A 144,179-nucleotide genomic window follows, 5' to 3' on the forward strand; every position below is an offset into this window, starting at 1 on the left:
CAAACTGTTCATCTTTCTTCCTAAATCCACGTTGGGTATTTCTGGGCAGCGTACAATGTTACTCTTCAGTTATAATAAATAATAGTAACTTCAAAAAAATCATAATTGTAGTGTAAATGACGTTATAACTATCCCTTGTGATCAGATTTTATATAGGAATCTGGCATTCCTTTGAGAAGCATAAGTACAGAGTGAAACCGAAATTACCAGTCAATAATAGATGAACGTCAGATGATTTGAAGACGTACAATAAAAATAAGTGCATATAGTATAAACTTTTATTACACACATTCATAGAATACACTAACTTTCAGGTAGGGGGAAAACACCACAAAACATGCAATAAACATTTTGTAAATGTTAAATGATGTATGAACGTCAGTGCCAAAAAGAGTACAAACAAGAATTTAAGGATGATAGAGTGAAATATAGATCACTCCTACATTACTTTAATACAACTGTAGTTGGAAATGATATATACCTAACTACTAATATCATGATCACGTCATCATAGGCATCAACGTAGCGTAACTAAGAACTTAGGGCTTATACACGAGGAAAACCAAGTTAAGTCAAAACATGTCTTGATTATAATTTTTTATCTCACTATAAGGTCGGTCTCTTCGATCAACCTCGTCGCTATTTTGTACTCGCGCATTTTATAATGTTATGTTAACTTTTAATATTGAAACCTAGGTAGGGATAATCTACGTATAGCTGTATGACTCCTATATTAATGTTTGCGTTATTTTTGGCACTACCATCTGTACATCATTCCACTTTCACAAACTATTCAGGCATAAGTTGTTTTTTTTTGAAATTTTTAATACAGGCATTATGCACAAGGTCATTAACATTCTTTTAAACTGAATGTACTAATATAAATTTATGCTACTACCATTATCTTAGACAAAAGTTACGTACTATAACAACTGTTCTACAAGGCTTGAGTTTTATATCCTCCTACACTTTGAGTGGCGACACAAAGACTTGGGCAAGTTAATACAAATTAAAATTTATTCCACTGGATATATATATAGTGGTAATGATTCTTGATGTAGGTAATTTAAAGAATGAAGGATACTTTATAAGCAGCTTGCTTTAATTTTACAGTGCAGTATAATCATTCCTCATGCTTTTGTCTTTGTTTCATTCAGACATAAATCCTTTCTACTTCCTCATTTACTTGATTACCTTTGAAATCAGCTAGTAATAGGTAGCCCTCACACTCAGCTTTTTGTATGAAAGAATTATTTTATTTATTTGTACTCTTTTGTTAAGCTTGTTTTTCGTTTGTTGTATTTGCTTACTTTATCTTGTGCATATTTCTGGAACCTACTGTGTTGCAGATATTTTTAGGATATCATCATACCTGAATATCACAAAGTTACAAAGACACATTTTTGTACCATGATCAAAGGATATGTTTATTGCGAATGTTATTTTGAATACATTCCATTTTTTCTTTTTGGCTCCATGGTTACTGTAAGTTTGTAAAACAAAATAATCATTGAAGGGTGAATTTTTAGTTCATGTCAAAATTAGGATTGAGAGTAAGCTGTTATTTTGGTAAAGTCACAATCTAAGTGTGCAAATGCTAGGAGAGGCATGAACCATAAAGCCTCCACCAGCCATGGAGAATTATGTCCACATTTGTGATAAGTGAGACTCAAAGGCTAAGATGTGGCTAAAAAATTCCAACTGCTGAAACTGTTTTAAAATTTTGTGCAAAGTTACAAAAGCACTATCTGTGCAAGCCATCCCAAACTGAGCAGTGTAAGGCTAGAGAGAAGGCAGCTAGTCACCCCCACCAACTCTTTTACCAAAAAATAGTGGAATTGATAGTCACATTATATTGCCCCATGGCTGAAAGGGTGAGCATGTTTGGTGTTACAGGGATTCGAGTCTGCAACCCTCAAATTATGAGTGCCCTACCCACCTGGCCCTGCTGAAACTTGGCCTCTTCTAGCTATCTCTTTCATGTAGAAGTTTTGAGTGGCAAATATGGGTCACAATAGCAAAATTGAAACCTGGGCATCTCTTAACATATCGAGATAGTCTGTATGGTTCCTCAGGTGTTTTCTCAATTAGCTCTGGTTTGAGTCACCCCTATGTAAGAACAGTAGTAGACAAAGTATGCAGCAAAGTGCCTTGATGAAGAGTAAGTATCTCTGAGGCAGTCAGAAGCCTTCCCAGCAAGCAAGGTACACTACACTGATAATACTGAAACTATGTTTAGCAACTGAAGATGACAACAATTATCTTTCAATTCTGTAGCATTTTGTTTTAAACTTCACTCAGTGAAGCATTACTTGTGAGAATGCATGTTCTTTGGATTTTTGGAGAAGGAAAGCCTTCCCCAAATACTTGAAAGCACAAATACCTGTTTGCATCATCATTTAGTTATAATTGCAATGTAAAAAAGAAGTGAAACAAACAGTTTTTTGGAGGATGAGGAAAGAACATGACCATTTCTTCGAGCATTTCAAACAAGTTACTCTAAATGCATGAACTTGGAGATAGGTGATGCAAGTTCTATGTTCTAAAGCATGTGGAAATACGTTCATGTGAAATACCAAGCATTCATGTCAGCCAAGATTAAAGCTCAAAGATAAGTACTCCATGAAAACTACGCTGCTTATATGGAGGTTTATAAGAAAACATTCCCAAGTATGCTTTCTGGTAATTATGCTGAGATATTCAACAAAATGTTTATTCAGAATAATTGTATATTGAAGCAAAGAAAGAAACCAGTACCAAAGGGTATGCATGGCTCAAATGTTTTAGATAAGTGTTAAACTTACTGTAGTAGATCTCGTGTCACATTACAGCTACTAATATTTCAGATAGAACAGGACTTTCCACAACCAGTTGCCATAGCTGCACTGACAATGTAACAAGAATTACATCAATAAAAGTGCTAAAGCACAAGAGGGAAGAATCTACTATTTTAACTGTGACTTAACTAATCACTGGTTGTAGAATGCTCACATCTTATTTGTCAGGCAGGACTTGTATGTTCAAACATCTTTCAGACTGATATTGTAACAAAAATGTTTCTCAGAATGGCTGTTATGGGCATTAACAGTTTTACTAATAAAGCAGAGAACGTTTTTACCTTCCTAGGTCATCTTCAGCATAAGTTGCACCTGGCTATTAGTCATGGTGGGCATGATAATCAACTTTTACACCCAAAAAAATTAAATTAGATGATTTGGGAAATCATGAACTTGACATTATATGTGGTGATAACATATGGATTCAATATTAAGTTCCTAGTGAATACTGGAGCTGCCAGGACCTTACTTTTCATTCTTGTATATTAGACACTATGGGAAACCACCACTCCAGTCAGTTAAAGTAAACTTCATTCTACCAATTAGAAATGCATCTTTGTTTCTATCTTAACGATGTTGCTCATCAAGTTAAGGTGATTGTTATTAATCTGGGTTCAGGCATTGGTATATTAGAGGTGGACATATATATTGTGAAATCTGACAGCCTACTTTTACTTGTGAAATAAGTGAACCAGAATTATTCACCAAGACTATTTAGTGCTGATCAGGTTAAATCATTAAACAGTGAGGTGCATATGTATATGATGAGATGGAAGAAGTGATAACACATCATCATACAGAAATTGGTGATGTGCATTTAATAAAATTGAGGTTTCACAGGCATTTTTCAAGCATTAGGGCAACCACTGAAATCCAGTTATTAGTGTACTAGAATACAATACTACATCTTTTGGTGCATGCTTGATTATCTCCAATAGTGATTTTCAGAAAGAAAGGAAGGAAGGAATACTAAGACTGTGAATTTTAGGTTGGTGAACACGCACTAATAATTTTCCACTGCTACTTAGAAAATTAATACTTAGGTATATTCAAACACACATTTAACATACAAGACTTGGTTTCCAGTTAATAGAAAATAGAACTGGATGATGAAAGTAAACCTGAGATTGGTTTTAGCACTAGGGGAGGACTGTGTGAATTCTTCATCTTGCCATCTAACCTGTGTAATACACCTCTCATTTTCAAAAACCTGAGAGCATCTACACTTAAACTACTGCACTGAGAGAAATAACATACAAGGATGACATATTAGTCTTTGATTGCACATTTCAGACCACAGCTGAGAATATTTTAATTTATTAGAGATACAAGCTTGGAATCAAAATCAGAAAGATCTGTACTCATACACAAGGAAGTGGACTTTCTTGATCAAATAAACAGGAATGGACTATTCAAATATCCTTCAAAGATTTCAGTAGTTAATGATTGGTCTCAGTTTGAGAACAAATGATAACTTTGCAGCTTTCTATATTTTGCATTGTATTATCAATGGATTGTGGCCAACTTCTTACAAATAGTTACAAAACTATGTATTAACTAAAACTTACATGTAATTTGTGTTGAAGTAAAAATATGTAGATGGATCACAGTCTAGGATATACTTTGATCAAAGTAGCTCTTATGCTTATTCTTATTAGGGGTGTCCTTTCATTCCAAATACTAATTCCAGTGGTGGTGGAATTAAAATACTTTTGTCATAGGTAAAGGATAGAGGTATGCAACTGCATGCAAGTCATACTCTTATTACTCATGAATACAAATAATGTGCAACAAAAAAGGAACTACTTGCATTTGGAGTTTTTCTTGAACAATACTTGTACTACCTTTATATTAACCTATCCGTTATTTGAGTGGACAATGCACCACTGACATGGCTGATGAACTTTACAATTTGAGAAGGGGTGATTGTATATTTCATACAAATGCTGCAAGAGTACAACTTTGTTGGGCACTGCCCAGATGATCAGCATGGAAATGTTGACAAATTCTTTCCCCATCTAATAAGATCATATTCATTTATTTAATGGTCAGATCCTGAATGTCATTGGACAGTCAACTGGTGAATGTAATACTAATCCATGAACCTTTTAAGACATGGTTAGCTCATTTGTAATGTAGCTAGTGATCCCTAGAGTAGAAGAAAATTTTTTGAATTCATTTCTGTAAAAATGTTGAATGATGTACACATGAAGCAAAATTTCAGCTTCCACTCGAGATAATCACCCTAAATAAGGCTGATCCTCTGCTCAAAACTAAGAGAGAGATTATCAATAAATGCTTGTCCTTACTGATTAATTCACCAAGCGAGTCAAAGATTATTGGCTGATGTGTTGGATGAACAGTGAATAAGATTTGGATCATCTGAAGAAGTTTGATTTTGCTGTTGGAGTACAAAGCTATCTGTGCTGCTCTCCATAGGTATCAAAACCTGATTTTTAACATTATAAGCTTGCTGACTTATCTCTGAGCAAGGAGGACACACCTGGAGAGATTCACATGGACCAAAAGCCAACTTCATTAGCTAGTGTTTTACTGAGTGTTAGGTGTGGATAGCACTGCTCCTGAACTATATGTCTGCATTAAATTCTGTTTTGTATTAGGTTATATTTAATTTCTTTTGAAATTTAGTACTTGTAATAGTTACAGGAAAATTTCTTCTTTCTTTCATTTTGATTGTTTTATTTACCTAAATTATTTCAGTCTGACCTGGTTATTGATTTATACATGTTGTTTTAGTACTGCTGTCAAGGTATCATGAATACTAACTTAGGAGGTGATTACAGGTAGTTGCAACTTAGATGGTTAACACTTAATTTTAAGACATCAATAACGTTTTGTCAAGCATCTGAAGATTACAGTCAAATATTACAAATATGAAACATCTTGTTCATTGCAGGTCACATAATACAAGATTCATTAACTACCTTTCCTCATCATTAATATCATTCATATACCCATGAGCACTTTTCAAATTTTACAGTAGATTATGAAAAGTAAAGGTTAAAAAAAATCAATACTATAGTATTGGTTTTCATAAATAAATGCTTAATTAGGTCCATAATCAAATTTTTAGTGTATCTTGAATAAAACCTCACAAATTGATACATTTTTGCATATGAAAAATTAGGGCTCATTTTTGTCTTGTAACATTACTAGTAAAACTAAAAACAGGTTTACAATTATTTCAGAGTAAATCCAAACTGTTATTTCTGAGATAATCTTTTTCAGTAGAATTTTAAAATATAAGTAACAATGGTTATAAAATTATTTCATGATTGAGAAGGAAATGTTAACCTTTATTTGGGCAACTTTAGTGGCAGAGTATAGTTACACCATTTCAAATTTCATTACTAAAAATTTATAACTATTTACTAGACAGATAAAAATACTTCTGGGTCATAACCATCTGTTCCTTTAAGTATTTTCATTACAGCCTTTTTTACTCTATATTATTTTGATTTATCAGTATTTTCCATCAGAATTATTTTTTACCTTATGACCATGTTTTGTGTTAGGTTTTTACAAACTTCTCTGGCTATGCTTGAGTACCAATATGTGAAATACAATTATCATGTTATTTTATTATAATGCATTTTATAGTTGCATCATACAGCCTATTTTACACAGGTTTCCTTCACTTGCTCAACAATTACTACATTCTTAATATGATCAAAAGCTGTTGAGTGACCAGATCATACTTTCAACAGTCTGTGCATTACTGTGAGCATGGAGGGGCTCGTCCACTTCAGCTCAAACCAGGTCCAGTTTTAATTCAGATATTTGGCAATTTTAATTATGAACTGACAAACAAGGAGGAAGGCAGCTAATCAACAACACCCATCATTAACACAGCCATTACAGTTTAATAGTGGGATTTTACTGCTATTCTTATAACAAACCTATGGTTCTAAAGTACAAAGTAAAATTCTTTTACTTCCACCAACAGGCTATAACCTGAGAATCAGAGTTCAACATTCTATCCATTAGGCTGTGCCTGGCCATCTCAGAGCATGAGTCTATTGATTATTTTATATGTTTAATCAACTATTTCTTTGTAATTTTAGAAGATATAATAATCAACATGTGTTAATTTTTTATATTTCCTGTATTGAGAAATGTAAGGCCCCAAGCACTCACTACTTGTGACTAAGACAGGCACTCATTCTGCTACACAAATACAATAATGTAAATCTGTGAAGAGTTTTGATATATTACGTAAAACAACAACAAAAGCTGAACTAAGTCTTCCTACTTTCTACCCAGAAAAAAAAACAACCCAAAAACCTGGAATGTTTTTCTGGTGATTGTAGTTTTTACTAATATTTTAAGTCAGCTGTCATGTGAGAAAATTGCCACTTTCCTATCATGTAGGTTTTTTATTCACACAGAACAATAAACGTTTTCTATGTAATCACATCTCAAGCAATCTTTCCTTTTTTTTTCATGCTATATTCTTATTTCTCCACATACACCTAAATACGTGTAATATTTTCAAAACTTTTGATGTAGATGTTAAACATTAAATTACTGTGATAACTGAATGAGTAGAGTTCTTGTACATAGAAACAACATAATAAAAGTTCATGTAATAAAGCTAACTACAACTACATAATCTTTTCTTTCATTTCATATATTTACCAACATTAAAAATATCAACTATCAAGCCTTCTCTTAAGGAAAAAAAACAAACTTGCAGTAATTCACATATGCAAATGAATTTGCATGCCTAGTGATGTGTTACTAAAGTGAAAGAGCAAGAAAACACTTTTCTATTGCAAATATTTGTATTATGGTTCAGAATTATAAATATTATCACAAAGTTAGAGCATAATGAATATTTCTGAAATTAATAAATCCTAAGAGATTTTGAATAAAAAATATTTCTCAATATATAACATTAAATGCATTATGGCAAAATTTATATTCTTTAATATTTAAAGGAAGTAGAAAACATATCCTGCACCAAAGTACAATCAATACTTTGACTAAAATGACTACTAACCTTTACTCGTGATCTATCTTAAAAGGATTAAAAGTAATAGAGAAATTAAATGTAAGGAAACAGGTAAAAATTATTTTTCACTAACATTTAAAGATACATCAATATTTCCTGCTATGATGACCCCAATTTTATGGTTGGTACATAGTTCAATTACTGGTGTAATATAAATTTTTATGACAAAAAGTTAAAATTATCTAATTATCAGTATGTGCATAAAAACAAAGAAGAGTATTTGGAGTAAACATTTGATAAAAGTAGACTAACAATTCAGACATTTATATTCATAAACAGTAGATAAACAAGGTTTATAGCATGACACAGATGTTGGTTTTTGAGCCAGTAAGTTCAATAGCAGTAAAAGAATGGGGATGAAACATGACATTTGTTTCAACAAAATATTTATACAGAACTGTGGAAATCAGAGGAGAGAAATCAGGTAATGAATAATACAATTTACTTATAAATTTTTCCAGTTTTAAATTCAATTAAAAGTTTGTTGAATTTTGTGCAAAGCTACTCAAAGTCTATCTGATCTAGTCATCACTAATTTCAAAGTTATAGATTAAGGGGAAGACAGTAAACACCATGTACTTACAACTCTTGGGCTATTCTTGTCACATTGAATAGTGAGATATGACCATAATTTTACAAGATATCTAGAACCCCAAAGTACTGAGTGCAATTTTATGTACACCAGTAAGTTATATACACTGTAAAAATAGATTATGTCTTATCTGCAGTAAAACAAGTTCTGTAAATGTTTTATTTTCTGAAAGTTTTATTACATTATCTCCATTAGAAAAGCATGATCATATTACAGTAAAGCCCAAAATCCACTTAAAAGTAATTTTTCTGGAATTAGTTGTACATGTTTTATTTAAGGTATTTAAACTGTTAAGCCAAAGCACAGAAATTTATTATTTACTCAAAGTAAAATGTAAAATTGAAGGTGATAAGTAAAATTTTCAGTTAAATATTCACTGAAAAGTTGAATACATGGTGACACTTATGTGTTCTTGTAACTTACAAACAAAACTATATTATCAAAACACTGTTTTAATTCTAAAGGTTTAATTTACCAGAGTACCACAGTCAGATTTATTACTACTGTTAACAAGGTCGAAAGTTTATTCAGTCACTGTTATACCAGAAAAAAATATCCTTTACTAGTTTTTACAAAGGCAATTATCAAATTATGTGTTTCCTAATTTTGTAGAAGCTTATAATTTCTTAATACTCAATTGTTTAAAATTTGTTTTACACATGTATCGAGTTATAGGTCTGTGTTGCTTTTCAAGACTAATATTTTAATAATTTACCATCTATTAGAATTTGAAACTGTCTTAAGTCCATAAATGTAAGTTTCAAGTTGACCACTTTCTCTTTGCTGTATGACTGATTACATATACACATATAATAAAGTTCAAATACATCCAAAAACAGCTTCTAACAATGTAACTATTCTCTTTTTTTACATTTGCTGAGTTGAATTACCATTCCACGTATTGTTATCATCATCACTGTCATGTTGCTGGTTGTTGAGCCGATGTATGTTACCATCACGATATGTAAAACCTGAGCTATCAGATTTTCTATTTCTTAGATTCCTACAGAAGTTATTAAATTTTGTCATTCAAATGTTTCTGTTATAACAGACCATATAGCAATAAATCATGTTCACTTTAAATAAGTATCATTTTGAAGCCTGCATAAAAATCTAAATAATGTTTCTATATAATTTTTGTGTAATTAAGACTTGAAGTTTTTTTTGTCTTAATTCATTCTATTAGTGAGTTGTAAAAATATTTGAATATTTATTGTACACACAGGTATCATTACTAAAGATGTAGTAAAACATTCAATGTCTCTGCCAAGTTCAATTATATATATATATATATATATATATAAGCAAATCAGTTATTTAAAAAAACTAGAACAGGTTTTACCTTGTAAAACAGAACAAAGGCTGAAGACCAAATGCTGTTGGTTTAAACTTAGATAAGAATGATTATTCCCAACTTAAATTTGGCAAAATCATTGTACAAAATAAATATTTTTAGAAAGCTTACATTGCATCTTGACTGGAGCCCTGTGAAGAACTTGTCTTGGCATCAACGGTTGAAGGATTTGCAGAACCAGAAGCACCACTTCCAAACAAATAATCTGAGATGATGCGCCACAACACCAAGACTGGGTTGATCAGTAACCATAAATAGCTTACAATACCAGAACCTCGGTCAGAAGGTATTACAGCTTGTTCCTAGAGTTCAGAGTCAAAACACCATAAAATAAAATAAGGGCTTCAAATGTGAATGTATTATCTAATTTTAGCACAGTGTATAACTTTTACTAACTCTTAACATCCACATTAATTCTCTCACTACAAGTAGGTCATAGTGAGCATGTCATGAACTTTTAGTTTTGTTCAAAATTTAAATTACTTTATCAATATATATATGAATAAATGTCGTTATTAAACCAAATTTTAATATTATACAAGTTTCAATTTCTTAGTTTTACACAGAAAAATTCAAATAAATTTTCACTGCCACAAGAATCATGATATTTGTTCTCTTGGTACCCTCCACCCCCTTTAAATTACTTACTACACCACTTCTCTTTGAAGTATGAAATTTAATACAAATGAGTAACTATAATATAGCTATTACTAAGTGAAAGTCTAATTATTATAGCCTCCAACTTTATTTGCCTAACAAGACAAACTACAAAAACAGATCCATTTATCACACAACCTGTCTCATTCTCCTTTCAAAATTTTTTGATAATTCTCTCTGACATCTATCATTAAGTACAGTATCACTTAATAGTAAAAATCCTGGTGAATCAAAATGGCAGTCATAAAAACCACGTTTAAAATATTAACAATGACTATTTCACAGTACTAGCTGAGCAAATCTAAAGCCTATTGTACTTATAAAGTCACTTAGATCGTTACATACGTGTTTACGAAACAGATGAAGATTTGTTTAAACAGCGAAATTTCGGTTTAAGTGGTTTTTTGAGACAGGTGCATAGAAACAAATTATGAAATTTGTTGCTCTAATTCATTCACAGATTTCTGTTTGTATACACACGTGTATGTGTGTGTAAAATTAGATTTGAGGGTTGCTTGGTAGAGATTCCAATGAGTAATAAAACTCAATCAAGTATACATGCACACTATCCTTGGTATTTCTGGTACAGAAAAATGTAGCTAATAAAACATGTTAAATGATGAATAATGCTATACTGTTTTCGTTACAGAATACTGACAAGTTTGTCTTGATCAGATCAAGCAGCTAAGAAAATTATTTTAAGTCCATCTTGTCTTAGTGAGAAAGCCAGTTAAATTAAGTAATTAAAGGACATTGTTTGTTTTATGCATATTATTATGTGTGCTTAAAATGTATTATTGAAGTAAATGAAAAATTATTGTGCTAGGAACATCATTATGGAAAATTAGGATTAAATGTCATCCACAACTGACAGCAAGTTACAGATAAGTACTTTATTTCTTGTTTTTCATGTATATGTATTTTTTTTTAATAAATTAATGATTATAAAAGTGATTAAAATATAAAAATTAGAAACTTATGAGGTTAGTTCATGTGTTACATCATTCAGTTTGTAATGCAGGCTACATGGTCACCAAAATATTTATAACTTGTATAGCAGGATTATTAGTTAGACACAATTCAAAGGGCAATAGAACAATAAAATTAAGTAGCAAGAGATGTAGACTGTTACAAGCTTCAAGCTATTTAGGATAAACAATTGTAGTATTCAAAAACAATCTGCAGTCATTCTAGAAAGAAACAAATGTAATTTTGATTAATTATGTTTTTTATGGTGGTTAAAGGGTTGGTTAAATTTACTGTGTCTGTATAGTTATGTCAGAGAAAATAACAGATAAAATAAAGTTCTACTGTAACAATCATTTGACATTTCTTAAACAAGTTTTAAGAGGTTATGCAAATGAAGTATTTTTTAATCGTGACATGAGTATTTTACACTCAGAAGTCAGTACTCTGACTATGTACATTTGCAGACAAATCTATATTAAAAATACTTAATCAGAAAATCTGATTTGTTTGTTTATTGAAAGTCTGCCAAATATTGTGGAAATACACAAAATATGTTAAGAGTTATCGTATGGAAACTGATGACTACATTGTAGTTGCAAGGTTCGCCACATCAACCAAAGCCATATGAAAAGATTGTGTTTTTACTTCAAATATACATAAAAATATACTAGCTAGGGTATTTGTAACCTGGAAAGAAGTTATGTAAATTCATGTTTCATGAAAGATTATTTTAAGACAAGAGTTGTTTCCTTTATAATTAAAAAAAAAACCCAACCATAAAATGCCCATAAAAGCAGCAAAACACAAAATGTGAAGCTTTAAATTTGCATGTACCTCCTCATCTCATGGACCCAACAAACCTTCATGCCAAATTTGGTGAATGTCCATCAACAGGGGTGAAGAAGTGGTGAAAATACACTGTTATATCCACACCCTGCAAAGTATTTAAACAGACATACAACAGACAATAATATTATACAGTAGAACCTGTCTAAGCCAGAAAATCTGTACAAGCTGGAAATATCAAAATTTTGCAGCCTTATCTTTAGATTTCTCTTATAAAAGGCCCTCTATATGGTACAACCTGCATTAACAGTCAGAAAACTATCTTTCACCTGTCTCTTCTATGAACAAGTAGAATTAGAGCCTGAGTAAGACAGAAGAAATGTTTTTGATTAAATACTAATTTCTTAATTAATAATTTCTTTAAATATTAATAAATTCTTGACCATTTTGTTACAGTAAGTATTGGTCAAATATATTTTTTTCTGCTGTCATTATTTTTGCAGTTACATTAATGAAACAAAAAAATAGGAATTCTTTACTTTTCCTAGATAATGCAACTTTTCACCCAAAAGTTTAACTTTCAAATGTTCATTTATTCTTTCAACCTTCATGTAGAACATCAGTTCTAAAGCCACTAGATAGTGGAATTATACAGTGTATAAAACTGAAATACAAAAAATTAATGCTTCAGCATATTATTGCAAACATGGACCACTGTAAGAGAGCATCTGAAATTACCATGAAAATTGACGAGTTAGATAGAATTGCATTTTTAAGTCAATCAAATGCATAAAAGATGAATGGGTAATAAAGTGCTTTCAAAACTGTAGATTTATTCTTGATAATGGCAGAGATTGTGGAGAAGTTATGATGTTATGATGATTCTAGTGAAATCCAAACTCTGAAAAGACTGATAGAGATGATTCTGTGAATGTGGAAAAAAATGTTTTAACAGACTGATGAAATTTATTTAAAATCTGTAATATAATTGCAAGATGGTAACAGTGTGATAAAATTCAGAAGATGAACAAAATGGAAAAGATAGTGAGGAAATAGAAATTCTTACTTCATCACAAGTGTTAAAAGTTATATTAACACTATAAAATTTTATGTAAAAATGAAGGGGGAAAATTAACTTCATGAAAAGGCTGTAGAATTGATGTTCTCTTTTAACTGCATGAGAAGGCCCATTAAAAAAAAAAAGAAACAGTTGAAATTGGACACTTTCTTCAAATAAATTTTATTAAGATTTTGTACTTGCATATATTTTGATTGTTTGTTTGTTTTTGAAATTCACACAAAGCTACTTGAGGGCTATCTGTGCTAGCCGTCCCTAATTTAGCATTGTAAAACTAGAGGGAAGGCAGCTAGTCATCACCACCCACCGCCAACTCTTGGGCTACTCGTTTACCAACGAATAGTGGGATTGACTGTCACATTATAATGCCCCCGTGGCTGAAAGGGCGAGCATGTCTGGCACGACAGGGATGCGAACCCACGACCCTCAGATTATGAGTCTCACGCCTTAACATGCTTGGCCATGCCGGGCTGCACATATTTTGAATGTCTATTTTTGTTCTTGTTCTAATAAATATAGCATAAACAGTACAACAACTTTATTCACAAATGTCTAACTTCCCTTGAGTCAAGCAAGTATAAGGTTTTGCTCAAAAATTATATATAACTAAGGAAATGCATGTTCACTATATCTAAGCCGGAAATTTTACTCGGTCCTATGTGATACTGCCTTAGATAGGATTTACTGCATTACATCTGCACAAGATGTATTCATGATGTCATATCTGCACCCTTAGAATGGAGAAAAATAAAATTCTACATGATGGGAAATGAAAGCAAAAAAGGAAAATTGTTTCCCTTATTGCAAGTTTACACTTACACAGGATAAACATTTCTGAAGTTGGAGTTGCACATTGTGTAATAAAAAAGTTTTCTGAGTATCATGTAAGCAATAGTTTCATTATAGTATGATATATAAAATCTTACTTTACTTTGCTTTTTTATCATCAAATTGCATACTGTTACAATTATGAAGATATTACCAGAATATAATATGCATTGATATTTGTTAGTATAACTGACTTGTTAGCTTATATCAGTTTATACAAGTTTATATCAGGCATTTTTTTTTTATACAACACAATGGCCTGAAAGCATAAAAATGCACTACAACAGCAAATTGCTTAGCTTATGAATTAGTGATAGGCATAATCCGTGATGACAAGTAAACCCACTTGTAGAGAAACATATGTAAAAATGGTTGGTATGGGTAGAGAAAACTATGTAGTTTTCTACATAGGTTTATATTTCCCCAAATATAAACTATGTAGTTTTCTCTACCCATACCAGCTGTTTTTATATATATTAGTGATAAGTATACTTTTGCATTCACAACAATTATTTCTAGTGTCCAGTTTATACTTATCTACAAGTTAGTACTTTTATGTTAGTTTATGTTTTGCTAATGGGACGATTATGGTGCATTTGGTCCTGCAATATTTTAACTGGAAGGAAAGAGGTGATGGTTCTACAAATGTTAGTCCAACACAAAGTTTTGTAAATTTCCTATAGATGTGAAGCATGGAATTTTAATCAATGTCCAGTCAAGGTAATTAAATACAGAACTATAGGACCTATATACTATCCATTAAATTTGAAATTAATTACCATTCACTTTAACAGCTTATGCACTTGTGTGTCACTGATTGTGTAACAACCTCTTCTTTACAGCGTCACTCTTCAATCCCTGTACAAAACTTCTTGTAATTTGTTATACCAATTATAATTTTTGCTACATAGTATTAAAGCCCTTAACAAATTACTGATGACTTTATTGGGAAATCCTGTGATTTACGAGATCATATTCATTCATTTTTTAATAGCACTCAAATATCACTTAACATAATATTTAAGGACATGAAAGGACCTGTTGGCCCATTTTGGCTGTCTCATCCTCTAAGCCAAAATAATAGTATTAAATAAATAAATTAATTAAAAAACTTAAAGCCAGCTCTTATCATTCATATATATTTCAAACAATATCCAGAGGCTATCCATTCTATAAGCCAACCACTCTATTTTAGAAATAAAATTGTCTTAGCTGAAGATGGCTTCTACCCCTTGCCTAAATGGTGTTCCATTTGTGTTCCCTAGTTCTATAATTCTCACTGTTAAATATGAAAAATGTTGATGCATTAACATTACCAATTCCTTTTACAATATTAAATACTTCAATCAGATTGCTTTCAACTCTTCTCTTTTCAAGAGAAAACAATTTTAAGAATCTTAATTTCTCCTCATATGACAACCCATCCATCTCAGGTACCATTTTAGTAACCCTTTTCTGAGCCCTTTTCAACAATTCAATATATATCCTGAAGTAAGGAATCCAATACTGAACACATTGGCCTAAACTGTGACTTATAAAACAAAATTATATTTTCTTTAGACTTGTTTTCAATATTTCTGTAGACAGCCTAAAATCTTATCTGTCCTACTGCTTGGATGGTTTAAGATACTGATCAACCACTTCACCAAGATCCTTTTCTTTCATGATACTATGTTATTCACATCCAAATTATATTTATAATTTAAACCCACATACAACATCTTGCACTAATCATAATCAAAATCCATCTGCCATTTATTTGCCCAACTAACTAAATAATGAAAACCCTTTTGTAAAGCAGCAGCTTCCTCTTTACAGCCAGCAACACTCAACACCTTGGTATCAACAGCAAATTTAAATAATTTATTGACTATTTTTTCATCCCCTCAATGATCCCATTCCCATTCTAATATTTTGTTTACCTCTAATGTATTTAAAAAAAAATTCTTAATGTTAATATTTATGTTTTTAGGTAAATTATCTTCATACATCTTTTTGGATATCCTAATTTCTGGGGTGAACAACTTTCTTGATATTCTGTAATCTTCTAAACCTACTATAAAACTAGTCAATTTAAATTTCTTAAATCTGTGATGCTTTCTTTAAAATTTTATCTCGTACCTTTTGTGAGCCAACCTGGTTTCTTCTACTTGCAGTTACCCTTTTATTTTTGTAATAAATATTTGTTTTGAATATTAAAAATTTTTTCTTCAAATATGTACTCATTTGTTCAGTGTCACCATGTAACTCAACTGCCCCAGATTTTTATACCTATTGTTTAATGTGTTACTTTTTAGACTTTTCTTGATATATGCACATGCAGAGTACACTTTATATGCTTCAAATATTAAAAACTTGAGGTGAATCTTAGAGTTTCTCTAGCATTCATTGCTTTGACTTTTCTTGGATGAGAGAAACCTCTTTTTCAAATGGTAGTTGATCCCATTATTTTTTTCAAGTTCATAAACAGTTGTATACAGCTGCTACAGAAAAGCAGTGAATGTGACAGTGGCACAGAATTTATTTAAAAACTTTTGTGATAGCAAGTTGTCCTGCTCAATGTATGCAACATTTGTTGATACAACACATTAAATAACCACTAAAAACTTTAGATGTATTATATGCATAACCAAGGCACATAAATCTTTACAGAGATATCTGGAAGAATGATTAGTATAAGCTGCAAACACTGGCAAAATGCAAATAGATATATGCCTTAGGCTCAATGAAACAACAACACAAAAGAATCAAGTTCTATTTGTAGAAACAGCCATTAATGGGTTCATGTTACTCATATATGGTATTAAAAAGTTGATAAAGGGAGTCAACAAAATTAGCCTTCCTGCACATATCTGTCAACATTGTTAAAAAAGCTTGGGATTATAATGTTATGATAACAGAAAACTTTCTGGCTTCCGTAGCTCTGCCCCAGAGACTCTAGCTACTCAAGATATGAATAAATGGTGAGACCTTATGCATTCTTGTGACTTACAAACTATGCTATATGCTAAACAAAATGGACAAAACTTACTGGTAGAACTAGTACAACTGCAGTGGGAGCAAGTTGCAAGTCTCGAAGAGGTTTCTGGAAATCTTCTTTCTTAAACTGTCTTCTTGGGAATGTGGTGGACAGAACAAATGAAGAGAATGGGGGATGCACAGACTTAAAGACAAATATAAAAGTTCTTTAAAAGATACTGATTCACAATATAACAAAAATACAGTTTTTTAAATAACTGCAAGGAAAACATACTTTTTTGATACAGTTGATCAGGCAGAAAAGTATATATTTTGTTCGCCAAATGACATGATCCAGTTATCATAGATAGCTATGTATGAAGCTTAATTTTCAGAAAATAAGACAATTTAAAAGATATCGTAAAATATATTATGTATTTCTTAAAAAAAGTATTGGAAAAACGTGATTTACCTGTATGGATAAAATACTTCTATATCATTGATAACAGATGTTTGTTAGTAAATGATGGGAAAACAGACACAAAGTTCAGGGTTTCCCAATAACCCATCAATGAAACTACAACTAATCACTTTATTAAAAAGCAATGTAATCTACCTGTATAGATAAAAGACATTACTGAGCAGATATCCTTATAATTTTCTATTTTTATTAAATAGGTTTTACATGCAGAAAGTATGTAAATAAAAAAATAAAATTACGAGTCTAAATATGCCTTTGCAACACAATATGTTTCTTCTGCCACACGAAGCTGAGTATAATTCATTGTGACTACCTTCATTTGATTATTGTTTACAAAACTAAACTTGGAGCAATATCAGAATGTTGGGGGGAATTATAAACTACAAATACCTATAATAAAACGAAAAACACCACATTATTACTTTTGCAAAGAATTTATTTTTAAAACATTTCCTCAAGGAAAGAATGGTAACTGTTGGTCACTTTTGTGATATTTTAAGCTAAATAAAAATATAAATCTTTCATATAATATTAAAGGATTTCACTTCTTTTCAGCTGCATCACTGGATACTTTGACTTTAGATTCACTCCTTGAAATAATAAATTACAACTACAAACATACACAGCAAAACAGGTTCTATGAATAAACTTAAATTTCTCAGCTTAATCAAAGTCATAAAGTGTATCTGACAAAATCATATTCAGCATTGCTATTCAAATACAAGAAAACAGGGAATTAGCAAATGTGGGAAAATTCACAGGTGATGTAACAAACAATAAGATGGTTAGAAGCATTTGCAATTTATGTCTGTTAAGGCTTTAATATATTATTACATCATATAGTTCTTAAACCTACGTCTTTTAGTACATAGATGCACCAAAAAGCAATTGAATAATACAGAACATTCCATATTCTTAGACACTTTTCATTACATATGTTTGAGATAATCTTATGAATTATTTTATATGTTGAAAAATTTTACTAATTCATCAATGTTTTTACCTCTTGAACAAACTGATAAAGCTTTTCTAGTGGAGCATCAGCAAGGAACTGTTGAGTGACAGATGAGCCATCAGGAAGCCGAAACTGAATACGAGCAAACTGACTGAAATTCAAGTTTGAAATAATTAGGTGTATTCACTACTTGTTTGTGAAATACATATTACCAGACAAGAAATATTTGTCAGTAATTATATCAATTGCAACACACACACACACACACACACACACAAAACCAGGTAAAGTTTATCATATTCCACAAGTAGTTTTGATTATTAGCATGTAAGGAGGTTAATATATATATACCTAAACTACACTAAGATATTTACAAAGGATGAAGAAGAGAAGTTTTGTACTTTGCAGAGGAATTGGTAGAATGTTATTTTTACATTGAGAATTCAGATTTTTCCTGTGTTGCACTAATTCTTTTAATTACATCTCTTTGCACCCAACTTTCCAACATGCAAAATAATTAAAAATACCCTTAGAACAACTGCGGATGATCCTACCTTTAATGGTTCACTAATAATAAGCAAAAGTCGTGATAACTGCATCATATTAAAAAATTAACACCACAATACTGCCATCTAAACATTTAGTATTAAAATGAAAATTTGAATTTCAGTCCTAGAAATATATTTCATGAAAAGTTACATAATAATGTTCAGCAAAAATGCTTCAGATTTTACAATTAACAAAAGCAATAATTACTTATGTAAGCTTCACATATCTCTTTCTCCCTGGGTATCCTTTAAATAAATGAAACAAGCAATTAACACAGCATTACATCCACCACTATTCTGGTACAGATATCTAGACGACACGATTATAGGATTCACATCTACAGAAAACACTTTTTTCAATCACATTAACTCTATACATCCCAACATTAACTTCACATGTGAACAGGAAGAAAGCAATCAAATATCATTTCTTAACCTCAAAATTACAGAACCAATACACAATTTAAAACAGAAATCCAACCAAAAAATCATCCATACTGGACTACACATTCCTTGGGACTCAGCACATGAAACAAAACAAAAATTCAACATACTAAGAAACCAAATAAACACAACCATAAAATTATGCTCACTAGATAAAATTAACGACAAATTAGACAAAATAAAACAATACTTCATCAGCATCAATAAGTTTCCTCCACAAACCGTAGAAAACATTATAAGCACATACCTAGACAGAAAGCAAAATCAACCAACAAAAGTAAATATATTTCACGAATCAAAAAATCACGAAACCATATACTGCTGCATACCATATATTCCCAACATTAGCAGAAAAATAACCAACATTTGGCAAAAACTAGTAACAAAATATGGCATTCCAGTTAATACCAAATTTATTCAAAAACCAGGCACAAAACTGAGGTCTATGCTATGTAAAAACTACAATGACAAACACAACACCAACATTATTTATAAAATACAATGTGATAACTGCCACGACTTCTATATTGAAGAAGCAAGTAGAAAAATGGAAACCATATTCAAAGAACAATGTAACCATAGAAAACACTTAAATACTAAGTAAAGAAACAAATGCAAAATTAAAGCAGCCTTACTCATACAACAACTCAAGCCCAAAATAAACCAATACAGAGAAACACCTTTATACCTATATTAATAAATATAATCAAACATCTAAGCATGCCCTCTACATTCCTACACTCAGTTACACAACCACCTTCAAACACGTGGTCAGCTATCGGTTAGTTACCTCTATTTCTTTGTGAACCTGACGATGACCAAAGAAGGTTGAAACAAACATTGTTCGCTTCTCTACATAAAAATTTTCTCAACCAAAACCAGCCATTTTTACATATATATGAAATGTATTTCAAATTTTATTTTCGTGGTAATGAGGTTGTTCAAATCAACTGGATTTTTTGGGATCAAATTTTGGGATATGGTAAAGCAAATAACAGATGAAATATAAAGTTTTGCTGAAAACAATATATTTGAAGTGTATTTAGGATGCTTTAGGGATTACACAATGGAAATTTGAGCTCAGGAAAAATATCTTGAATCTTAAAATTACTTGGTGCACAAACTGTTCAACTCAAATATGCAATATATTCATGAACAAATCTTTAATTTATGAAAAATACTTCATTAAAAAACAATTTTTTTGTTAGTCAAGTACTTATAATGTTAACTGAAGCACTGCCAAATTTTGTGAATAGGTACGCATTACATAAAAAGGCAGAAGTATTAAATTTCTAAAGACTTTAAATGAGTAGAAAGAGGTCATGTGGTCAATCCATCTAACCAAGCCCATGTTGAAAGAGATATATGTATATGCACCTGGCATAAACAAATAATGCCCAAAAGAAAACACTCAAATAGTCCATCCTACGCTGCTTCTGTGTTCATATTAAAAAATATTTAAAAAATAAGTTTTCAATCTGTTTATTAATGACCATCTCAGGACAATAAAAAAAAAAAAATCAAAGCCCATAACTTTTGTACCAAACTCCATCTTTGTATTCCATGTTACATCAATATTTACTTTTATCACTATATATTTCTAATACTCTTACAATCAACACCACAAACTATGCAAAGAAATTGGTGGGGTCAGCAACTATATTTCAATCAATATGATCTCCATAAAGTACAAACCATTTCTCTCATTGTTCTATCAAATTAAATTCCTAAAACTAAAGGCATAACATTAGAGTTACAATTGCATAGATCTGTTTTAAGAATTAGTTTCTTCTAAAAATGATGTCATAAAAGAAACATAGAAATCAGAGGGTGTTAGATCAGAACTTCTTGAGAAATTGTCTATCCAACCTTCTAAGCTATGGTTATTACACAGTTATTAGTTTATACTAACATTCCATACTATACCAAACAACTCTTTATAAGCCATTGAATTATAATTTCTCACTATTTTCAACAAATTATAACAATTACTGCTTATTTACTGGGTTATTCATTTCCTTTATTGTTTTAAATTTTGTATTTATCCTTCTCGATGCAATTATTTCAAATATTTGACAATATTGAATGTATTCATTAATAATATGATTGTCCCAGTTTTCTCTTTCATACAAAATTGAACACTTGTTCACAATAACATACCTAAAATTAGTTTTCTTAGCTGTTATGTGTCAATTAAAATGTCCATCATAAATTTCTATGAAGCACAAAACATTATCTATACAACATATAAGCACACCTGTTGGCAGCTGCTTCTCTTGCTGCTTTTTCTTGTTCTGCTTTTAATTTTGCTTCCTCCTGCAGCCGTCTTTGTCTAAGCTCATCAGCTTTGGCTTTTTCGAAGCGAATTGCTCTTTCTGCCCTGTAAATATATTTGATTTTAAAAATCAGGTGCAATATTTGACAATTTACAAAACAATAAATACAAATAAAAATATTTGAAAAAAACAAACAAACACACACCCAGTCTGTGAATTGATAGGACCAAATTTTGGAGACTAGGTAGCCTAGAGAAAGAGGTGTCATGGTTTTGGTATTCAAGTTATGATTCAAGAAAACTGTACTCCAATAAAAGAGCTCAATTTTTTTACCCAAGAACAAAACAGTTTACTTTGAAACAAATTCAACTCTTAACAGTGTTTTCCCATAAAAAATGCATATATTAAAAGGCTGACTGTTCTTGCACGTAATAGTAGAAATGTTCCCTTCAAGCAAGTGCGGCACTTATGCCATCTTATAGCAGCAAGTAAGCTTTGTTAAATAATTCTTGGCCACTTCTATTGACAAGACTCTTTAAAACCAAAATGAAAATAGTTTGGTAGAGCTGAAGAACCAGATGTTAAGTATCTGTGGATTGGTGTGGGTGGTACGATTCTTAGTCCTTCAGAGTCTAGAAACTATTGTGAATTAAATAATATTGATGGGAAATTAAGATTCAAAATAATGCAGAGTTCAAATCAACCCACCAATAACATATCTTCAACTTTCAGACTAGATGTTAAGACAACATATGTTTTACTTAATAGTTTCAGATAAATGACAAATTTATTCATCTTATTAAATATCTTTGTATGACAATATTTTTGACAACTAAACATATATAAAGTATTGTAGTTGAATTGAAACTGAACTGTTCCACAATATAAATTTATTTCACTGGTTCAACATTTTAATTTTACAACATCGTCAGGAATGAGACTTACAATTCAAATGCTAAGAACAAAAGTTAATGACATTTCTATAAGTGAGAAATCTATTGGTGTGAAACAACAAAAAATTTGTAAACAACAATAAAACCTAATGTAAAATAAAGCACACTCAAAATTTATCAGTACTTCAATAAAGTGCTTGACCTGTTAATCTTACACTACACTTTGATGTACACACTATTGGGTAGGCCACATCTGGAGTATTGTGTTTAATCATGGCCTCCTCACCTTAGGAAGGACATGGAATTGTTGGAAAGGGTTCAGAAAAGTGCCTGTAGAATGATATCTGGGATAAAAACCATTTCTCTTGAAAGAAGAGTTAAAGACACCTTTATTTTTCTGAGGTAATTGCATTAATATGAAATGGATGTAATCAAGTTAAGGGAGTTTAAACCTTTTGTTACAGATAGGTCAGAGTGGACATATCATGACCTTTAAAAGATGCATTTAATACTTAAACTACTTTATCATCAATGTAAACAAATAAACATACCATCAAATATAATTAATAAAACAAATTATAAGTTTTATATTCCTAATTTTATAAAGAAATAGTGAAAGACTTCTATCTCCTTTAGTACAAGATTCGTGACATTTGTTCTCTTGGTCTTCTACCTTCTCTAATTTATTTAACATCCCTATTTAAAGTACAGGATTTAACATAACCTTCTCATTATACTACAGATATTACGGAAGCAAAGTATAATTTTTAAAGTCTTCAATATTATTAGTTTACAGTCATAAGAAAATCAGACCCACTTGTTACATCATCTGTTTTACAAACTGCCAGAAAATCTCCTAGACATTTTATAATGTACAAATTGTAACTAACAACGTTTTAATCTATCAAACAATGTACTGTTTTCACTGCAGAAAATATCTATTATTTTAAGTCAGAATGTTCCTCTTGTAGAGATAAGATTAAGAAGTGTGTATGATATGAATTTAAGGCTCTTAAGAGCAAGTTATAAAACCATTTCAAGTTATAACAGTTATTGGACGTTGTGTATTATTATGTTGTGTTAACAGTGCATTATTGAAATAAATTACTTAGGGTACTAGTATCATCAGTATATATAAAAAAAAATTATTAAATTTCATCAAATAGCAGCAAAGGAACAAGAGGCTAAATGTAAGAACCATATCATGTTTTCCACTACAATTTTTTTTTTTTTTAATTACTGTTATAAAGGTGACAAATGTAAAAATTGAAAAATTAAGTTAATTAATGTTAAATTAGGAATGCAACAACAGTTCTTTAATAGGTATGCTCATGAAAAGCTTGTGCATTACATCATTCAATACAGTAGCATGAGTTACATGTTAAGTGATTTACAACTTGTGTGGTAGAATTATTAGTTAAACATGGTTCAAAGAGCAATAAAACAATAAAATGAAATATAAACAGATATATAATATTACACACCTTAACATTTAGAATAAACAAATGTAGTTTCCTGTTACAATTTGTAGTCATTCTTCAAAGAAAAAAATAGTAGTTTAGATTTATTTCATTTTTTTTTTTAATGATGGTTATAAGTTTGACCAATTTCACATGGAGACTGGGTAGAGAAAATAAAAGATAAAATAAAGTTTTACTGGAAAAAAATCTAATATTTATTAAAGAGGTTTCAAAGGTTATGAAAACAAAATTTGAAAATTTTCAGATGAAGAAAAGTATTCTTGATATTAACATGAAAAACAATTTGAACTTGAAGTCATCAAAACTGACTTAATATCTTCATGGATAAATTTCAAGTAGAAATAATTACAAAATCTGATTTTTTGTGTATAAAGACTTGAAATATTTACTGAAAGGTTGACACATTTTATGAAAATACTCATCCCACATTAAAAGTTGCAAGTATGTATGCTGTAATGATTACTCTGAGGTTATAAGATTGTTCACATTAACAGAGCCCATGTGAAAAGTGTTAAGGGAAGAGTGTAAAATATTTATGTGAGAGCTGGCTTTGAATATTTTATTTTCATTTTAAGTTTATTTAAATCGATGGGATGACTTAGATGTACCTACAATTCCCATGTTGAAATTAAATTATTTGTATATGTACTTATTACATTGTACTTTTTCATTTTTGGCTTGTGTTATTTGACAAGAGGGGTCTTCTTATCAGCTACTTTTATAATTAAAAACATACATGAAAAACCAGAAATTTAATACTAACATTTGAAAACTTGTTGGCCCATTGATAAAACTTAAGCCTGCTTTTCTTTTAATGATAGTACAAGTAAATTAAATATTGATTTATTTCAAGTATACATGTAAGATGGCAATAATAACATGCAAAGTAAACAATGTTCTATAACTATTATAATTTAACTAATTTTCTAACTGGGGCATAAGTGCCTTAAAATAATTCTCTCAGTCACTTGACCTGAAATCAGTGATAGCAACTCTCAACCTGAAGTTGAAATAGCTAAATATCTCTACTAAAACAAATATATCATTTAGTAAATCAAAACTTAGTCTTTCTATTAGTTATAAATGATGTAACATCAAACATCAGAGAACATAACTAGCAATTTGTAAAAGAAATGATGTATCTTCGTAAACAAAGGTTGAAGGCTATAAAAATTAGACAATGTCTTAATAATATCTACATTATAATGGGTAATTTAAATTAAACTCAAGGCAGAAGAGAGGGTCAGTGAGAAAAATGAAGAATGAGCAAGTTGGAGTGAACAAATATCATGATACATAAACAAGTGGAGTTTGAGAATTTATTTAAATATTTCCTTTCAAAGTTAATAACAAACATATATTATTAAAAGTTGTCTTATCAACAATATTTTCATGCAATATATATTTGTATACATTGATAATATGGTTTAATTAAATTTTGAATGTAACTTTGCAAAAGCTCATGGTATCCACAATGACTGATCTGTAACAAGAGGTTTAAATGGATTTCCAACTAAGCTACATAATGAGTTAAATTACTTCTATTAAGTGGTTCAGTTAAATACTAGATTTACAATAAATTTATTAAAAATCAGAATGTTCTCTTTTTGTTAGTTATAAATATAATCCAATAAAAAAGTGCAGAGAAAATTACGACTATTTTTTTTTGAAAGACAGGAAATGGTATGCAGAGAATGGCTTGTGACGAAACGTAGAAAGGTTATGAAATGGGCACTTTCATCTGTGTATGTTAATAATTGGCACAGTCTTTCTACTAAGATCACATATCAGTTTATCTCCTGAGCAACACTAAATGCTTTGAAAAGATCATGTTATATACTATTTAAAGGTTATAAAAGACAAACAACACTCTTTAGAAAGAAGATTTATGATGACTCTACCCAAATGATCATGCACTTAAGTCCACAGTAGATTTAATTCTAGTACCAGTTACTCTATTAAAAACAAGTACCTATCCTGTTCAATCTGTGCCTTCACTTTTTCTCGAGCCAGACGCTGTTCCTCCTTTTCTCGAGCCCTTTCTTGTGCTAATTCTTTAATCTCTTGGTCTTGTTTTTGTTGTTGGAATTTCTGCAATTCTTTACTAAGTTTCCTTCTCTCAATTTCTTCAATTTTTTCTTTCTATAATTATTAACAAATTAAGGAGTTAAAGATAAAAATATAAATCAAATGGAACAATTAAGTAATTCAAATACGTTCTATTAAAATACAATATCATGAACATAATGTCAATCACTTGAAATTTTTTGTAAATTTATCTTGTATGTGTCAATGGTTTCACTTAACATTTACCCACACTCTAACTTAAACAAAAATGTGAATTTACAAAATGTGTGTATGAAGTTTAGGTAAGCTCTGACTTTTCTCAAAGTTTCTTGAACCTTTATTTTCATAAGAATGTAGAGTCTAGAGATAAACATGTAAAAGAAAAGTTAAGTCATAATCACTATATAAACAATCTTTAAAAGAAAAGTTAAACAGATAAACTGGTAAGAAAAGTTGATAATAATTACTCTGTAAACAATCTGTAATGAAATGTATGAAAAGCCCATACAAAAAACAAACCACTTGGGTTATAATCAAGTCACACTCTCAGTAAAAGTCATCTACAAAATTTGTCATTTTCCACAAATTTAGCAGTTTTTAGTTTAACCAATTCTAGCAACATTTTGCCACTTCTACATTTCTGTTAAACTAAATAGCTGATAAACGTCACAGTATCTGAAACTTGGACACTTCAAACAAACTATAATAAGAATAGAATATATTTTGCTAAATTTATGAATTATAATGAAATAAAAACCACTTTGTGACATACTAATATTATGATGCAATATATCTAACTACTGACATGATAACAAGATTTCAGCACACTAACAATATAGATAAAAGTACAGGGTTCATTACCTTATGTGCTATTCACTTTGTTGAAATACATTTTCCATTACTTTGCATAGACACACACATTAAAACTAATATGATAAAATGCTAACTATATTATTATAGTTTAATTACAAATTTAGTAGAGTTCCACTAAAACTTCATTAGTTTCATTTTATTAGAGTGAGTTTTTGTACAGCAAAGAAACTGGCAAAGTAACTATTGCACCAAGATAAACATTAAAACTACAAATAAATATTATCACAAACACCAGAAGCTATGCTTATTAAAGCATTTTATAAAAATAGAAGTTTAAGATAGCTCTTCATTAAATAAATAAAAGATGTATACACACACACACACACATGTACACGTATGTGTGTGTTTTAAATAACCCCTTTCTTCCATCCCAGTTGCTAAAATAAGCATTACACAATCTAAGCTCCAAAATGTTTAAAATCAATATGTTTTCTTTTTCATATTATTTAACATAAAAATATGACAGGATATTTGAAAATTTCAAAAGTAAGATTATACTTTAATGCTTTCAAACAGAATAACTAATGTATAACTTCTTGAAAAATAAACAGGTGCTAAACCTTCAAAAAGACTAAATAGCTTGAAAAACAATATAATAAAAATTATGCTGATATAAAAACCAAACCTACCTATTTTATAGTTGCTTTCACATACAATTTTTAAAATTCCAAAAATTAATAGCATAACAAATTCAATCTTTATTTTCAACATTTATCACAAATGATATTGTACCACTGTTCTTTTGAATTGTTAAATTAATGCTTTTCAGTAGAAGTTTAAGGGAGTTAGTGTAATTTCCTAATAAATCAGTTACACTATGCAACAAAATTTTTAGTTTTTCTTGTTCCTGGATAGAAAGTGTTATTTCCCAATTGCTTATGCCTAAAGTAAATGGAAAAGACCTATTTTTCTCTTCAAACTTTGCATTTGTGACCTGGGAGCGTACAACAAAAACATGATGAGAGACTATATTTGTGGGCTGATATATGAAACTGATTTACATTACAGTCGCAAATCCTGAAAAACTACTCACTTCTAAACATTTTTGTTCATTTTTGTATAACTTTCGTATAAATACATGTACATCTTGATTCATATGTTGTTTATTCAGACCTTATGTACATGAAAATGTGCAAATTTGCCCGTTTTTACATAGAAAATAGGTTAGTTTCTAAATTTCAATATCCAGGTCACAAAAGCAAAGTTTGAAGGAAATAATGGCCATTTTCTGTACTTTTACAACACAAGCAATTAAGAAATAACACATACTATCCAGGAACAAAATTTGTTACATAGTGCTTTCGTGATCATTAATCAATTACATGTAGCTAACTGGCTATTCACATGAGATAACATAATGGCAATATTGTGATTACTTGAATAGTTTGAATAATTTGAAAACTAATATTTATTTTATTGCATTGTGACACTAAATAGTTCAGTTAAAAATACTGAATTCATCAAGTAATAATGAAAAGTTATAGTGGAAATATTAGTTATAGGATAGTTCAAATAAAAACAATGCTAATTTCAATTAGTTGATTACTTTCATGATACCCATTGAATTTATTGCAATTTTGATTACAAGATAGTTGAAATAATCAAAATTGCTAATAATCAAAAACTGGTTGATTATTTGAGGCATTAATCAATGGTGAAAGATACAGATAATTGGCTATATAGCGTAAACAAGTTGGTCACTAAGCTCTATACCAAGATCTGTAAAGACTTCTTCAACACTAAAACTCTTAATATTAGTTTGGTCTTACCTCTTGTTGTTCTTTTTCCTTTTGAACCTTTTTCTCTTCCAGAAGTTTTTTGGCTCTAAAGTTTTGAAAATTGCACATAATAACAAATTAACAAGACACAATATCTTGGTTAATGATATTAAAAAAATTAAAATCTACAGTATTCAAGTAAAAGTCAATTTATATTCCAGTTTAAAGTAACTTTTCCCAACATAATGATTATCTGGCAATGTTAGTCTAAAACAAAAACTAATTACAAACAGGATCACATGTTTAATTTTCATATGTTTTTGCAATTTACACATTTTGTCATTAACAATATAAAAACATACAGGAAACATACATATGCATTAAAAACAGAGAATATCTATCTATTGATAAATTCAAAATTTTAGCATCAGAACCTCAAACTAAGGGCTTTTGGCCAAAGAAAGTATTCATCTCAAACAAATATCCAAATCTAAGTAACAACCTCAGTTTCTTGCAGCTCTCCTTGTTTTAATATATTCATTTTATTAACTTGTATTCTTAACTTTGGTAAAAGTTATTTCTTCTCTATATATTTTGTATAAATTTTTTTAATCCATATTAAAATTGTACTGTACAAGTATATAGTAGTAGGCATCTATCAATCTTGAGAAACAATAATTTTGTTTCTGCACATTTAAGGATCTTATTCATTCAGGCACTTTTATGATGGCAAAAGAGTTCTACCCAGAATGTGCACTGATAACCATTTGTCATATTCAAAGATGGTGTGCTGATATCAAACAGGTAGTGCATTTCTCAGTTTCTTGAGTTGTTTTCTGTACTGCTTCAATTGCTTTCTTCAGTTCATGATCTCTTAGCCCACTGTTGACAGAAGAGCACCAAATATTCCTCTCTCTATCTTATTCACTGGGGCAGACATTAATGTTACGTTTCTTTTGCTTACACCCTGAAATTGAAAATGGGGGCATCCTGGTGGCCCTTTATCTGTTGTTACCTCACTATACAGCAAGTCTTTGGGAATATAACCATCAGGCATCCTCAAAATATAACTTAACCATTGCAGTCAATGATGGCTAAGAAGCTGGTATGCAGTGGAAATGTTGGCCAATTATAGCCTACAAGCTGTAAGTTAACATTTTCCTAAATTGAAAATGTATTTCCAATAATGTTTACCTATAACTCACACCATAACTATTTTTCAACCTCCAGAGATTCAGGTTTGCCCATTTAAGCAATGAATTTTTTCTCATTCACCCCAGTGTTTTATACCTCACTCAAATGTTTTTGGTAATATCATCTGAATCTATTGACAATGTACACTCTTGTCCTGGTACTGTATATAAGCACTTCATTTAGAGTGTTATCACTTTTTTTAGACAGACATCATCCCAATCACTAACACTGGCTCTTAATGGGGAGAAAGGATGGGAGAATGTTAGTGGAGGTATTATTGGAAGTACATTTCAATTTAGGAAAATGTACTTCTCATCTGGTGACACTATAGCTAGAATTCCACAGAGAATGTGAGGGGTCAGTGAGGACATTAACCATACAGAAAGCATCTGTATAGAGCAAGGGTGTACCAAGATAGTGGTATCTGAGTGGGGGAGCTTCACCACATCAACAGCAGGTACACTCTTTACCTACAGCATAGTTTTTGCATTATGGGTGGAAACAGTACAAGTGATTATCATTATAAGCCAGTCCAAACCAGAGAGATGAGGTTCCAAAACTCCAGGTTAGAATTAACGGATCTTGGCCCACATTGGTGGCTAGGGCAATTGGACTGCAATGTTAGATATAGATATAGGTGTGATTGGATTCCAACGTGTAGCCATGGAGTTAAGTGCTCCAAATCACTGAAATCATGATGAGAAAGTTAACAACACTGAAACAAACAAATTTTCTCCTCATCCTGAAGAAGTCCAAAAGGCAACACCCCAGGTTTGAATGACTTGATAATATTTTGGCTTACTCAACCAAAGGAACATAATTCATTTGGTCTGGAATTCATTCTCACTCCTCAACTAAGTGGCAACAAGAATTCCATTTGCCCCAGGAATCATGGAAAGGATATTGAACAGTATGCTCAACAAAGGACCCAGGGTGGGACTGCTTTGTATTTAGGATTATAAGGAGATAAAGGACCTCCTTCTATGAACAATATAATAAACAGATACTGATCAAAAGAAGGGCAAAGCATTCCTAACTGGATAGCTTTGTGTCAAATCTAAATTAGTATGACAAGCAGGCTCCTATGTACACCAGTGTTACTTCTATCAACATCACTCATGTTTCTTGGGCTATAATATATTTCATTTGTCAAATTTGTCAGCTCATAACAAGTTCCTTTAGCTATATCATATTTCACTGACTTTAACATGTTCTTTTTGCCATATTTCAATTGTCTTGACAAAATCTCTTGGTCATAATATTAGGTTGTCAAGAAATAAATGTTTTTGAGCTGCAATATTTGGAAAAGTATAAAGCAGCATTGTAAAGCATGCTTTAATCAAAGTAAGCACCATTTACTTCAATACACTTTTGCCAATATGTAATGATGCTGTTTATACCCCTGCTGTAGAAATCAGTCTCTATGGTCAATGAACTCCCTGAAAGATTCTTCTGCAGCTGCCTTGTTTTAAAACTGTTTATTGTTAAAAGCAATGTCAAAGTGCTTGAAAAATTAAAAATATGTAGAGGAAAAGTCTGAGGAAAAAGGTGGATGAGGCAGAACCTCAATTCCCAATTAGTTCAATTTTTGGAGCATCATCTTTGAAAGGTCTCATAATACTGATTTTGCTGATCTTTTGTCAGCTCATGCAGAACCCACTTATCCAACTTTTTCTTCTTTCCAATCTTACTCAGGTGGTTGGCAATGCTTGATTTGCTTGTGCCTAGCCTTTCTGAAAGCTCATGTACTGTTTTGTGGGGGTTTGTCTCAGCTGCTTCCCAGAACATGTTTTCATCTAAGGATAGCTTCCTTCCATGACCTTTGTGGTCTTCAAGACAGACTTTCATCTCTATGTCGAAACCTTTGGAACCAATGCTGAACTGTACGTTCAGTAACAGATCCATGACTGAATGACTGGTTGATGTTCCATGTAGTTTTGGTAGCTTTTCATCCAAGTTTGAAGCCATAGAGGAAAATCAGATTAACATCCTTATTTGTCCATACTACTTTGGGGGTTGCAAAACTTACTCTGAGTTGAAACAGTAGACAATTAAGACACCTTGTAATTGACAAATGTTGGATTAAACCAATTAACCAATGATAAATCACTCAATATTCATCTTCTAAAATGTCGTTGAGAGAAATCTAAAGTTAAGAAGAACTAACTGTAAGATTCTTCCAACTTTAAGGAAAAGTGTGTGTCAACTGACCTAAATCCATGCTTCAGGTTTAATTATTTCACATACCAATAGGCTGATACAATGGAATATTTTTTAGCATGTCAGAATGGAACTGAACATGATGAGTAAGAAGTGAGCACAGTATTTAAATAGAAAATTGTAGAACTAAAAAGAAAATATTTCTTATAAAGACAGTTAGCAACAGCAGATGCAAAAAACATGAGAAAGAGAAGGTTCCCAAGCAAGGCCTCACTTGAAATATAGTTGCCAGATCACTTCCTCATTTGCTGCAAACTCCCAATATATGGTGCTTTACCTTCATAGTTCTGCACTAATTAACACACTTCTGTCCATTTCTATTATGATCTCTTGGCAAGTACTTATCACCACAAGTGAAATAATTTATGCTGAAGGAGAGGGCAAAATACATTGATCAACATTTTTGAGATGATAGTTTCCTGTGAAAATTTTGACATCCAGTACATTTTATTTCTTGTTGAACGTGGAACTTTGATGTATAACTGAGATACATGATTGTGAAACTTACTGTCAGTTTGGGATCTTTTTCAGTCTTTGTTATACTACGTGAAAGATATTTTTCTGCTCATTACTGATTGCAATTATTTTCTTCATTCTTAATTCTCCACCAGTAACAAGTAGGTCAGTCTTCTGAAATTTAAGCAGCAGCCAAATGGTATTTATCATGTTGAAGCATTAATCTCATAGAATTCCAGCATTAAATTTTCAATAATTAACACCAGGTGGTATGGATCGCAGTGACTCCTTTTCTGTCATTCTATGGTCAAAGATACAGTTTAAAGCAACTTGATACATCAGATACTACTGCAACCAGCATTAAGATACTGTCTACTTAGGTTACTTTTGCACCAACACTTTGTGATTTGGTCCCGTTGTCAAACCTTTGACAACACAACTAAATGGACCTAACATGTAGCCTCAATTTTTTCCATCTCTCTACTAGTTAAAATTTGAGTGCAGAAAATATTCTTTATCTTGTTAACTGAGCACCTATCAAAATTTTAAATATGACATATTGGAGGATTTATTCCAATGAAAAAGCATTATTAGTAGGCAATTTATTCTATGGTGTATTTTCAGAGTCTGGCAGCCTAACTAATTTTTCACAATGCATTACAAAATTGGAAGGCTATTTGCATTGGAAACTTCAAAGTTGATACACTGTACAGTACTATAGTTGTTTGATGATATAACCATATATTCAACAATAAGCCTTAAATCCTTGTTATTAATGTAACTAGATAATACCTTTTTACTTTGTCTTCTAAGGAAGTCTCCAAAAGATCATCCCCTGCTTCATCATCGTGGTCATATCTAGCCTAAAAAAAAAAAATATTTTTTTATCAAAACACAATCACAATGTAACTACACCATGGTAAACCATAACAAAAATATGTGCTTTTGAAATAAAACATTCACCAAGTATTAGAAGATAAGAAATAATTCTACCTTTTTATTTGTAGTAGCTGGGGTTATTTCAGAAGCACAGGTTGTAGTTTCATCAGGTGGATTGGTAGCACCAGAAGCCTGAAAACTTACTGAACTATTCTGGCTGGATGAAGGAGTTGTTGGCTTATCTTCAATTCTTGAATCAGGTAGTTTTTCGAGATTTGCCTGATGAAGCTAGTATATGAAAAACAACATATATACTATGTTTGACTTTAGTAAAATTTTTCTGATGTCAAAAGTTAAAAAAACAACATTTCAAAAACTTCTTGCTAATGTGCTTATAAAAATAATATGGTCAAATAGAAGTTAAATTTTATGCTGAAAATGGTCTACGAAATGTTCAAAAATTAGAAGAATAGAAACTTTAAAACTTTTTTATACATTTATGAAGCACTTTCTTAATCATTGTGATTTATAATTGCTTTTATGTCACTTTTCTTCACTGAAAACTTAAATTATAGTTATACTTATGTTAACCTGTTTGAAAAATATTACAGCCAAATTCAGATGAAAGTTTATCCTGAGAAGTGGTATTTTCACAACACTGGTTTAGTCATGTAAAGTGTTAGCAAAATGGTTTAGATAAGAACATTATATACACAAAAGCATTCTTGTTTTTTGTACCAAAATAAAGTGAAATAATGTATAACAGTCATATAAACAAAAGCAAAACTTCTACAAAAACACAGCCGGTGCTTAAACAGTTGCAAAATTCTAAAACAGGAGCTTATCAAAACTGTGTATAGCAGCTAACTGAATGATTGGGCAGAGCTATAAACTAAATTTTAATCTTATGATAAGTGATTTAGCCTACTGAAAATTTTTTGGGTGTTGATTAGACTTGACAAAAATTTTAAAAAAAGGTATGACATTTAACAATATTGCAATAATTTATATTCATAAAGACAAAACTGAATGATATTGCATTGGAAAAAAAAATGTAATTTCAGGATTTTAAGTTCAAAATTAACTATTTGTATTACACAAATAAAATGCACACTGGCAACAAAGAAGAGAGTGGAAACTGAACTGTGCTTGAAATAATAGGATTAAATCTCAATTACCATCAATTGTGTTTGTCAAACACAAGTAATCACTAATAAAGCAATAGTATGCAATTATCAAACCAGCACTAGAAAGAAACCTATGTTCAAAGATATTTTTCATTATATTTCTAATATATTCTGTGAAAAACATTACAAGTTCTAGCTAGGCAGGAAACACTGTAAAGGAACAAGAAACCCCAGTAGTTGTGGCTGTAATTAGATCTCAAATCTCTATGAGCAAGTAGTTTGTACTTGAGAAAAAAACTTGGAGCCATTCTACGAGTTGCTATGCTGTGGCTAAAAATAAAAGTTGTTGTTGCCACAAACCAGTTAAACACTGATGAGTACAAAAAACTTTAAGTCATTTGATTTATTGATTTCTCCACATATAGTGTGTACCTGCAGTTTCTTCCAACCTGTACTGTAAAACATAAATATGTTAACCACACAATGTGTTCTTTATAAAATTCTTATTTAAAAGTTAATGATGTGTTATATTAACTAAAGTTATTAACTTAATTTTTTCACATTGATGATGGAATTAAAAAAAAAAAATTTTCTCAAATTATAATGATCTTACTACTTATAATATGAATCATTTTTATCTCTGAAAAGAGGTCATCTATTATATATTCTTGTAGTTATTTTACCGTTTGTGTTTTAGGAGTATACATGAATTTGTTTTCACTTAATTATATGTTATCCATTACATACTGTGACAAAAATCTTTACCAGTTTTGTCACATGAAATCTATAAACAATTACTTTTACCAAAGAATTAGTTCATTTGGTTATAGAAATCTTGTGAAATTCTGAAGGGTGAGATTCATGGAACAGTATTACTCATATTTTTTAACAAGCTACAGGTTTCATACTTATTGTGCATATAGATTATCAAAACTGTTTAAGATTAAAAAATAACCATCCTCAACTGTCATACCTAAAGATGCTTATCATATTAAATGAATGGTATGCTTAAAATGCACTTAAAAAACAAAAAACAAACTAAAGACAGGAAGATTAGTTACATGCAAGAATCACCAATTAGTTGAATATAATTAAACAGGAAGTCAAACAACTAACAGATTAACAAATTTCCATTAACTGCCCATCTCTATACACACAGGCCAAGGTACAGTACAGTTCTAATTATCTCTCAAGACATTTCAACCTTCATAAAAGGACTTTAAAGAAGTGATGTACTGTAATAAACAAACCTCTAACATCTTGTTAATCTTTGTAAGAAACTCTTGTGGTTCAGGATTTCCTGCAACAACTTCAAGAGGAACACCATTTGGTCCAATAAAAAAGGAGGATGGTATAATAACAACAGGATCTAATAAACTGGCTAAGGAAAATTACAGTTTCCAAGAAAAAAATGTTCCAATCATTATGTCATGTGCATAAATGTCCAAAAAACATGACCTTACATTTGGAAACTATAAACTTTTATGATAAAGAAATTATAACATACATATTAAGACACTATCAATCAAATCACAATATTAAAATGAAATGGGCATTTTATTTTTGTTGTATATAGATACCATCAGGTGATTTTACTTACCAGGTGGATAGCTTTAATAAGGTAGCATTAATTTCTAATTTCTACAGTATCAATGAGAATAGTAGTGAAATGACCAAAATGAAAAACTGGCCAACAAAGAGGACTTGGCCATTAAAACTGAATACTTTATTGAGTATACATTTAAGACTTCTGAACTTCTGAAATTCTTTGTAGGGTGGGCAAAAACCATATTCTGTTTCTACCCAAACAAAACATACTGTGGACTCCTGAAGTTTAGTGCTAAGTAGACTGATTGACAACTCGATTATCAGAATATTGTCAGGATTAAATGTTTAATTTATAGCCACATTTTATTTAATTATCTTCAATATTTAACCATTCAGTAATGACAAACTTCACAGTGGTTTATATTTTGACACTTTTCTGTCTGAAAACAAAAATGGGCATAAACATCATCTGTTCATCTGCCTTTTGCATAAATGGTTCCTGGAATGACAATTATGGATTTTCTTCACCAAAGTTTGTAGAAATGTTATTAAGAACATTGAAAGGATACAAATCTGTGAAAACTGTTTGCAGGGTTCACTGAAAAACAAAAACAAGATAAATTGAAATACGTGTTTTTTAATACTGATACAAATAATGTAAAAAAAAAAAAGTAAATGTACCCATAATTTTAAAATTAATCATTTCACAACAGAAAGATCTATATAGCTAAATCATATTTCTAATAAGGTGTATTCAAACCATGTTTGTTATACCTACTGAAACATTAAATTCAGGTCACTGAACATTATAAAGGAATTCTTATGTACTTGCCTTACACGTTGTCATTGCTTTTACTTGCAGTATCAGGAATGCAACTGATTACATGAAATGGTATATGTTCAATTGATTGATTGATTGATTTAGTGTTTTATGGTACAAAGCAGCGAGGCTATCTGCACCAGACATTCGGTAAAAATGTTAAAAAAAAAAAAAAAATCTAGTAATAGACATAAATGGAAATGAAGGTAAAACAAAAAAGTATAAAACCAATGTTGACACCAAGTCTACAATGTTAAGATAGAAGGCAGAGTATAAGAAGTTGTAAGGTATTTACTGGAGCAAAAAAGGTAATGATCATAACCCGCCAGGAAGACTAACAGGTAAGTTCAAGAACTACCGTCAATCACCTGAAGTTGGCCTTTCCAGTCCTGGTTCCAGGTTATGTGTCATAGCAGCTATTATCAAAATGTAAAAGAATAAAAGTTTTAAAAGACACTCCGCAAAATCGTAATAATGAGTAGCCAAATGTCCAGTAAAAAGATAAAAGTCAAGTAAATGGAGTAAAATTTGTAAAAGTAATTGAAGATAAAAGCAAAACGGCAATTAAAACAGAAAATGGCGTAAAACCCAATGTTGACATCCAGTCAACAAAGTTGTAAAGAACTACCTGTAGCAGAATGGTAATGATCATAACCTGCCAGGAAGACTAACAGGTAAGTATAAAAACCACCGTCAGTCACCTGAAGTTGGTCTTTCCAGTCCTGGTTCCGGGTTATGAGTCAATATGGCCAGTACTAAAAAGTTAAGTAGTAAAAGTGTGAAATGATATGCAGCAAAAGTATAATAACAACTCGCCAGGACGACTAACGAGTAGCTCAAACAGTAGCGTTAGTCACCTGAAGTTGGCCTTTCCAGTCCTGGTGTCGAGTTATTTAATGTTCTGGCCATTGTCCAATGTCAAATTGAAGGAGAGAGATTAAAACTGTAAAAAAGGAACCACAATTAAAAAGGTGTAATGAATAAATATGCAACACTTAAATGAGATTAAAAAGATTAATCTTTTTAATGCAGGTTTCGAAGTTACATGAGAATTGTAACGATGGCAAGAAAGTAAAACGTGGCTGATAGTGTTTTGAGTGTTACACAAACTACACATTGGTGCATCAGTTCCAGATAAAAGAAAATGATGAGTTAAAAAAACTGTGACCAATGCGTAGCCTAGTGAGAACAACTTCCTCCTTCCGAACTTTACGGAAGCTAGATGGCCAAAGTCCAATTTTGGGTTTGATTTGAAAAGTTTGTTGTCGTTGCTCACTCCAAGTGGACTGCCAGCTGGCACAGAGACGAGCCTTGAAGACAACACCATAGTCCATGTACGGAATAGGCATAGGAGTGATGGTGCTGAAGCAGACACATTTAGCTGCCATGTCTGCAAGTTCGTTTCCGCGAATACCAACATGGCCTGGTATCCAGAAAAACTGGATTGAAGTAGCTGCTAATGAGAAATGGGCCAGTCGGTTTCGAATATCAGTGAGAATAGGATGTGAGCTAACGTGTAGCGATTCCAAGGCAAGTATAGAACTAAGCAAATCAGTATAAATAGTGCAGTTGGAGTACTGCTCAGCTGCAATACGATCCAGGGCAAGAGATATGGCATACAGTTCAGCAGTGAACACAGAAGCTGTAGAAGGGATTCTGCGTGCAACTACTGACCCATAGCAAACCATAGCAGAGCCCACTGAATTACCTGATTTGGAACCATCTGTATAAATGGGAACTGAATGATTGTTTGAAAGATATTCATTGAATAAAAGATGGTACTTCCAATCTGGAGTATCTGCCTTTTTCAGATGACTGAAAGAAAGGTCACATTTGGGGGCTGTAATAAGCCATGGTGGGATGGGCCGACCTGTGGAATCTGCAATGTTATCCAAGGACAGACCCAATTTATCCAATTGCGCCCGGATGCGAAGGCCAAACGGAGCAATGACAGATCGTCTGTTCTGAAAAAGTACTGCCCACCGAGGAAGGAAAACACATTTCCAGGTGGGATGCTTTGGTAAGGAATGAAGTTTCGAAGTATATTGTAAAGATAGTTGCAAACGGCAAAGGTGTAGAGAAGGTTCATGAGATTCAATGTATATACTTTGAACTGGAGAGGTACGGAAAGCCCCAGTGCAGAGTCGAAGTCCTTGGTGATGAATGGGGTCCAGCATCTATAAGGCCGAGGGTCTGGCAGAGCCATAGACCATTGATCCATAATCGAGTTTCGATCCAATAAGAGCACGATATACCTTTAACATTGAACAGCGATCTGCCCCCCAACTGGTAGAAGAGAGAACACGGAGGATGTTCAGTGCTCTTGTGCATTTGACCCAAAGCTACTTTAAGTGTGGTATAAAGGTCAGTTTACAATCAAAGATAAGCCCCAAGAACTTGGTCTCCGGGACCACTGGCAGCAAAACTTCACCGATATGAATTTCAGGATGAGGGTGAATACCTTGTCGACGGCAAAAGTGCACGCATACAGTTTTGGAGAGAGAGAAATTAAAGCCGTTCGCCAGAGTCCACTTCCATACACAATTGAGGGCAGTTTGTAGTTGCCGCTCAATATATCTCATGTTTGACGACTGACATGAGATGTGAAAGTCTTCGACATACAGCCCATTCGCAACAGTGAGAGGGAGTTGTTCAGTGATGGCATTTATCTTTATACTGAAGAGTGTAACACTCAATACACAGCCTTGAGGGACTCCAAGTTCCTGTACAAAAGAACGGGAAAGTGTCGAACCCACACGAACTTGGAATCTCCTGTCCATTAAAAAATTTTTAATAAACATGGGTAGATGGCCATGTAACCCATATGTATGGAGGTCTCGCAAAACGCCATACCTCCATGTTGTGTCGTAAGCCTTCTCTATGTCAAAGAATATTGATACAAGATGTTGGCGGTTGAGAAAGGCTTCTCTGATAGATGTTTTAAGACAAATTAGGTGGTCTGTGGTGAAGTGCTGTCGATGGAACCCACACTGGGTGGGCGAGAGGAGGTTGTTTGATTCAAGGAACCAAACAAGACGAGCATTAACCATCCATTCTAATGTCTTACAGAGACAGCTCCTCAAAGCAATTGGACAGTAGTTTGAATGAATCTTGGGATCTATCCCTAGCTTAGAGAAAGGTAAAATAATAGCCTGGTGCCAGGCATCAGGAAAAACAGTCTCCTGCCAGATCCAGTTGAAAACAATCAGAAGGACATCAAGAGAGGCAGGAGATAAATGGTGCAGCATGTCATAATGAATATCATCAGGTCCAACAGACGTACTGGCAGACCGATGAAGGGCCATTTTTAGTTCCACCAGGGTAAAGGGACAACTATAGTCAAAGAAACAGTCAGTTCGAAAGGAAAGAGGTGATCGCTCTGCCCCAGTCTTGATGGCCAGGAAGGTGGAGGAACAAGCAGAAGTGCTAGATACCCGGGCAAAAGCTTTTACCTAGAGTGTTAGCGATGTTCCGAACATCAGTCACCTCCTGACCATCAGAGAGTAAGATCGAGAGGGGGATAGAATTGTAGTGTCCATTAACCTTTCGAATCCTGTCCCATACGATCTTGGAACTGGTGGTAGAAGATATGCTGGTTGTGAACTTAATCCAAGATTCCTTCTGGCTTTGACGTCTTACCCACCTAGCATGTGCACGAGCCCGTTGGAAAGCAACCCGGTTTGAAAGTGTGGGATATCTACGAAAAGTATCCCAGGCCAGCTTTTGAGCCTTCCGTGCTAAGTGGCAAGCAGGATTCCACCACGGACGAGGATATCGTGGAAAACGTGTCGAGGTTTTAGGAATACACTGAGCAGCTGCATGTGTAATACAGTCAGTTACCGCTGCTACACAGTCGTCTATTGATGGCAGGATCAAGTTCTGCGAGAGCAGTGAAAGTGGACCAGTCTGCCTGATCCAGCTTCCACCGGGGCACGCGGGTAGGGTGGCATCGACCACTGCCAGTCTCTCTCAAAAGGATCGGAAACTGATCACTGCCTAGTGGATTACTGTCAACCCTCCATGAAAAATGGGAGAATAATGAAGGGGAGCAAACTGAGAGATCAATAGCAGTAAAGGACTGACTAGGTGCATGAAAGTAAGTGGAAGAACCAGTATTGAAAAGAGAAAGATTGTGATCGCTTACCCATTGACTGTTTTTTTACAATTTTATTTAAATTTTTTGGAGGATCCATAGGAAAAAAGAAAAACTTTTGGTACCCACTGACCCCACCCACCATGGAGCCCTACAAGGGGATGCACTACAAAGTCACGCAAGGACAATGCAGCAATGCCAGGGTTTTGTGAGCACTATACCCAAACACCAGCATCAGGCACAATGTCCACAACACCCGTTGAGAACTTCCAACACTGGTACTTGGTTGACTGTAGCCCAAGTGGACCAGCCGATTGACCCAAGGGGGGCCACCCAAAGGCTGCCCGTCTACAAGAATTCGAGGCCAAAGTGGTGTGTTAGGGTTGGACCCCTCAACCACCAGGATCCTCTCCTCCCCTTCACGGGTCGCCACGCACGGCAAACACGTGGGTGGATGTTTAGATCCCAGAGAAGGTAACCAGATAGAACAGAACCTTCCCTGGGATGTCCCCTAACCACGTACAGGAATCTACACTGAGGGGGTATGATTTTTCAAGCCAACTAATATCTTTCCTTACTGCATGGAATTTAATATGAAAAAAAAAAAGAAAAAGAATTTCCCAGGTAAGTACTTGACAGAGACTGAGAAAACTACTAAGGTGATGTTGTGATCTTATTATACACATGTTGCCGGATGAAGTAGGTCTAGGCAAGCATTTTCAAAAATGAAAGTGGTAGGCAAAGGCATCTTGATTGATTTAACAAATATATTAACATCTTCAGAAAAGATAGGAGGTTCTCATTCAATATTCTAGCTTATCAGCTTCAGTAAGTTGAGTATCTAATTCATAAAAGCTATCACAAACATCCAATTTGAACCAATGCTGCATGTGACATACACAAATTAATATTTAGATTTTTTTAAGTTAAGAAATTAACTAGTATATAATACTACAACTTCGTATAACTCTTAATGACATACATTCATATAGTGGTTCAATAAAATGTTTGATGCAAGTCTACATGCAAAATGCCATAGCCTTCGACTAGTAACCATAGGAAAACTTGTGTCAGTAGAATTAACAGCATGGCAAAAGAAAAGAGGTTAATTTAGAAGTCCTGCTTAGAGAATAGCAATGACAAATCACTCAAATATTTTGGACCTTGCACAGAAAAAGTAATTGACAAACAGAAGCAAAGACTATCCCAATTTTTTAACATGAAAATGGATTATCAAAAGGGTAAAGCATTTCTTGAATGCTTCCTTAAACAGTCAGACCATGCAGACAAAGGAAAATAAGAATTTCTACATACATTTAACAGAAATTGTGCAGAGGGTTAAATGCAAAAGCTACATCACACTGGAATGTGTTAAAGCAAGTTTACATGCTCCACCAATATAGCAACAGGTCCTTCAATGTGACAAAGATGACTTGAAATCTCTTAGGAACTCATGGAATTATATAACCAAAGCTTACAAGGTGGTGTCATTCCAGAACACTGACTGCACAATTTCTGATTCCAATGTTTAAGCTAAATAAAGGCCATAAGGATACAATTGCATATTGACTGATCACTATGAATACATTCTGAAAAGACAAAGTTTTGCTTCCAAAATTGGGAACCTATAGACCCAGAAAAGATACTTGAATGAATGCCTCGATTATTCATTATAACATGAACTTTTCCCACAGTGTAAAATAAACACTGGTTGTTGCTCTAGATCTGAAAGAAGCTTACAACAAAGTGTCATATGATGTTATAACATGAACTTTTCACTCTAAACATAAATGCTACGATCATAAAAAAGAGTGGTTCAACATTGCTTGAACAAAAAAATATCCCTTTGAGAAGGAATATGGGAATCTCCACAATAAGATATCAGACTAGGCCATAGAAAGCATCAGTACATTTTTGTGTTGCAAATCAAATGCAGAAAGGTTTTAGAATGAAACTTGATGTGGAATAAATTCACAATCTAGATTCAAAATTACATGATTCATCTCAATGTACTTAAAACTTAATATCAAAAACAAATATCTACTGGTACGAAAAACATATGGTTCTTCAAAAATTACGTAAAGATATACTAAGATAATACAAATGTATTAACTCTGTCTCTCGGTATCCTTTACTACACATGAGAAAGTTTAAGTGTCTTGCATTCAAAATTTTATTAAACTACATTTCATTTATGTTATACTGATTAGTATAGCATAAAATATTAGCTAATAAGTCATATGTTAATAGAATATGTTTTAAGATCCTAATTTTACAAGATAATATATATTATTCAAAATCCTGAATTTCACCTAGTATGACACACGTGACACTTTCTTTAGGCATTTTGTCTTCTCTATTTCTCTGACCACCCCTTCAGAGAGTAAGAAATTAAACAAACTACTTACTATGGAATTCTCATTGTTCAGATAAACCATAATTCTTGTTAGCCTTCAATTTTGTTTGGTTACAGAGCTATCAATAGAAAATTAGACCCATCTAACTACACCCACCTGTCACATTATCTCTTTCAGGACATGTTCATAATTCTCTCTTATATTTAATTATACATTACATATAACCAACAGAAAGTCAAGGTTTTCATCTATCAAATGACATATGGCATAATATTGTGTTCTGAACACATACAATCAGACTCATTCAGATTACAAACAACATTCCAGTAAGAAACTCAATGAATAGATTGGATGAATTTGAAATGGCTCTTGTCACAGTTACAAAGCCAGAAAAATTGTGAGGGGAAATTGTCTACTTTTTGCATGTTATTAGTCAATGTTCTTTAGTGCATTACTAATGTTAGTATAAAAAAGTAGGCTTATATATCTTCGGCAATCAACTGCAAAAAAAAAAGAGAAAGAAGATTGCGTAAGCACATTTTTTATATTTTTTATATATATTATTATTATAAACGTAACCAAAATATAAAAAATAGAGATCATTTTAGATTAGATTAAGTAAAATGAATCATAATAATTATAAAAAGACATGCATACAAGTTGCTTGTAGTAGTTCGTTCTTAATGTAATTCGATAGTATAACATCAGCTGCACATGCCTAGAGTGATTTACAAATTATAATGGCTTGAATAGAAGTGAGATATGGTTCAAAGTGCAATTAAAAGGGCAATAAAACAATAAAATTTAATTATACATAGATGTATATTGTTATGATCTTAAAATTACTTAGAAAAAACAAAGGTAGTTTTGTGTTTCACTTTGAAGTCATTATAAACAGAGAAAAAGGGTTATTTAATTTTTTTTTGGTATTTGCATGGCTACAAGGTCAGTCAAATTGACTGGTCTCATTCTGAGATAGGAGAGAGAAAATAACTGACAAAATACAGTTTTACTGAAAAAAATGTTTCAAATGTATTTAGTAGGTTTTAGGGATTACATAAAGGAAATTTGAGATTTTTAAGATGAGGAAAAATATTTTTAATGTTAACCTGAAAATTATAACTTTGCATATGGACTATTCAAAAATACTCAATATATTTATGGACAAATCTACGTTACTAAAAATGCTTCACAATAAAAAAAAAAGATATTTTGGATATGAAAAACAACATTAACTGAAAGACTGCCAAATTTTGGAAAGATGCACACACTATGTTGAAAGTTAAAAGTATTAAATCTAAAAAGACTTCAAATGAGTACAAAGAGGTTACATGATTGGTCAAATCAACTGAGCCAATGTTGAAAGAGTTAATGAGATAAAGTAAATCAAATTTTAGTCATAGAGTGCAATATTTAAAGGTCTAATATATGTTTGTCTTTTTTAATGCTTAATATAACCAGCTTAAAACACCAGAAATGCATGAGTATGCCTATATAATCAAGGACAGTCTCCTTGTGTACACATGTGTATAAAGGTTGAGCTATATCTTACCTCCACCTTTAAATATAGATACTATGTACACCAATGATTTCTAATATTATAGTAATAAATTAAAACCTGATTACTACCAAACTTGTACACAAAAGAATTTTCCAATAAATGGGAATGCATACTTCATCTTTAATAGAGACTGAAAAGTGCACCATGTGTACTGCTTCAGCATTCAGTATTATACTTCATATTTGTGTTTATAAAAAAAACATAATACAGTGATAGATCTAAAATAACACAAATACCATACTTATGAATTACATGCACTGATGTTATTAATGAATAATCTTTTTGAACAAACATTTAACTACTATCTTTTATCAGAGGAAATTATATCTTTCCCAAACAAAGCATTTAAACATAACCAAAATTAAATGAATAGCTAACTTATCACACTTTCTGTTGATTATTCTGAGTCTACTCAAACTTTGAAAAACCTTTTTTCCAGAAAAAATTTAATTACTGAACTATTTCATCTGGGTATTAAATTATCTTTATATTTTCTTACCTTCTAGCTTTCAGTTTCAAGGCTACACAACCACAATCTTCAAGTTTCTGAGAAACTTCTGAATTGTTGTATGTTTCTGTCATTTTTTTAGATATCTCATCATCATCTGTAATAATACATTTACAATTTTAACCCTTAAACAAAAATAATCTTACACAATTTTCAACAAAACATAATAAAATTCTAAAAAAATAATAAGATACTACAATGAAAACAGAAAATCTTTTTTGCTGCAATTCAAGTTCCACTATTCATGAATAACTTTAATATAGCTTTGAATACAATAGAGAAACATTATGGAAAAATAAACCATGAAAAACCTTAACAAATGTTTGTCTTCATTTGGGTTAGTTTTAACATTAAATTAGTCAGTTTTTTGCCAACAAGTTTTATTGGGACTTCAGAATTATTAAAAATTAAATATAATAAAGAAGTAAACAACCTAATTCCTATTGATGAAAAAATAAACTACAGTAATTTAAGGCAGAGCGTGCATATTTAAAAACTTGTGAAGGATAGATTAAAAATAGTATAATGGTTACTGTAAAATCAACTCCAGGTACCAATTTTTTCACTCTTGTGAGTAAATTTTTCAATGTTTAGATCTACAAGAAAATAACAGAAGATAGTTCAGGTGAGAATTTGTTACAAATTAGCTATTACAAAAATAATCATTATCACATCAATAAACTAATTTTTTCTAGCTGTACATATCACAAAAGCAAAGTTAAAAATTTAAGCTTGTCATTACCAGAAATTACCTAGTAATCTGATGTTTGATGTCAAAATCAGTGACATATTCACAACCAGAAAACAATACCAGAAAACAACAGAGGTATAGGTGTTATATGATCTAAATATACTCCTTCATGGGAAACAAGCAGGTAAAAAAAAACAAAAAACTACTTTCAACTAACCCTAGAATTCAAATATTTATTAAATTTTCAAAAAAAGCAAAAACAAACTTGCATCAGCTCTTTTAGTTTCATTAAAAGATGTATAAATGATCTAGAATAAATAAATAATGTCTGCATTTTTTGAAATGTTTCCAATGCACAACTTCTGAATTTGCTTAAGAGACATGCATCTCAACAGTCATTGTTGAATTATAGCAGCCATTTATGGAAAAACATTATAAATTTAACATTCTGAGGTAAAACACAAGAACACCTGGTAATCAAAATTTTATCTCTGCAATTGTAAAAAAAGATGTTATGTTTTTATAAGAATTCCTGATTTATACTTCAATATATTTTGTAGAAAACTTTAGCCACAGTATATCAATGCAAAATAAAGAACATTCAAGAAATATCTTCTGCTCTCACAAAATGCCTATGGGACATATGGACCCTACTAGTCCTGCACAATTATATACTGGAATACATATAATCCAACAGAACAAAAAAGTTGGAGCCTAAGAAGCTAACATATATGTATATTGTAGACTATGTTCTGAGTATATGCTGTTAGAAATAAAAAAAAATTAGCTGAATGCATACACTTTTAGTTTAAAGGTCAACTAGGATCTTAACGAGAGAGGTATTTTAAAGTAAACAGTTATGACACTTCTTTTGTATAATTTATGTTATTCCTCTTTTTTATTTCACTTCATATGGCTTGTGTATATAAAATTAAATAAATCAATAACTATAAGGAAGAACCATGATATTAAGCTAACAAACTAATAAACCAGCTTATATTTTAAGCTCTGAGTTTTATGCATTTTATGACAGAAGAACATGCATTATCTAAGAGTATACACAATTAGCTGTTCTTTCAAGTAGGAAGAAACTAGATGTAGATATCTAATTAACTGATGTTTCCATATTGGCTAACAGAAATTGAGTAAATGTGAGTAATATATTAGCTAATATAATTCTAGATTTAAAAAAAAAGGTTTTTCCTCAAGTTGGAAGAAACTAGATGTAGATATCTAATTAACTGATGTTTCCATATTGGCTAACAGAAATTGAGTAAATGTGAGTAATATATTAGCCAATATAATTCTAGATTTAAAAAAAAGGTTTTTCCTCAATGTTGATATTATTCTCAAGTAGTATTAAAGATGTTACTAATTCTAATGTTAATTGTCAAACTGTTTAAAAACAAAAATTAGTTTTATTCATTACTTATGCAGACATTTTATGATCAACCTTTAGAACGTCCACAAGTTAGATTTAAATTCAGCTTTCAAAGATGGACTTGGACTTCCTTGATATGATAAAGCAGGAAATTCATGAAGGTCTAGACAGTTTCCTCACAGTGCCTTAATTTTTTAACTAATTTTTTATTAGTTTTTCCTTAATCCAAACAAGCAACCACTTTAGGATCAGTTATTGAAATGTTTCAATGTTAAATTTAAATCCAACTTTCATTAAGAATGAACATGCCCATCCCAGTTAATTTTCACTTATTAAACTTTTCCTGTTTGGTAAATAAAAGTATCAAACTTTCTCTGAAGTCAAACAAAGTTAGCCTTCTGACTCCTAGAGTTAGAACTAGGTGCTCAAACTCTGCTCTTAAAGCATAATAACCAAAGCTTGTTCTGTGTTGAATGTTTAGATCCTGCAACTTCTAACAAAACAGTGATTGTGTAATCAGAATAAAAAATGACAACAGTTAATTTCATTCCTGGTTATTAAACATTTTATACTGTCAAATATTTCTTAAGTTGTACACTGTCAAATATTAAAGTTAAAGTAACACATTTGTAAGTTATTGACAATATTCATTACATGACCAACACTAGAATCACATAATGCATGAGTTTAGACAGATTCTTTTGTAAATAGTATTTGTGAATACTCACTAGATTTAAGGCTGGTATATGCAATCTTTATATACTACCCCTTTCCACACACACACACATATATACCCTACCTTTTATTTCTATTAAATTCAAGCACAACAGTTTGTACATCAGTAAATTTTCATAATTTTTCAGTACTGGAAATGCAATATTTTAAGTTGTACAATAATTTACTCTATTAGTGCATACATAAATCAGAAGAGATTTTGTTTCATTACACACATGCTGCTATCAACACTCAAGTTACAGACTAAGCAGTCAAGACTTCTATTAGAGGGTGACATTGTATTATATGACCAGAATTTGTCTTTGAACTCCAAACATTTAATTTAAGAATTCCTGGGATGTCCACACTTTCATCCCACATGCCCAATGAGACAATCTCAGATGTCATGCTCAAAGAATTTCAGCTTGCATGAATTTAGTTTCTGTAAAGTTTATTGGAGTATAAAAGTTGACTTAAAACTAGTAATAAACAACATTATCACATCAAGTTTGCTTTTTCTTTGTTTATGGCCACTTAAATGTCTTAGTTTAAACTTTCTCCAGAAACAATTACATTTAAACATAAAACATAATTGACAGTACAAAGCTTCAGTTGGTTTAGTAATACATTGTAACTGAATTTATAGCAGAATTTTTTGCAACAAACATTTCACATTTTGAATAGCAAAGCTTTTTGTTAAAATAATTATATTCTTGAAACAATGTATTGAAATTTGTATAAAACAGCACAAAACAATAAAGACAATGCTATGAACCAGCTGTGATCAAAACAATATGGCATTTACTGAAAGTTAAAAATTGCTAAGATGTTATATGCTACTCTTGGAATATTCTAAATACTCTTTAAATACTTCATTACTAGTACAAAATCAGAATTACAATAAGCTAAGTTTCTTGCATGTAATCCTTATTTGTTTTTTAAATAATTTTTTGTAACTTTCAATGTTTCATAGTTAACATATGTACTTGTACACAAAGGACCGTTGGCTTAATAAAACATGACATGTACAGTGCTTGCCCAATCACAACAATCAGGTCTCTAGTATCTACAAAATATGACTGCCTGTAGAACGTTTTAGTAAATTAATTAAGAATAGAAAAATAATCATTAGAGACAGTTATATAGAATTTGACTTTCCAATAAATATTAAAATGTTATTTATATTACAAGGGCCATAGAAACCTGACAGTTTTATTTTTAATTGAAGACTTCTTCAGATATTCAAAGAGTAATTTTGCCAAAATTGTTTTGTCTCACATTAATAACTGACAAAATGAAACTAAGAAACACCAACAAGTGTTTCCAGACCATAAATTCAAATAAATGACCCACAATAAACTAAATGAGTTACTGAAAATATACAATGGTAATTCAAAATATGGGAAAAAAATATATCAATTTCCTTTTATGTGCACTAAACCAGAGGTTAATAAAAAGTGAGAGCATAGCATGTGCATTGGAGCTGGTGAATTAAGTGTTAAATAAACTGGAAGTTCTAGCACTTTTTTCACTGTGCTATATTTCTAATCTTAATAAGTAACTTTTTTCTCTGATATTGTATAAGCAGGCATGGATCTACAGAAGTATAAAAGTCTGAACCTCCTCAATTTGTATTCTTGCATATGTAAACACACACACATCTAGGAGGCCCAGTGAAGCCAAACACCTTACACCCATTTTTTTTCAGTAATTAATAACTGTATTCTTTAATACTGTTTAAGAACCAAAGAAAGAAAGAAATGGTTGGAGAAGAGAATGGAGGCTACTGACATACACATACAGAAGGACAATATACCAATCCCAACTCAGAGCATCCACAGATGGAATGTCAGATTTTTAGTAAATAAAAATGTGGAACCATAGAGGTTATAATGGTCACAAAGGTGAGACAGCTAATATACCGCCAAGTAGAAACATTAGACATGACAAGTTAACATTAGATGGACTTAATACATCTTATTATATTTGTTATTTGTAGATTATTCAAATTTTAGCACATTAGATAACTTTTAAATTTAAAAGTGAGTGTTACAAGAACAATCATAAATATAAATTTTTGTGTCATGTGGGTATGTTAAATGCAGCACTGGTTCAAAGGAGATGTTTGTGATGTTGACATGTGGCTTACATACTAAATCAAACACAGTAGCCCAGCTCACCTTTTTCAATTTTTTTGGAAACAGTCCCTTAAACACACTTAATTTAATATATATGTGAATAATCATACAAAAGCTCAAAATTCTCTTGTTACTTTCTCAGCCATTTTAAAGTGCTTGGAAGCCATCTCATTCTTTTGAACCAAGATTTAAAACAGGTAGGTTGTGTCCTTAGTGTGCATGAAATTATACTTTCTTTAGATTAAAATATGGCTTAGTTATTAAGCTTGATAAATCATAGTGGAATTCTATAGTATTAATATAATTATTTATGATTTTTTTGGTTATTTCAAATTTATATATCAAACCTAAAATCATTATTTTGTTTCACATCCTTCACGAGCAAAATTTGAAAAAACTCTGTAGCTTCCAGCAAGCAGCAAACAAGTACAAAGGTTATTGTAACTAGAAGATATTATTGTTTGCTATACTTATTTACTTACTGTTCTATGTTTTAAGAAAAATATATTCAGGAACTTATAAATAGTAATAATCAATATATGTGTTTGATGTATAATAACTGAAATGCAACTATATTTCACTATTAGTCCATTAAAGCACAGCCATGACAGGTCACTTTGTAAAGACTAAAGTTCAGTTTTTTTTTACTGGGTAGGGTAACATGAATGCACATACACTGTGTTATTTTAACTTTGTGATATTGGCCAGCAATAGCTGAAAGATCAGTATAATAAAAATAAATGATAAATACATAATGTTATGTGATTTAAACTATTTAGGCTAAACAGTTGTGTTTTGTGTTATAATCTTTAGTAATTCTAGAATAAAAAAGCATAACTTGCACTTACTTCATAATTTTTCAAGGTGGTTACAAAGTCAGTCAAAAAATTGACAGACCCAATACAGTTAGGGTGGAAAAAAAAATAGTTTTACTGAAAACAAACATTTGAAATGTATTTTGGAGGCTTTAGAGATTACACAAATAACATTTGAGATTTCTAAAACAAAAAAGGTTTTAAGTAAAAACTTTAGTAAAAATACTTCATTAAAAAATTTGATTTTTTTGTGTACAAAAGACTTGCAATCTTCACTAAAGTCCAAATATGATAATTACAGTATATGAAGCTTTATAAATGACAATTCTGCTTTAGCACTTAGTAGTTTACAAAGGAGATGCAATATTGTAGATGTTCTTGAAAGGCCAAAAACACATCTAACAACAATGATAACTGATAAACTAAGGCAGAGAAGCCAAAGCCATTTTGTGGTTTGCCTGTTACTTACAGCTGAACCTAATTATCAATTATTGTAATTGCAGATTTTTAGCAACTCTTCCAGTCAAAGTTTTTACAAAACAATGAAAACTTGCCTAAAAAACATCACTAAATATTAGTTGCTTTTTAACTTTTGAACCAATATAATTTCAATTTTAAGAATATAAGTTTTACTGAAAGAATTAGTTACTTTTAAACAAGTAAAAATTTCTGATAATTCATTTTCTTCATTTTTCAGGCTGCAAACTCACTGTCAATGAATTAACCACAGTGCATATTTGTGAAGAACACTCTTACCTTCTATATATACTAAAAACACCTTTTTTCTTGTTTTGGCTTCAGAAATTGCTTCAGGTATTGTACCTTCAAACCACTTCATACTATTCTCTGTTTCAGAATCAATCTGTTTAATCAAAAAATTATCAGTGTTAAAGATTTGAGTTTAGTAAATAATAAGTGTAACAAAAGAACTGGCCAAATTTGATGTCATAATTATATGTTGCATATATAAAAATGATAAAATTTACTAAGCAAGTAAATACAAAAATAACTTATTTAGCTGTGAATACAGAATAATTCAGAGTAAATTTTCTGGAAATCTGATACAATTACAATAGCCTGCTTTATCAGGTTGACCTTGCAATTTGTCCAAAATTATTATACATTTTTATTCAGACATTTATATTCTCGAAGAAGAGTTAGTAAAAGTCAAATAAATATATTTTCTCTTTCTGCAGCTACTTATTTGACTGATCTAAAATTCATACATAACTAACTACATTTATCAATCTTTCACAACAATATTTTATCTGCCTCTTTTTATGATTGCAGATTGTTTTCTATCTGAAGCACTAGAATTATTTTAAAATTATGATCCAGCATCTAACAGACAATTTAACTCTGTACTACTTTCCACCTGCCAAACAGCTACCCTAATTTAAATTCATGTGTATTTAGGATCATGTGTGGTATTATTTAAAAATTATTAAGCTAAGAAGCTCAGCCTAGCTGTACAAAATTTCTTCTATATCACAATCTTAATTAAACTTCAAGTTCAAGTAGAATTGGGTATGTCAAAATACACTATTTTAAAATGCCTGAAAATTTAATTTGTCTTTGATTCTTAAAGCAATTCAAAATTAAGAAATTTGAAAAACACAAAGACGGCATGAAAACAGAAGATCAAACATCAAGTCATGGTAACCACTCCCAAAAAGAATAAATGAAACCCTTTTCTGTTTACTCTTAACTTAAGAATGGCCCTTTATACATAAGATAACAATATACAATATTTTTCAATAATCAGTGATGTCGAGAAACCCACTTGTTGAGAAATTTAAAATGCAAAAACGGCTCGTTTGGGTTGAGAAAATATTTTACCTAGAAGAGCGAACAACGTTTCGACCTTCTTCGGTCATCGTCAGGTTCACAAAGAAAGAGGTAACTGACCGGAAGCTGACCACATGTTTGAAAGGGGTGTGTAACTGAGTGTCGGAATGTAGAGGGTAGTGTTAGATGTTTGAATATATAATTTATTTATTTTATATATTAATATAGGTATAAAGGCGTTCCTTTATATTGGTTTATTTTGGGTTTAAGTTGTTGTATAAGTAAGGCTTCTTTAATTTTACGTTTTTTTATGTTTGTTTCTTTATTTAGTATTTTCTCAACTCAAACGAGCCGTTTTTGCATTTTAAATTTTTCAATAAGTTTGTGTTTCTGATCAAAAACAATATATATTGTTAATGTTTAAGCATGCAATAAGGCTTACTAAGTTTAAAACTTTACTCCTAACACTCAAATAAATACTTGCAACATTTCCCATTCAAAACTTAAAAGATTATTTAACCTCCAAATCTTCTACCTTCTAGAGCAAATAAGCAAAATGTGCTTAACTCTCCTTATAACTCAAAAAGTTTGAATTATAAGTCATTTTGCTCAAGTTTTTTTTTTTACATGGCAATACCTCAACAGTCTTATACAAAGCTACAACATTAAAGATTTTTATGAAAAAGAAAGCCAAGAACTCTTATTTGCTCTTCCCACCACAGCAAAGTATTTATTAACATATATACTTAAATCATTCTCTATTCCAGAACACCAGTTTTCCTTCAAATTTATGTACCTATAGTGATCAATTTATACTTAATATCAAATCTCATCTTTCATATTGAGGCATATTAATTATGACTATCACATACAAAAAGTGAGGCTCTATTTAAAGCCTACAACACACATTGGTAAAATAAAAATGGAATTTTCTAAAACAATGCAAGAAATCACAAATTTAAAAACCCACTTTTCAAATGACTTCTTTCAAGGTATCTCGAATTCTGTATTAACATAACTTTTTAAATCAATCTAGTAGTAGCAGAAGCACAGTTAGTCTTTTCAAATGACTTCTTTCAAGGTATCTCGAATTCTGTATTAACATAACTTTTTAAATCAATCTAGTAGTAGCAGAAGCACAGTTAGTCATATGTTCCCAATTCTTATTTCTTACATATACATATGTATCGAGGGTAAGCGATTAGTCTACCACGTTTTGTAGTCTCACATTTCCTTTCGAAACATTTTTACAATTTAAATTACCAACTACAAGTTGTTCTCTCTCGCTCTTTTTCTTTTTTACATGAAGATTATGGAATTTTAATACAACTAAGGAAAAGACAACTGTCTTTTGTTTTCCAATTCCGTAATAACGGAGTTTCACTAAGTACCGATAATTTTGTTTATCAATTATATAAGTTTTATGGTATCAACTTCGTAGTGTTAATACTAACATGACTGGAAGAACTATCACTACCAGTATGTACTAAGTAATAATAATATTATTGCCATTATTAATAGTAATACTTCAGCAACTAATGCTAGTATAAATGTAGTTCTTCCACCGAGTAATACCAAATTATTAACAAATAGAACTAGAAAGCTTAATCAGAACTTTGGCAAATTATCTGTGATACATCCAAGCCATATTTTACCTATGTTTAGAATGATATGAAAAACAGATGAAGCCTTTTACAATATACACAATATTTAAGTTATTTTGAAATTAAGGTACTTTACTCTCACTGTTGCTTTCGTGTTACTTAACACTATTAGTAAGGAAATTATGTTGGGTGACATCTGGTAGCGTAGTTGCTTGATAAAAAAATCATTGATTAATTTTAACGACTTCGTAGGAATAACCAATTTCCTTTCATTTTTAGGAATGAGGGAATAATTTTAGTTTTAGAGACATACTAATGATTAAAAAAAATATATATATATATTTCCTTGTATAATTAAGTATACAAGTTTTGTGTCTTTTAAGCTGCTTATTTTTATCGTCAATTTCTAAATTCTTTGTTGAGACCATTGGCTTGAAGATAGACATTTTAATTGACATTAAAAGAAAAACTGAGTAACCTTGATTAGAATACACCCCCAAAAAAAGATAGACTATATATTAACACTCAATTTTAAGTCCACGAGAATTTTAACAGGTTAGAAAAGTAAACAAGCTTGTACTAACGATTGTTTTATATATTGAAATATTCTGTTAGATACACGATTAATATTGTGATACATAAAAAAACCATGAATTTCGGTCTTATTATGTTTAATAGAATTTATTCTGAATTTATCTTTTACTATGTAAATGTGAAGATTTAAAATAATACATTATCGAGAAAGTCGTTAAGTTAATTTTGTTATTGCTACCTTTGCAATTCTCTAGGAGATAATACCTTTTCTGCGATGAAAGATATTGATGCACTATTGCATGTTATATAAGGATATCAACTTCAGTGGCTTTCAATGGTACGATAAGCCGCTGTAAACATGCAAACGTATTTCGTCGTTACGGCCTTAACTACGTTAAAATGAGTACTAGTATACAAGTTACAGGAGTAGCATTGACCACTTGGAGTAAATCTGATGTTACTTACAATGTACAGACTGTCAGATTTAAATAATCTGGTAGATGAATTCGGTGTTATAGTTTGCTGTTTCTGCTGAAGTGTGTAGTGATCTTGGCTTAAACTTTTATACTTTAAGTTTTAAAAGGCCTCATAGAGTTAGAAATGACATTTTACACAGCTAAAAAGACTTAAGCCCAAAAGAGAAAGTCATTACTCGAGTAGATGCTTGTATGAGGAAGAAGAAATGTTAATGCCTAGAGCACCCAGAATAGCTGTCCATTGTAACAGGAACTATTGATGAACAATTACTAGTTGTAACTAGTATTTATTTGAAACACCAGGCCAATGTTGTTTGTTGTTTGTTTTGTTTTTTTCAAACAGATTACCAAATTGAGGAAGTTTCTTTGAAAACAAGGAATAGTGGTAGGGGTTTTATGTATTAACAAAACACACTATATATACTGAAACTTTTTTATATTTACAATGCTATGAACTTTCTTCTTCTTTATAAGTACTTTTTACTTAAAATATAAATCAATTCTTCCAATTTTAGCTTATCAATAACGTTCCAGTTCAAACAACATAAAACACGACTTATAGAGGAGCTGAGGCTTGTTCCATGTCTGTGCAGTACACTTTCTTCTTGGCTAGGTTGACATATGTGTAACTTTGGGCAGCCTCTCAGTAGACTGCTGATGGACAGTCTTACAGTGATTTCACTTCAGCATTTAGACAATTTTCTTCCTATGTAATATAATTGACTGATATGCAGTATATGGACACTATTTATAAAAGAAAGATTGAGAGGCATGAGATAGCTCTTTATAAAGAGATATTTTTACGTAAAGATTTTATCAGCCCGAGGTTACAAAAAATAACACAAACATCCTGGTTAGTTACGCACGAAACTGGAGTTAATACGATGAAAGTAGAATATGTTTATGTTTTCAGAGTTAATGCTTACTTAATCTGAAACTTTTTTATCTTATACGAATTTTTCAGCAAGCCATATTCAATGCGAACATTGGAAGTAAGCTCTACTAAAATATTTCTGTTATATGTGAATAGTTTATTCGGAAATAAACTCATTTCTTGTGTGTATTTTACTATTAACTTACTTTTTCAACTTCCTTCTAGGTTTACTTGTTTCACAACGCTCTTTCAATGATTGACCTGCACAAATGAAACACAGATGATTGAGAATTGTTGCAGTGGTGTAGCATCTGGTGAGCCTGAAATGAAATGAGATGGTCTGTACAGGATTCCTAGACTTACACCAGTCGGGCTAACTAAACCTTAGTCCTGGTAGAAGCCACTTGAGGATATAAGGGAGAGTTTGTTTGTTTTGGAATTTCGCACAAAGCTACTTTATACGCCCCCACGGCTGGGAGGGCGAGCATGTTTAGCGCGACGCTGGCGCGAACCCGCGACCCTCGGATTACGAGTCGCACGCCTTACGCGCTTGGCCATGCTAGGCCAAAATAAGGGAGAGACTGGAGGTGTTATTTGTGAATAAAGTTTGCCACTTGGAGCTATCTCATCACTAGATGAGGTGACAAGAATTGAATGATGAAGTACGTGGATTAAGGAGTGGGATAAACCTCTCCGAAACAGGAATTATATTGTCAGAGTGTTTGCATCCTTGAAAGTAGCTCTAACATTGTACCTATGATGTCAATGATATCTTAGTCTAGTGATAGCTAGAAAGTTTTGAAGGGTGTGTACCCCATTAGCAAAGTGAAACAGATCACTCAGTCAGTATTGAAGGGTTCAGAGAAGGATTGTTTAGGCTATTTTACATGCCTCAAGCCGCTTCCAAAACATGGAAAAGTAGCATCGTCCTCAAGGTGCCGAAATGGACAAGTTTTAAAAAATCGTAAGACTTCACACTTCTTTCTAAAACACATTCACAAAGTGAAAACACCATTTTAAAAAGGAAATTTTGAGTTAGTTAAAGGTTAATTAATTCCATTAAATGTATGCATGTATATACACTGCTGGCCAAAATCTTAAGGCCAATAAACATAAAGACAAAATACGCATTTTGCGTTGTTAAACTCAACTACTTATTTAAGTAGAGCTTCGAAAGATGAAAATAAAAAAAGGAAAAATAAAACTAAAAACTTTTTTTAGTATTTAATAGGAAAAATGTGAACACTATGAAATTAGCTTAAATACTAGCTGGTCAAAAGTTTAAGACCATACCAAAAAGAATTCCTAAACAGGGTAGGAAATGCTTAACAAGAGGTCTCAGTAGTGAGTTGCACGGCCATCATTGTGAATAACTGCAAACATTCGCTTTGGCATGATCGATATAAGCGTTTGCAGAAGGCTGACTGGAATGTTGTTCCAAATGGTGAAGATGGCAAGATCATGCACTGTTTGGAATTGACGTCCATTTCTATAGACGTCTTTTGCCATCCACCCCAAACATTTTCAATGGGGTTCAGTTCGAGCGAACACGTTGGATGGTCCAAAACAATCACGTTATTCGCCATGAAGAAGCCCTTTGTCCTGCGGGCATTGTGGATTGAGCGTCGTCCTGCTGACAGATCCAGTCATTTCCACACAAGCGAGAGCCTTCAGTCAATAAGGATGATCTCTCCAACATACCAATGTAGCCAGCTGCTGTTTGACGCCCTTGTATAACCTGAAACTCCATTGTTCCATGGAAGGAGAAAGCATCCCAGATAATGATGGAACCTTCTCCACTGCGTCGTGTAGAAAATGTCTCTTTATCGTGCCAGTAAACGTTGGAAGCCATCTGTACCATCCAGGTTAAATTTTTCTCATCAGCGAACAAAAACTTCTTCCACTTTTCTACGTACCATGTTTGGTGCTTCTCAGCAATGTTTAACCGAGCTGTTTCGTGGTGTGGAAGGAGGCGTGGCCTTTGAAGACGTTTACGGTTTTTAAAGCCTTTCTCTCATAGATGCCGTCTTATTGTTCTTGAGCTGTATTCTGCGTCCGTAAGGGCCTTAATCTAGTTCGACGATCGGCTGGTGTCTTGCTGAACAACCCGTCGAATCCTCCTGCTCAACCCCGGCGAAGTTTTCTTGGGCCGACCACTTGAAATTCTCGTGCCATATCCCTGAGGGTCTTTTAAGAAATTTGCAACAGCAGTTTTACTACGCCCAATCTCATCAGTGATGGCACGTTGAGAGATACCTTGCTTGTGCAGCTTGACAAGTCTGCCACTTTCAAACTCTGTCAACTTTTTAACCTTTGCCATGTTTTAACCCAATGTAACACAGGAGATGTCAGTGGGAGATATTGACAATGCTAATGCTTGAACACAAATGACTAAATGTCGTTACGTGTTTACCGATTAACGCTTCGTTACAGTATGGTCTTAAACTTTTGACCGGCTAGTATTTAGGTTAATTTCATAGTGTTCACATTTTCCAATTATATGCTAAAAAAGTTTTTTATTTTTATTTTCCCTTTTCTTATTTTCATCTTTCGAAGTTCTGCTCATATAAGTGGTTGAGTCTAACAACGCAAAATGCATATTTTTTTTCTTTCTGTTCATTGGCCTTAAGATTTTGGCCAGAAGTGTATTTGTATGGATGTACATACGTGCAATTTGAAGTAATAAATAATGATGATTGCATTTTTTTCATTTCAAAAATTGTCTTTAAAATTTCAGAAAACCATCTCACTGATTTTTTATTTTATTTTTATTGAATTAATAAAATAATCTGTTATTATTCAACGTGATATAGATTCATCATTTGAATTCACTTTATTTTTCGTTTTTTTACTTTACGTTTATTTATTCAACTTACATTGTTAATGCTGGTCGTGCTCGTAGTATTAGCAGGATACTTTGTGCCCATGCACATACACACTGTTTTCTCCTGCATTTTTACAAATTAATCAATGCTAAAATCTTTCGTCATTTTGCACATGTCATCTGAACTTATTGTGACTCATAATCTTTTGAGATTTTTTTTTTTTTATTTCTTACTATATTATCAGCCTTTCATTTTTGGCCTGTATTTTATTCAAGTTTTCTGAATGTTTCATGTCAAACCAGTTAGCTAAAAAAATTTTTAGCGAATGGAGAATACTATTATGGGCAGAATAAATAACCCTGATTTTGATGTATGCTGAAAATGCAGTTACTTCTGTAAATTAATTTGCAAATGCAATTTTAAAATTATATTGCTTTATGATACATATCTTGTGTAATTAATGATAACCACCTGTAATCAGTTATATAATATAATAAAAAATATAGTCTGTGTGCCGAAAAAGACACATGACACCTTTTCCAATTAACATAACATCCTTTCACAATCCACTGATAATAATTAGTCCAATTATGTCTATCAATACGGTAGAAATTCAACTTTTCTTTTATTTTAATATAAACTTTCAATAACAACAGATGGGTGTAATTAATGTTTACATACTTATGATGTGGAGATTGGATTAGGTATGTTGATTAGAGATAGGCTAATACCTATATTATGGATTCCGAGTTGAAATAATACGGACAATATAGCTTATTGATGATATGGTTGGCTTAAGTTTTGAAACCAAGGATGAAAATACTGTTTGTTGCCCTTGACAAAGCGAGTGTCTGACTGAGATAAAATAAAAGTTGTTCGAATTAATGGAGAAAACAAAAATCAAAGCTGGAACTCCGAAGGCAAAGTTTAAGAGCACTTTGCACAATCATTTGATGTATATTTCTGAAGTGTTTTAGGCTTGTAACTACTTGAAATAGTTGGATTATAAAAACTGTCTGTGCATTGATTTTGAGTTTAAATAGTTTATCACTCACTCTGCCAATTACAATTTGTTTCTAGTTAGGCACAATACTACACAATGGGTTATCTGTGCTCTGCCCACCATGGGTGTTAAAACCAAATTTCTAACATTGTAAATCTACAGATATACCACTGTGCCACTAGGGGCACACTCAAGGGAGAAGAATTTACTGTGAGACTGTAAGACAGTCATTGCTAAGTTGCATTGGAAGTTTGACGTAATGGAAATATAGCAATCCATCAGGCTTGGTAAACTTGTGTCATAAAATGCTTCACCACTTACAATGTGTACCATTTATGTTATTAAGCTTAACCTGCAATGTGGATACTTTAATCTGCTGTTTAGAATTAACAAAAATTACTTTAAAAAGTATCATACTGGTTCAGTGACTAGGGTTTGTTATTATGTATTTTATTTTTAACATACTTTTTTTTTCTGTTTGTGTGTGTCTTATTATAGCAAAGCCACATCAGGCTATCTGCTAACTCCATCGAGGGAACTCAAACCCCTGTAAATCGATGGACTTTCCGCTGTACTAGCGGGGAACTTTTTTCCGTTTGAATATCTGAGACATTATAGTATTAATAAATCATATAGTCATGGAAATAATCTTTCTGAGATCGTCTAAAAACGGGCAGTAAAAAAAAGAAGCTATGGCACTAGTGATGACTTCGTCTAAAAATGTGGCAAGGAATAGGAGAATATACTTTAGACCTAGAGATTGTGTCGCTAATATTGAGAGTGATGTCCATATAATAGGAGAATATACTTTAGACCTAGATATTGTGTCGCTAATATTGAGAGTGATGTCCATATAATAGGAGAATATACTTTAGACCTAGATATTGTGTCGCTAATATTGAGAGTGATGTCCATATAATAGGAGAATATACTTTAGACCTAGATATTGTGTCGCTAATATTGAGAGTGATGTCCATATAATAGGAGAATATACTTTAGACCTAGATATTGTGTCGCTAATATTGAGAGTGATGTCCATATAATAGGAGAATATACTTTAGACCTAGATATTGTGTCGCTAATATTGAGAGTGATGTCCATATAATAGGAGAATATACTTTAGACCTAGATATTGTGTCGCTAATATTGAGAGTGATGTCCATATAATAGGAGAATATACTTTAGACCTAGATATTGTGTCGCTAATATTGAGAGTGATGTCCATATAATAGGAGAATATACTTTAGACCTAGATATTGTGTCGCTAATATTGAGAGTGATGTCCATATAATAGGAGAATATACTTTAGACCTAGAGATTGTGTCGCTAATATTGAGAGTGATGTCCATATAATAGGAGAATATACTTTAGACCTAGATATTGTGTCGCTAATATTGAGAGTGATGTCCATATAATAGGAGAATATACTTTAGACCTAGATATTGTGTCGCTAATATTGAGAGTGATGTCCATATAATAGGAGAATATACTTTAGACCTAGAGATTGTGTCGCTAATATTGAGAGTGATGTCCATATAATAGGAGAATATACTTTAGACCTAGATATTGTGTCGCTAATATTGAGAGTGATGTCCATATAATAGGAGAATATACTTTAGACCTAGATATTGTGTCGCTAATATTGAGAGTGATGTCCATATAATAGGAGAATATACTTTAGACCTAGAGATTGTGTCGCTAATATTGAGAGTGATGTCCATATAATAGGAGAATATACTTTAGACCTAGAGATTGTGTCGCTAATATTGAGAGTGATGTCCATATAATAGGAGAATATACTTTAGACCTAGATATTGTGTCGCTAATATTGAGAGTGATGTCCATATAATAGGAGAATATACTTTAGACCTAGAGATTGTGTCGCTAATATTGAGAGTGATGTCCATATAATAGGAGAATATACTTTAGACCTAGATATTGTGTCGCTAATATTGAGAGTGATGTCCATATAATAGGAGAATATACTTTAGACCTAGAGATTGTGTCGCTAATATTGAGAGTGATGTCCATATAATAGGAGAATATACTTTAGACCTAGATATTGTGTCGCTGATATTGAGAGTGATGTCCATATAATAGGAGAATATACTTTAGACCTAGATATTGTGTCGCTAATATTGAGAGTGATGTCCATATAATAGGAGAATATACTATAGACCTAGATATTGTGTCGCTAATATTGAGAGTGATGTCCATATAATAGGAGAATATACTTTAGACCTAGAGATTGTGTCGCTAATATTGAGAGTGATGTCCATATAATAGGAGAATATACTTTAGACCTAGAGATTGTGTCGCTAATATTGAGAGTGATGTCCATATAATAGGAGAATATACTTTAGACCTAGAGATTGTGTCGCTAATATTGAGAGTGATGTCCATATAATAGGAGAATATACTTTAGACCCAGAGATTGTGTCGCTAATATTGAGAGTGATGTCCATATAATAGGAGAATATACTTTAGACCTAGAGATTGTGTCGCTAATATTGAGAGTGATGTCCATATAATAGGAGAATATACTTTAGACCTAGATATTGTGTCGCTAATATTGAGAGTGATGTCCATATAATAGGAGAATATACTTTAGACCTAGATATTGTGTCGCTAATATTGAGAGTGATGTCCATATAATAGGAGAATATACTTTAGACCTAGATATTGTGTCGCTAATATTGAGAGTGATGTCCATATAATAGGAGAATATACTTTAGACCTAGATATTGTGTCGCTAATATTGAGAGTGATGTCCATATAATAGGAGAATATACTTTAGACCTAGAGATTGTGTCGCTAATATTGAGAGTGATGTCCATATAATAGGAGAATATACTTTAGACCTAGATATTGTGTCGCTAATATTGAGAGTGATGTCCATATAATAGGAGAATATACTTTAGACCTAGAGATTGTGTCGCTAATATTGAGAGTGATGTCCATATAATAGGAGAATATACTTTAGACCTAGATATTGTGTCGCTAATATTGAGAGTGATGTCCATATAATAGGAGAATATACTTTAGACCTAGATATTGTGTCGCTAATATTGAGAGTGATGTCCATATAATAGGAGAATATACTTTAGACCTAGAGATTGTGTCGCTAATATTGAGAGTGATGTCCATATAATAGGAGAATATACTTTAGACCTAGAGATTGTGTCGCTAATATTGAGAGTGATGTCCATATAATAGGAGAATATACTTTAGACCTAGAGATTGTGTCGCTAATATTGAGAGTGATGTCCATATAATAGGAGAATATACTTTAGACCTAGATATTGTGTCGCTAATATTGAGAGTGATGTCCATATAATAGGAGAATATACTTTAGACCTAGATATTGTGTCGCTAATATTGAGAGTGATGTCCATATAATAGGAGAATATACTTTAGACCTAGATATTGTGTCGCTGATATTGAGAGTGATGTCCATATAATAGGAGAATATACTTTAGACCTAGATATTGTGTCGCTAATATTGAGAGTGATGTCCATATAATAGGAGAATATACTTTAGACCTAGAGATTGTGTCGCTGATATTGAGAGTGATGTCCATATAATAGGAGAATATACTTTAGACCTAGATATTGTGTCGCTAATATTGAGAGTGATGTCCATATAATAGGAGAATATACTTTAGACCTAGATATTGTGTCGCTGATATTGAGAGTGATGTCCATATAATAGGAGAATATACTTTAGACCTAGAGATTGTGTCGCTAATATTGAGAGTGATGTCCATATAATAGGAGAATATACTTTAGACCTAGATATTGTGTCGCTGATATTGAGAGTGATGTCCATATAATAGGAGAATATACTTTAGACCTAGATATTGTGTCGCTAATATTGAGAGTGATGTCCATATAATAGGAGAATATACTTTAGACCTAGATATTGTGTCGCTAATATTGAGAGTGATGTCCATATAATAGGAGAATATACTTTAGACCTAGAGATTGTGTCGCTGATATTGAGAGTGATGTCCATATAATAGGAGAATATACTTTAGACCTAGATATTGTGTCGCTAATATTGAGAGTGATGTCCATATAATAGGAGAATATACTTTAGACCTAGAGATTGTGTCGCTGATATTGAGAGTGATGTCCATATAATAGGAGAATATACTTTAGACCTAGATATTGTGTCGCTAATATTGAGAGTGATGTCCATATAATAGGAGAATATACTTTAGACCTAGATATTGTGTCGCTAATATTGAGAGTGATGTCCATATAATAGGAGAATATACTTTAGACCTAGATATTGTGTCGCTAATATTGAGAGTGATGTCCATATAATAGGAGAATATACTTTAGACCTAGATATTGTGTCGCTAATATTGAGAGTGATGTCCATATAATAGGAGAATATACTTTAGACCTAGAGATTGTGTCGCTAATATTGAGAGTGATGTCCATATAATAGGAGAATATACTTTAGACCTAGATATTGTGTCGCTAATATTGAGAGTGATGTCCATATAATAGGAGAATATACTTTAGACCTAGAGATTGTGTCGCTAATATTGAGAGTGATGTCCATATAATAGGAGAATATACTTTAGACCTAGAGATTGTGTCGCTAATATTGAGAGTGATGTCCATATAATAGGAGAATATACTTTAGACCTAGATATTGTGTCGCTAATATTGAGAGTGATGTCCATATAATAGGAGAATATACTTTAGACCTAGAGATTGTGTCGCTAATATTGAGAGTGATGTCCATATAATAGGAGAATATACTTTAGACCTAGATATTGTGTCGCTAATATTGAGAGTGATGTCCATATAATAGGAGAATATACTTTAGACCTAGATTGTGTCGCTAATATTGAGATTGTCCATATAATGTCGCTAATATTGAGAGTGATGTCCATATAATAGGAGAATATACTTTAGACCTAGATATTGTGTCGCTAATATTGAGAGTGATGTCCATATAATAGGAGAATATACTTTAGACCTAGATATTGTGTCGCTAATATTGAGAGTGATGTCCATATAATAGGAGAATATACTTTAGACCCAGAGATTGTGTCGCTAATATTGAGAGTGATGTCCATATAATAGGAGAATATACTTTGAGAGTGATGTCCATATAATAGGAGAATATACTTTAGACCTAGATATTGTGTCGCTAATATTGAGAGTGATGTCCATATAATAGGAGAATATACTTTAGACCTAGATATTGTGTCGCTAATATTGAGAGTGATGTCCATATAATAGGAGAATATACTTTAGACCTAGATATTGTGTCGCTAATATTGAGAGTGATGTCCATATAATAGAGATATATAGATACTTTAGTGATGTCCATATAATAGGAGAATATACTTTAGACCTAGATATTGTGTCGCTAATATTGAGAGTGATGTCCATATAATAGGAGAATATACTTTAGACCTAGATATTGTGTCGCTAATATTGAGAGTGATGTCCATATAATAGGAGAATATACTTTAGACCTAGATATTGTGTCGCTGATATTGAGAGTGATGTCCATATAATAGGAGAATATACTTTAGACCTAGATATTGTGTCGCTAATATTGAGAGTGATGTCCATATAATAGGAGAATATACTTTAGACCTAGATATTGTGTCGCTAATATTGAGAGTGATGTCCATATAATAGGAGAATATACTTTAGACCTAGATATTGTGTCGCTAATATTGAGAGTGATGTCCATATAATAGGAGAATATACTTTAGACCTAGAGATTGTGTCGCTAATATTGAGAGTGATGTCCATATAATAGGAGAATATACTTTAGACCTAGATATTGTGTCGCTAATATTGAGAGTGATGTCCATATAATAGGAGAATATACTTTAGACCTAGAGATTGTGTCGCTAATATTGAGAGTGATGTCCATATAATAGGAGAATATACTTTAGACCTAGATATTGTGTCGCTGATATTGAGAGTGATGTCCATATAATAGGAGAATATACTTTAGACCTAGATATTGTGTCGCTAATATTGAGAGTGATGTCCATATAATAGGAGAATATACTTTAGACCTAGATATTGTGTCGCTGATATTGAGAGTGATGTCCATATAATAGGAGAATATACTTTAGACCCAGATATTGTGTCGCTAATATTGAGAGTGATGTCCATATAATAGGAGAATATACTTTAGACCTAGATATTGTGTCGCTGATATTGAGAGTGATGTCCATATAATAGAGAGAATATACTTTAGGAGACCTTTAGAGATATTGTGTCGCTAATATTGAGAGTGATGTCCATATAATAGGAGAATATACTTTAGACCTAGAGATTGTGTCGCTAATATTGAGAGTGATGTCCATATAATAGGAGAATATACTTTAGATTTAGATATTGTGTCGCTAATATTGAGAGTGATGTCCATATAATAGGAGAATATACTTTAGACCTAGAGATTGTGTCGCTAATATTGAGAGTGATGTCCATATAATAGGAGAATATACTTTAGACCTAGATATTGTGTCGCTGATATTGAGAGTGATGTCCATATAATAGGAGAATATACTTTAGACCTAGATATTGTGTCGCTAATATTGAGAGTGATGTCCATATAATAGGAGAATATACTTTAGACCTAGATATTGTGTCGCTGATATTGAGAGTGATGTCCATATAATAGGAGAATATACTTTAGACCCAGATATTGTGTCGCTGATATTGAGAGTGATGTCCATATAATAGGAGAATATACTTTAGACCTAGATATTGTGTCGCTAATATTGAGAGTGATGTCCATATAATAGGAGAATATACTTTAGACCTAGATATTGTGTCGCTGATATTGAGAGTGATGTCCATATAATAGGAGAATATACTTTAGACCTAGATATTGTGTCGCTAATATTGAGAGTGATGTCCATATAATAGGAGAATATACTTTAGACCTAGATATTGTGTCGCTGATATTGAGAGTGATGTCCATATAATAGGAGAATATACTTTAGACCCAGAGATTGTGTCGCTAATATTGAGAGTGATGTCCATATAATAGGAGAATATACTTTAGACCTAGATATTGTGTCGCTAATATTGAGAGTGATGTCCATATAATAGGAGAATATACTTTAGACCTAGAGATTGTGTCGCTAATATTGAGAGTGATGTCCATATAATAGGAGAATATACTTTAGACCTAGATATTGTGTCGCTAATATTGAGAGTGATGTCCATATAATAGGAGAATATACTTTAGACCTAGAGATTGTGTCGCTAATATTGAGAGTGATGTCCATATAATAGGAGAATATACTTTAGACCTAGATATTGTGTCGCTAATATTGAGAGTGATGTCCATATAATAGGAGAATATACTTTAGACCTAGATATTGTGTCGCTAATATTGAGAGTGATGTCCATATAATAGGAGAATATACTTTAGACCTAGATATTGTGTCGCTAATATTGAGAGTGATGTCCATATAATAGGAGAATATACTTTAGACCTAGATATTGTGTCGCTAATATTGAGAGTGATGTCCATATAATAGGAGAATATACTTTAGACCTAGATATTGTGTCGCTAATATTGAGAGTGATGTCCATATAATAGGAGAATATACTTTAGACCTAGATATTGTGTCGCTAATATTGAGAGTGATGTCCATATAATAGGAGAATATACTTTAGACCTAGATATTGTGTCGCTAATATTGAGAGTGATGTCCATATAATAGGAGAATATACTTTAGACCTAGATATTGTGTCGCTAATATTGAGAGTGATGTCCATATAATAGGAGAATATACTTTAGACCTAGATATTGTGTCGCTAATATTGAGAGTGATGTCCATATAATAGGAGAATATACTTTAGACCTAGATATTGTGTCGCTAATATTGAGAGTGATGTCCATATAATAGGAGAATATACTTTAGACCTAGATATTGTGTCGCTAATATTGAGAGTGATGTCCATATAATAGGAGAATATACTTTAGACCTAGATATTGTGTCGCTAATATTGAGAGTGATGTCCATATAATAGGAGAATATACTTTAGACCTAGATATTGTGTCGCTAATATTGAGAGTGATGTCCATATAATAGGAGAATATACTTTAGACCTAGATATTGTGTCGCTAATATTGAGAGTGATGTCCATATAATAGGAGAATATACTTTAGACCTAGAGATTGTGTCGCTAATATTGAGAGTGATGTCCATATAATAGGAGAATATACTTTAGACCTAGATATTGTGTCGCTAATATTGAGAGTGATGTCCATATAATAGGAGAATATACTTTAGACCTAGAGATTGTGTCGCTAATATTGAGAGTGATGTCCATATTTTCAATCCATTCTTGGAACTACAAAGTGAATGGGCACCTCGACGGACAATCCAAGATTAACCCAGCACAACATTTAGTGGTTACTCTCTTTATACAGAATAAAAAAACCAATAAAGAAGGGTTACATTGCTGTTGAGTGGCTGTTGTTCTAAGATTTACATGGGTAGTTAATATGAGATTCTAACACATGCATTATTGAACCCAGATATCAGAAGGTACTGTGTGTAGTCATCAGTGATCAAAGAGAATGGCAAGATGAGCATGAAGGATTAATTCTGATGCATTTCATTCTGATGTAGTAAGGAAGATCCAGTGACACGATGTACCAGATTTTGGTTAAAGTGAGGAGCCTCTTCAGTAACTAAAGCATATCAATGAAACTCCAAAATGAAACAGCAATAAATGTTCTAGTAAATCAGCTGGTTACAACTTTTCGAACATCTATGTGTTTAAGTACGTGTATTATATTAGTATTAGTTTGTAAGTACGAACATTTAGCTCGTCATCTTCAGGCTGGAATAGTCATTAGCATAACAACAGAAGAATAAGTGAAACAAAAACTGTATAAATTGCAATGTAACTACCATACTGGTCCTAAGAAATCATTAATTTAATTTAATCGTGTGTTATTTGTTATTGGGGAAAGCTTCTTCACTTATTTTATTAAAGGGTTAATTTCTGTTTATTTTCTTTTTGCAAATACAAAAGCAGTTATTCAACTTTTAATATTTCTTCACAACTTTTATTTAAATATAAATTTTTTGTGTATGGTTTTAATTTTTAATGCGTATTATCTCTTGAAACCATTAAAATATTTAGCTGGATTCCTGGATGAATGAAAAGTACGTATTCTCGCAGATATATTTTACCTATAAATATACGTATGTACCAGCTTTAGTTTTAAATACGTACTGCCAACAAGAACAACAACAACAACAACAACAAAAAAGTCTATGTTGTCACGTGACAATATATCATAACATCTGCTTCATGCGACTTTTGTATGGCCAGTTGTAAGTGATATTTGCTATAGGCCTAGGATGCAGAGTTTGCTTGCCATATTTTTTTATTCTTCTCATAACATCTGTTACAAAACTGTGCTTACGTTGATCTTTGAATAGGTTCGACTCACCTTTCCAGTTCGGTAACACAAACATACTAGCTATTGAACTTATATCTCGACATTTACGAAAAATATAATTAACAGTAAATTTATAATTACTTTTCAGGTAAAAGTTCTTAGATGCAGAAAAAAGTAATCTTCCTGGGACTTTTTACTCTAACATTGATTTATCTCTATCTAAATATCATTAACTTATCTTTTCTTCTTCGGGGTGACGAAACTCGCAACTATAAGGATGCCAATGCCATTACGAGTAGGAACTTCGGAAAGAAGTAAGTTTATCTTTAAGCTTATTTGAATACGTTATTAACTTTCATTAATAAGCATCTATCTATATAAGCAGCTTCTTTTTTTCCAAACTTGCATCATTTGCAAATGTTTTGTATACTTCATTTACCAAATATTATAAGTATATAATTACATATAATTTCTAAACGTTTGTTTGTTTTTTGAATTTCGCACAAAGCTACTCGAGGGCTATCTGTGCTAGCCGTCCCTAATTTGGCAGTGTAAGACTAGAGGAAGGCAGTTAGTCATCACCACCCACCGCCAACTCTTGGGCTACTTGGGATTGACATAAGTATACTAAACATAAGTATATCAACAAATAGATAAGATTTCATTTCTCTAAGACGATAATATATATTAAGTTAAAATAAAAAGCAAACGTAATAACTTTACAAAAAGTAAATATTTATCAAATTATAAAACACAAATTTATGAGTAGATTTTAATTAGTTTCTTGTAAGATTTGGGGCCCGGCATGGCCAAGCGTGTTAAGGCGTGCGACTCGTAATCTGAGGGTCGCGGGTTCGCATCCCAGTCGCGCCAAACATGCTTGCCCTTTCAGCCGTGGGGGCGTTATATGTGACGGTCAATCCCACTATTCGTTGGTAAAAAGAGTAGCCCAAGAGTTGGCGGTGGGTGGTGATGACTAGCTGCCTTCCCTCTAGTCTTACACTGCTAAATTAGGGACAGCTAACACAGACAGCCCTCGAGTAGCTTTGTGAGAAATTCAAAACAAACAAACAAACAATTGTAAGATTTGGTTTTGGTTTTAAAATAAACGTTAACCGTGCCATCTGAAGGAAAATATTTATATTACGGCTATGACGTTTCAAGAGTGGTGTATCATCATTTTCACATTTTGTCTCAGAATTTGTCAAATATATTTTGCAGCGTTTTTTCTACGATATATTACATACTTTTTCCAAATAAATAAAGTATTTGTAATTATTTGTTTCATCATAGCGAAATAAGAAATAAATAGGATAAATGTAAATTCATAAATATTATCTCACATAATGTAATCAAAACATTTTTTATTGATTTAGCGAAAAGTCAAACGCAACACTATTGTATGATATCAGTTCCAATTATTAAATTATTAAAAGCTGTTTGGGGTAACAATGGGGAATTTTTAGGTTAATTCTAACACTTTTAAAAACTTTACATGAGTAGGGGGCGCTTTGATTTTGAAAGACTATCAATTTTTGTATCTTGAGCTATAACTCAGAAGCATCTTATCTAGTTCAATAAATTCCAATGAAACTGATAGATAATTTCACATTTAAAGACAGCATTGTTGAACTTAAAGAATAACTCAAGTTTTCTTCTTCTTTTTGGACTGATTTTCCAACTCTTTCTGTTGTTTGAGATGACTTTGTGTTTAATAAGTGATTCAATCTTTATTCTTAAATCATTGTTTGAAGGTACACATTTCAGCGTTGTTTTGTATATAATGATCTAGTTTTCTGGTATTATGTAAAACACCCTTGATAAAAATCACACAGTTGCATAAATGAGAACAGAAGTACTCTCTCTCTATATATAAGCAACACAATGCAATGCAACGAGATAATTTTTAAAAGCAATTTTCTTTCGGCAGTGTGCGTAAGAAGTAAATCATTTTATTTACTACATTAACGAAAATACATATTGTGAGGTTACAAAACGTTCCAACTTACGTGTATATTAAAATATAGGACGAGCCTTTTTAGCTGAAAAATTTCAACAATTTTTTTTCATTTGATGTGATTTTATTTTGTATATTTCACGTAGAGTATATTCTAAGAGACCCTTAATGAGTTGTCACATTGGCAAACCTATGTGTATGTATGCTGAAACATATACAAACCTGAGATTTGTACTGTGGAATTTTTGAATTAATATCACCGCTGTAGTTCTGAAACGAGATTAATAGTGATCAACTGCTTACACGTGTTTCCCTAACCAATATGCAAACAAATGATTAATAAAGTTCTGTGACATTCTTTTTTGAACATTGTCGTAGGGTTTTATTAATTTGTTTTGCCTCAGATATTAGTACGAAGTCACACAGTTCATGAGCTACTTTAACCAAATATAGCGATTTGACAGTCACTCTTGTCATGCAGTCTCATCCTTTCTTAAAGTAGAGGGCACAGTTTTGTGACAACAAGGCGCTAACATTTAGACCCTCAGAATCGCAGTACAACACACTAACTACAACTAGGCCATGCCCAAAACTTATTAATTAGATTTGCGCGGTATAAAAGAGAAATATATCTGAAAATTAGAAGTCAGTATCTCAAGAACCACAATAATAATGTGGAGAAACCATGACAAAATATTTTTAGTTATGAAAAAAATAGTAATATATAACAACACAACCAAAAGTAGCCAGGAATTAAAGTTCAGAAAAAAAATAAATGGAAAATATTATATCAGCTCATTTTAACGTGATTGCTCTTTGAGCTTTCAAATTATTAAAAAAAATCATATAATGTCAAACTCTATATTATTTTACAAAATTGAAGTGTCGTTAATATATGTGATGAATGATGACCTAGTGATTAGGACGCTCTTCTACCTGCAGTATAAGGGCAGTAGAGGTTTTATAATGTGTGACGGTCAATCACATCATTCGTTGGTAAAAGAGTAGTCCAAGAGTTGGCGGCGGGTGGTGTTGATTATCTTTCTTAAAATAAATAAGGACAGCTAACGCAGATAGCCCTTGTGTAACTTTATACAAAATTTCAAACCAAATCAATCAGCGAAAGATTAACATTAACGTAACAGGCTTGTTTAAAAGATCTTTAACATGCTAAAAAGCCACACATGACAAGTAGAAGAAGTTAAAGTATTTTATCTCTGAGAAAAAAAATTGAAATTGATATATGTGTTTTTAAACGAACCTACAACTTATTACCGATCGGTAAAAACGTTAACTATGAAAACATGTTTACAAAAGCCATAAACATAATACCCAATAAGTTTATACTCATGATTTTTAATTTAATACAATGAATTACTGATATCAGCTGAGTAAATTTTACCAGTGGCGGCGCCAAGGGGGGGCTTAAGCCTCCCCTCCCAAAAATGAGCCAAGCCACCCCAATATTGTTACCTACATATATTCATAAAATATGGAAAACACAATAGTCGTTGTAGCTTAACAATTAACATCAAAGAGACATAGATGTGTAGAACTCAACGTCTTTATTAAGATGAAAGATAGTTAGCCTGAGAGTGACCTTACGTTTCCTCAGAGTGTATTAACTTCACATGGGATAATTCGTTTCTGCTATGTAAACTATGTCTTTATGTTATATTTCTTTTGATTTGTAGTTTTACCCTTAATGGTATATTAAATGTTCAATCTAAGCTAATCTTGATTTTTTTATTATTATGTATTACCTTGGGTGAAATTTAGGTGAGCTTCCTCTTTTACATATACGCATATTTTCATAAACAATATATTTCTAATTTGTAATAATGAATTATTAATCAGAGTTTGAGTTTCCAATAAAAACTGCATTGAAAACGCAGTTCAAAATAGCACACCTTTCTGAAATGTACCTTGGTATTTACATTATTCTAATTTACTATATATACTTCATATTGATGGCATTTTGGGAAGCCCCTCCACAGTTTATCTCAGCCCCCCCTCCCCCCAATGAAAATATCCTGGCGCCGTCACTGAATTTTAAATTTTACATTCTTTGATTTCCAATTAAACTTGGGCTCTCTAATGAAAAGTTTATCGATCGCGTGATATCTCGCAAATCCGTGTGACTTCAGTAAAATAAGCTTTCTTATAAGTTAATAGCTTTGGATTTTTTATGTTTCTGACTGAAGAAATATTTTTAAATTGTACAAGCTTCTCAAAGAACATGTTGTTAGAACACTAATGATCTTCATTAAAGAAAATCACAACAACATAAATGTAATTAACCGATTATTTAGATTAATTATGCTTTTTTGTACCAATAGTTAATCTTCTCTTTATATGCAGTTGATTGCTACACAAAAGAGTATTTTATTTGCAGAATATTACGAGTAAAGTAGTAACTTTAACATAGCAAACTGATTTTTTTTCCGAACACGGGAGTAATTAATCTTTGCTTCATTACAAACAGTTAATATAAAGTGTTATGCATAAATAGTTAAAAGGAGATCGCTCACACGAAAATGTTTCTTCCGCTACTCAGTATCGTAAAGAATAAGTCTTTATCCAAGTATATTCATGCATTTGCTTTTATAAACTTTCTTCCAGGTATTATGCAAGTAGTTAGTTGACATCCTTGTAAACATTACATATGCTACCATGAACTTACAACGTACTTCTGAGGTAAAAGCGCCCCCCTCAGTGGCACAACGGTATGTTTGTAGAATCACACTGCTAGAACCCGGTTTTAATACCTGTGGTGGGCAAAGTACGGATAGCCCAGCGTGTAGCTTTGTGCTTAATTCCAAACAAACAAATAATAGTTACACAACTACAACAACTATTCGATGGAAGGCTTATACTTACTTGACAGTATTTTTGTGCTATCATTTTCCTGATGTGCGGCTGTACCTAGGTATGAGGATGGTAGAGACTTACATCAGTTAATATCTCACTTAAAATTTAAAAAGAAATTATAATTGAAGTAAGTATTATAGGATAATTGGATATCAGAAGAGGAATTTCCATCATGGTGTAGCATTGCAACATATTGTTCTCACTCCAGACTTCATTTCCTTTATACATGTTTTCTGCAGCAGCCATTAGTCAATAGGTAGAGTTTGAAACCCGACAGCATTATTAAATACCCGAGTAATCAATATTGTTTATGTGAATAATGATTTGAATTTTGGCCCTTTACTTATGTTGGCTGGCCATGTTTGATTTATTTACTATTTTTCGAACCTGTTGCTTACTGATTATTAACATTTTTTTTCTCTCAGACTTGAGTTTTTAACATCTCTATTAGTAATTTATTAAAACTTCTGTTGGGTTTCTAAACAATTTTTACACTTCATAAAATTTCTAAATTGCAACAATGTTTGTTAAAAATTATTTTGTGACATGAAATTAAATATGTGAACATGTATACTTAAAAAAATTTTAAAATATTTTTTGAATGTCGTTGGCAAATTTTTGAAAACAACAAGGACCCAAATGACGGAAATATTGTCAATAACATGCTCAATAAATTCAAAGAGTTGGGCTGTAATATGAGCTTGAAAGTTCACTTCGTACATTCCATATTGAATATTCCCCTGAAAATCCATTGCTGTCACTGAAGGAGTCCTGCCTAGATAGGTAGGTACGTGGTTAAGTGAATCCACTAGCAGCTGCGTTCTTGATGATCCTTTGCATAACATAGTTTCGACAAGAACTCAGAACTCCTCTGCAGATTGAGTTTCCATAGAAAAATCTTTTCTGGTCCTATCCAGTTGACTATTCTTTCACTGATGATCATCGTAAATTACTTTGATTTAGACTTTCTATCCTTTTGAATTCTGTAAGTTACATCATAGATTATTTTCAATACAGCACATGGCTCTTCTCAGCATTTGCTTAATTTTGGAGTTTATATTTTCTTGTGTTAGGGATTGTACGGTTATACCATGTCACTTCAATAGAATCTAGACTTATCAAAAATAACACTAAAATAACATTTCATTTTATCTCAGTTTAATTTAATTTTTTTCATAAGGAATGCCATATCAAACATATTTATCATTCATATCGACAAGTGCTCCTCCAACTTACAGATCCTTCGGACATGGCAGAGGATTCAATCTCTCTATGATTCATTCAGTAGATGAAAAATTATTGCTAATAACTTCTGACATGGTTGTGAAACGATCAACATACTTGTTTCCACTGGTAGTTTAATCCTGTTGCTGTACTTACTGTATAATGCATAAGGATATCCTATTTGAAGCTAGCCTGAACTCAAGTTCATGTTTCCACATGAAATCAGTTCCCAAAATGCACTTTTCTTCATTGTCAGTTACCCACTCACTATGAGGCACAGAGAAGCGTCCTAGAGTATAGGTATCTTTAATTTTTTTTAGAACTTTATATTTTCCTGCTGTTAATGTCATTCCTTTTCTTTGTTAGTCTTTGGAGGGAATTTTTTGCATTTCAACAATTGTAGCTGTAGAACCAATATTAGTCACCATACTGTAAGTAAGTCACCATTATTTTCCATCAATAAGCACACGAACTCATGGAAAGTTTTCCTCAAAAAAATGAGCTTGTCTTCTCATTTAAGATAGATGAAATATTCCAAGTTGTACAATACCTCATAATTTCCGTTTTCTTGATTTCTCGTTAGTTCTGTCTCGTTTCTTTGATCTCCTTGTGCTCTATCTTCTTGGCTTAAAACATTCATTGATTTCTCACAGTCTCAGCTATAATAGCCTTATTTCCCACAATTATAACACTTATCCTTTAGAAATATTTCTTATTCCATGAAGATTTTTTTGTCTGCAGCTCCTGACACATATGTTCCTTCAATTTATATTTGAAACATCTACTGTCTTGTGGATTAATTTTTGTTCTATTTGATTAGCTGTCTGATTAATTATTTCTGTTCTCCTAGAATACTGAGAGAGGAGTTGATGCTATTATTGAATAAGATAATTTCGTAACTACTAGGTGGCTTATTTAATAGTGTATCTGGAACTTTAATGGTTTAGGTTCCATTGTCAACTGAAGAGCTTCATTTAACAATGTATGCTTACTTTGCTTCTTTCTAATTCTCATTACCATTGTATGTTATGGCGTCAATAAACTGGTCATGCACAAGCGAATACATCATTTCACGAGAAATATTCATGTAAGACAAGTGATCAAATCTATTCTATTAGGTGACAGTTCAGCTAAGGTCTCTTCTTTCCTTCTTACTCTCCTTTGGAACTTTGTTCAGGATACTTCTTTCTAGTGTAACACATCAGACTTATTTTATAAAGTAACTATCAAGGTTTTATTGTTGGTATGGCTCTTCAACTGGAATATTAGTTAAGACTGTCAAACCTAGCTCTTTCTGTAAATTATTTTGAAATGAGCGTGATATGATCTCCACAGTACCTTTACTTCATAGTCCATTGCTTTCTTGATTAGCTGTTTTTGAGTTGGTTAGCTAAATTCTGAAATATCATTTGTTAGTGCCATGGCTGGAGTAGTCCAAGAAAGTTCTTCAGTAACAGGTTTTTGCAGCAGTAATGGTAACAGGTGTAGACTAGATAAGTTCTCCTATTTCGTATATTATATCAGATGGCATACCAAATTGGAACTTCTTAACCAATACAGAAAGCCATGGGGCTTCTTTAGATTTCACAAATCTTTTATTCCGTCGCCAGGGTTTTTCTAATTCAATGATGCTCTTTTCTATCTCGTTGATGTTTTTCTTTGTTTCACTTTTGACTTTGTTAATTTTGTCATTGTAATCTTGCTTCATTTCGATGTTTTCTTTACAGCTTTGTTGTACTTCTTCAATTTTGTCGTTACAGCTGTTACAAACTTTCATTAAACAAATGTTATTATAGTTTCTCTGTGCATTCCTATTGGCTTCTTAAACCAGACTCATTTTCAATTTTAATTTAATTTTAAATAAACTTCCAATTTACACAAATTTTCGAATAGAATCATTTTTTTTTCACGAAACTGGTTGGTTTCTAGTTCAAAATTGAATTCTAACTGCTTTCTAGAGCAAAGAGCTGGGTCAAAGCAAAAACACATCCACACTGGACAAGAACAAATAAGTATTAATATATCCATACAGGATAATGGTGAAATCAAGAATAGTGAAGATACCAAGTCCCTAGTGAGGTATTCCACAATTTTAAGCTTGACTATATCAATTATCTTTGCCATTACGTATATTCAAGTGATATAAATTACATCTCGTACTAATTTGTAGAAGTATTTGCACCACTCCTTTGAATGAGTACAACCTCACTTCAGGAAGGCAGGATACAAAAATACGGCTGAGAAGTATAAACCTTAATGAACAAAATATGCAAATCAACTGTACAAATATTTGGAAAAATTACCTGAATAACCATGTAATGTATTCCTAAAAGTTATACCCTATTGTATTCTACAATATATTGCTGTCTAAACAGCATCGAGATATTTCATGGTTTTATTAATTTTCTCTACATTGAAATATACTGTGACGACTGAAATTTATTATATGTTTTGCTTAGCTGGAATTTTTCTACACACGTTATAAAACCAATCGTACTATCGACGACTATCTGTGGTTCGAGCAGAATAGAAGAGGCCATTACCATGATGAAATCTGCTGTGGCAATGAGTCATATGCCTTTGCATTTTATTATCATGATCAGCGAAGACATTAACCTATTGGTGATGGAAAAGGTAATAAAACTGGCATATAACCACATAAAAACATCTATATTTTTTCAAATAAAGGCAATTTTCAGTTATAATATTTAGTTAGTAAAACTGTTAAAATCCGTCAAAGACTTCAAAATTTGTGAGTAGAAGTTTCTAATTACAATTGAAATTTTATGTATGATGGACATCAAGTCTTTCTACAAAAAGTCAAGAATAATAACTTAGAACGTTTATTATTGCTTATCTATAACAACTTTTCTTTATTTCTTTAGTCGAAGGGAAATATTAATTAAAAATATCCTATCAATAAATGATTTATTCAATGTGAGGATCTCTTCTTAAGTGGTGGCCTGGAATGGCCAGGTGGATTAAGGCGTTCGACTCGCAATCCGAGGGTTGCGGGTTTGAATCTCGGTCACACCCAACATCCTTGCCCTTTCAGCCTTGGAACGTTATAATGTGACGATCAATCCCACTATTCGTTGGTAAATGAGTAGCCTAAGAGTTGACGGTGGGTGGTGATGACTAGTTGCCTTCCCTCTAGTCTTACACTACTAAGTTAGGGACGGCTAGCGCAGATAGCCCTCGTGTAGCTTTGCTCGAAATTCAAATAAACTTTCCTTAAGCGTATTCATTGTCATTAAATATAAAGTACTGACACATACATTTATATCTAAAAAGTTAAAATTAATGATGTTGATAACTTTTTACAACAAAAGCCCAAGTATAATATTTGGGCATCTTCTGTTCATGGGCAGCACCAGAGAGAAGGGGCTTAATGGAACTGAAACTATTTTAAAATGTGTCTAAACCAATCATGAACCGCTTGCACTCAAAGACCAATGTTTACTTTTAAAGTTGGCTCACTTCCTATATACTACGCTGTATAGATGTAGAGTGTAGTCCAACATTTCTTTTTTTTTTTTTGTCTGTCCCACCCGTTCTCCAACCCGGGAAAGAGGTTGGTGGCTACTCCTGGTTCCGTTACTGAGTGCTTTGCCAACATTTATATTTTATATTTAATTGTTTTTCTCGATAAACTACTAGAGGGAGATTTTGGTTTTGTTTGAATTTCGTTCAAATATATAAAAACGTTATGCGTCCCTAATATTGTGGTGTTAAACTAGAGGGAAAGTAATTAATTAGCACCAGAGTAATAGAGTGAATTGATACATCTCTGTCACTGATTATTTTACAATATTTTAAAAAGTCATTATGTAAGTTGTTCAAATACGTACTTTAATATACAGACACCTATATTTATATGTGAGTACTACTTTCACATCATGTTATTCTGGCAACGAAATATAATCGCAAAATTGTGTTCTTTTGAGTTAAGTCATATTCAGCTGGCAGCCATGACGACGGTTACGTATGAAATACACCTTATAACATATCCAACAACTGTGACAACAGCCGAATGGGTGGAAATGTTCAAGTGTGGCTCTACCCAAAGACTATTTCTAGGGGTAAGGTATATAACCTTTATTACAATCTTTTACAAATATGACTTCGAATATGCTCAAACGTTTATAGAACAAAACGTAATAACAATTTTAAAAATAAAGTGTTACTTATAAAGCCAAAGATTATTTTTGCTTAGTTGTAGTTTCACGTCTTTTCAACTGAATATTTAAAATAGGTTTTCGAATCAGAATAACACATTTTTACATTTTATTCACTTACGTCTTTATGCTCTTTAGAATAATTCTCATTTGTTAAAGGGCGCGAGAAATACAAACTTTAATATTACCGTTTGGTATGCGGTAATTATGAAATCTAAAAAAGAAATAAGGTGAAGGTGTTGCGGTCGTCCTCCGCTGGTACAGTGGTAAGTTTACGTATTTATAAAGCTTAAAGCAGCGGTTCGATTCCACTCGATGGACTTAGCAGATAGCCTGAAGTGGCTTTGCTATGGGAAAACACACGCACGCGCGTTGCTGTAATTTTCTTTCATGTGTGAAACGTACTTGTTAACAAAACACACTTCATAACTAAAATATAATTAGGGGAATAAATAAGTGAATTTCACCTAGAAATAATTGAAATAAGGGTAACTGAGTAATCAGTGCCTGATTTAGTCAGGCAGTAACTTCAGTGCTGTAGTAGCGATCTTTTTGTTTTGATGGGGAAATATATATATATAATTGCAGTTTTTGCTATCTGGAGCTTATTTGTGAAGTTGTGCATTCCAATGAAGGACGGGGTGTAATAAGGCTATCAGATCATACTAGTGGCGGATTTGTTGCTGTTATTCAAACAGGATCCTCATGTATCCATATATGATACGTTTCTCTATGTATATATGAACAAAAGTCAACAAAGTGATTGGCATTATCTATTTTGAACTGTGTTTTAATAAACATACGAATTGGCGATTTCTCTAAGTTTATTTCCTTCAAATCATGAGAACATTATTTTGTTTATTTCCTATGTATATCTTCGGAATGTTTTCAGCATTTTCCCACATCAACTAAAATTGTTTATCAAGAGAAAGCGTGAAATCGATTTTAACATAACTTTCACAGCAGTTCTCCCTGCTATAGCACACTCAAACAAATACTTAGAACCACTTATGTTTCATGCTGGGGAAGAATGTGAAAAATAGTAGTCAGTTGTAGTTAAAATATTCTCAAAATGTTGTCACCCAAACCATTATGTACAGAGAGGCCAAGTTACCAGTATGCCTTAAAATATCCATTGTTTCTAATTCTGGAAGCTATTAGTTAGAAACAAAGCCATAAATTTTCGAAGATAAAACATTTGCAAAGTATGCTGTACACAGTAATTGTGCCCCCCCCCAATGGGAAAGAGGTATGTCTGCGGAATCCCATTGCTAGAAATCGGGTTTCGATACCCGTGATGAGCAGAACACAGATAGCCCGTTATGTGGCTTTCTACTTGTGTTATCGACTTACACCTGCCAGTATTCACTCTTAAGATTTAATGCTGAAAACATTTTGATTCTGATAGAGCACTCGAGGTAGAATTAGCCCTTGGCAATGTGTGGGCATCCTTTTTTGTGACTTCATTCACATACTAATAAACCAGTTCTCAATATATGTTCCTTATTGATGGTAATTACCCACAGATTATGATGTGCAGAGAAGTTTCCTATAGTGAGGTTTGTTGTTAACATTACTTGTTAACTTTATGTTTACCAGCTGTTCACATCTTCTGAGTCAAATTTCCTACTTTTGATAACAAACTGAGTTGAAGTATTGTAACTGTAAAACTATCGGAATATCTCACGGTTTTTCGTCACTGGGCATATTGTTTACACAATGAACTTTTTACTTCGATTGGGATAGACTGGGTATTTTCAGTTGAACTTCGCCCTATTAGTACAATTATTTCCTATTTACCAATCTATGGTTAGTTCTATGTTGTTCCTTTGATCTGTTTGAGCTTGAAAACTACTGATTAGGGTATTATATCCTTGGCTTATTACAAGGTGCTGATTATTCAGGATCTTTGTTGAGTTTCTTAATTCTATAACAGATCTTTTTTGTTTTGGGAGAAATTGTTATTCTCTACTTGACCTGAAAATGACATAGGAAGGTCAAAACGTTATTCCCTACTTGCTTTTGTCTACAGCTCTTAGCAATATGTTCTTTCAAGATACATTTGAAACATCCATTGTCTTGTGATTTACTTCCTCCATTCTGTGTGTCTAGTTGTTTAACCAATCCTCTTAATTCTTCTACACTCTGGTTAAATGTAGTTACTGTTTCATTACTATTAGGTCTGATATTCCTGTAATTTCTAGATGGTGTTTTTAGTTTCGACACCATCTGGGGAACTTCCTTTAAAGATGTACCTCCACTTTCCTTGAGCCTAATTATTATATTCTCGTATGTTAGGACATCTGTAAATTAGTTGCAAGCTAATGATTTGGTGATTTCACGTGGAGCGTCTAGATAAGATAATAAGGAATGTCTTTCCAGATCTTCTGAAAGTTTGGTTAAGGTCTTCTGTTTCTGTCATACCCCGTTCTGGAACTTTACTTTGGATGTTTATTTCTGGTGCGTTACTTCGAACATTCAGCTGGAAGGTAAGTTGATATTTTTAAATTTCTTATGAACCGACAGAATAGTTTGTTATTGACAACAATAACTTATTTTGAATTGAGCGTAATATGTCTCCCACAATACCTTTCTATAACAGCCCTTTGGATTTCTCAATTAAGTTATATTCTTGAGTTAGCTGGCCAAATTTTGCAATTTCATTTGGTAGTTACATGGCAGGAGAAGTTCAGGAAGGTCCTTCAGTAATGGATGGCACAGCATAAATTTTCCTATTCTACATATTATAGTAGATGGTTTTAGGTTTAAAGTCTTGAGAAGTTGCAGAAAGAGATGTAACCGGGTTAATTTCTGCATTTACAATTTGTTTTCCAGATGTTTTTTCACTGATGTTCTTTTTTACCTCAATGGTGTATATTTTGGTATTTCAATAATTTTGTCATTAATGCTTTTTGAATTTTACTTACATTTTATTTTGTACTACTTTAATTTTGTCAGTACGTACTTTCTGTACTTCTTCAAGCTTATTCTTGTAAATCTTCTATACATTTCCAATATCTTATACAGTTCTTATCTTCAATTTTTGTCAAATTATTATGTTTCTTTCTTTTTCTTAAATTCTATCAGTTTTCTTTTAGTTTTATATTAGTTTTCTGCTTTGTTCGTTTTAGTTTCTTTTTTATTTTTATTCCTTTTTTCATACTTTGTTTCCTTTTGTTTATTATATTTTCCGTTGTTTTATCTTCTGTAGCAGGTTTCCCATTGAAGTTCAGTTGAAGATGTCTTTTATTTTCACAAAAATATTGTGAAACAAGCAGGGCAGATTCCTTTGGATTATTTGTTGCAAATAATGTGAAGTCCAGTCCACGTAACTAATTAATTAAAGTTCCACAACATTTGCTACAGTCTACGTTCGCTTTTACAATTCACGTAGGCTTATGTTCACAATCAACTTTTCAACTGAATTCCTTAACGCAGAGGTTCCCAAACTTTTTTTAAACCTGCGGAGCTTCACATCAGAAAGAAAAAACATTCCGGAGCTTTACTTAAAAAAATCACTAAAAATAGAAACAATCAGTCACTAGCACCAGATAAAGTTTACTTCAAACTTTTATAATGTAAATTTTTAAAGATATCAATATTTAAAGAACAATTTTTACTTCTACTTACTTGACCAACAATTTCTGCTTGCAAAATTTATATCAGTAAAAGTACAGCGTACTTATTTATTAGTGGCTCGGACGGGCTTGCTTTTGTTCACAAAGTAGTTCAATATTTGGAGTTATGGTTGTTACTTGTAAGCCCAAATCATCTTCAATAATTAACCTGTTCCTGCATTTGATCTTTGAATACAGTAAAAAAGTTTGCTCCCAAAGATATGTTGTTGAAAAACGTATCAACTGTGACTTGCTTCAGGGCCATTTGAATCCAAAATTATGTAAGTTCTTCTTGCTGAAATTTTGTTTTCAGGGTGTAATCAGTTGAAATTTCTATAAGCTGTTCTTTCTCTGTCAAAGGCAAATTGTTGGCATTTTGAGAGTCAGAAAAGACATTTTGAATCCACAGTAATATTTTTGCATCATCATGATTTGAAGTGCTTGCACACGACGATAACGCCGATGAATTCCCATTAGTCCTAGGAAGATTTTTACTCGTCCCAGATTTATTACTGATATTCAGCCACTTAACCATTATAAGGGTGACAACTTATTGTTAATTTGTCTAGAAACGTATTCTTATATGGCACTTCAAAGGTATTTTCACGGACACAAAATAGCTTCTTAATGAAAACTCGTTCAAGCATTTTAGTTATGTTATCATAAGATCAGCTTTGCCGTGACGAAGTCAGAAATAAAGATTTGTGGGAAAAAGGCTACGCCGCTAGAATAATATATTTTTCTAAATGAAAAGGGTGACCTATTATTTTTACATTCTTTTGTTTTTTAATAGAAATTTCAAAGCCAAATAACAAAATATTAAGCCAGATCTGACGTGCGTCTGAATTTCGAACAAAATGAAACATGACGTCATATAGCTCATTGGCACCAAATTTGTCTAATTAAATTACAACGAATCTATTCTATCCTAATAATTATAATTGTCATAAATATAATTATACTTCATATTAATATACTTTGAAATTAAAACAACCGATACTGCGTCTGATTGCATCACTATGTTTCAAATTTGGACAAGTTTCAGATATGACATCATGTTTCATTTCGTTCGAGATTTAGCCGCTAATCCAGATGTGACTTTTAAAAGACAGTTGGCATCACTACCCAGGGTAGACGGATGTTTCATACGAAAACTTCTAGGCTATCTTTCATCTCCAATGACTCACGCGATCTTGAGATGGTGCTATATCTACTAGCAACCAGTGGTGCCACTGTCGAAGTTAATTGAGATTGTATTAACACTTTCACCGCGAGAACTTCTCCTAAGCTAAATAAAATCGTCTGGCGTTAGACAGAGTAAAATAGTAAAAGGCCCAATATGCGATAAACGTGTTATATTAAATATATATATATATTTGTACAGCGAATTCTAATTCAATATCATAGTTTTAGAAAAAAAATATTGACTTTCTAAAATTTCGTCGCGGAGCCTCAGATAACTATGCCGGAGCTCAAGGACTCCGAGGAGCATAGTTTTAAAAGCCATGATTAACGTTTTTACGCCTAACTTAGTTTTGATCGTTGAACAAACGCGTAACACATCGAGTAACTGAATGTAATTTTATACTATATCGAATTATAAGTGAGGTTTCATGCAGTGATTGCCAGTTGGCTAGGGCGCTTGACTCGTAACCTGAGGGTCACGGGTTTGAATCCGCGTTACACCAAACATGTTTGCCCTTTCGTTCGTGGGGACGCTATAATATGATGTTGAATCCCACTATTCATTGATAAAATAGTAGTCCACGAACGGCTATATCAGATATCCTTAGTATATCTTTGTTCGAAATTTAAACAAACTGTTCATAACTCTATATGTAATGCAAATAAAGTAATTTGCTTTCGAGAGTATTTTTCAGGGAATTCGTAAACTGCAAGATGACAAAAAATCATGTCTAACTAAAGATAATCTCTATTCACAAAATGATTTTTCAGGTTTAATTTTAATTTTATAATACTTTTCAAGTGTTCAATGTTACAAACTAGTTGGTTATTTGAACCTGAAACGAAGGAATCTTGTTATGTAAATCATAGCTCACGAAGAATTTTTTCTTGAAACAATATTCATCCTCATCTGTTAGTACTAACATAGAAAAGGCAGAAAAATCCTTCAACTAGTGTTACTGGGAAGGGGAAATAATTCTAATAAATGATTTTTTATAACCGAAATAAACTGATTTTTTCTACTTCTTTGTCCCCTGTAGAGTGCTCTCCCTCATGTTGATGCGCTGATATATTGTGACATAGATTTAATTTTTTTACGTCCGGTCGAAGAACTGTGGCAGCATCTGGAGGTTATGTCTGAAAACCAGTCTATTGCTATGTCTCGGAATGCAGTAACAGAGGGAACAGGATGGTATCCAAGTCACTCCCTTCACCCTTTCTTCTCAACAACAGGTAGCATTAAATACATTAAAGTTACTGTAAGACAGCCATTGGAAAAATCAACTAATAAATCGATCACAAATTTTACAACAAGCAATAAACTTGAGTTATTAGAAGACCGTTATAAAATATTAATATAATGAAGTATCAGGTCATACCTTAAGTCATGTCCGAATTTACGTTCAAAAAGTAGAAAGGATTTTAACTTATTTTAATGTTATGTAATCAATAATGTGTTTCGTCATTATTAATAACTTCCTGCAGACGATTCACAAGCTTCTGAATGCCACTTCTTTAAAAGTTTTGGGATTTGGAGGAGAAGAGGGTAGTTTTGACATCGTCATGTGTTCCAAGCTCTTTTCCATCAAGATAGTTCTGCAAACTTTGGAAAAGGTGATAATCAGATGGTGAAAGGTCTGAAGAATAAGGAGGGTGTGGAAAAATTTCCCAGTCTAGCTCTTTAATCTTTGCAGATGTGATCATTGCTGTATGGGACCGTGCATTATCCTAGGGTAACACAACACCTTTACGATTAATCTTAGCAGACCTCTTTTCTTTTAGTGCGACTTTCAAGCATTCTAACTGTTGACAATAAAAGTCTAAGGTAATCGTTACATTGAGTGGCAGCAACTCAAAGTGGATCACACCAACAATATCCCACCAAACGCTTAACAAGACTTTCCTAGGGTGGAGGTCCATTTTGGACCGTGCTTTAGCCAATTTACCTGCACTGAGCCATTGTCTGCAGTGCTTAACATTTTTATACAATATCCATTTCTCATCTCACTAACCTGTCCAAACAAAGTGAGTTACGTTCATGAGAGTGCAAATGTCTTCTCTTGCTTTTATTTAAAGTATGTCATTATATTAAAGTGAATTTTTATAAACGTCCAGGAGTAGACCTGAGTTTTAAAATAACAGTTAGTGTGGATTGTTATATAATCCTTAAATGTGAGCTACGAGAGGCGTAGTTATGGGCCTTGCGGCCTGGATAATTGTGATTACCATAAATAACGAGCTATTAATTGTATACGCTGCCTTTACTATTGTTTCAAATAACTAAGTGGGTCTTAAGAAGAAAGCGACTGAGAACGCTGGACTAGTGAACCTTTATTCCTTATTTCAAAACATTACTTAAGTGATTTCTTATTAAAATACTCGCGAATTTATAAATGTTTTAGAAGGATTTGTCGGCATTAGTTTAAAATGTGAATGTTATAGAACATTTTTATTCACTTTTATATTTCATCTGTATTTATATTAATTTGATAGTTTTTATTTCAATACGCCTTTTACTGGTATTTGAATTAACATGTAATACTCTGTAGCCTTTTCTTATAAATTATATGTAGGGCTGAACGCTGGAGTGATGCTGCTCAACTTAACCCGCTATCGGTATCAGGACCTCGAAGGAAGAGTTGTGACGATCTATGCGAACTACAAGAATACTTTGAAATACGGCGATCAAGACATACTCAACATACTTCTCCATAACCAGACTGGTAAGGAAATGACACATAAAAAAATTGTTTGGTTTGTTTTGAATTTCGCGCAAAGCTATTTGAGGGCTATCTGCACTAGCTGTCCCTAATTTTGCAGTGTAAGACTAGAGGGAAGGTAGCTAGTCATCACAACTCACAACAAACTCTTAAGTTACTCTTTTACCAACAAATAGTGAGGTTGACCGTCACATTATAAAACCCCTACGGCTGAGAAGACGGGCATGTTTGGTGTGATGGGGATTCGAACACGCGACCCTCCGATTACGAGTCGAATGCTTTAACCAACTGGCTATGCCAGGCCCACATATCAAGCATAGGACTTCTAGTTAACAAAATTATTAGCGTAGTCTCGCAGCTACTGTTAAGTATAATAATAGTGTAGTCGTTGCACTTAAATCATTGGTTAAAAGCATAGGTATAAAATAATTACATGCACATTTGCACAAGTTATCAATATCACGAAAAGGGTATTTTGTAAAATTTTGAATGTGTGTTTATTATTTAAACTTGGTAAAAAATTATGGGTATATATCTTTAATCGCATACATCAAATACTTCAAGTGGTATTTTGTTATAAATACTTGATTAAGATTGTTCAGTTTCAGTGCTAGTTTCTATAAATAAATTAACAGGTTACCTTTGGTATTTTTTTTAGCAGGAATGATTATTTGAAAGAATTGTTGACGTTGGATATTTAATGCAAAGCTACACAATGGGCGACATACACTTTGTCCACCGTTAGTGAGAATAACAATGCAGAGTAACCCATCGATGATTATAAGTATTTTTAACAATTTCTTTACATATTTTCCCATTTAAAGTTCTCTCTTTTAAATCAGTTAATTTGTAATAGTTATAACGGGAATCACAGTCTCTCGCAGCAATTAGATGTATTGCTATTAATGATTAGGGTTTCGAACAATGAAAGACATAGATGCAAAAATGCATTGTTTTATTCAATCAGGGGTGTATTGCTGTGCCCAGATAAATCAACTGAAGTAGAGATGAAACAAGACCTGAAAGTTATAGGTCATTATTATAAATCTTGCCGCCAGGATGTGAACAAGCGCTATCTGCTTAGTTAAACCAACTGAGGTATAAAAATTGGGAAACGTTCTCTGTTGTTCCATGACAGTTTTTTGGTTGGATTTGTTCGGTTTGTTTTGAATTTCGAGTAAAATTACCCGTGGGATATTTGCGCTAGCCGTCTCTACTTTAGCACTGTAAGACTAGATGGAATGCAGCTAATCATCACCACACACCACAAACTCTTGTGTTACTCTTTTACCGACGAATAGTGGGATTGACCATCACATTGTAATATCCCCATGTTTGGGGTGACGGGATTCGACCCCGCGACCCTCAGATTAGGAGTCTAGCGCCTTAACCATTTGGCCATGCCAGGCTATTTTTTAGGTTTGGCTACTGGGTGTGTGCAGTTCATAACAAAGATTCTAAATCATTTGTGTATATTTTTGAATTGTAATGTTAAATTTGATTCAACAGCATTTCACCTCTCGGAACAATATATATATGTAAATAGTAACGTATAAGTATAAAATGTGCTATCAGTTCAATCAAAGCGTGCATATAATATGATTGTCTAGTGGGCAATTTACAACTATATCTTGTCATTTCATGATTTCTATTAGAGAAAATTGCATTGCATTTATTTTTAAGCAGGAGATTGAATACAGTGCATAGTTGGTAAAAATATTTGCTTTTCGACGCAGTGCGTGCATCCAGCACATCAGAGCGCACAACTTCGTTAAGTTCTCATAGGGACTTTGTCCGCTAGATGGCATTATTTCTTATTTCACTGAGTGCGACAAAAGACGCCATCAAAATAAACATCACTCGCAGTCAACCTTTGGGCTACTCTTTTATGAACAAAATGTGGGACTAACCGTCACATAATAATGCCAATATGGCTAAAAAAGACCGGTATGTGTGAGGAGGGTTCGAACCTGTGATGCTCAGATTATGAGTCGAGTGTCCTGCCAATCTGACCATCTCAAAGCTGGTGTTAAAACAAGAGAGGAAAAAAACCCGTTATATATGTATAAAGAAATAGAGAGTTGAATGAATGAATGTAATGAGGACAAGTAAAAGTCGTACATTTCAGCTTCACGTGACCTTGTGACAAATTCTTCTGTTGTCTGAATTAATTAAAGTTGCAGTTATTTACTCCTTAATCGAAAAAAGAATAGCTTGCATTTGATAACAGACTACCAAATCATCTGCTGATGTGTGTTTAACCTTTTCAAAAATGTTTTGTATTTATCATTAACACCTTTATATGAAACTTTTATGAAGAACAAGGCAGGACAGGAAACGTCTTGTAAAATTATTCGTGTGTCGAACTTAATTAAATGAAATATATAAAAGATTACTATGTTTTGCGAATCACTTAAGATAGAAACTAATGTAGATAATTTTTGTTTGTTTGTTGTGTATTTAGGTCTAGTTAAAGTTCTGCCATGTGCATGGAATTTTCGAACAGATTTTTGTGACGACGCTAATCGTTGTCTAGATGCAGAAAAACATGGTGTCGGAGGTCTTCACGGAAACAGAAAAATGTTTTATCGCTGGAAGATAGAACCACTATTTTTTGAAATTTACGAGAGTTTCAGAAAAGTAAGTAAACAATATGTTAAATTGTGGATGAATTTATAATACACTAAAACGATGAAAACAAGCATTGAAAAAGAGGTGCCTGTCGATAAATATTTTAATGCACAATACATTACATGTTTTTTGTAAACCATTATTGGGGCAATGAAGTTACCTATAAACACTTCTCTATAGAAGTTGTGAAGGTGAGGGGGTTATAGCCCCTTCATCCATTTTTGGTTGTGAGCTGGTATTTTGTTTAGGGTGAAGGTACTTTAAGTAAACTCCTAACTTTTAAATGTGATCCGTGATGTCTTAAATAAATTATTCAATAAGATGCTGAAGGAAAGTCATATCTGTAAAAATATGAGAATTTAGCGCAAGGATACATAATAAGTAATCTGCGCTATCTATGTATATAGATTCGAACCCCCAATTTTATAGTTTTGAATTAGCAAAATTAACGCTGGTCCATCACGAAGTAAATCTGATTTATTTCAAAATACTTGCACAGATCTACATAAGTGACTATTTGCACATAACTTTATGTAATGTTCAAGTCACGCAACTCTTGGGCAGTTATTATTTGAACAAATAGTGAGATTTGATTGTTACCCTTTTAACGCATCCGTGGCCCTAAATTGCGGAGCACTTTTAATAATATTACAAGTATTCGTGACATTGCTCAATTAATTTTTTAATTTTTTAAGTTCGATTTAGGGACAAGTTTTCACGAACAAGTGCGCGCTCATCTTGAAAAGACTCTGAAAGAGGTAGCTGAAGAAAGAACAACTCGATTCGGAAGATTTAAATGCAATAAACTATACCAAATATTTCTTGTAGGTTTACGTAATGAAGCAAATAAAAGCGGTTATTGACAATACATCTCATCAAAAATTTGCTTCTTGTTCTCATTTTGTGAATTTGTATTTTTTCTATTTCATAATTTGGCTGTATTTGATTTAAGTGTTTTTATCTATACTTATAAGTGTGAATTTTGTGAATAAAATTTATTGTGATTTAATTTGGGAATTGCTTATAAATATATAATTTATTAATGTATGGGGACGTTATAATGTGACGACCACTCTCACTATTCGTTGGTAAAAGAGTAGCTGAAAAGTTGGCTCTGGGATGTGATGACTATCTGCTCTTCTTCTTATCCTTCACTCTTAAATTAGGGACGGATAGCGCAGACAGCCCTCGGGAAACTTTGCGCGAAATTAAAAAACAAACAAATTACAGAGAAATTGAAAAATCAGCGGTGATTACAAAATTTTCAGCCGTATCATTAATAGTTTAGTGTGAGTAAATGTTTATTAACTCAGTTTTTAGTATTATCTGACTCTAGTATAATGAAAACAGTGTCTCCAGTGATTATCTTCCATGTGAATTAATGATAAAAACAAAACACGAATGTTTTAATAGGAAGCATTTATTAAATGTTTCGGAATCATTATAATTACAACAAAAAACATATACATAAGAAGTAAACAATTTTAATATATAATTATAAAACGAGAAAATGAAAAAATATGGTACAGATGAAATTATTAATATAAGGTTAAATTTAATAAAGGCTGTGTATTATTTATGAACGGAAGGAATGTTTTTATGTATAATGTTTATTTTATTAGAAGTCTAGTATCATGTTAGGCTGTTTAGAGAATTTTAAAGTTGAAGAAAATATTCAGATGTCCTGTTTCTGTATTGAGTTGATAGATAGTGGAGTTTGGAGGGTTTGTAACCTTTCCTACAGTTTTTATAGATATGTTCATGCGTTCACATGCTTGTACTTTAAGGTGACGTTTGGTTTCACCAATATAGGTCCGAGGGTCGCGGGTTCGAATTCCGGTTGCACCAAACATGCTCACCCTTTCAGCCGTAGGGGTGGGTTATAATGTGATGGTAAATCCCACTAGTTGTTGGTAAAAGAGTAGCTCAAGATTTGGCGGTGGGTGGTGATGACTAACTGCCTTCCCTCTAGTCTTACACTGCTAAATTAGGGACGGTTAGCGCTGATAGCCCTCGAGTAGCTTTGCGCGAAATTCAAAAAACAAACAAACAAAACACCAATATAGGAGACCTTACAGTCTGCAAACGTATATAAGTAGACGAAATGTGAACAACTGGCAATCAATAAACGATGATATTTGTGATGTAAAAATAAAATTTAGTTTGAAATTCGGTTTCATAATGATTTGAAGGTCAATCTGTGGACAGTAAGTGTTACATAATTTTTCAACTGTTTCGTGATAAGGGAGCAGTGTCACTCGAGATAGGGTAAGCAGGTGTATAAGGCAAGTTTAGGTACGGTTGGTATCTTAGGTGATTTGACAACCAAATTAGTTAATAATGAGAAAGTTATTTTTCCAAGAAATGCATAGGGTAGCTGTTTAGAAAGAAAATGTTTAGTCTGGAAGTAATTTCTTTGTGAAGAACTAGATAAAGTGGAGTAAGTTTGTAAGATATATTTAATTTGAAAGAAAAGGGTGTAAAACTGTTAGATTAAGTGAAAAGACCAGTGAAGGTGTTTTTATAATAGACAGAAGTTGAAAAGTCATTAGCATCATGGTTAACAAGAATAGCCAGAAAGGGAATAAAGGTATTTCTGTTAATTTCATGAGTTATTTTGTTTTGTTTTTGTAGTTAAACACAAAACTACACGTTGAGCTATCTGTACTCTGCCTACCACGTGTATTGAAACTCGGTTTCGAGCGTTGTAAATTTGTAAACATACTGCTGTATCACTTTAAGGCTTTAATGAGTGAACAGTGTAGAGAGGTGTTGTGAATTATGAAAGTCGAGAAAGCTTTGGATATGATCAGTATGGCTGATAATAAGGAATGTATTATCAACATTCCTTCTACAGAAAAAAAAAAAGGTTTGAAGTTTAACGGGCAGTTGTCAATCCAATTTTGTTCCATGAATACTCTGAACAAGCACAAGAACTATTTACTACTGCTTAGTAACTTAGGTTTAAAACATTGCTCTTTTCTCTTTCTATAACTATATCACATGCAGGATATCTGCAAATCTAAAATATTAAGAACTGGCAACTACCAAAAGACTCTCATGAAAAAAAAATATTATGATTACCTGACCGGACAAGCTAAACGTAGTTGTTTGTCCTCAACAAAACTATGTTAAAAATATGTTCGACATTCTTAACGACAGAAATAAGTTCAAACTTATAAACAAAGAATAGTTAACTCACACTTTACAACTTTAAGAGAAAACTTGGAGATTTCTTGGAAAAGTAAACAAAAGAAATATTATTTTTGATAGTGTTTCCAATCATTTATATTCCACAGGTTCTTAACCTGGAATCTTATACGGGCTGCTGAAAGTTCACAAACGAGACACCCCATTCGAACAATACTTTCCGCCTTAGGCACTCACAGTTATAACGTAGCTAAATTCTTTGTATCCATCTTTAAACCTTTTACTAGCAATTAATTTACTACATCTGACTCCTTTCAATTTTCCCGAGAAGTCGGTAAACGCTTTCCTCCTTAAAACACCACGTGATGTATACTTTTGATATTATTTCTATTTTAACTAATATTAATATTTCCACAGATGAAAACATTAATATTGCACAGTCTAATCTTTTCGCTAATAAATTCTCGTCAATGGACTTTCTAAATATAATTTTAAATATCTGTTTGATTTCTCGACTAAAAACTTATTCTCCTCTCTTAACAATACTCTATAGTCTATAAGAGCAGATAGATAACGCTGCTATGCGCTACACAATGGATCCTACTTTTGCCAACACTTTTCCCTGTCACCATGAACATAACTGGATTGACAACTGTCTTTTAAGTTTCAAGACTGTTTCCTACATAATATATGTTGATGATCTTTCCTTATTTTTCGCCATACTAATCATACTTAACGCTTTCTTAACTATTTTAGCTTACAACACATTTCTATACTGATCACTCATAAAAGCTCCCCAGTGGTAGAGCAGTATGTCTACAGACTTACGACGCTAGAAGCCAGGTTTCGAGACAGTTATTGTATAAAGCTCAGAGTGGCTGCTCTCAACATTGAGGACAGGAAGCAAAGCATCTGCTTGGCAAGACAATCACCTGGATATGTACCAGACTGTGCAAGGGTAATGCTAAATGAGGAAGTAAAAAGTTCACACGAGTTTTATTAAATTCAGCACAACTCTGTTGGTAGAATATCAACATTCCATGAAATTATTATTAAAAGAGAAAAATCGTGGAAGCTATTCATTAACATTAAGTACCATATAGTGAATCTAGGAAAAGTAAAATATGGAGAACTTCTAGAATAATATACAGCCAGAAGGCCACTGGTAATATCAGTAAATAAACTCTCTTCTACCTATTACAAGACAGCTAATATCCACATTGGGAGGCAGCGCTTATAGGTACAATCCCTGAAATAGTCCCTAGTGTTCAATTTACCGTAAAACGAATCATTGTTTTATCCAAAGCAATGATATTCATAACATTTTTTATTGCAACCACTTTATGTTCTTTACTACAGTTTGTAATAAATTATACATCTGATAAGCTTGATCGGATATTTAATCCTAAAGTATATCTAGAGTACAAAAATGTATCTTGACACCAAACTATTTACAAATACAGCTCTCACAGAGATAACCTTTCTTCATTTACTTATATTTAACAAACAAATTTCTTTTTATATTATTTTCTTTATATTTTCAGCTAAAGATGGAGTAGTAAACTGGTAGTGCACTAATCTTCTGGTTAAGAGCTGGTCTTCTTAGCTTAATGGCAATATATTCTCACATTCTAATTTGGAATTATTCCTAGGAATGGAGGATGATGTAAAAGAAACCGTAGACAAGAAAAACACCACATCTTTAGATTGTGGTTGGTAGTACTACTGGTGCAGGTTTTAGCCTTACAGCATTGTTTTATTTGACTGCTAAACCTTGTGTTGGTTGGTTCATTTACCCCTAGTTGTACCTGTTAGCACTGCACGAGTTCCCGTGCAGCTTACCATTCACAAAATTCGTTAACTGACTCAACATTGTTAAGCACCATAAAAGTGACATTAACATGTCTTTTGTATCACACAGACTTAAAATGTTTAAGATGGGAACCAAACATTTTCGTGGAAACATAGAAAAAGGTTAGCCACGAACTCGTACCCACTCCACCAATCTGCTCGTGAATTTTACGAATAAACATGAAATGAGATTGTTTTGTATCAAAACGTAAACGTATCTTAAAAGCATCTTTCATTAGTTATATCCTGTAAAACGTTGTTATTAGCGAACATAAAGTAAGAAAAATGATCGGTTTTATTGTTGAGAGGTGTTTCTAAACAATGACTCGATATCATAACTTGTATAACGAACATCACGAATAAAATGAGTTTGTTTTAAGCTCTTGACTAATTAAAAATTATCCTCAACTTTTTAACATAATTCTCATTCTGCACACACTCTTTCAGAAACAGAGCAAAACATCTTGCTAGCTAATGGTTGCTTATAGGTTTCTAAGCTACAGTTTTGCCTAAATGTAACAAATAAGATCATTATTACAAATATGGAATACTCTTAGTACTGTGAAGTCGAAAACTGCATATTATATTAAACATCTACACATGTAATTTGTATAATGAGACAGGTTTTATAAACACCATGTCATGAACGAATTATTAAAACAGCAAACAATTTTATAAGACACCCGTAGAAAAATGTGTAATTCAGCATGCCACTTAACACAACAAAACTTGACCAAGACATAAATTCTTAACCTGAAGATGACCTAAGAAGGTCGAAACATTCTTCTCTACTTATCTATAAAAGTGTTAATACCCATACAAGCCGTTCTGAGACACTTTTGTTTTTTCAAGTGGGTTTCTCGTCATTAAGAATTACTTCACCACGGCGATTAAACGAGAAGTGTAAGTCTTTTGTGTTTCTTTGTGTAATGTGTTATCTGTTTTAAACTTCATTATGCTTGAACTTACCTACATTACGCCATTGTTAACCGTACACGCTCGTGCAATCCTAACAAAACTAAGAAACTTAAATCAAAAATCATCAATAGAAGAAATAACATTTATTTCATCCTACAGTGAAGAAATGAAAAACTAATCCATAATTCTGTGAAGATAAAACTATCGAAGAATTTTACACAGTGTACAAATATTATCAATAATTTACAGAAAAAAACTACAAAAAGCCGAAATATAAAGAACTAAATGACCTACAAAGACAAAAAATTAATCTAGACTATCAATTGGCCTGCTGCATTTAACCAGACTTTTATGGACTCATACAACGCTTGTTTGTTTTTGAATTTCGCGCAAAGCTACTCGAGGACTATATGCGCTAGCCGTTCCTAATTTTGCGGTATGAGACTAGAGGGAAGGCGGATAGTCATCACCACCCACTGCCAACTCTTGGGCTACTCTTTTACCAACGGACAGTGGGATTGATCGTCACATTATAACGCCCCCACAGCTGAAAAGGCGAGCATGTTTGGTGCGACGGGAATGCAAACCCGCGACCCTCAGATTATGAGTCGCACGCCTTAACTCACCTGGTCATGCCGGGCCCTCATACAACGCAACATCAATCAACTCAATAGTAAAAACGACAACAAAAAGAATGTCTGCCACAACAAGAGAATAGATAAACTAAGGTGCCAACAACAAAAACAAAAGGACGCCAACACGACGAACCATCAAAAAACCTCAGTAATTAACAGATCCGATCAAAAACGAAGCAATGAATAAATACATCTATACAACAAAGAGCTCAACTTCGCAGTGACACCAAAAAGTATTCCATCCATCGAAATGAAAACCTGCTTGGAAGCCCTAGCTGGAAGACTGGTGATCCACTCTACACAAACTGAAAACACCAACATAACAACAAAAGACAACCACCAGAAAGAAGACAACTTTGAGAACAATTCCACCGACAACCAACAACCTATCTTTCCAAGTAGAACTGAAAACATCTATTTCTCTGAAACACCTCAAAACAGTATCTTAAACAACTTTTTCAAATAATTTTCACACAAAACCATCAATATAAGTTCACAGAAAAGAAATCTAAAAAGCAAGCTCACAAAAAGATATTAATTCTATAAGCAACTTAAAACAAGACAACAACATCAAAATTCTAACAGCAGGTAAAGGCAATGCTATAGTTATAATGAACACAAATGAATACATTCAAAAAATGAACAACATCTTGTCAGAAACAAACAAATTTAAACTACTAAACACAAGTCCAACAAAAGCACGTGAAAACCAGTTAAACAAAATACTATTACAAATGAAAAAAATAACACAATCACAGAAAACATTTATTCTTATCTACGAAAGACCGACTTACGCACACCACAACTATACAGCACCCCAAACCTCACAAACCTGATTGTCCACTACGACCCATAGCGTTGACCTACGAATCATTTAACTACAACCTTGCTAAATATAGAGAGTGGACATTTTTTAAATATGTAACATCAGCCGGCTCCTTTCTCAAAGACTCTTTTAACTTTAAATATATCCTTAATCAACTAAATCATAAAGCCTTAATGGCCAGTTTTGATGTAATCTCCCTCTTCACAGAAGTCCCAACATCTAAAGCCTGCAAGATAGATTTAGAACTTTATATTTAAGACCCCAATCCATTGATGCACATCCCCAGTAACCAATTAGCAACCCTTAAAAAATTCACTACCACTAAAACTAACTTTATGTTCAGTAACCAAAACTACCTACATATAAATGGCCTAAGTGTGGAAAATCCCGTGTCACCAGTTCTAGCTAACATTTTTATGACACAGATTGAATCACAGGCGATCAATTCAGCTTTACAACCATCACTAAACTGGTACAGGTATATAGGCAACACGATTCACATCTACAGAGCATACACTTAATTTTTTCAATCAAGTTAACTCTATACATCCCAACATTAACTTAACATGTGAACGGAAAGAAAGCAATCAAACATCATTTCTTAACCTCAAAATTACAAGAACTGATACACAGTTCAAAACAGAAATCCACAGAAAAACCACCCATACTGGGACTCAACAAATGAAACATAATAAAAACTGAACATATTAAGAAACCAAATAAACACAGCCACAAAACTATGTTCACCTGATAAAATTAACGATGAAACCAACAAAATAAAACAACACTTCACCAACATCAACCATTTTCCTCAAAAAACCATGGAAAAAATTATACGCACACACCTAGACCAACAACAAAGAAAACAAACAACAATAAATCCCAAGATACAACAAACTACAAAACCTTATATCACTGCATACCATATGTTCCCAAAATCAGCGAAAAAGAACCAATATTTGGAAAAAAACAACTTATAACAAAACACAACATTCCAGTAAACATCAGATTTATTCAAAAATTTGGTGCAAAACTAAAGTCCATACTATGTAAAAACTGCAGTGACAAACATAACACTATCATAATTTATAAAATACAATGCAACAACTGCCGCGACTTCTATATTGGAGAAACAAGCAGAAAAATGGAAACTAGATTCAAAGAACACACACACACACAAACACACTTTCACACGTTTATGAACGCTTGAAATAAAATAAACACAACATAACAATAGAAAACATTCAGATACTAAGTGGGGAAACAAATATAAACAAACGCAAAATCAAAGAAGCCCTACTTATACAGCAACTAAAATCAAAATTAAACCAATATAAAGAAACAACTTTATACCTATACTAATTAATAACTTAACATCCAACATTCCTACAATATCGTACTCATTTATACTCTCGTCCCTAATACATGTGCCAATCAACGGTCACGTTCAAACTCTCTCTTTACTTACCTGAAGATGACCTAGGAAGGTCGAAACGTTGTTCTCTCTTTATCAGTATATACCAACCGTTCTGAGTTACATATATTATGACCAATTGTAACATCAAATTATTATAAATAGCATATGTAACTTTATACGAGTTTATATTGAACATTTAGTATTTGGTTGGTTGGGTTTACAATTTGGAGATTTTATTGGTCCTGATAATCTTGTAACGTTCTTCTGATTAAAATAATCCTGTACAATATGTGCACTATGAGCAGTGGCACTGTTATTTTAGAACACAAAGTTATTGCCAACGTTTCCTTAGCAAATGGAATAAATACTGTTTCCTTGGAGGATGAATATGAGTGTTCTCACAATGATGAAAAGCTGCCTAAACATGTAGTGCACCACCTCCTATGTGTTCCTTGTTGGAAAGAAAGTATTCTTCCCTCATCTGTTCTCCAGGCAAATGACGAACACGAATTCTACCCTCAGCTTTAACAAGCTGGAAACAGCACTCATCTGAAAGACGAAATGTTGCCAGTGTCATAACTGTATGTTGGCATGCTCTCTTTTCCAAATAACATCTTGAAGATGACGAATTCTGGTTAATATTGGTTTACAGATGTGTTCGTGTCATTCTTGTCGTAAGATGTTGCAAGATTTCTTTTGACCTTGACATGTTAACCTGATCAAAAGACGGTCACCTTGAGCAGTAGTTTTATTGTGTCTACCAGTGAACTTTCCTGAAACAATGTTTCCTGTAGTCAGATAATGTTACAAGATTTTGGAAATAGTACGCTGAAAGTACTCTATTGTTTTGATCCATTTGCTTCAGGCCATTTTTGGACAGTCGAGCAACTTGACGTCCTATAACTTCTGGCATGTAACAAGACATGATTGTATAACAAGTAGAGAGAATTAGTCTGCACAAATTATTGATCTGCTTCAAAAATCATGTTATACCAAAATCACACCCTTTTTTATAAAACAGATGTGTAGGTGTGTTTGGACGAACAAATGTTCAAAACAAATTTTCCAAATCAGAATAACAACTGGTACATGTTTGCCTGATCAAGCACTACTTTCTTTGTCATATTCAATAACTACTCCATGCATGTAGACAATAACATCAATATATTACAATATGCTAACATTTTGGCCAAGACGGTATGTAGTGGTCTTTTGTGAAAACGCTGTTCCTCTCGTTCATCCATATATATGTTGTGGTTTCTCGCGAGTGACTACAAGGTAGAGAAGGTTAACCCTTTGTTGTGAAAAGGTGTGCCACACTTTGACCTGTAAGCGTGATAAGAGTGAAGGTCGAATACCATATTTGATCAAACAAGAGTACTCCAAGAGTTGACAATGGTTGTTGTTGACTAGATGCCTCACCTCTAGACTATCTGTTCAAGATTAAGAACAGTTGGCGCCAGAAGGTAGAATTGTAGAAGTTCATGACCTTTGTCGTTCAAATTGTAACATAAAAGTTCTCTTTAAGTAGGGAAGATTTAAGGTGATATGCAGGATTCACAGTATAATAAAGAATCTGAACGTATGGGGTTTATAATTAATATATATTAATTTCTTATGGCAACTATTTCTTATGGTGGTGTCGAAATAAAAAAATGAAATATTCACTTGAAAATAAGCAAAATAAGTTCCATAAAAGAGATGAAATCTGGAAAACTAAATTGTGAACTTATGCAATCAATATTGATTACTATAGGTAGTGTTTATGATGTCATTAGTATAAATATATGTGTGAGTGTTTGTGTGTGTACCATAGAGTTGTAAAGAATAGCTTTGCAAACAAAATTGGGAGCTCAACGTACCCCCACCTAAATGAAGGCGTAGGACATAACCATCTCTGTCACCATAGCAAAATCACAAGTCTATCTGTAAATTGTGTAGTTGAAATTAAAGTCAGAAAACTTTCAGAAGTCTGTCAATTGTCAGATGGGCTGTTTTTTGTCACGGAAGATCTTAAAAGCTTTATGTTCTTTACCTTGAAGAATTACATTAGAAAAACTAGTAATGTCGGCAGTGAATAACATGGTAAAATTGATTGAAAATCAAAAGAGAAAAGTTGGTGAAGAACACAAGAGGAAACTTTAATTAAACTGTGTGATGTTTTCAGTTGAGCAGCTAAAGGTTGAAGCGATATTGGTGTATTGGTGAATTTTAGGCACTAGATAAAACGATTATCAACACAGGATCGAGAACTACAGGATTAATATATTCGAGGGTGAGTAATTATAATGAAAGATGACAGTAGAGGGTGTCAAACAATTATTTGTCAGTTTAAGACATGTAAAAATGTTTTTCAGGTAATTGTCACTCCATCTTTCTCTGCTGTTTTGATTATGATATCGTTATGATTTATGGTATGTGTTTTCTTATTGGAAAATTTGTTGACTGGAATTGATTTATTTATGGAAAGTTAAAATGAAATAACCAACATTTGAGTATGTTTTTACTGTTGGTCTCTGCTTGCTTTGATACATGTCGGAAGTTTTCAACTAGCTTAGAAGTCTCACTTTTACTATAAGATTAAAAGGTGAAGCAAATGCGAACAGCGCTTTGTGTTAGTGGAAGAAACTCATTTTTATGGCTGTAAATAATTATTCTATAACAATAAAAAACTGAGAATGTAATTTAAATTAATCTGGAGTTTTACTTGAAGTAGTAAATCTCGTGGTTTTCTTTAGAAAACGTTTCAAGAGAAGTAAATTTTAATTGTAAAGGAGTAGTGACATTTTTTACGTATATTTTATATCAGATGGGGCCTTACTGGCTGAGTGTGATCATTAATTACATTTGAAGGTTTTGCTTAAGATGGTTTTATGCTTGTATACTTTTAGATGGATAGAGACAATATGATCTTTCTCCCAAGATTCGTATATCCAAAACCTTTACGATACTTTTGTGTCGACTGACTTTTAAATGGCTCGGCATGGTCAAGTGGTTAGGGCACTCGACTCGTAAAGTAAGGGTCGTAAGTGTGAATCCTCGTCCCGCAAAAAATACTCACCCTTTCATTAATGAGGACGTTATAATGTGACGGTTAGTTTCACTAATTGTTGGTAAAAGAGTAGTCCCAGAGTTGGCGGTGGGTTGTTATGACTAGAGCCTTCCCTCTGGTTTTTCACTGCTAAGTTAGGGATTACTAGTGTAAATAACTTTCGTGAAGCTTTGCCCGAAATGCAAAACAAACTTCTAAAGCGTTCATAAATGTTTCATTAATCTTGGATTTTCTTCTTGTCACCGTTTGTTCGCATAAATAATTTTACTGTTTTAGTTTACTGTTTTACATCAAACTGTGTGAACTGTGTTTCGTGACCTTTGTTCCACGTTATACATTGTTAAATGTCTGTGGGAAATTCATAAAACATGAAATGCATGACGACATCAACGAACTAGTATCTTAATATTTAAAAAAAAAAACAACTTATAGTCTTAAGCTCCAAAATACCGTTAATTACATGAAAAAGATAAACAGCGTTTGATTTTAATTCTTGGTACTGTGTTCCTCAATTGTCTAAAAAATGTTTTTATTTTACTCAAACTGTTATTTTAATCTAACAGTGTTTTGCCTTTTTTGAAAGCGTCTCTTTCATGAATACCATAACCAATCATTCATCGTTATCTGAGCGTTTATTTATTTTTTACTATAAGGGATGCTTGCCATAACCAATTATTATAATAATACAATATTGTTTAATTTTTAATAATATGTTAATATAATTTGAAGATTCGTTTGTTTTGGGGATGATACGCACAAAGCTACATAGTTGGTTTCAAATAGTTGATCTTATGGCCATTGGTACATGAACCAGATTTTTGGCGTTAAAATCCCTCAGACTTACCGCTGAGCCACCGTGGGGCATATCCTGAGAAAAGACTCAGGCCCAAATTATCAAAATATGTTAACAACACTGTCTGCCATCTGTTTTTGAGTTTATATTTTTGTTTATTACGTCAGTTGTTTTCCTGTTTTTTTTCTGTGGTATTACGTATCTACCAAAAATAATTATCAAACACGTGAATAACCAGGTGAAAATGAATATCGTAATATACATTCAAATAGAACGAAGAAAGTTTCTAATTCGTGAAAGTAATCATTGGAAAGACTGGTAAATAATACAGAAATTAATTATAAAAATAGCATTAAATAATTCATAAAAACATATTAATCAACACGTATATAATTTTTAGCGAGGAGAATTAAGTGATACCCACAAAAACAAAATTAGTCACAGTGAACATCAGTTGAAAAAAAATTGCAGAATGCTAATGTTACCTGTGAAATATAATTTCATTTATTTAATTAAAGTTATTTACTACAAGAATAGCGATAAACTTATAGACAGAATAACACACAATAGTTTACCATACTTCAATATCAAGAATAGATACAGAAAGTATCAAATACAAAACGATAAGAAGTATACACATTTAGAAAACAGAATTAAATATACGTTTAATAATATACAGCCATATACTTCAACATCAAGAACAGATACATAAAATGTCAAATATAAAACGATAAGAAATCTACACATTTTGAAGTCAGAATTAGATAAACATTTAAAAAGTAGACACAGAAGATTATATGTAAAGTAGAAATCAACAAAAATAAAGATAATTCTAAACTATGTGCAGTTTATTTTCTGGAACTTTAACAATTATTCCACCTTACTTAGAATGTTATTCAGGGTAATTGATGAGTTAAGGCTCATTTAATACATTTTTCTCCACTAATTTCTTCTATATTTGACCACTTCTCTTTGGACATATTAAAACTGATGGACTTCAATGGGTTGATTGTCACAGCTTCTTCAGTAACCCTTTTATTGGAATCATTCTTGGTGTTCTCGTAAAAACGTCAGAATTACTTGTTTCGTCAAATTGGTCATAGTTTTAAATTTTTCCGGACTTACAGAAATATTGGTACTTTAGTTTTCAGACACTTCTTGTTGGACCTTCCCTATACCCAATTCAACAATTTTATTGCTTAAATATACTTGAGTTCTCAAAATGTCTTTTTAGATCATGACGGGTGATGATCCAATCTTGTGGTATCAGTATTCCGCCCATCTTTTGATGGGAAAATTCACTTGTTTCTTTTTTCCCTATGGGCACTATTTCGTTAAGAGCATCTCGAAATATTTGTTAATTCAATGATATCTTAACTAACGCAAAGAACATCATCATTAAAATTAGTGGGCCGTCATGGCCAGGTAGTTAAGGCTTTCAATCCATACTCTGAGGGTCGCGGGTTCGAATCCCCGTCATACCAAACATGCTCACCCTTTCAGCCGTTGGATCGTTATAATGTTACGGTTAATCCCACTTTTCGTTGGTAAAATAGTAGCCGAGAAGTGGGTGGTGATGACTAGCTACCTTCTCTCTAGTCTTACACTGCTAAATTAGAAAAACAGAATAATAAATCTTGTTAATGTTTGATCATAGGTGCTTAAGCTACAGTCTTAGCTAAAATGCTTGCATATTTTGTAACAAATAAGATCTTTATTATGAAGATAAAATACAATATAGTTCTCACTGTCAAAGTGATAAATTCATGTTGTATTAAACATCTACATGTGAAATTTGTATAATGAGACAGGTTTTATGGACATCACAAGCATTTTATTAGAATAGAAAACAAATTCATGAGATATTTTTGAAAAGATGTGTAACGCAACATTTCACCCATCACAATAAAACCTTGCCAAAATTTAACGTCAAATTATTATATATTTACGGTCTGTAACCTTATATCAGTCAGCTCATTTTAAAGAGTTAGTATGTGATTGATCCTTCTCGTATTTTAATAACCTACAAAAGGCAACATGTCATGTTCTCAATGAGATTATTGATATCATACATCGTGATTATATCCCAGCTTGTTTCAATTTTGCTCTACAGCTCTCGATGGGATTACAATCTGGAGACCTTCAAAATAATTGCGTACAATATGTGAACTGTAGGCAATGACATTGTCATTTTGGAACACAAACCTTGCCCAAGCATATAGCAGAAGTATTGTCTCCATGTGATACCCTTAAAAGGCGCCGTTGACGTTTCCTTGAGAGGATAAAAAGCAGTTTTTATTATGAAACATGTACTGCATCACCCCCAGTGTGTTCCTATGAAAAAGACGGTCTTTCCTCATTTGTTCTCCAGGCAGACACAAACACGAATCCTGCCATCAGTTTTTAGAAGCCGGAAACAGAACTCATCTCAAAAGATTACATGCCACCAGTGTCCTAACTTTAAGTTAGCATGCTATCTTGCCAAAGTAACACTGTAATAGTGGTTAAAACCGTTTCATTATTGTTTGGATGGAATCCACATAGCTCGTAACTACGAAAGTATCCATAATGGTAATTATCCTATGATTTTTGATAATGTAAAATATCTTAATTAAATTTTCCAGGTTATTAGTAAGCAATACTAGGTTTTCGTACACGAAACACAATGTTTTTGAATTAAGTATTAAAACTTTTTAATTAAAGATTTTCTCGTAATTTATTTTTCTTTCAGAATGTTGACTAACATGCAAAGTAATTTTCACATTAAGATTAAAAATACATTTATGCGTCATAAAATTTTCAAATTTCACATGTGAAACTTTAATATCCTTCAGATAATTATAAGAACTAAATTTATATTTTATAAATTATTTTCTCAATCAAATGAGAATATCTGTACGTGTTCGGCAGATCTGACTCATCTCGTAACTACCATAAAGATTAGGAAATAAATATAGATTATGCTTCTTTCGTTCTACAGTAACTACAAATTATAACTGGAAAACACAAATGTTTAATCTAAATAGCTCAAATGTCGTAACATTATACATTTATTTATATTTATTAACTTGACATTTTAGACATTGCTGGGTAATATCACAAAAGTTACAATGAAGCAGTTACTCATGTTAACATGTCCAGAAATGTAAGACTGACCTTTATAAAGTGATCTGTCTTTGATGTATTTTAGTGGACTAGTATTTTGTAAAAGTAGTCACATTACAGTTATAGTGAATTATAAATGTACATACATTGTTACTATAAACAAATTAATTCTTAAACATACTTTTGTTAAAAGTAGAATAATAAATAAGTAAACTTGACAAATAATTATATCTTCTTGTTATAAGGACCTTTGCAATCATTTGCAGCCAGCAGCAGATTGCTAAACCTTTTAAAATTTTGTACGTGGAATATGTGAAAGAAAATTTTTTTGGGTTTTAAATATATATTTTAAATAACTGTATCGATACCATAGAATTCCAATATAATTTACCAGGCTTAGTAGTTAAGCTGTATTTGAGTCTAAAAAAATACGAAATTTTGAGCAGACTAAAGATTGCCACTGACTCACCAAAATTGATGTTTAGATATTTCTAAATATTTACATTTATAAATTGAAAATTAACTAACGTACAACACTAAAACTTAAATTACAATCTAAAATTAGTTACCAAATTTATAAACATAAATTAATAAAATAGTCATTGAATTAAAGTTTGAATGCAAGCCAACAAAAGCGATGACATGACCTTTGCCCCATCTCGGCAGAGTTAATATCGGTTGACAGATAATTCTTTTTGTAAAATGATCTTCTTTGCTCAATCTTTTATTTACCGTTCGTCTAGATACCCTGAAAAAAAGTGTTCTTGCCATTCCTGTCGTAAGGTGATGCAAGACTTCTTTCGACCTTGACGTGTTAATCTGATCAAAACACGGTCTTCTCGGGCAGTAGTTTTATTGTGTTTATAATAGCCTATTCTGGAACAAAGTTTCCTGTAGTCTGATGAAATTACACTGGGGTATCCTGTCGTTCTGACAAGGTCCGCTTGCTTCATACCATTTCTGGACAGTTGGACGTCCTGTAACTTCTGGCACATGACAAGAGATAACTCTACACCAAATACAGAAAAAAATGTCTGAAAAAAAAGGTTGGTCTATTTATTTTGTACAAAACAGAATAACCAGAATAACTACTCTTATATGTTTGTTCGATTATATGCTACTTTCTCTGTTACAACAAGGGTATTCACTCAGGAACTACTCCATGCATGTAAACAATAACATCATTATGATTTGTTTAATTTTTTTCCTTCTGGGTGAAATCTGTGATGAGAAACTGGCTTATTATCTTAGATACAGCGGTAAGTCTAGGGATTTACAACGTTAAAATCTGAGGTTCGATTCCCCTCGATGGACTCAGCAAATAGCTCGATGTGGGATTGCTATAAGAAAACACACACACATTATCTTGGATCAGACCTAATAGTAACTTGAAACTGTATTCTGTTTTGGACAAATTTCCAAGCAGTCAACAGACTGTCTTTACAACATGTTAACTACATAGTTTATCACAATGAACAACTTTTAGTTTAGCTCTGTGAAATACATTATTCAACGGATTTTCTTTATCCCAATCTACGTTAATGTCGAATCAGAACTATGAGTATATTTATTTTTCTTCTTCTGCGTATCTACGAGCATTGTTTTCGTTAGCCACAGAACTTCTCAGTGTTAAGCGCAGGGTAAGAAGAGCAAGCTCTTGATTGACTGTGTTGTTTTCACCATATCGGAATAGTCCTGTCATAAAACAGGTTGTGCTCTAATAAAACATCTGTTTTTGGAAGAGAGGTATAGTTCTATCTAGTAAAAGGAATTGAAACAGTGATAATAAAATTATTTTATATATAACAACAGATAGTAGATATCTCTAACTTATTATTATACTAAGAACTTTGTTACCCTTATTCGCAATCTGTGGGTTGCAGGTTCGAATCCCTGTCACACCAACGTGCTTGCGCTTTCAGCCGTGGGGACGTTATAATGTGACAGCCAATCCTACTATTAGTTGGTAAAATAGTAGCCCAAGAGTTGGCAGCGGGTGGTGATGACTAATTGCTTCACCTCTAGTCTTACACTGCTAAATTAGAGACGGCTGGTGCAGATTGCCCTCGTGTAGCTTTGCGAGATATTCAAAACAAACAAACAGAAACAATAAAATACTAATCTTCCTCGTTGAATATGAGTTGTACTAAAAATTCATCTGTATGCATATCTTCACATGTACAAACTCAAGTAATCTTCGTAAATTTTGTCCTTAAAACATGAACAAAGGTAAATAACTTGTAAAAAGATTTTTTTTACAATCATTTTAATGAAATAAGTCATATCTTAAATATGATGGCATTTTTATAATAAACTAAACTCAAGCATATATGTATCTCATCGACCCTGATTCATGATTTTTACCTCAGGATAGCCTAAGTACCTACATTGCAAACAAAAACCTTTCCTTTGTAACTTACATTTAATAAATAAACCATTAAATGAATATCAACTGAATATCTTTAGCACAATCTAACTGGAAGAGCTATTTATGTTTTAAGATTCAGTAATATTCCTAAAAGCCTGTTAAATGCATAAGTTACTATAAATGTAATGATACCCTTAACAGAAAATTAGATTTCAGGCGGAATCACTTGTGCCAAAAAATAGGAATAGATGTTTTAATGTTCCCTTCTCTGGGCATTTTTTCAGGATGACAGGAAAGAAAGGAAATAATACAATTGATCCAATCACTTGCATAATTACATAACAAGGAGAAAGAAAGTTATAACCTTTCGAGGAAAAATTCTTAACCAGAAGTAAGCCGACCTACAAGAGGTTTATTAGTTCTGACACTTCTAAAGCAGAAAATATGAAGACATGACAGTACACTCAGAGTACCAGTCGTAGTTTATTCAGGGTTATTTTATCGTGAAACTCGCATGCTTTAAAAGCAACAACTCGAGGCCTAGCTTACACTGACAGATGGAACACCTACTGAGGAGAACCATTATCAAGAGCCTACCCTCCATCTCGTGCACGTAACTCATGGCTTGTGGAGTTCGGCCTTACTTGCCACCTGCGCTGGTAACAGCGAGATCCGGGCTGGGATGAACACATCATTCTGACCTGTCAATGCTTTTAATGATTGCTGGGGCCCAAGGCTGATGCTTTACCGCCTAGTCTCGGTAGATAATACAGTGTAATTGAGAGTACCAACCATTTCTTTGATACCAGGTTGCCTTTGTTGGGACGGGTGACACGGGCACAAGCCGCCAACAAAGCTGTCAACCTACTTCTTTATTGCTTGCTTTTTCTCTCTTCACATCTTGTCATCGTAATTTAAAGTCACAGATACTGGCTATAGTACACTGTAAGAACGTGCAAGCGGGTTATCCTAAAATTCTGATAAACAAAATTTCAAATTAGAAACGTGGTATCAGTGAGCGGAAAAGCAGCACTGAATTGATTTCCGTGCTGATTAGGATAAATAATACTAAGTAGTGTTGAACAACAAATAAAAAATGCATTAACAAGTTTGAAGCAAAACGGTTAGAGCACAAACGAAGTGATTTACACTTAAAACGATGATTATTTCTATTTATCATCGAGTGTGTTTTGTGTTTTTCTTTTTAGCAAAGCCACAACGGGCTATCTGCTGAGCCCACTGAGGGGAATCGAACCCTGATTTTAGCGTTGTAAATCCGTAGACTTACCGCTGTACTAGCGGGGGTATTTATCATCGAAAGTAATTAAAAGGAGATATTTACTTCTATCCAAGTGGGAAAAAATCCTAAATAAATCTACAGTTTTCTCAATATTTAAGTGAAGAATATATGTTTGTCTGTCTTTGTTCTTGCAAATCGATAAAAATATGCATAAGTTATCATAAGGTTTGGCTCTCCTCAGAGGGTGTGATCTTGATCGGGAATAGCAAACGGAAAAACACTGGTGTCAGAAAATAATTATATTATAACGTTTATCTTGCATGAATTTAGAACGATAGAAACTGCGGTTAAAATGGACATTAATATTCAGTGCTCTGTAATTACACATACGTAAAACCTTCAAAGTAATGAAATCGCTTTAAATGAAACGTTTTTCATGATACATGAAGGTTGAATTTAATTTGTATTCCTAATTATTATCGGGTCGCGGATAAATAATGACAGAGAGCCTATGGAAAATAAACGTATATCAATTGATTCAATTATTTTTTTCACAGCCTCGAAAGGATTATTGAATGTAGGTTTATTTCTGTATATTTACTTTATAGTTATTGTAACAAGTTATCGTTTATGATTGCTCAAAGTATTCCAAGCTGAACGTCACCTCATAAATCCAGCTAATTCTAGTTTTCTTGAAATCACATTAACTTTGAGTTGTTTGTTTGACCTGGTTGTGCTCTACAATCTTAGTTTAATATCAGTTATTGGTTTCTATGGTCTCAACTGCAAAGAGACAGATTTTTCTACACCTACAGCAATTATCTTTCTTCTAATGTCGTTTGAGAAGAGCTTTTACTCTGTACAAACCTTTGCCTGCAATATATCCTTTCAAGTTATACCTGAAACATCTATTGTCCTATGGTTTCCCCCCCCCCCTTTGCTCTGTTTAACTAATACTTTATTCTGTTTTACGCTATTGATATGGGAAGTAATGTTTCAATACAACAGAATCTAATATTCCCGTAACTTTTAAATGGCACTGTTAGTAGTTTGTTTTCAACTTAAGACATATATTTACTTTCTCTTAGCCTATCCTCGTCTGCCACAGTATCTATAGATTGGGAATTAACCAGACAACCCAGCATTTCACAAGAAACACCTGGGTTAGATAAATGGAGAAACCTTCCCAAATCTTCTATAGTTTCGACTTAGAAATCTTCTTTCCTTCATACTTTGTTCTGGAACTTTGCTCAGGATACTTTTTTCTAGTGTGGCACTCTTAACCTGTTGAATAAATGAGCTACCAATGCTTGATAGTTGTTACAGTTCTCAGCAGGAAGATTTCTTAATGTTATCAAAGCTAGTCTTTTTAAATAGGCAGCATGATGGATGACTTGTTGGTCACTATTCCATTCATTCACTCTGAAAACGATTTTGAACTAGACCTGTCATGACTACTTGGATAATTTCCCATCACAGTTTATGGGTTATTCTATTGGCCTTTGTTTTTCGCCATTTAAATTCTGGAGCTGTATTTGGTAATTTCATGACTGGAGTAGTCCAAGAAGATCCTTTAATAACAAGTGGTAAAGCAGTAGTGGTAATAGGTATGGATCAAGTAAGTTCTCTTATTTCATATTTTATACCAGATGGCATTCAAAGATGAATTCCTGAGTCAATGCATAAAGAAGGTACAGCTGGTTTAATCTTTATATTTAATAATTTGTTTTTAGTTATTTTATTGCATTAATGACGCAATATCCTACCTTGTTGATGTCTTTCTGTACTTACATAACCTTATTGTTGTAATTTCACTACAATATCTACAATAGTTCGTTGACCTTGTCCTCGACCGACCTATTTTTCATTTTAATTCTTCCCTTAAAAGTACTCGCTTTATTTTAACTTCAATATTATATGTCTGTTTATCATTTCTGGGTGATTTTTAATTTCCTGTAAAGTTCTTGATTTTTAACCTCGTGTATTACATTTCCTGGTATTCTTTTAATTCCATATCTCTTTCTGCTAATTTTGGTTTAATTTTTATTATATTTGTCTCTTTCCTCTTGTTCTTTAAATACTCTACCTCTTCCTGTTGTTTTATCATGTTCAGCATGTTCCATGTCTCTGATTGTGCCCTTAGAATAGTTTTTAGTGAAAATTGAAGTTTAGTCAAAGAACTGTTTTATTTTCACTAAATGTAATTATATTTATAGAATTTCTGAATCAAAGTACAAAGAGTTATGGTTAGTTTAATTTTTGCATTTAAAATTACAAGTTCACTCAAAATATATTATGATAAATTAGTTTATATTTTAATTAAAGTTTCTAGAAGCTAAAACACTGTGGAACTTGTAGATTATGTTTACAAATTTTACTAACCGCAGCTCACAAAAGTAAAGAATAAACTTACTTGAACAGGTTTCGATATTTGTGGTGGGCAGACCACAGATTACCCTTTGTGGAGGTTTGTGCTTAACTTTAAACAAATAAACAAACTTCCCTGCTGATAAAAAAACACACACTATCCAATTAGAAACAATTCTATTATCTTCTCAACTATTTTTTGTTATTCACTGTTCTTTTACTTATAACATACTTTCTAATTTACTAAAAATTGATGTCAGTCCCTTAAAATTTACTCATCTTAACGTCATCCTTATTACCTGCTGTTTCCTCGAGCTAACATCTAAGTTACTATTAAAATACACTTTTTAACACTATCATTTATCAAATTTCAACGAGTGCCCAGTCAAAATAATATGCTACCTTAACTTGCTTAAAAACTGTACTTATTTTTCAAAGCAATCCCCCTTATCCGTAGTTGTTTAGTACTAAGCCTGTGCGCTTATAACGTTAAAATCCAGGGCTCGATATCTCTGAGGAGCAATATGAGAACTTTTATTTGCAATTTTTTTCTTTGGGTTTAACGACAAATAAACAAGATATTTTCACTTTAAATTCTATCCTCTCCTGTGACTCAGGGGTAAAAGTGATGGTTTATAGTGCGAAAAATAATCGAGTCTCTGTACCTTCAGTGGGCACAGCACATGCAAATAGCCGTTTTATATCTTAGCACAAACAAACAAAAACAAAGTTAAGCTCTTTTGTAATATTGAACTTTTATGTAAAATTCACTGAGCTACGAGGTGGAAAAACTGTTTGTTGTTTTACTGTAATTTGCGTGCGGATTATGAAAATATATATATTTTTTCCATTTACAGAATTTTGTACAGTAACATGGTGATTTTCATTACAAACCAATTATCACTACTTTCTTCAGAAACTTTAGGTTTGAATGTATACTTCAGGTAGAAATACTATTACTTTTAATTTTATTAAAGCTGAAACTACACTTTTCTTAAAAACAATTCTGAGACTAAATACCTTCATTTCAAAACACTTGGATTAAGCTTAAAATTGTGATTCAAGGATAAAAATATATCAACTTGTGAAAGCTATTATCATTAAATGTAAAAAAAAAATATTACATTTGTTACTTCGACCATTATAAACACAAAACATGTAATGGTATTATCACAACTACTAACCTTAATATCACTGTTAAACACTTCAAAGATATATTAAGGAAGCGGCCTTTATTTTTCATGCATTTACGTATTAACTGGAGAATTTTAGCATGACAGTTTCATTATTTTTTTTAATCATGATCTTGTCTTGATAGGACTTAAAATTAAAAAAAAGAAACTATTGCTGCTCATTTTACGGATTTTACCGTGGTAACTAAGAACACTGTTAATTCTATAAACTAGTATATATATATTTTTAAAATTTAACTCAGAATGTGTATAAATCAGTTGAAATGTACTTTGAAAAATGTTAAACACTGGAATTTCATGACATATTTTATTTAGCTCTAGGTTAAACCACAGTTAATGACTTTAGTGATATGTAAAGAATGACTGAAGCAACCTGATCACTTTACTGCTTTGTCGATGGTAGTTGTTGGGTTTTTAGCTCAAACCTACACACTGGGTTATTTGCGCTGTATTTGCTACGGAGTATAGAACTTCGGATTCTAGCGTTGAAAGTCCGAAGACTCACTGAACAATTGATAATGTCTAAACAGTACTTGAAGCACACCAAATATCTTTACTGAGAGGGTAATAAAGGGAAATAAAGTAGTTTGAATTTGGAATGGATGAACAGTGATTCCAGTTGAGACAGTAGCAAGTTTTATGGGCACTATGCTAATTAATTCCACATTAACCACGGCTTTAGTCCAAAACGCACCAGAAACCTAAAAATTTGAAATAATCAAATATATTCAAGATAAAACCGGATGTAATTATCCATACAAAACTTAGCACAAGTTTATGTATATATATATATATAAAGCGATAAACACAGTTGTACATACATATAATAAACTATTAAACGATAAATAGTGTTGCATTTTATTTTGTTTTGATCACCACATGATGTTATTAGTGGATCGAAAACTTTCAATCGCCTAATTTTTTAAAATTCTAACAGCTCGCAATCAGATGAGTTTACAAAAGCAAATGTGATACCATTATAGCAGCTTAACAGCCATGCTTTTACACTAAATATTGACATAGGTAACGACTTATAATGTCATCGTTATACATGCTTTTTCAGTAGATCACAATTTGCTGTGTTCTATACTTTGTTAATACTTTGTACCACTGTCATCTTAGATCGTGAAAAAGAATTAAAAACAATGAAAGTAATTGCTATCAGCAATGGTTATACAACAAACTTTATTGACAATTTGTTTAAAATTTTAAAAGCCAAATAGTCGAAATCAATATACCCACATATTGTACCAAGCGATAATAAAAACAAAAAATGATTTACGGTAAGCTACATTGTTAAACCTTCCCACAAAACATATAATACACTGAACAAATAATCTTGGAAAAATGTTGTGCAACAACAAAGATAAAATAGAAAAGCATAGCAGCATTGGCGTTTATGAATTAACGTGTAAAAACTCCAAGAGTGTAAACATTGGTCAAACAGAAAGTTCCACAAAAACGGAATTAAAGGTTTGGTTTGTTTTGAATTTCTAGCTCTCCCTAATTTAGCAGTGTAAGACTAGAGGGAAGGCAGCTAGTCATCACCACCTACCACCAACTCTTGGGCTACTATTTTACCAACTAATCCAGAAAAACTGCAAAATCAACTTAAGCTCCTCTCCAGTTCTCACCCCACTTTTCTTAAGGTGAATGTCAAGTTTACTTCCGACTATTTGTTTAAACTATATATGTAAACATTTTAACAAACCATTTCAGTCTGTACCAGGCGAAATCTTTACTGGAGAAACCATGATCGTAAGAAATTAAGTTGTTGTGAAACATACATTTGTCTTTGTTTTTCTTCAATTCTATAGTAACAATTGCCCCAATAATTATGGGCCTACTGGACTTACATTAGTTGTGGGAAATGTTTTATAAAATTTAACAAAAGATATCTTGCAAAGTTATTTAACAAAGTTTAGAATTTTATTGGATTGCCAAAATGGTTTCACTAAGAGAAAATCTTCCCTTATAAACTTTTAACATTCTTTTAAAATGTTGCTGCTTATGAGCGCAAGGGCGTATATTTGATGCATATGGGTTTTCAGAAAGCCTTTGCTGGCTGTAATGAGGATTCTCCTGCTTTACAAAGTCATTTAATGAGTTGGGAAAATAAGTGGCAGATGGGTTTTAATTATAATTAATGCAATATAATACATGTAGGTTATCGCAATTTAAATTATGAGTATAATTGGGATTGGTTTATTTTTTTATAGCAAAGCTACATTGTCCACCGTAGAGAACTGAACTCAGGGTTTTAGCATTGTAACTCTGTAAACTTACCACTGTCCCACCGTTGTTTTGCGTTCTTTATATTTGAATTGTTGGAAAGAGTTCAGAGAATGGTGACTGGGGTGGTGGGGTTGTCACATAAGGAGAGTTTAAGATCTCTGAAACTGTTTTCTCTTGGAAAAAAAGTGTTAGAGGGATTTGAAGTGTTAGAGGATTTGAAGAGTCAGAGGAGATCTGATTAAAGTGTTTAAGATTTTAACGTGAACTGATTGTGCTCATGCATCGTTTTTTCATACTTAACGGCACAGAATCAGGAAACACAATCATACATTTCGACAAGGTAGGGCCATCTTCAGCTAATATAGTTATATTTTTCCTACAGGATAGTTGACCTTTGGAATATGTTGCTTTGGAATGTTGTGGAGGCAGTTAATTTAACTGGGTGTAAGAGAAAACTCGATAACAATATGAATGATATTAGCCGGTTTTAAGGTTACAAAAATTGTTTGTTTAAGAGTTTTAGTTTAGTTTAGACGATGGAAAAATTAAGATGGACCAATAGGTCTCTAGTTGTCCCTAAACGTTATGCTATTATGTTATGTTAATTAGAATTAAAATATTAGATATTTAGAACTATAGAAGTCCGAGAAAAAATATTTGCCATTCAGTACTACTTCATTATCTGGTTGATACTGAAACTAATCAAGTTCACAACTTGAACAGTAAAAACAATACGACGTATTACTTATTACAGAGCCAAAGGCTTCACGTCGAGTAAAGAATAATAATACTTTATTAACATATTGTTGCTTTAAAAATTTAATAAACACCCGTGAAGTTAACAACGTTTGTAAGCAACAACACACTGTTAAGCTTCAAGTTGCCAACTTGTTTTCATATCAGTTGGGTCAACATAATGCGTAATTTTAGGATAATCTATATATTTTAAAAGAGAAAGAGCTTCTCGAGAATATGATCTTTGCTGTTTTATTTTCCAACGTTGGCATTTATAATATTTTGCGTTGGTGAACTACAATTTTTGATTGTGTGTTTAGTTACATTTCGCACAATTTCGTCATTTACTTCATCTGGACTATTAAGTGTATCATGTTTCTTCTGGATCCACTTCGGATTAGCCTCCGTGGTGAAGATACAGGAAATTCCAAAACCATCTGGAAAATCCTAGCCATCTCTTTTATCAAAACCAAACTCTCGACTCAGCCCTGACGCCAAGAAAACAATGTCATCTGGGACTACAACATTAAAAAATTTCAACCTGGGTTTTGATATTTCTTATCTAAAGATATAATGTTGTTTTTACTTCACCGAAATATTCAGCAAATTCTTATACCTCAACCCCAATGACTCAGCCTCATTCATCTTCTTCATCTGTTGACCCTTTCCTTCTACACTCATGGATACTGGTCCTACTCCACAATTTATAGTGTTTCTATCTTCTGTGATATATTCTCAATATTTTATCACATGCATATTCTTTCTGGAAGTTGCCAATTATTCTGAACGTGCTGTTACCCGTTTCAACCCACAAAGGTGTCATAGTCAAGAGAGTCTATCTTACTCTATATGATATCCTCCGCACTGAAATGGGATCTACTAACTCATGACTGAAAACTACCTTATAAAAACTTAGCTCGTACACTTTAAAGAAGCAGCATTCACCACTACATAAATCTCTATTATTTTCATGTGTCCTTCATGACGTTTGTTTGTTTGTTTTTTGAATTTTGCGCAAAGGTACACGAGGGCTAATTACGCTAGCCGTCCCTAATTTAGCAGTGTAAGACTAGAGGGAAGGCAGCTAGTCATCACCACCAACCGCCAATTCCTGGGATACTCTTTTATCAACGAATAGTGAGATTAACCGTAACATTATAACGCCCGCACGGCTGAAATGGCGAGCATGTTTGATGCGACGGGGATTCGAAACCGCGACCCTCGGTTTACAAGTCGAAAGCCTTAACTCATTTGACCATGCCGGGCCTTCATGGAGTTTATCTCGCCTTTTAGAATAAATAGAGGGAAGGCATTCACATGTTCGTCCCGGCCATTTATATCGTTACGCCTTCTTCCTGAAGTAGAAAATACGTTTAATAGTAAAATTATTATGATTGACATCTACTCCCACAAAGGTAGGGGCTAGAGGGTGCTCAGCCACAGGGTCTATTGATAATTTTATTCTATGTAAAATTACATTGGATGCAGGATCTAACAAAAATGATTAACCCCTGGGCCCACACAACTTTAAATCTGCTACTGCTCCCCCAGCCACCCTTCACTGAACTTACCCAGTTGCTTTCTTCACATTGCTTGTTACCTTTCCTTCTCCTAGTCAATCTGCATCAAATTCTTCACCTGATGTTTGTTCTTACATCCTTCTACATAGCTCCTTCTTTATCCAGCTCCGGCATGGCCAGGTGGTTAGGGCGTTTGACTTGTAAAAAGAGGATCAGCTCCAAATCCCAGTCACACCAAACATGCTCGCCATTTCAGCCGAGAAGACGTTATAATGTGACGGTCAATCCCACTATTCGTTGGTAAAAGTGTAGCCAAAGAGTTGACGGTTGGTGGTGATGACTAGTTGCTTCCTTCTTGTATTATATTGCTAAATTAAGGACGGCTAGCGTAGATAGCCCTCGTGTAGCTTTGTGCGAAATTCAAAAACAAACAAACACCTTTTTTATCCATCAACATGTTTTCTCCAGTCAGCAGTGATCACCTCTATATTCAGGTACAATAAGAGAACCAGGAATTAAAATATGTAAGACCATCTTTAAAGTTCGTAAGGCCAATTGGGCAGAATATGATTCTTTATTGCTTGAACAAATCTCCTCCCCCTATGGTCAAGTGAACATTACTGTAATTACACTTGAATAAATTCTTACCAGTGACAGTTTGATTCATGTTCCAACTACGTCTTACACAGCTTATCGCCTAACTTTACCCAATCTGGTCTTGCACCTTCATCATCATTCCTTGACTTTGTTAAGAATCCACCGTCGCACTCGGAACTCTCTCTTTTTTACACGACACAACGGTCTTCAACAAGCAGTCTGTAACTTTATTCGAGCGATGAATCACCAGTGTTAGCATATTTATCCTAATTCTATTTCTTCTATTATATAGGTAGCAGATCTTCATTCGACCCTGTCTCACATGTTGTCACACTGCTTAACTTTCTCCCTCCTCCATCGTTTAGTACTGGCTACAGGTCCTGCAACATAATGCTTTAAGAATAGCTTCACATGTCAAACTACTTACCTCCACACAAGAACTATATACCTTTCCATCGATTCTTATCTATCCATCTCAAAGGTCTTCTCATTTGATATATTCGACGTTGTTTTCTCAATCAAAATGCTATATTTGCCGATATAATACTATTCCAGCTTGTCCAACTGACTCACAAAACCTTATTCCCCGTTGGTGATTCACTGCATTTCTAAACCATGTGGCTTCCGATTCAAAAGGATGACAGACTGATTACATGACCATTTGCGTCACTTATTGAGCTATTTCTTCCAATTATCACTGTTTAACAATGATATAGTCATACTTCAATACACTTCCACTGTGTTTACAGTCATATCATATCATTTTTTTCAGGTGTTCTTGTCTTTAATTTGTATTATTTAAGTCCAGTTTTCATTCATCTCTTGGCTAATAACGGGGGCAATAGGCCACTAATGGCCTGCCAATCTCTGAGGCTGGATTGAAATGACAAAACGAAGTATTTGTTTGTTTTGAATTTTCACTAAAAGCTACACGAGGCCTAATTGCGCTAGTCGTCAATAATTTAGCAGTGTAAGACAAGAGGGAAGACAACTAGTCATCACCGTCCACCGCCAAGTCTGGGGATACTCTTTTACCAACGAACAGAGCGATTGACTGTCACATTATAATGCCTCTACAGCTGAAAGGGCGAGCATGTTTGGAGTTATGGGAATTCAAACCTGCGATCTTCAGATCACGAGTCGAACGCCCTAACCACCTGGCCATGCCGGGCAAAAACGAAGTAATGCTTGATAACAAATAACTCACTTTTTAGAAAATAAAAGTTTTTACGTTTTTATTACACTAAGCATGAAGAAATTGTCAAAATATTGGGTGAAATTACTGATTTTGCATAGAGGGCTCCAGTGGTAATTAGTGGAATTAAATCTAAATTTTAGAACTTAAATTAAAAGTTAACATGTTTTTTGATGTATAGATAGTTCAGAAGAAGGTTTTCAAAAAGATTATGGGGGTTCTATGACCTCATCGTTTATTTTAGGGTTAAGAATTTTGACATTTGTTTGCTTGCACGTTTCCTTTGAATGGATCCTAGGGTACAGTATGATATCTGATGATCTGGAAAATATATTGAAAAATAACGGAAATGAATACAGAGCCTCAATTACGCTTAATACTCCCGCCCTTTCGCATTTTGATCCTGGCTAGCCCTGATTTAATAAGATGATTTGGTATATACCAAAACTGAGCTAACGCGAAAAAGAGGGTTGAAACGAGAAATAGATGTAACAATTTGAAAGTACTTTTTGATATTTATGAGTGCGCATCTGCATCATGCATTAATTAATTTTGTTAAAGATAAATTAATTTTAGAATTTGGAATCGTGAATGCTTTATAAAATATTCATAAAATCTGTTTAGATTTATTTATTTCTTATTAAATAAAAGCGACTGAAACTGTAAAACAAAATTATTAGTTATTACTTCAATGGATTTAAAAATCATTGTATTTTTACTGTATTTCATCACAATTATCAATAGACAATATAACACTTGTTCTCTAGGAAGTCATTTTCTTTCGCTTACTTAGTTAATCGTACAAGCCCTGTCACTAAGTTCAATTCGTAAAATGTATTTTACGAGTTCATAATTTTGATGGTGCATAATGAGAAAATTATATTAAAAAAGTTGGATAATGTAGAAGGCGTTTTTCACATCATGTGCTGGTATTTATTTTGGTCGTTGTCGTTGTTGATATAAAGAAAATAAGCTGAAATGGAAAAAGTTCAGGAACGGATGCAAAAGAAAATTTTAAACAAAGAAGCCTTTCACACTATAGTCCTTCTCGTAAGTGATTTTTGGATCTAAATTAAATTACGACCAACAAAACTGGACAGTCGTTTGTCAGTTCTAAATCAGTGTGAACTCTGAGATAACGAGTAGTGGGGAAGATTGTAAATCCAACTTGAAGAAGGTGTTAGACAAGCTATGTTTATTCAACAGCAAAGTACAGGGCTTCGTTACTACGTCCAAGGAAGTATTGTACTGTTTGTAAATTAAGTAGTAGAAGGGCAAACACAACAAATGTGATAGCCCGACCCTTTCGCTATGGGGTGTCAGGAAGTTCGCTTTGGTTTAGCTTCCAAGGAATTCATTTGTTGATCTAAGGTCATAAGGCTGTGGGAACACTTGGTGTTTCAGGACATTCACCGCGAACTTCTCAAAACTGTAAATTTTATTCTCCCATTTTATGTTACCTTCACTATTCGTTATTTCCAACACAAACATCTAATAACACTCACTTTTAAACATTTCATTTTTATTTACTACAGAGTTTCAATATGCCCCACAATGAACAAAGTAAACATTTTTGTACAAACTATATACGTTTTCAGAAACACTTATTGTTTCTGGGAATGAAGCAACATGAATTATTTTCTGAAGTCATATAAACTGAGATGCAGCATAGTACACATAATTCAAATAAGTAAAACGAGAGTAAATTTCAGCGAATTTTACAGATGTTTCATTTCTTCAATGTTTCGGCTTTACGTCTTCATCAGGAGCATGAATTTTTGAAATGAATTTTGTCAATCAAATTAAGAACGTCATATTCTAACAATTAAATAATGAGCATGATCATTTCTATTATTACAAGGTCCGTGGCACAAAACATAATTATTATATAAAGAAAAATATCTTACATAGCAAAAAAAAGCTAAAAACAGGGAAGTTTAATAAAATCAGACAGAGTAAATACGTTATTATATACAAGAAGTTTAGTTAAGTTTAATAAAATCAGACAGAGTAAATACGTTATTATGTAAAGAAGTTTAGTTAAGTTTAATAAAATCAGACAGAGTAAATACGTTATTATGTAAAGAAGTTTAGTTAAGTTTAATAAAATCAGACAGAGTAAATACGCTATTATGTACGAGAAGTTTAGTTAAGTTTAATAAAATAAGACAGAGTAAATACGTTATTATGTAAAGACGTTTAGTTAAGTTTAATAAAATCAGACAGAGTAAATACGTTATTATGTAAAGAAGTTTAGTTAAGTTTACTAAAATCAGACAGAGTAAATACGTTATTATGTAAAGAAGTTTAGTTAAGTTTAATAAAATCAGACAGAGTAAATACGTTATTATGTAAAGAAGTTTAGTTAAGTTTAATAAAATCAGACAGAGTAAATACGTTATTATGTACAAGAAGTTTAGTTAAGTTTAATAAAATCAGACAGAGTAAATACGTTATTATGTAAAGAAGTTTAGTTAAGTTTAATAAAATCAGACAGAGTAAATACGTTATTATGTACAAGAAGTTTAGTTAAGTTTAATAAAATCAGACAGAGTAAATACGTTATTATGTAAAGAAGTTTAGTTAAGTTTAATAAAATCAGACAGAGTAAATACGTTATTATGTACAAGAAGTTTAGTTAAGTTTAATAAAATCAGACAGAGTAAATACGTTATTATGTACAAGAAGTTTAGTTAAGTTTAATAAAATCAGACAGAGTAAATACGTTATTATGTACAAGAAGTTTAGTTAAGTTTAATAAAATCAGACAGAGTAAATACGTTATTATGTACAAGAAGTTTAGTTAAGTTTAATAAAATCAGACAGAGTAAATACGTTATTATGTACAAGAAGTTTAGTTAAGTTTAATAAAATCAGACAGAGTAAATACGTTATTATGTACAAGAAGTTTAGTTAAGTTTAATAAAATCAGACAGAGTAAATACGTTATTATGTACAAGAAGTTTAGTTAAGTTTAATAAAATCAGACAGAGTAAATACGTTATTATGTACAAGAAGTTTAGTTAAGTTTAATAAAATCAGACAGAGTAAATACGTTATTATGTAAAGAAGTTTAGTTAAGTTTAATAAAATCAGACAGAGTAAATACGTTATTATGTAAAGAAGTTTAGTTAAGTTTAATAAAATCAGACAGAGTAAATACGTTATTATGTACAAGAAGTTTAGTTAAGTTTAATAAAATCAGACAGAGTAAATACGTTATTATGTAAAGAAGTTTAGTTAAGTTTAATAAAATCAGACAGAGTAAATACGTTATTATGTACAAGAAGTTTAGTTAAGTTTAATAAAATCAGACAGAGTAAATACGTTATTATGTAAAGAAGTTTAGTTAAGTTTAATAAAATCAGACAGAGTAAATACGTTATTATGTACAAGAAGTTTAGTTAAGTTTAATAAAATCAGACAGAGTAAATACGTTATTATGTACAAGAAGTTTAGTTAAGTTTAATAAAATCAGACAGAGTAAATACGTTATTATGTACAAGAAGTTTAGTTAAGTTTAATAAAATCAGACAGAGTAAATACGTTATTATGTAAAGAAGTTTAGTTAAGTTTAATAAAATCAGACAGAGTAAATACGTTATTATGTACGAGAAGTTTAGTTAAGTTTAATAAAATCAGACAGAGTAAATACGTTATTATGTACAAGAAGTTTAGTTAAGTTTAATAAAATCAGACAGAGTAAATACGTTATTATGTACAAGAAGTTTAGTTAAGTTTAATAAAATCAGACAGAGTAAATACGTTATTATGTAAAGAAGTTTAGTTAGTTCAGACAGAGTAAATACGTTATTATGTACAAGAAGTTTAGTTAAGTTTAATAAAATCAGACAGAGTAAATACGTTATTATGTACAAGAAGTTTAGTTAAGTTTAATAAAATCAGACAGAGTAAATACGTTATTATGTAAAGAAGTTTAGTTAAGTTTAATAAAATCAGACAGAGTAAATACGTTATTATGTACAAGAAGTTTAGTTAAGTTTAATAAAATCAGACAGAGTAAATACGTTATTATGTAAAGAAGTTTAGTTAAGTTTAATAAAATCAGACAGAGTAAATACGTTATTATGTAAAGAAGTTTAGTTAAGTTTAATAAAATCAGACAGAGTAAATACGTTTTTATGTACAAGAAGTTTAGTTATGTTTAATAAAATCAGACAGAGTAAATACGTTATTATGTACAAGAAGTTTAGTTAAGTTTAATAAAATCAGACAGAGTAAATAAGTTATTATATATAAGAAGTTTTTCTTTCAGTTACGTTTAAGAAAGTGGTCATTCATTATATTAGTTGATTGGTTTATATTCTTCTATAACAGGTGATTTCTTTAAAGTTCTGATCTAAGAAATTGTCTGTTTTTGTGAGAATTTTAAACGTTAGTGAGGAAGCTGTCTTTAGTGCACCATGATTCAAGATACAGTGCTCAGTCGCTGCAAATATTTACCACCTCCGTTTCGTTTATTTGCATAATGTATTCATTGATACGTTCATAGAAGAGTCTTCCAATTTCTCTATAGTAAGATGCTTTACTTGATACGCATGTGAAGTAAAACGATATACGGTATTCTTTGTTAAGCACTTTTCTTTCCCACTTGAGTAGTTAACAAAATAGTTTTTTTTTTTGTATTATATATATTGGGTATGAAAGTAGATCAAGTAAGAAGATGTTTTAGAGCCATACCTGGCTTCTTTCTAATTCTAACTGGACCACCGGACACTTTTACAGATTTGTATAATTGCTTGGTCAATTTGTTGTTCATATACAATATCATCCATGTAGCTGGAGAAACCTTGTACCGTCTGGTTCAATATTTGTTGTTATTTTGTTGCGTAAGTTACGTCACTGCATTTTGCTTGTTTTTCATCTCAATCTTTGTAATACCATGCTTTTGGGTCCGAGCACGTTTTTTGTATCCTATGTAAATGATCCACCATCCTCTTTCTTTCATGAAAGGGTGATGGTGTGGCTCATAGTATAGAATTATTTGTTTCTTACTATTTTTACTGTGTAGAGATCTGTGCATTTAAAAAAATATTTTAGTATCAGAAAAGTGTTCAGGAAGACAAGTGCGGAGGTATTATTTGTAGTTTCAAGGGTTAAATTTATCTTAGGATGTACTTTTATTAAGGCTGTTGTGTAGATAAATTATGTGTACCAATCCATGGTTCTAAGTACAAAATATATTTAGGCTTTGCTTTTACTTTGTAAGATATTATTTCTTTATATAACAATTACGTTGATGCTATATTCTCTACGTAAGCACCACAGGTTTCGTAATAATATAAATGAAAATGACAACTTCCATGATACACTCTTTTGAATAGTTTAATTCTTAGAATACGACGGTCTTGATTTCAGTGACAAAGTTCATTAAAGAAACTGTGTGCTCCTGAGGAAGCTCTAAGCTTATTGATGCTCGGATTTACTGAGAAGTAATCATGTAAACATAAGACGGTATAGGGTGAAAGGTCATATTAACAAGTCAATAAGCTGTGGTTCATACTGTGTATGTTTGTAAAAATTGTTTGGCTTATTTGTTTTTGAAATTCGCGCAAAGCTATACGAGAGCTATCTGCGCTAGCCATTCCTAATTTAGCAGTGCAACACTAGAGGGAAGGCAGCTAGTCATCATCACCCACAGCCAACTCTTAGGCTACTCTTTTACAAGCAAATAGTGGGATTGACCGTAACATTGTAACGCCCCCACGGCTGAAAGGGCAGGCATATTTGGTGTGACAGGGATTCGAACCTGCGAATTACGAGTCGAGTGCCTTTACGACATGGCCATGCAGGCCCGTTTGTGAAGAAGGATTTTATCTGTTTCTGTCTTTTTGTATCTCCTTTGCTATGAGAGTTCGATATAATTTTCCATCAAATATCTCCAGAACCAGATTTTTGAATATACTAGGTACTTCTATCGCGAATATCGGTGTACTTGAATATGAAAAATGTATTGTAAAAGTTAAAATGTTAGCACATACATTTCGCGTAGACAACGGTAACATTTTTTTATATATATTGTTAAATAATTGCAATTTACATACACATTTCCATCCATTTTTATAACTTTCAACTAACCAATCAAGAAGACTGCTTCTGTATTTCTGTTTTAGATTAAATCTTTCTGTCTTAAATATTCTCTGCACTTTTATTAACTTATCGAAAAAGCTCGAATAAAATGAAATTAATCACTATTTAGTTATTACTATAATATAAACAGTTACTGGTCACAAAATAACCACCGCGGGTATAGAAACTTTGTTTCTAGCGTTATAAACACTTAGAATTACTACTGAGCCACCGGAAGGGGGGGGGGACAAAAAAGCATAAGTTTAGAAAGATTTGTCCTTGATAAACTGATTGAAAGAGTCAGCTTGTTGAAAGAAGACTTTTGCTTATGCCACGTTAGCGGTACCAAACTTGGCAATGTTGCTTTGCACAGTTGGAGGATTCGTATGTGGTAGGTGACAGCACAGTAGCAGACACTATACTAGATCTACTTTGCAAAACTTTCGACAAGGTTCCTTGACGTTTATGAGTGACGGTTATCCTGGCTTACATTGAGTGAGGGTTATCCTGGCTTCCATTGTGTTTTTGAGTTGAGCTCTTATGACTCATTTTTCTTCCTCTGGGATTCAAGGGTAAACCATACGCTGTACACAAAGATGAAATAACACGAGAGATGGAATGATGTTATAAACATGCCTTTCACACTCATTTAAAACTTCTAATTTTACCAATGTTCTTGCCATTTTACAGAGCTTTTACAAATACAAAATGTAAAGTGTAGGAAAATCATCTCGCGATTTCTTACAATATAAGAATAGTGCTTGTTTTATGAAACCTGTTGCATGTCAGCCTCATTTCCTAAATTGTCACGTAATCTATAGGGGTATTTTTATGTTACATGATGTAAGTCCTATCAACTGCTGAATGGAATGATATAAAATTAATAAAATCTATTTCAGTATAAAGTATTCTCTCATCCTCCAGGTCTAAACTAAACAAACGAGAATGCTTCAACGCTTTTAGATATTCGCCTTTAAGATGGATCAGAAATACATTGATCCATCTTATCAAATTCACGTAACTTTTGCCTACAATAGATCTTGGAGCCATTTCCTTTATTTCAACAATCACTATTAGCGACTTATGTGGTAACGAATTGTACTTAACCTTTCAAAGTAACTATTCGATAAAAAAAAAAAAAAAAAACCTGAGAGCAAGCTCCTGAATATTTAGTGCAAGTATATATCTAGATTCTCAGTATAATCGTCTCTCAGCAACCCGCAGGTGCTCCAGAAGCCACGTGTTCACAAGCAGGCACAGTGTCATAAAGGTACTCTAGACTTGCAACTGCAGCTTGGTGTCTGGAAGAAGATAAAATGTTTTATGTGCAGTTTCCATTAACACATCAGCAGGTGGTATCCACAAGACTCATTTCACAAAGATGTGGATACTGTTTGTAGAGTATAAGAATATTCTAAACATTCGTACAGTATACTGATCGTATGCACAACATGGCTGGCAGTTAATAGTCTTTCCGCACAGCTGCTGTTCATCTGTCGTGTAGGGCATACTATCAAATAATTACTGCTATACCTATATCTTTAAAATGTCAATACTTAAGCCCAAATTACGTACGACAATATTTAACAATACTGCTAGAAAGATAAATAGTTTATTTTAAACTATTTTGGGTCTTTCTTCATTGATTACAATGAAACTAGTGTTTACTGACCGAAGTGATAGTTTATCATCACTCTTCTATACTGCGAGAACAAGAAAATTCCGGCAATTATTAGATACTCCAAAAGGTGTACCTCATGCTTGTGAAAATACATTTGCCGTACGCTAAGTCATTATTATTTCTGAGTGTGCGAATACCTCCACATGTTTCGGGCACAAAATAACAGCAGAATACTCCCAGGTTGGTCTTGTGTTAAAAAGGGGTGAGAGTATTCTCTCCTTCCCTTTTTGGCCATTTTTTCAGCATCGTTGGTTCTCATTCTGGCTTTACAGTATTACGCACTAAACATTCCAGTTTCACTGAGAAACATTTATTTCCATGTTCCACAGACCAAATATTCAGGGCACTAGTTTACTAGAATTGCTTAAAGAAACGACTGTGATGGTCACTCATGTGTATAAGTATTTTATTGGTGTAATAAGCTGGTATCATTGCTATATCTGACTAAAGTTTAAAATGTGTTTTTATATCTCGAAAATTCACCATTTTTTGCTACCTAGTCTAAACTATTACTTATCTTTCAAAAACAATACTGTGATATGTGTTTGTTCTCGGAGATTATAAATGAGGCCACTTAGATAGGTCCTGATATCACACGTTATTGTGAAAATGATTAATCTTGTAAGATGGTTTGAGCCGATAAAAACTTTCTCTGTTTGTAATTGGTTATCCACCTAAAGCAGGTAAGCTTTAGTTTAACTTACAGTTTTAGTTAGTTTATTTTTGAATTTCGCGCAAAGATACTCGAGAGATATCTGCGCCAACTATCCCTAATTTAGCAGTGAGAGAATTGTCATCATCACTCACTGCCAACTCTTGTGCTACTCTTTTATCAACGAATAATGGGATTGACTGCGCCGTTATAACTCCCTCATTGGTGAAAGGGCGATCCTATTTGGTAGGCCGGAATTTGAAATCTGCGACCCTCCCAGCTTGCGAATCAAACACCCTAACCACATAGCGATGCCGGGCCACAGTTTTAGTTTAGCTTTTCAAATTGTAAAACCGAAACTCTTTCCATATTATTTTAATTTTTTTGTACCGTTTTGTTATAAATCAGTATACTTATTCAATGCAACTATTTTTATTTACCTTTAGTTTCTTACCACGTGTATTTCGGATCATATTAATTTATGTTTTCCGTTTTCATTATAGGAAAGTTTAAAAGTGTTGTTGATATAGGAAATCTTTTTCTTCTTCTTTTTTTTACCAGCGAATGTACTGCCTCCCCTTCTTTCTTAAATTACCGCAGTCAGATTCAAGAACACTAAATTAAACGAATTTCCTGTTTTAAGCGTCAACACATCTGTGAATTAATTATTCTTATGTCTCAAAATGCTGCACTGTGTTACATTTTACTTGCTCTTTATTGGACAGGTTTAGTTTCTCATCGTAGAACCCTTGGAAGGAAAGGATATACGAGTTTCAACGTACTTATTCCTGTTTGTGTCTATGTAAACTACAGTATGATGAGAAGCTAGAATATGGAAAAGTTAGAGTAAACGACTTCAGTGTTCCTGTTCCTTTTGTTATGTATCTTTTATAATTAAGTTGAGCTCTTACCTGCTATTAACAAACATTTCTATCTAATACCTATTATGATCGACCAATAAAGAAGGTGTGGCGACTATTATTTTAACAACTTACGTTGCACGTGCTAACAATCCAAGCACCCCTAATCTTTCGTGGCTGTTAAAATGCCTAGCTTGCACCTTTAAAAATATTACACAGGTTTTGCGTCAACCAGCATAAGCAATCTGTTGAAAGGTCGTAGATAAGGCATATATCGAAGGTGGAATTCTATCCAGTATGAAGAAAAACGTTGTCAAACAGCTGCGCTCAGTGAACGTGTTGAACCTATGTGACATCAAACCCTCATGCCGCGGTTCCCTGCGAAGTCGTGCTAGGACTGGTATTCAGGACAGTTCAGTAACACCGGTGACAGTTCTGCACATTCCCATGTGTCGGGAGAAATTGCAAATAGTGTAAGAAAACAGAAATAAAAATAAAAGTGTAGTAAGATAAGCTAGTGGTTTCTGTTCTTATCTACACATGAAGTAGAAAGCATACGAATTTACAGACTTCCTGATACAAAGTATTAAAAGCAACAGTATGGAATTCGCTTATAAGCAAAGTGTTATGAAATTTTTTATATTATAAAAATATTTAATTTATTACAAATTATTTAAGAAATTCTGTGAAGTTAATATCAACTAATATTAAAGTAAAGGGCTATGTAATGACCATTAATCTAATATAAGGTTATACGTAATGAGTACACTTAACATGTATCAAATATTTAAATGCATTTCTCAACACACAATATAAAAAAAAACACATTAACATGAGAATAGTGCTGTAAAATCAGTCAGTATTTGAAGCACTATAAACACCACACCTACACACAGAGATACGATATAACACAAGTAAACAAACACTTCAGGGATTTTAAACGAATCAGAAAACAAGTGCCGTACAGAAACCAACTTACAAAACATTATCATATAAATAAGAAACAAGGTGTCAAATAAATCAGCTGATAAAATGCCTTAAAATTAATCACCACAAAAAACATAACACAATAATAAGTTAAATAACGTTAATCATTAAACAGACTATTATGAAAGTATTAAAGCCAAAGGTCTAATGAAAAGAACAACGTTTCACAAACACAATTCATATCATTGATATAACACAACTATACAATATAGCAAAATTAAGTACAGTCAACAAACATGCGAGATGATATGGTATCTTACAAAAAAGGTTATATAATTAATTAATTTATGAAATTACATAAACTTGATGAAAGGAACCTAGAGATATTATATTGGTGATTTATCTTGGCAACCTTACAAGATTTACTTAGTCATTTATATATTTAGGTCAGAACTCTCCGAATACACGTTATAGATGCACTGCTTAGATCATCCATCAAAGCTGATACATAAGGTGTTGTAAATACTTTCAGTACACAGGACACTCGTAACTAATTAATTAATGTAGGCTACAATAATATGAAGATATCACAAGCTAAAGACCTTCCGCAGCTTAGAATCGCAACGTATGTTATTTAGTTACTTTGTTTTTAAATTTTAGTACGACTAGCTATACTAAGCAAAGGTTATAGAAGAATCCGTTTGTCCAGCCTTGAACTGTAATATTGATAACTTTGTAGATTTTCTCTTGCTCTGTTAGGCTAATGCATGCGCGTTTATTTTTACACGTATATGTTATGATCTGATGATCTAAGTTGACATCGGTTGGTTGTTACTTTGGTAGTCACGTCAGATAGAGATTTTGAAAATATGGTCAGGTGGAAAGACATTCTGGGTACTACCAGGAAAATTAAAGACTATGATAAAACATTCACCTTGGTTTTCATCAGTTGAAATTTGAAAAAAATATTCTAGTGTTGTCTTATTCATTTTTATTTCTGCAACTACAGATAGCCGGTCTCTGAATAGAAGAGTAATTAGTATCCGCTAAAGTTTCGTTTGTGTAAAGTGTCATTTTCTTTTCTATGTTGAGTCGTTTTCATTCACACGCTGTTAACAAAATCTATTCAAATTTATTACTACTATTATAGTAAAGTAACTGTCCGTTTAAATTATGTTTCGGTCTGATAATTTCAGGGTCATGGGCTCGAATTCCATCACTGAACATGATTGCCTCTTCAGCCGTGGAATGTTATAATGTGACGGTCAATCCTAAGAGTTAGTGGTAAGTGGTGTTAACTATCTGCCCTCTCTCTAGACTATCTCTTTTAAATTACGGATGGATAGCGCAGATAGCTCTGGAGTAGCTATGCGCGAAATTCCATGAACAAACAAATTCAATTTCAGAATACGACAGACTAAATGTTATAGAACCACTGTGGTTCTGTGATTAGTCTTGTACGTGTAGATATTAAATTTGGCGTACTTTTCTTTACATTTTGTTTAGTGAAGTTAGGATTACATTAGTACAACTCCCCCTACTGACACAATGGAATATCTGCCGATATATAATTCTAGAAATCAGGTTTCAATACCCGTGGTAGTCAGAACTCAGATAGCTTATTGCCTTGCCGTTATCAGATATCCTTATGTATTTAACTATAAACAAACAAACATATTTAGAAAGTTTCACATCAACACTCGTATCCATTTAATGACATGTTTACCTTTATAAGTGAATGTTATTATTAAACATCGCAAGCCAGTCTGAACGTAGTTGGTGTTACAGACTTAGTTTGCCTATGATGAATTAATAGGTATATATTGTACATGTAAATATATTATTGAAACAACATAGCTACTTACACTCTGTCATGGAGAATCAAACCACGAATTTTCAGCTTTGGAAGTCCGTAAACGTAACATTCATCTCTCTCTTCTCCCAAGTAATTTAGTAATAGCAGATGTATTAAATGTATTAGCATAATAACTGTACGTTAGTTAGCGAATTAACGTAACATTTAGGTAAAAATTATATTTGTAAGGTAAGATTTTATGGGCCCGACAAGTCCAGGTGATTAAAACACGCGACTCGTAATCCAAGGATCGAGGGTTTGAAACCCCATTATACCAAACATGTTGTATTATAAAGTAGCTAAGTGTATAGTTTTGCGCTTAATAACAAACAAAACATAAATAAACAATTTTAATGAAAACTGAAGTTAATTTGTTTCTCAAGTCTGACGAATTATTTGACATAAAAAGTCATATCGTGTCTCAAATCAGACGAATTATTTCATAAAAATATGCAGTTACAATGTTTCTCAAATCAGACAAACCGCTATTGACTAAAAGCAAAATTTTCATTAAATTCATAATCAATAGACACGACTTCAGGATTACATCCCCGCAACAACTTTAAACAGGATTGTGATCACTGATTTGTAACCGTATTTTTACCGTTGGATCTAAAACAACTCATTTATATTACTGAGCATGTAAAATGATGTATAAACGCTTCTAACTATAAATAGATTACATCCATACAGGTCTAGCATCAGCCTTTTCCAGGTAAAGGGTTTGAGCCAGACAGGATATTGAGACGCTGTGCCGTCAAGATGCATAAATCACCAGTAGGTTGGACACGCTGGTTGTGGGGAAGGCTAAAGCAACTTTTGGGATGGCTATGTCCCCCCAAGTCTTCCTTTAACACCGCCACTGCGTCCATACTTTGTAATTAATTCCCAAATCAACATTTTTCATAATGTATTTTCGATTAAAAATGTTCAAGTTTTTTCCTAGATTAATAGAAAGGAACATAAACTTTTAATTGATGACAGACATAAAATGGAGTTTGTATTGCGTTATCTATGCTTAATATTTTCTCAGCTTGCAGATCCCTATGTAATCAACTCATAGTACGTCCATTCAGATATACTTCATGCTACCTCGCTTCTCAAGCTAATGGGTCACTATACATGTAACTTGTAATATGTTGACTCTTTGTTTCTGAAACCAGTAGACACAAAGTAGCCAATTAACCTGTAATAGTAAATGCATTTACATATAGAACTAATCGTTTATAAGGAAAATGGGAAATATTTTAATATAAGCAAATGTGCAGAATAACATTAATATTTACGTTTATGAAAACAAAGAACTAAGCTATAATTTTTCAGTTTTGACCACTTCTTTTTGCATAAAGAGAACTCCTACTTGCGTTTGCCTAGAAGCCGGAAAATGTGCGGTTATGTATAATATATTTATAAATACATAATATATGTAATAATAGGGTAAACATTATACAAGTAGGAATACAATGCGAAAAAAGAAGCATTCTACAACCGTTTGCTTTCTTCCATCTCCTAATTGTAACGGATTTACTGTTATACATTTATTTAATATCTATATTCGTTTCAGTTTAATATATGTTTATAAATACATGTAACGTATATTGTTAGCTGTGTATTGCGAAAGTCCCGACTGTCATCCAAATTTGTAGAAGATTCTCGAGCGTAAGAATAAACAATCTACTAGTGATTGCCAATATTACTGCCAGTTGAGTTTTTGAGAATCTCTCCTAATAAGCATAAAAGGTAGCCATTGAATATCGTGTGGAGACAGCTTTGTAATATTATTGGTATGTTACAGTCAGTATACTATAAACCTCAAAAGCTATAGCTGTGATAAACGCTTATTAATCGAAAAACTACATATATTTGATCAGAAATGTGTGTAGATTTCGAATATTAGAAACGTTCAACTTAGAGAATTAACCTCGGACGTTAGTATTTCTACGAGGACATTTGTTTTATTCGTCAGAGAAAAGTCAGCTTGTAAACAATGTGAGGCTAGTCATTAAACTAAGTGTAACATTATCAACATATAATTCGCTCTTCGTGAACCGTCAATAAAATATTGAGTTCCAGACCAGATAGAAGACTCAGCATAGTTTTTAAGTTCGTAAAGAATTTGTATGTAAATCTTTATTTGTAATAACTATTAGTAATGACCCTTAATATAAATTGTACTGTCGTTTGTATATTAAAATATATTTGTATTAAGAAAGAAAATTTTGTGTATCAATCTTGTTGGAAAATATCATAAATTTGATACATATTGACATTCAGTTAACTTCTAAATTAAAATTCAGATTTCCGGCTATTTGAAATCGTAAGACTTAACACACGTAACATAATAAATCGGAGACTTGTCCAAGATAAAAATTATAATACATAACACAACGTAAAAAGATGAAAATACAGTAAACCGTTTTTGAATGAGACTTACGTCATGAATAACTTTCGACTTTATTACCCGACACATATAATACCAGAGAACCTTAATCCATGAACTATTATAAACACACCTAAACTTCTATTCAGCAGATTTACACGTACACTCTTTTCATTTTCGTAAATTTACCTGACTGTAATTATCAACAATTTATCATTGTTCAGAAATAAAGCAAATAATATATTGGTTTTAGGGAACTGATTGGTCTTATAGTAGAACTTTGATTCGTAACTGACGAGTCGTATTCAACTCTATGTGATACCAGCGCAAAAACACAAATACTTTAAGCTGTGGATTAGTTATAAGAGTGATAATCAACCACTTTACGTGAGTGGTAGAACACTGCTGACTAGTTGCCTTCGCTTTGGCCAGTAGTTTCAAATTAGGAACGACAGAAAACAACAGTATTAGCTCTGCCATAAAAATAAGTACACATTGGTTTCAGCATTCATACGCTGTTTGAAACAGCCTTGGTAAATTTTGAACAGAGAAAATGAACAACTGTTTTATACCTGCTGTTTGTCTTTAAAAAGTAGATTATAGTAACTTGAAAATCACCATCTTTTACTTTGTTTGAAATAAAATATCACATGAGTTAACCCAAGAATTACCGATGGGGTTCGGTTTTTAAAACTGTTTATTCCTCAATGCTTGTGTGCCCATGATTAGTTAGTATCAAGGGTATTAATAACAAATGAGTCTTTCAAAAAATTTATGGAAAACGTAACACTATTGTCAACTGTTTTAATAGTTTGTCGCTAGATTTTAACTCACCTTGAGAGTCGTTAGATTTATACAATGAAAGCAGTAAGAGTGATTTAAGGCAATCAATATATTATTACTATTACCATACTCCCATGTAAAGAACTAAGTACTAAGCTTACATTAAATGAAACGAAAGAAATCCAGGTCTTACATCTGCCCGCCCTACCCCAAATCCTCCACTTCCACGCTTTATATGCCAATGCTTCCTCCGTTATTATGTTGCTAATCACACGTCACTGGCTACCGTCAAATTTAATTACTTGTTGAGACTATTTTCCGAAAATGAAATAAATGTGGATTTAACCTTGAAAAATCAACAAGATCGTCCGTCAGATCTTTCTAATGGAGTTTTGTATTTTGTGTTTTTAGCAATAATTTATTTTATTAGTGTATGATTATAGACAGTTAAAAGATGTTGGTAGACATACCAATGTGCCAATGGGGGGAAGGGCTGGAAAAATTGAACGTACTTATTTGTAGCAGCACCTGAGCGTGCTAAGATCATTGTCTTCAAGTGTTAGTGTTAGATGTCTCTCTGAACTGAAGAGTTCGACCTTTCATATTCCACATTAGTGTTTCTTATTATGTTACTAATCGTCGTCGTCTTGGTCATCCATCCAAAACCATCTGTTAAAAGTTGATAAAACATAAACGGCTGTTATAATCAGTACCAACTAATAGTAGCTTGAAAGTTTTATGTTTATAAAGTTGCTAATTTAAGTATCCTTTAAATATATGCTACAAAAATATCTACGCAGGAGGCTTTCAGTTCAGAAACATCATTTCTAAAGATGAACATGGTGTTTTGAGGAGAGGAAAATTTAACTGTAAAATTACATACATATAAATATATTTGTTGCATAATTGTGTGAATGACTGTCTGGATTGTATTTTAAAGACTGTTCTAAAAATATGATTTATGATGTGTTGGATTTTAATTATGGTTTGGCTTAGAACGTATTGGAACACGTCCAGGCTACTTTTGGCAATATTCATTTATGCAGGACAAACGTGCTCTGTTGAATGTTTTATAAAACGGTAATATGTAGAACAACAGAATTCAAATGTAACTTTGCTTGTTTTATCCAAAGCTACACAGTAGAGTATTTACGTTCCATTAACTGTTGTGAAGGAATGAAATCGCGAACCTTAGCGTTTTAAGCCTGTAAACATACCGTTGACCCATTGGGGCTCACCAAAATGTGAGAAAGCAATCCATATATATTTATGTATATCTATTAGTATCAATGGAGAGTCAGTTTTATTGTACTCCATTTGGTAGGTTATCAGCTACATTCTGGTTAAAAATGATACATCTCAAAGAGAGAAGGTTGGGGACAATACACTGTGAACGTCTCAAAGAAAAATTACGAGAAAGAACGAAGCACACGTGAAGAAGATTTCAGTAAATATTTATTTAATAATAATTAGAAAAGAATATTCTGAAAAGCTTTCGTTCTAAGTGGCTATTGATATTTCAAATGTGTCCAGTAGTGGTGCCGATTTTCGACCATTCGTAACCATAAACCCAGTGGGAGTTTAACTTTTTTGAGGTTTGAGGAGTTCACCTTTATTTTTACGATATTTTAATACGATACTGCCATGTTTATTCAGAAAAATATTATTTACCATAAATTAAAGAAAAGTTTACGCATTGATTAAGACTCTATATTGTATTTCCAAACTTTTCTAAGAAGGTCCCATACCTTGCCGGGTATTCGTAGTTATACCAGCTGGTATTTTAAAGTAGAGATCACATATTCAGCGTGCCTACAACCCTTGGTAAACACGAACACGAGCAAGCTGAGATTTGCTACTTATTAGATGAGGCAGTAATGAGAGACCTTTATTCTAAGCTATTTAAATAAAGCACTTAATTCTTACTCGGAATGTTGCTAACTCTTCATTTCCCAGCTGATGACAGTTGTGGCCTCTACGAGCCTGTTTATTCTCACGCTCACAATAATTAGTAGCTACAAACCGCTGTACACTAGCAGGTTATTTGAAGAAAATTAGGAATGTTGTTTAAAAACACGAAAGACTGACACTTCACGGCTTCAGGAATACGAACAACGGCAGGTTTTGTATTTGAACTCTGCACATGAAAAGCCATCTGCTTTGTACATTAATGACAGATTATCTTGACTGTGGCAAACAGAAACAAATACACTCCACTTAAGTCTTCCAGGATCACACCGTTACGGTTTTCTTTAGTATTAGAAATAGAGTTAGTTTATAGGCTATAAAATCAATGATATGCTGTGTACCTCCACGAATTGCCTTGGAGGAAGTAATAAATAATTAAAAACTCTTTGCACTCCTTTTAACAAACAACTTCAATGAATAACAAAGAATTAACTCTTGAAACCTCATTCTTAATGTAAACTTGAAACACAAATTACCTTAAATAAGAAAAACTATCTTTTCACATAAATTTCTACTTCATAAAATTCAATTTAGCACGAGAAGTTATAAAGTATTCAATGTTCGCTTTATTTGTAAAGCCACTGTAGTTGTTACAAAACGCTATTTAAGAAGAAAAATATTTTATTTCTATCCTATTTCTACTTTGAAAGACGAACAGATAGAACTAGAAGATAGAAGTAATCGAATTTTTTTGTGTCGAAAATTAAAAGTTTGAAGAATATGAGGCCTACAAAGTAAAACAAAGAACAGATGTTTAGAATGCGAATCTTTATTGAATGAAAACGGAATTTTTAGTTAAACGTAACTATTTAATTATTTTAAAATTACAAGACAGTGATTTATTCCCTTTGTGGGGGAGTTGTCACCAAGATTTTATAAAGCTGGCTAACAAAGAACTGTAGTAACAGGAATGATTACTGTTTGGAGAGTCATCCACTGTAAGGTTGATAGATTTTGATTTCGTACACTAGAGGGAAGACAGTCAATTAACAATGACCACTGTCAGCTCTTAGGCTACAACTGTCTGTTCTTGTAGCGCACCGACGGTTCTATAATGCAGAGAATCATGAATATTCGGATTCATAGACTAACCAGTAAGCCACGCTTGGCACCCTAGCGGAAGAATAAGCTGTGAAAGCTAATAAGAATTGTCTATTTTCCAAATCTGTAATAACGATAAATATCCAGCGATAACTGTACGGGGTAAGTATGAGAACTGTACAAATACATATATATGTCATTAGCTGCAAAGATTCGTTTGTTTGTGTTAAGCGCAAAACAACACAATAAGCTGACGGCGCTGTACCCACTGGGGGTATATCGAAACCTGGTTTTTAGCGTTATAAGCTTCTAAACGTATCGATGAGACACGAGAGCAAAACTACAAAGAAAGAATAAAACTGACGTATTCGAAAATAATCGTTTAAAAGTTTATCTTTGTGGCGTCTATCCATTAAAGACCAAGTTTATAATTAAGGCACATTTTAATCACTAAATATTATATGTTTTGTACAGTTATGTGTGTAACTGTAAAACTGTTGTAAACAAGTGTAAAAAGTTAACAACGCTATGAGCTTTAAACTCTAAACAACCATAATTTTTGGTTTCAGTCTGCAGAGTCAACACTTATTAATAAATTTTCAACTGAATATCTTGACATTCATAAATGGCTTACAGAACTGTTGGTAAATAGAAGTCAGATTTCTTCATCTATGGAAAATAATTAAATTATAACTGCTAATTTCTAGCTAATTTCCACAATCTAACAAAACAATCTATGTAAAATTTTTTATTTTTTTATGGTATTAAATTAAGTTGTTTATCTTATGTTTGTTTGTTTTGTATTTAAGCACAAAGCTACACAAATGGCGATCTGTGCTCTGCCCACCACGAATAACGAAAACCATGTTTCTAGCAGTACAAGTCCCTAGACATGTTGCTCAGGCCCGGCATGGCCAAGTGTGTTAAGGCGATCGACTCGTAATCCGAGGGCCGCGGGTTCGAATCCCGGTCGCACCAAACATGCTCGCCCTTTCAGCCATGTGGGCGTTATAATGTGACGGTCAATCCCACTATTCGTTGGTAAAAGAGTAGCCCAAGAGTTGGCGGTGGGTGGTGATGACTAGCTGCCTTCCCTCTAGTCTTACACTGCTAAATTAGGGACGGCTAGCCCAGATAGCCCTCGAGTAGCTTTGCGCGAAATTCAAAATAACAAATAACATGTTGCTGTTCCACTGGGAAACCTTTGTACATATAGTTCCACTTTGAGCTTTTTCCCTGTTTCGTTCATTACATGCACATGATTTTCTAGCGCTAAACTTACTAAAGTAAATAATAACTGATTGCTAATATAGCCATTCATCCTTCTCCTGCTGTGTTGTGAATTATGACTGAAGCTGATACCAATCCTATTGAACGCTTGTTAAAAAAACACTCACCAACGATAATTATTGGCTACAACTGTAGAGTTATTCTGGAAATTATCGAATAAACGTTATTATTAAAAGTATATTATTATTACGAATATTAAACGTAAGCAAAAAATATTTTAAGGAAAGTAATAAAAAATTAGTGTTTTACGAATTAACGACACTACGCACAAACGTGGTAAGACTATCAAACAATTTTGTTACATACTACATCAATTTAAGTCTAGTAACACTAAGGCGTGCTTTAAATTTAATTTTAACGCGTGTGTGAAAATGTAAAACACAAATAAGTAGAAAAGAGAAATAAGCGCACTTCTAATTTTGAAAGTTTCAACTATAAAGTTTGTTTAAACATTTTGCTACCTTCATTCATCTTTTTTTAGTTTCTTTTTGCAGAATTAGTACAGATACTGACAATCTGTAGTAAGATACTCTGAAAACGTGGATAAATGTTTCATTTGTGCCCTTATCTTTGTTAGCTTTAAGTGTTATGTTCACGAAAGGAATTGAACAAATCTAACGTTACTCGGTCGCTTTCTTACTTAAATGATTATTTTTGAGAGATTTGTAATACATTGTGTGTCTTTGGGATATGCATACATGTCGGTCATTTTTTCTACTTTGTGTGACAAGCTTGACCAGTTGAAGTAACTTTCGATACGAGATATTAAATCACTAGCTTAGGATTTTATTTAACAATTCTCTGTGAGACGTCCCCCACTTACAGCGGTAAGATTTCGGATTTACAACTCCAAAATCAGTGACTCGACTCCCCTCGGTAAACACAGCAGATAGCCCGATGTGGCTTGGTTATAAGGAAAACGCTCTATCTGAGATTCTTAAAAAAAAATTAAAAAGTTGTAGTCAAGGGTACATAAAAATAAGCACCGAAAACCCCCAAATATTTATATATATAAATATATTTATTTACATAAAAAATACTTGAAAATCTGCGAAGTGTTAGGTTTTTAAAAGTTGTTTTTTTTTGATAAGTTATTGTTTAAATAATTTGCATGATTTTTTTCAAGCCAATGAGACCTATGATATCATTTATTTTACCTTCATGTAAGCACTTAAAGCAACAACAGTGAGACTGGAAACAGACTTATTTAGAGTTACAATAATTTTTGACACAACAACAATTATTTAATCTACCTGAAAGAGGCAATACTTGATCCCTTTTATTTTGTTGAACTGTAGGAAATTTTTAATAAAATAGAGAGTTTGATACGATTGTATTGTTTGTGTCTACTCGGTAAGTTTTTATTTTTCAACAGGCCTGTAACTTGTCTGTTGATCCAAAAGGAGACAATTTGGCATGGAGTAGGGTAAATTATTATAAATCTGAAGTGTTGTACGAAAATCAGATAATTTTGACGTGTTTGAATTCTGGTGAGAAAATACGGAGAATTATGTTGTAATAAAGTAAAACATAAGCAGAACACTGGAAAAATTTTACGAAAAGAAATCCAGGAAGGTGTCAAAAATGACTTCGTGAAATATTGAAATAATAAAATTTAGAAGCTGATGCTAGGTGTTGGAGAGACACAGCAGTAAAGAAAACAAATAGTCCATATATTTTTACTCCTGTGAACAACTATAATATTAAGCCACATCTAGGCCCTTTATTTGTTAACTGACATTAGTTTTATATCCTGTGACCAGCTGTTCAATTCTTCTTTTTTAATATTTACAATAGACTAATCAGTTTATCTGGAATGAGACCATATTAGGAAAGGCATTTATTATTAAACCTTTTTAACACCACTACTTAATATAAATGGAATCTGAAAATTAACGTTTTATTTGTACGTAATCTTTTCTTCAATTAATTCTGGAAAAATTCTCGGCAAATGGTGAAAGTATCATTATTTACAACTAGCTTAGAGAACCCGATTAGGAAACAAAACTATGTAAAGAACAAGGTTAAATATTGTTCCTTTTTCGTCTTTCTTTTTTAATTAAAATCTTATTGACCTCATTTTCTGTTAGTTGCTTTTTGGAAGATAATAAGTGACTCATTTAATTGGTTAAGTAATTATAACTGTAAATTCAAAGCTCATAGCCTATACAAATTGAAAGTGTATCCTTTTCTATGTTTACTTCCTTTCTTGGGCAAAAATCCTGAAACAAAAATAGCCATGTATCTCATTGAACAATTTCTAGCTACCACCATAAAGATTACGGTAATCGAGCCATTTAAAACAGAAAATGGATTATCATATTTCATATTAAGATGTATTGTGCAGTAGTTGGGATGTTTAGAATTGTGATCAAGTTAATAGTTTAAATCGTAGTGGCGGTTGTGGTGCTTGTGTATATAAGAAGCGTGGAAGCACTAATGTTGCGTTTAACATGTTTTAATTTTTAGGTGAATTATGGAGCCAGTAATCAACCTAAATGAAGAACTCCTGTTTTATAGAACCTCTGACTCATGTATCAGAATACAGAAAAAATATCCAAAGAAAGTCAGTGGATAAAGTCTGTAAACCTAGAAGTTGAAGAAGGTGCAGAGACTTGGATGAAATTAAGAGATAACAAAAGTTGGCTTTGAGTTCAGATCTTTATATGCCAGTTGTATGACACAAACATTTTTGTCAATAGTTTACAGACAAAGGAAAAATTAAGAGGCTGCAAACACAGAACTATTTTCTGATGCAAGTGGTTGTAGACAAACAGCTGTGAAGTAGGGCTTACTGCAAAAAGTAGACGATATAAGATGTCATACAGTTCCGTTATACCAATAGGCTAGACATCTTATATGTTTTTATATGAAAAGGAACTTAAAAGTCATCTGATCGCTGTTACAACAACAAAAATGAACCACTTTATGAGGTCTACTAATAACACAAAGGAATTCATGAAATGAACATATGTAGCAAAGATTTGTCTGAGCAATGGACCCATCATGCTGATGATCAAGGACATGAACTGGAATTGTATTCTTACAGAAGAAGCTGGCGTTGAAGTATTCAACAGTCATCTGTCGGTAGAAAATCATCATGGAAGGATAAAGCTACCTCTCATATATTTTTCTGTTTTAAACTGCCTCTCCACTGTTAAGAGTAAAGCTTTGCTAGTTCATGTCAAATAAGAAAAATGTTCCTGTATCAAAAATGACACTATAATTGAGGATAAGGAAATGAACACATATTTAAGTTTACCAGTCCCATGAAGATACTTTCCTTTAATAGTGTTATTGCTCTTAATATATTTTGTGTTATTTTAGTTACAAATTGTTTAACGTCATTGAACATGATGCAGTTTCATGTGTGCCCAACAGCTCGTGTATGTTTCTGGTCTTCTGTATGAGGCCAGAATACACTCATATTGGAAATAATAAAGATCTTATTATCTGAGCAATTGATGGCAATGTAGTAACTTACCAAATTATGGTTGTTTCTAGTGTATTTGAGGATAAAGATCAGTGTAACATTATCATGTTTGACAAAAATTCTTCCGAGCTTAAACTAAGGAGGAAGACACAAAGACGAAATAACACTGTACTTAATAATGCTATCTGTGTTCAGACACTAATGTTAATCCTTTTTCACTAGCACAGTAAGTAAAGTGGCATGTTCCAAACTTTAGATGAAAGCTGGCAGAAAAGAAGCAAAAATATATCCCTAACCACGTAAATTGTGAGAAACTACACTATTTGTACACTATATTTGAAACTTTGGTTATTTTCCATGCTGCGACTGGATGTAAAATTACGTTGGCAAAAAAAAAATAAAAAAATATCAGCTGAAAAATGTGTCTACATCATGTATGCCACATTTGAAGATGGCACTATTAACAAAGTCTGCAACGTCTTATTCTTTCGATGTTACTCACCTGAAGCTGTACCATGTTCTTAATTTTCACACCAACCGATCTCACACTTTTAAAGCTCTACTTCTTATCAGAGATGCTCTTATTTTTTATACCAGGCGATCTCACAACCAAACAATGGCTTAGAGTTAGGCCTACTGTACCCACACTGATCATATGCATGGTTGCCAGAATTACTGAGCTGAAAGAAAGACGACAAAAAGCTAGCACCTCAACTGATGTCCTTGTCTACATCAAAATAATCTCATGTGAATGTACAGAAAGACTGTAAGACTGAGTGAGATGCAGCTGTGAATATATAAACTTAAATGTATTGGTGTGGGCAACTAACAAGCAACTTGAGCAGGCTGTGAGAGTTTTATATAAACACTAACCATAAACAGGTAGTTCTCGACTTACGCGAATTTGTTTTACGCGTTTTTGGATTGACGCGATCGATGGAATACCACCATTTTTCAATTCACGCGCTTGCAAATTCGGACTAACGAGATTTTCGAAGTAACGGTACAAATAGAAGCATTTACTCACCATATGCTTGAAGGTTTAGCCGATGCAAATGCTTTATTACGATAACGTGACGCATGATAGTTGAAGTAACGTTAAAATGACAACAGCATTACGGTTATCTGTGCAGTAGTCAGCTGGTCGCAGGATCAGTATGGTCATACAACGAAGTCATTAAAATCCATTTATCATGTTTCACACTGGAGTTGATGTTTTCTGTAGATATATCACGTTGACTATGTGAGCATATAACACTGTATATATAATACTATAAATAAATGGGTAGTTTGAGACACGATGGAATGGGAGATTAACGAAGTTCGCCATCTACAATCTATGTGAGATGATGCCGCGTTGACCTTGCGGATACTTTCAAAGGCTTTTCAGAAGTCTTTTCACTGTCATTCTTCTGTAGTATATTTCTACAGTATATTAAGGCTTGACTAATGGCGTTCCCACTGCGATTGCACGCATCATGTGTACTCTATGGGAAATAGTGTTTGATTTACGCGACCAATTCCTGGAACTCAACTATCGCGTGAATCGAGAACTATCGGTATAATACTTACTTTGTGAAAAATACTCAGTAACACTGACGTTAAAGCAACTGGTAATACTACGATCTACTCTTGATGTAAGGGTTTACAGCCCCAAATATCGTTAACAACGAAGATATTCCACTGTTTAAATAATGCATTCTAATCTTTATAAGTTAGAACGTAAGAAAAATATTTTTAACTAGTTCTACTCATTACCAGACTGGTTTTTACTTTAGATAT

At 32.6% G+C, this 144,179-nt stretch overlaps 2 protein-coding genes and 1 long non-coding RNA gene across 4 annotated transcripts; 2 read left to right on the forward strand and 1 right to left on the reverse strand.

Moving 5' to 3' along the window:
- Positions 1 to 8,583: 8,583 nt before the first annotated feature.
- LOC143249253 (UBX domain-containing protein 4-like) lies at positions 8,584 to 54,915 on the reverse strand. Of its 2 annotated transcripts, none has more exons than XM_076498775.1 (14): positions 54,776 to 54,915; positions 52,089 to 52,194; positions 45,585 to 45,690; positions 36,824 to 36,852; positions 35,957 to 36,075; positions 33,694 to 33,867; positions 33,493 to 33,563; positions 28,882 to 28,936; positions 26,145 to 26,314; positions 21,780 to 21,902; positions 18,579 to 18,681; positions 17,168 to 17,299; positions 9,930 to 10,120; positions 8,584 to 9,467 (listed from the first exon to the last, which is right to left on the reverse strand). In XM_076498775.1, the coding sequence occupies exons 2-14, from the start codon at positions 52,168 to 52,170 to the stop codon at positions 9,332 to 9,334; spliced, it is 1,491 nt and encodes a 496-aa protein (XP_076354890.1). In that variant the 5' UTR covers positions 52,171 to 52,194; positions 54,776 to 54,915; the 3' UTR covers positions 8,584 to 9,331. The 2 variants fall into 2 exon arrangements, with proteins under 2 accessions (XP_076354890.1, XP_076354891.1); XM_076498776.1 differs by having other exon boundaries at positions 54,091 to 54,906.
- A 14,992-nt stretch (positions 54,916 to 69,907) lies between these two features.
- LOC143249254 (glucoside xylosyltransferase 2-like) lies at positions 69,908 to 91,122 on the forward strand. The gene is made up of 7 exons (XM_076498777.1): positions 69,908 to 70,171; positions 78,369 to 78,543; positions 79,857 to 79,991; positions 85,930 to 86,122; positions 87,463 to 87,612; positions 90,074 to 90,249; positions 90,936 to 91,122. The coding sequence occupies exons 1-7, from the start codon at positions 70,020 to 70,022 to the stop codon at positions 91,101 to 91,103; spliced, it is 1,149 nt and encodes a 382-aa protein (XP_076354892.1). The 5' UTR covers positions 69,908 to 70,019; the 3' UTR covers positions 91,104 to 91,122.
- A 15,724-nt stretch (positions 91,123 to 106,846) lies between these two features.
- LOC143249261 (uncharacterized) lies at positions 106,847 to 142,425 on the forward strand. Its single transcript, XR_013027698.1, has 3 exons — positions 106,847 to 107,033; positions 130,844 to 130,931; positions 141,434 to 142,425. It is a non-coding gene; the product is annotated as an uncharacterized LOC143249261 (long non-coding RNA).
- Positions 142,426 to 144,179: the final 1,754 nt, after the last annotated feature.

This window comes from Tachypleus tridentatus, chromosome 4 (assembly GCF_004210375.1).
Source record: "Tachypleus tridentatus isolate NWPU-2018 chromosome 4, ASM421037v1, whole genome shotgun sequence".
NCBI lineage: Eukaryota > Metazoa > Arthropoda > Merostomata > Xiphosura > Limulidae > Tachypleus > Tachypleus tridentatus.

What these genes read in the sequence shown, in the direction of transcription:
- LOC143249254 (XM_076498777.1), top strand. Translation starts at nt 70,020, where the DNA reads ATGCAGAAAAAAGTAATCTTCCTGGGACTTTTTACTCTAACATTGATT. An exon ending in CCCTTTCTTCTCAACAACAG is followed by an intron (nt 86,123 to 87,462) that starts GTAGCATTAAAT and finishes AATTATATGTAG; the next exon opens with GGCTGAACGCTGGAGTGATG. An exon ending in TTTACGAGAGTTTCAGAAAA is followed by an intron (nt 90,250 to 90,935) that starts GTAAGTAAACAA and finishes TAATTTTTTAAG; the next exon opens with TTCGATTTAGGGACAAGTTT.
- LOC143249253 (XM_076498775.1), bottom strand. Translation starts at nt 52,170, where the DNA reads ATGAAGTGGTTTGAAGGTACAATACCTGAAGCAATTTCTGAAGCCAAA. An exon ending in AGATTAACAAGATGTTAGAG is followed by an intron (nt 33,868 to 35,956) that starts GTTTGTTTATTA and finishes TTCATATACTAG; the next exon opens with CTTCATCAGGCAAATCTCGA. An exon ending in TTAGAAGACAAAGTAAAAAG is followed by an intron (nt 28,937 to 33,492) that starts GTATTATCTAGT and finishes TCAAAACTTTAG; the next exon opens with AGCCAAAAAACTTCTGGAAG.